Below are 122,929 nucleotides of genomic sequence, written 5' to 3'. Positions count from 1 at the left end.
TTGCTGGTACCGTGAAGAAACGCATTGTCCCAGTAAGTGTGCGGAAGCCTGAAGAGAAAGATGGTGAGGGTGCAACCAGTTGGAAGAAGAGCTGTGTTCAAGCCCAAAGTTAGCAGAAGAGAAGTTATCTGCTAGACACTAATCAGAACCACTGGGTCCCTGTGGAGCCACCCGCCACCCTCCGTGCACAGCACCTGATCGAGAGGAGCCCAGGTTCTCGGTTACCTCAGAAGCATGTGCGTTGCTTCTCCCATCTTTTTCGAGAGAGAATGATTGTATTTTATTTTGTTTATGGGTTTTGTTTTTTTTGAAAGTGGTGAGGATTGTAGTCTGAAGCTTTTGTGAACTGACAAGACAGCTGTGATTGTCCAAGGTCCCTAAACGGAGGTCGGGGTGGGGGGGGCGCAGCTCTCTCAGCCACAGATGGGGGTGGTGGTGAACTGGGGATTTTGAATGAGGAGCCAGCAGCTTTGAGGGGAGGAAATGGACACGTGCAGGGGGGGTGGGGTTCCAGGAGGAATGGATGGGCATCAGTGAAAAGGGAGAAATAAGATCAGGGAGAGGGATGGAAGGAAGAGAATAAAAAGAAGCAAGGGTGTAGGGAAAAGAACAAATATCAAATAGGAGATGGTGATAGGAACAAGAGAGCGGCGAGTAATCTAATACTGGCATTGGTCACATTTGAGCCTGGGTGGTACGATACAAGCCATACGAAGGTACATTGAGTCTTAGGAGCACAGTGCATACCATTTATCGACCAGGTCTCCATTCTCTTCCTGAGCATGAAATTATCTATAATCAGAAAGTCCAATAATGAAAACACAACTAGAAAGTTTGAAATACTTGCACAAAACAAGCTGCTCTCCCATTACTGATCCCACAAGAGAGTTGCTTATACTAAGGTTCTCAGTCTTTCTTACCCAGATTCTCTAGAGCAAGGTTTCTCAGGCTTGTATTGACATTTTCAGCAAGACGGTTCCCTGTGGTATCCTGTCCCCTGCACTGTAGGATTTTCCCTGGCTTCCACCCACAGGATGCTACTAGCACCCCCTACTTGTGACAAGCAAAAAAAAAAAACTTAGGTGGGTGAGCAAATGCCCCCTTGAGGGGTCAGATTGCCCCCAGTTGAGAACAGCTGATCTGTAGGAAAATGATCTGATTTCCAGGACTGTTCTTAATCAGACACAGTAAGATTCTACTTAGAGATGGTACATGTGACCAGCATTGCTAGACCCTTTTCCCATCCCTAAAAAATGATTCCCGCAGAACCTAAAATCTAAACAGCAATCATGCTAAAGAATTAGTCTGCTTTAGAAAGCCATACCTCGGGGCGCCTGGATGGCTCAGTCAGTTGAGTGTCCGACTTCAGCTCAGGTCACGATTTCACAGTCTGTGAGTTCGAGCCCCGCATCGGGCTCTGTGCTGACAGCCCAGAGCCTGGAGCCTGCTTCGGATTCTGTGTCTCCCTCTCTCTCTGCCCCTTCCCCGCTCATGCTCTGTCTTTCTCTGTCTCAAAAATAAATAAAAACATTAAAAAAAATTAAATTATTTAGAAAGCCATACCTCAGTGTTGAGGACCAGAGGAATCTGCCCTCCAGTGTGACTTGCTTAAAGAGCTTACACTGCATTTAAGAATGCACACTTGCCTCCCTGGCCTACGTGTGGTGCTACCCTCTCCTTTACCCCCTGGCCTATCATGAGTAGACTTTCTGATTGAGATCTTCACTGTCCGCTGTAGTAGCCACCAAGTGCATATGCTATGCAACTAAGGAACTGCAATCTTAATTTTATTTGATTTTAATTAAATTTTAAAACATAATTCAGTTATTGGAAAACCTTTAGATATATTTAAAGTATATTTGGATATGTGAATCTACTTTTAGCATTTTAAATTTTGTATAATCTCAGTATAGATCAAGTATTTTCAATGAAAATATACCTGAATGGAGATGTGCAATAAGTAGGAATACAGCTTTCAAAGATTTTAGTATGAAAATGTAAGATATTTGGTTAATTTTTATATTATTAGATATTTGTAATATCTAATACAATATATTGTAAGATATTTGGTTAATTTTTATATTATTAGATGTTAATATTTTGGGTATACTGGTTTAAATAAAATATGTTACTGAAATTAGTTTCACCGGTATTTTTTACTGTGGTTACTAGAAAACTTTACATGGGTGCATCACATTATATTACTATTTATTGGACAGCCTCAAGAGCTTCTCGCTCTCGTGTACCTCCCATTCTCCAGGTTCCAAACCAGTTTAATTCTGAGAGACTAAGTTCTATGATGCCAAAGACTTTTTACCTGTTATTGATTTAATAATGAACAAATATTTATTGAGCACATACTGTGTTCCACAGGGGACAAGGGCAGGCTGCTCCAAAATGTGCCACTACGGCACAGTCTTTTTTTTTTTTTTTTTTTTTAATGTTTATTTACTTATTTTGAGACCGCGTGAGCAAGGGAGGGTCCATGAGGACTAAATGGCGCACAGAACGAAAACGGAGAAGCAGCAGTGGCTGGAGCTGCACCAGGAGTTGTGGGAACAAGTCTCCCGGGAGCTGCTACCGAGGTGCAGCAGGGGAGTCCTACAGGAGAACCGCCCGGTGCAGGGACCCTCGGCGTGGTCTCCATGGACGCCGGGAGCCCGCGGGCCGTGGCCCCGAGCGCTAGGGAGGCGGTCAGCATCCTGCTCGGCGCTCCCTGCCCCAGTTCGTTCCCTGCGTTGCTGCTGCTCCCGGGTGTGTTTTAATACCCGTCCTGTTCACCACGACCTCACTCCGCACGGCGCCCCCCAACACCCAGCCACAGCCCGGGCCGGAGATCCGCACCAGCCCGCGGTCCCGCGGCCCCTTGCCGCCCTCCGCTCCGGAGCCTCTCGCAACCGGAAGTGGCTCGCAAACGCGAGAGCTCGGGAAAATGGGTCCGCTCTTCCTCGACGGCACAAACACTGGGGTTCCGGCCCGAAAGAGCCCTGGGGCCCCAGGTGCAGGCGGAGGAGGAGGGTGTGGGGGGGGGCTCCCGAAGGCTATATCACGGCGGTAGGGACGTTCCCCGAAAGTCGTTGGGCCTCGGGCCTGGGCAAACCTCCAGGGTTGCTCAGGAGGCCCGACAGTGACTGTGGGGACAGCCCTCTGCCCCCCATCCCCGCAACCTCTCATCTGGAGGAAGAGTGAAGGTGAGCAAATTTTGCCGCCCCTTAAATATGCCTGTTAGGGTTATTTTAGGCTGGTTACTTAAAAAAAAAAAAAAAAGGGACAGGAGCTCAAAAAAAACAAGTAAAAGTTACCCTTTTGTAAGAAACATTTGCATTTTTTAAGGGAATGTCCATTTGTAAGGGTGTCTCCCCAGGAAGAGAAGAAAGAACTCTAAAACTCTAGAAACTTCTTGTCGACAAAGTAACAACAAATATGGTAACAATCTCATCCATCTTTACTGTGCTTCACCTAAAAGCCCCCATAATCTTCGTTTGCCGACAGGTGGACATTATATTTAAGGTGGTGACTTGCGCCATTTCAAGGAGTGATGCCGTTTTCCTGGGTCTCCCCATGTGTACAGGAGGTATACCTGTTACTGTTATGGCCACAAGTCGTGATCCCCAAAGACCACCAGGGAGCCAAGTCGGATGCAAAAGCAAAGAGCCTTTATTCGAGCTAGCTCGAACTCAATCCCCTACCTGCAGCGACGCAGCGGTGAGATACTGGAGAGAGGGAGTTTCAAAAGCACAAAGGTTTTATAGGGGTCTAGGGGCAGTTGGTGAGGTAATGGCTGTGGCCTCAGCCGATTGGCTGGGGAAGGGTGGGAGTCCTGTTATGCAGGTCGCCTGGCGTGTTTTGATCAGGAAGTTTGAACGGGTGAACGGGAGGTTACTCAAAGGGAGGAGACGTGGTCTGAGGTTTCTGTGATTTTCCCCGGAAAGGGGGCATATCGGGGACACAGTCATTCAAGGTGGAGGACACAGAACAAGATGGAAGTCCGACGGCGTAGGTCCGCCCTTTCATTACTAAACGTCTTTTTCTCCTGTTAACATTTTTATTGGCTGTTGGGGGGACCTCAGCCAAAAACCTGGAAGGGTAGCTTGGAAGTTATTTTGGCTCTCCCATAAAAGTAAAGTGCAAGACAAGACTGGAGTAAGAGAAAAACCATGAAGAATGGAAAAAGGTTGTGGTCATTGTGAGCGACCTATAGCTGCTCATCTCAGCAGTCTCACCAAACTTGGCACCTGGCACAGGTGAGCTCTTGAGACGTATTACCTGGATGAATAAGGACAGATCTCAGGGAAAGGAATTAATAGAAAAGAAAGGAGAAGGTGAATCATATTGACTAAATTTAGCCACTTGACAAAACAACTCAAACCATTTTTCCTGTCTGAAATGTATGGCATATCTGCATATTTTAAGGGCCACTGCATACCGGAAGTGGGAGAGAGAGATCTCGGAATAAATACTAGATGAGGAAGCTTATACTCTGGTTAAGAGCATATGCAATAATAACAAGTAATACAAAATAGAATGTGATAAATAGATTAATAAAACCCTGAGAAGAGAGACCTGTTATGAGAATAACAGACTAGTGTTTAGAATGATAGGAAACAATGAGACAACTCCTGGACTTGAGAGGACTCGGGAGACTCACAGTGATTATGGGGTAAGGAGAGGGACATTCTAGAGGGCAGTAAGGCAGATAGGATTGCTAATGGTAGAAAGAAAGGAAAAAATCTAAATGTCTGTCAATAGGAGGGACTGAAAGTCTCTGGTCAGCTCAGGGAATGCACATGTGTTCCAGTCAGACTACTTTTTGCCTTACATGGGCACAGGTGATGTCAGGATAAGGCTGTAACCTCTGTAGTACTCAGCCAATGAGGAACCAGGGGACGGACTTGCACACTAGGAGATAAATTGTCTGCTGTAACTGCCCCGAGTGTGCCTGTCCATCAGACACCCACTCTTGTAAGAACATTGATTAAAGCCTTGCTTCACTGTGCTGTGAGTCTCTGCATCCCACCTTTGATCCGGTTGATGGGTTATTTCTAACAATCTTTATTATCCTTATTAGGAAATAAATCTGCTCCAAAGAGAGATACATCTTTGAAAAGCTGAACTGAAAGAAAATTTGTCAGAAGACTTAGAGAAATGTGAGAAATCCTTGGAGAATTGTTTCCCAACATTCTAGGTAGTAGCATTTGGGGGTAGAGGAAATGTCAGCTTTTATTTATTTATTTACTTACTTAATATTTTTGTGTTTGCTTTATATACATGTAGATTCTCACTTTTATCATATTTTGTTATTTTAATATTTTAAAATATAAAAAACAAAAGGCAAACAAGTTTAGTCAGCTTTGGTCACTTCTTTGAGTCTTGTAGTTTTATGAGCTCCTGTATGAACAACCCTAAAATTTTGTCCTCCAGTTAAACTGTCTCATGTTGATTTATTAGGCCAACCAAAGAACCAAGAAGGGAAGAGAGAAAGTTTTTCCTCCCCTGCCTCATTACAGTTAATCCATTTTTCTGTTCTCTGGGTTGTCTGTCCGTGCTCTGGGGTCAGATACCTCTGCCCCTTCTCCTTCATGCTCTGCTCTTGATGTTCATTAAGTGTCTTCTGACGCGTGGTATCGTGGTATCGCTTGTATCTGGGAGTGAGTCACGTGCTGGTTACTGTAGGTGGTGTGAACTTCCACTGCAGTGGGAGGAGGCTGCTTCTGCAGCTGGTCTTACCCGGTGGAGAGTCTCAATCTAGGTCCCACACGAGCAGGCTACAGGCAGGCCTTCCTGTAGGGTGAGTGAGCAGACAGCAGGCAGACAGGCCAAGGACCTACACAATTACCAAAACAGGAATCTTCCTCTAGGGTGGCGGGCTTCAGTGTCTTCACTTTTAGAGAATGCTATCTTTATTTTTCCTCCTCTTTGTTCCATTGTAAATGTCCTGAATCATCTCAAGTTTTGCTATGCTTCGTTCAGTCTCTTGGTAAGAGCCTTTCCGGTTGTTTTAGAAAGTGAGTATCTAGCTGTGGGCAGAGGACGCAAGCCCCAGCGGCCAGCTAGGGAACATCTCCAAACTTCCCCAAATGCAGTTCTTAAATGAATGACCCACTCTTGCCCTTTACAATTGTCGGTCCTGAGGTTTGACGTTCTCTGGTGATACTGAGTGAGGAAGCAAGTGTGAGAATCCAGCCACCTATTAAACCAGACTTCAAAGAGACTAGCAAAAATGTGAAGTAATTCCACTCCTTTCACTAACTTTTTGTTTTAGAAGATATTGTTAGGGGCACCTGGGTGGCTCAGTCGGTTAAGCGGCCGACTTCGGCTCAGGTCATGATCTCGCCGTCCGTGAGTTCAAGCCCCGCGTCGGGCTCTGTGCTGACAGCTCAGAGCCTGGAGCCTGTTTCAGATTCTGTGTCTCCCTCTCTCTGACCCACCCCTGTTCATGCTCGGTCTCTCCCTGTCTCAAAAATAAATAAAACATTAAAAAAAATTTAAAAAAAAGGATATTGTTAGATTCCATAAAATATATTAAAGTTAACATGTAATGGAAATGTTATTGTTATTGCAAATATTTTTTAATTCCTCAGTTTTAATTTCAAATACAGCAAATCTTGATGGATATGAGCTACATAAAAATAAGCTCTTTGGGGTCCTCATTAGTTTTTAAGAATATAAAAGGAATCATGAAACCAAAATTTTGTTATTTTTTTAAGTTTATTCTGAGAGAGAGACACACACACACACACACAGAGACAGAGAAAGACAGAGAGAGAGAGAGAGAGAGAGAGAGAGAGAGAGCGCGCGAGCAAGTGGGGGAGGGGCAGAGAGAGAGGGAGAGAGAGAATGCCAAGCAGGCTGACAAGCTCAGCACTCTGCACTGACAGCACAGATGTGGGACTTGATCCCAGGGACCTGTGAGATCATGACCTCAACGGAAATCAAGAGTTGGGGGCTTAACTGACTGAGCTACCCAGGCACCCTGAGACCAAAATTTTAGAAAATTACTATGCTAGTCCGTAAACTACATATGAAGTGATGCTTCTGAAACTAAAATTCAGAGCAACTGAGGAGAATCTGGGAACACCTTTGAGGTTCCAGGTGTGGAAAATATTTGGAGTGTTATTGTAACAGCACTCCAACTGATCTCAAGGGTGAATTCGCTTCAGTTTTATGCACTCCTTGCTTGCTGACCTAAGTCCCTGTGTCTGTGGCAGAAATAACCTACTTTCCTTGAGATTTGCAGACCACTGGCCTTGAGGAGTGAAGGACCAGACTTTCCCAGAGGATATGGCCTGACCGCACTGGAAAATAGCTTTGGCTTTGCCAGAGAGTCTGTTCACGGTCATGTCCACATACGACTACCACCTGGGCACCTGCTTCTCCTGTGTGTAGCCCCCTCCCTTTCCCATGCCTTCCCCTTTAAAATTCTCTGGACTATGGGGCACCTGGAAGGGTCAGTCTGTTAAGTGTATGACTTCAGCATGATCTCACGGGTCGTGGGTTCGAGCCCCACGTCGGGCTCTGTGCTGACGGCTCAGAGCCTGTACCCTGCTTCAGACTGTGTGTGTGTGTGTGTCTCTCTCTCTCTCTTCCCCTCCCCAGCTCATGCTCTGTCTCTCTGTCTCAAAAATAAATTAACATTTAAAAAAAATTCTCTGGCCTCACCTGGACAGGGAAGATGGTCTTTGAAAGATTTGTCCACCCTCTTTACCACCGAGGTAACACCCTCTTTACTACCTGGGAGGTAGTCCACCCAGGTTACCGGCTTCTTGACTAAAGTAAACTTTCCTTTCCCACAATCACTTGCCTCTGAGCACAGATTTTCCAGCAGCGAGCAGCTGACGCTAAGTTTGGAAATGTTTCTCCATCTGGTAACATTAATAGAAATTTGTCCCCTGCTTATAGAATTGGGGAAAGTACAAGTAACTGGAGTCTAACATTTTTTTTTTAATTTTTTTTTTCAACGTTTATTTATTTTTGGGACAGAGAGAGACAGAGCGTGAATGGGGGAGGGGCAGAGAGAGAGGGAGACACAGAATCGGAAACAGGCTCCAGGCTCCGAGCCATCAGCCCAGAGCCTGACGTGGGGCTCGAACTCACGGACCGTGAGATCGTGACCTGGCTGAAGTCGGACGCTCAACCGACTGCGCCACCCAGGCGCCCCTAACATTTTTGTGCCTTGGTGGGGCTGCTGTTGTTGTTGGACTTAGCAACTCAGGAAGTTTATGTGTCCTCTAATCCCTGGTGTGGCTAGTTCTAGTAGTGGTCTAAAAAATGAAATGCTTTTTTAGGGTATGGCTCAGTTGGTTAAGCATCTGACTCTTGGTTTGGGCTTAGGTCTTGATCTCACCGTTTGTGGTGAGATCTCAAGCCCTGCACTGGGCTCTGCTTATAGTACGAAACCTGCTTGGGATTGTCTCTCTCCCTCTCTCTCTCTCTGCCTGTCCCCTGCTCGCTCTCGCTCTCTCTCTCTCTCTCAAAATAAATAAACTTAAAAAATTAAATGCTTTTTTTCCATAGTAGGAAGTTAATGCATAATAAAGAATATTTATAAGTGAAAAATCAAGAAATAGCAGTGTTAGTACATTATAAATATAGAGGTTAATATGAAAAGTAAAAGGAAAGAGTTAACTGGATATCTCTAGGGAATAGATATTGGTAGGGAATGGAGGAGTGAGGCCTGGTGTTTTTCACACCATAAAACTAAGCGTACTATTTAGTTTTGTTAACTTTTTTTTTTTTAAGTAGGCTCTATGCCCAACATGAGGCTTGAACTCACAACCCTTGAGATTGAGAGTTGCATGCTCTACCAACTGAGCCAGCTGGGCGCCCCCAACATAATAAATTATTTTTCAGTTTATTTATTTATTTTGAGAAAGAGAGAGAGCATGCAAATAGAGAAGGGACAGAGAGAGAGGGAGACACAGAATCCGAAGCAGGCTCCAGGCTCTGAGCTGTCAGCACAGAGCCCACTGGGGAGCTTGAACTCACGGACCATGAGATCATGACCTGAGCCAAAGTCAAACGCTTAACCAACTGAGCCGCCCAGGTGCCCCACCAACATATTTTCAAGATTCATTCTCATTATTCATCTATTAGTAGCTTCTTTTTATTTCTGAGTAGTATATATTGCATGAACATTACACTATTTCACTCTCTATTCTCCTATTGATGAACATTTGGGTTTTTCCAGTTTGGACCTATTATGAATAGAGCTGCTGTGGACTTGTGTTTTCATATGTCTTAGGTAAATGTCTAGAAGTGAGATTACTGGATCAGAATGTAGGCATTATTTAACTTCATTAAAAATTGCCAGTTGTTGAAATTAGCATACCATTTTAACTCCCACTAGCATTGAATAACAGTCCCAATCACTTCATATCCTCACCAGTACTTGGTGCTGTTAGACATTTTAATTTTAGCCATTCTAACGGATATGTAGTGGTTTTAATGTTTTGTTGTGATTTTTGTTATATTTCCCTATATGACGTTGGGTACCTTTTCATGTACTCATTGGCCATTCAAATATCTTCTTTTGTACAGTATCCGCTCAGATCTTTTACCTACTTATGTTAGTTTGTCTTATGATCGAGTTGTGAGTGTCCTTTGCATACTCTGTATACTAGTTGTCAGAAATATGTATTACACATGTTTTCCAGGCTGTAGCCTCTCTTCTCACTTTTTTTTTTAATTTTTTTTTTCCCAACGTTTATTTTTTGGGGGGGACAGAGAGAGACAGCGCATGAACGGGGGAGGGGCAGAGAGAGAGGGAGACACAGAATCGGAAGCAGGCTCCAGGCTCTGAGCCATCAGCCCAGAGCCTGACGCGGGGCTCGAACTCCCGGACCGCGAGATCGTGACCTGAGCTGAAGTCGGACGCTTAACCGACTGCGCCACCCAGGCGCCCCTCTTCTCACTTTCTTAATGGTGCTTTTTCTTGAGCAGAAGGTTTAAATTTTGATGAAGTCAAATTTAGCAATATTTTCTGTTATCATTAGTGCCTTTCGAGAAATCTTTCCTTAGGTCATGATACTATTTTACTTCTAAACTACCTATGTGGAGCGCCTGGGTGGCTCAGTCAGTTAAGCGGCTGACTCTTGATTAAACTCAAGTCGATCTCAACGTGATTGAGCTCCACGTTGGGCTTTGCGCTGATGGCATGGAGCCTGCTTAGGATTCTCTCTCTCTCTCCCTTTCTCTCTGCCCCACCCTCTCTCTTTCTCTCTCTCTCTCCTTCTCTCAAAATAAATAAACAAACTTAAAAACAAAAACAAAAACCAAGGGTAAAGTTCCTAGTCTGTTGCCAGTTACTTCCAGTCACCACCCCATCTGGGAGGCAAGAACTATAAAATAAACAGCAAAAATAAGTGTTTTGAAGGAGTCTAGAAACACTGTAACTTCTCAGTGCTTATTCTTATTTGTTTCATTGTGATGATTAGATGAAAACAAAAAAGTCCTAAAAACAAATAAAACTACTAAGATTTACTCCTGATGGGTGGACAGAATATTTTCTGGTTCAGGCTGGAGACCGGATAGAAACATTGGCGGTGGGTATCAGTAGGAGCAGCTAAAGAGGGGAAGTTAAGGTGAAGATTGGAGGGGCACCTGAGAACTCAGAATAAGTGGGTAGTTAGGAGAGATGTTGAAGGAATCATAATAGGAGGGGGACCTAAACGACACAAATAAGACATTTTCCTCAACCCCCACTCCCAAATCCTAGTTAGTCTGAAAAGCTAAATCTTTAATACAATGGTATTAAAGTGTGCACGAACACTGCAGTAGGTGACTGATGTCAGCCTTCTGTAATCTCAAGTGACCTCAAGGAGATCCCAAAACAGGAAGAACCGGAAAAACAGTGAAACACAGGCCTGCAGGCAATACTTCTGATCAAATATGATAGACACATAATGCATTAAGGCGACGTGTAAAATAAGATTTACACTTATGTGGAAGTCAGTGAATCTTAACGTTTACAAGGACAGATGGTACATACCCTGAGAGGGCAAGGATTTGGAGCACTGCTTGCAAGCACGTGTACTCTTTCCATTTTTGCATAGGACCCCTGGAAGCTAATAAGCATGCAAGCAGTTCAGAAGAATCTGAAATAGTGTCTCAGTAAGACAAAGACTGGAATAAAGCCCCTACTAATCTACTGTGAGATTGGCTTTCTCTCAGTCAAGAAAAGAATGAATGTAGATGGGAACGTAGATTTGTGGTATTAAAACAAAAGTCCACTAGTGAAGCTTCCCTCCCGGGTTTGGTATTTGAAAAGCTAAGCTACAAAGCTGGCTTTAAGAGATTGCAATTCAGTAAGATAGAAAAGGGCTGAACAGATACAAAGATTCAGAGGAAATTTATTCTCAATCACAATGGTTGGTCTTTTTCTTTCTTTCTTTCTTTCTTTCTTTTTTTTTCTTTCTTCTTTCTTTCTTTCTTTCTTTCTTTCTTTCTTTCTTTCTTTCTTTCTTTCTCTCTCTCTCTCTCTCTCTCTTTCTTTCTTGCTTTCTGAGAGTAGAGAGCGAGCGAGAGCGAGAGAGAGAGTACGAGTAGGGGAGAAGGGCAGAGGGAGACAGAATCCTAAGCAGGCTCCACACTCAGCATGGAGCCGGTTGTGGAGCTTGACATGGGGCTCGATGCCCCCAACCCTGGGATCATGACCCCAGCCGGGACCAAGAGTCTGACACGCATCGGACTGAGCCACCCAGCCGCCCTTACAATGGTTGTGTGAACACAACAGTACAAGGTGTACTCTTATTAAGCGCCATCGGGGATTCAAAAGGCTGTGAACCGTGATGGGGAGGAATTCCTCAAACGATCGGCAGTCTGTACAGGAGGCTCGGAGGACAGCCGAGTGCGGGGGTCTTTCCGCGCCCAGTCGCCAGCACCGCCAGGGCCCGAGCTCGCACCCACGTCCCCACTCCCGCCGGGCACCGCTAAACGCGCACCGGCGGACGAGCCCGGGGCCTGCGGAGGGCGGGGCGCCGGTCCCCTTAGCCGGCCGGCCATAGAGCTTCCAGACCTCCAGGTTCCTAGAGAGCCTCCGGAAGTGCCTCCCGACAAGATGCGCGTCGGTCGAGGTTGTGCCTTCGCGGGTTTGGAAGTTAGAGGCCGGCGGGCCCGCGTCCGACTACAGCTCTCGCCCCGGTTTGCCCCCCGCCCTTCCTGCGAGTCCGTCCGTCCGTCCTCTGCAGCCTCCCTTCCCCGCCCCGGGCCGGCCCCGGAACTCGCGGTGAGTAACGGGCCGGGCTCCGGGCGGGGGAGGGGAGGGCTTTGTGGGCCAGAGTAGGCCGCCGCCGGGGCCAGGCCTGAGGGTCGGCAGGGGGCGCGGACTCGGCGGGAACCGGGGACAGACCGGGTCGGGGCCGGGCCTGAGGGTCCGCGGGGGACGCGGACGCGGCGGGAACCGGGGACCGAGGGGCCAGGGCCGGGCATCAGGGTCCGCAGGGGGCGCGTCCCCAAACTCTCGCTTTCTTCATCCCGTTCCTCTTTTTGGGGTGCTGTTGTTCTTAAAATGGGAAACCGGCCCCACGTTATCTTTTATGCAACTGTTCCCACGATCCGAATTGTTTTTACTCAGCAATTTTGCATTTCGTTCACGATACAAAAAAAACAAAAATTTTTTTTTTCAAGCTGTACTTTGTTTTTGGAGGCCCCGAATTATCCTTGGAAACCTATGTTTGCTGTTAAGGCAATCTGCTGTTCGTAGTGTATGCAGAACACGGTGGCGCGTTGAGATAACTGCACAAAAGACACATTTGTCACATCTCTGGGGTAATAGAGAATTCACCCTTACTCAGAGTACTTACTTTGTTCCCCAAGGCCGACTAAATTAGATGCCTGGGAACCGTTTTTGGAGGGGCCCCGTTTCTAAAACTCAGGGCACTCACGAGTGGTTTTTTTTGTCAGGCAACAGTAAGACCGCCGCTACCACCTCTCAAAACAACCCATATTCCTGTTGTTTGATTAGTTCAGTTAAGTATATTTATGCAGGAATCGTTTTAACAAATCGTAAGTATTTTGAATTTGTGGTGAAGGGTGAAATGTAGCAGATGTTCAAACTGGCTTCCTCGCTTTGATAACTGTAAAGCACAGTTTGGGCTTCGCCTGTTTTTCTCTTGACCTTTAAAGCCTGGACAATCTCTTGTTTTGTTTTCGGTTCTCAAACATCCCCAAGTGGACCTCATTAGTTTGAAGGAAGAAAAAGCATTCCTTTTCATCTATTAAGAGAATAATGCTTTTAAATCTGAGTTGTGTCTTTAGTAGTTCACAGGATTATGTAGCATTTGAGATCAGGAGACTGTACATGTTGACTATTTTAACTTCCCGAATCAATAAACTTGAGCAAGTGTTCTTTTTTTTTTTTTTAAAGTTTATTTTATTTTGAGAGAGAGTGGGGAAGGGGCAGAGAGAGAATCCCAAGCAGGCTCTGTTCTGTCAACGTGGAGCCCCATGTGAGACTCAAACCCGTGAACCTGAGCCAAAATCAAGAGTCCGATGCTTGACTGAGCCACCCAGGTACCCCTTGACCAGGTATTCTTTTTTTTTAATGTTTTACTTTATTTTTGAGAGACAGAGACCAAGCATGAGTGGGGGAGGGGCAGAGAGAGAGGGAGACACAGTCCCAAGCAGGCTCCAGGCTCCGAGCTGTCAGCACAGAGCCCGACACGGGGCTCAAACCCATGAACCCTGAGATCATGACCTGGGCGGAAGTCGGACGCCCAACCAACTGAGCCACCCAGGCTCCCCGACCGGGTATTCTTAAAAGAGGATGTAAGAAGCAGTCTTCACCCCTAAAGTGCTTACATGAAACTGAGAGGCAGTTACATACTAGACTAATATTGTAGTCCAAATATTGAAGTCCAATTATAGGTTGTAATTGTCAAAAACTTGATTGGAGAGGGAAGAGACTAAAAAGTGGAAAATTAGATACTAAAAAAAAATAATCAGGGTGGGGAAAGGACAAGACTGGTTGGCTGATTTGGTGTAAATTATGAACAGACCTGATAATTAGATGACTTCTCCAGGTTTCACTATTGAGACTTTATTAAGTGTTATTTACTATGATGTTAATATGTTATATTTACTTTAATATCTTAATATAAAGTTCTTTTTAAGTTTTTTTTAATGTTTATTTGTTTTTGAGAGAGAGAGAGAGAGGGAGAGCACGAGCAGGGAGGGGTAGAGAGAGGAAGACACAGAATCCAAAGCAGGGTCCAGCCTCCAAGCTGTCAGCACAGAGCCTGATGTGGGGCTCAAACTCATAAACTGCAAGATCATGACGTGGTTAAGTCCAAGGCTTAAACCAACTGAGCCACCCAGCCGCCTCTTAATTGACTTTTCCTAAATTTTTAAAAATTATTTTAAGATGTGGGGCACCTGGGTGGCTCAGTCGGTTAACCGCCCGACTTCACTCAGGTCATGATCTCACAGTTCATGGGTCAAGCCCGTATTGGGCTTTGTGCTGGCAGCTTGGAGCCTGGAGCCTGCTTCGGATTCTGTCTCCCTCTCTCTGTCCCTCACCAACTCACACTCGCTCTCTCTCTCTCTCTCTCTCTCTCTCTCAAAGATAAGTAAACATTAACAAATAAATAAATATAAAAATTATTTTAAGACCATGGATATTAATCCTAGCTGTGCAAAACAAAAATGATTACGCCTTGTCTCAAATTCTCCACAAAATCTCAAGCTCTTGCCCACATTCGTTTTTCCTTCAACCCTCACTATGCCAGGAAATCCCCCTGCTTCTCTATAAAAATCTTCATGAATTAAACTCTCTGATGTTAGACACCATATTTAACCCTATCTCTTACTTCTCTGTTCTTGGTATTAGTAGTTTACACACCAAACTATTGTTCTCATCCTTACCTAATTAAAACATTTTTTTTTTACATTTATTTATTTTTGAGAGGCAGAGCACAAGTGGGGGAGGGGCAGAGAGTGAAGGAGACAGAATCCAAAACAGACTCCAGGCTCTGAGCTGTCATCACAGAGCCTGACACAGGGCTCAAACTCACAATCCGTGAGATCACGACCTGAGCCGAAGTCAGACACTTAACTGACTGAGCCACCCAGGCACCCCTCAACCATATCGAATTTTAAAGATAATTTTCCAACTTTTTTCCTTCTCTGTCCATGCTCTCTAAGGGTGGTTTTTTGTTTTTTTAAGTTTATATATATATATATATATATATATATATATACATATATACATACACACGTGTGTGTGTATGTGTATATGTGTGTATATATGTATATATACATATGTATATGTAATTTTTTTTTTAATTTTTTTTTTCCAACGTTTTTTATTTATTTTTGGGACAGAGAGAGACAGAGCATGAATGGGGGAGGGGCAGAGAGAGAGGGAGACACAGAATCAGAAACAGGCTCCAGGCTCCGAGCCATCAGCCCAGAGCCTGACGCGGGGCTCGAACTCACGGACCGCGAGATCGTGACCTGGCTGAAGTCGGACGCTTAACCGACTGCGCCACCCAGGCGCCCCTTTTTTTTTTTAAGAAAGAGAAGGAGAGAGTGTGCGCGATCTGGGGAGGGGCAGAGACAGAATCCCAACCAGGTTCTGTGCTGTCAGCACAGAGCCCGACACAGGGCTTGAACTCACAAACTGTGGAATCATGACCGGAGTTGAAATCAAGAGTCAGCTGCCTAACCAACTGAGCCACCCAGGCGCCCTGATATATTTTTTAGTAATCTTTACCCCCCAACGTGGGGCTCAGACTCAGCACCCTGAGACCAGGAGGCGCAAACCCTTCCCACTGAGCCAGCCGGGCATCCCTCTAAGTAAGGTTCTTAATGGCCCTGGAGTCCTTGCATGGGCATGAGGTCTGTGAACTGTGCTGAAATTGAATGTAAACTTTTGTGCCTATGGGGTTTTTTCTATGGAAAAGCTCTGTGTTTTCATTTGATTGTAGAGACTGAACTACCCCTACCCCATTCTTCCCCCTGCCCCCTAAAAAAAACTCCTGAAAGAGGCACTGCTTTCAAGACTCACGTCAAGAAGTAGATGTAATCTGATTTTCCTCCTAAGGGCCTGTCTCTCCTCTTTCTTTGAGGATTATAGGTGTGGTTTTATCATGTTCATCTCTTGCCAGCTGTTTTGGATATACTGCCTTCATTTATGCTCCTTTCCATTGTCTGTAGTGCTGCCTTTGTGATCTTTCTGGAATACAAATATGTAATAAAACTTCCTTGTTTTATAAGAGGGACAGAGAAGAAGGTGACTGCCACAAACATTTGCAATAAAACCGTGGCCATGGGCACACATTTACAGTACCTACACAATGTGATCAATCCTCTATTTGGACCATGTGAGAAATGTCTTGGCAAGAATGAGCACCTTAATCTGCTTGTGGGTTGGGGCATGTCAGAGTGGGAGTGACAGACACCTCATGAAAAAAATAGGAGGTAAGCTGAGACTTTTAAGTTAGAGTGAATGGTTTCAGCTAGACCGGGGTTTATGAACCTTGGCATTGACAGATCATCCTTTGTTGGGGGGTCTGTGTTATGCATCATAAGATGTTTAGTAGCATCTTGGGCTTCTACCTACTGGATACCAGTAGCATCCCTTCCCTTCAGTTTTAACAACCAGAAATGTTTTCAGAGATTGCCAGGTGTCCCTGGGAGAGGGGAGCAAAATTGGCCTGGTTGAAAACCACTGAACTAGAATAAGAGCTCTGTAATAGAGTGGAGCTTAAAGAAAGCCACATTTGGGGGTGCCTGGGTGGCTCAGTTGGTTGAGCGTCCGACTTCGGCTCAGGTCATAATCTCACGGCTCGTGAGTTCGAGCCCCGCGTCGGGCTCTGTGCTGACAGCTCGGAGCCTGGAGCCTGCTTCATATTCTGGGTCTCCCTCTCTCTCTCTCTTTCTCTCTCTGCCCTGTCCCACTTGTGCTGTCTCTCTCTGTCTCTCAAAAATAAATAAAATAAACATTAAAAAAAAATTTTTTTTTAAAAAGAAAGCCACATTTGGAATAGGTATGTGAAGGTGAGCTTATAGTAGATAAAGGTAAGCAGGTTTACATACCATAAAGGCCATTGCATATCATGCTGAAGAGGTGGGTTCCCTTTCAAAAGATTTTAAAGTGATGAGTTATATTACATATTTATTAAAAGTCTTTCTAGAAAGGTGTTAATTTTTTTTTTCTAACGTTTATTTATTTTTGAGACAGAGACAGAGCATGAACGGGGGAGGGGCAGAGAGAGAGGGAGACACAGAATCGGAAACAGGCTCCAGGCTCTGAGCCATCAGCCCAGAGCCCGACGCGGGGCTCGAACTCCCGGACCGCGAGATCGTGACCTGAGCTGAAGTCGGACGCTTAACCGACTGCGCCACCCAGGCGCCCCGAAAGGTGTTAATTTTATACGGTAACATATTATAACAAATTAGCATAAGCTGGGTGGCTTAGCACAGCAAAAATTTATTCTTTCATAGTTATGGAGGCTAAAAGTCCAAAGTCAAGATGTTGGCAGGGGCGCCTGGGGCGCTAAGTTGGTTAAACGTCTGACTTTGGCTCAGGTCATGATTTCGTGGTTCATGGGTTCAAGCCCCACATTGCGCTCTCTGCTGTCAGAGCAGAGCCTGCTTCGGATCCTCTGTCCCCTGCCCTCTCTGTCCCTTCCCCACTTGTGCCCTCTCTCTCAAAAATAAAATAAACAGAAAAAAAAAAAAAACTTAAAAAAAAAAAAGATGTTGGCAGAGCCATGTTCACCGACTTTCTGGTTGTTATAGGCATTCCTTGGCTTGTGGCTGCATAACTCCTTACCTCTGCATCTGTGGTCTCACAGCTCTCTTCTTTGTCTGTGTCTTCACATGGCTCTCTCTTTGTATATCTCAGTCTCTGTGTCTCTTACTTTCCTAAAAGAACACCAGTCATGTTGTATTAAGGGCTTACTCTACTCCAGTATAACCTTATCTTAATTACATCTGCAAAGACCCTATTTCCAAATAAGGTCACATTCACAGGTATCAGAGGTTAGGACCTCAGCATGTCTTTTGGGAGGACACAGTTCAATCCACAACAGGCAGCTGTGGGGAACATGAATGAGAGAAAAGAATAGCCAAAGGCAGGAAGACCACTTAACCACTGCAAGTACAGGCAAGAAGTGATGTCTGTTACCAAAGTTAAAGGCCATAGACATACCCACAAAGAAATAGGACCCTTTAATAAAGTCTTTAGATCTATAGGTTTTGTATCTAAATCTTGCTCTTAAACAAAGACAGATAACTTCCGTGTTAGATATTGTAAATAATAGCCCTTGAATGATCTTTGATTCTATCAATAAAGTAAAACATACAGATCTTTACTTATAGAGAACATACAATTAAGTTAGGAAGTCAAAACTCCTTTGCAACTAATAATACATAACTGTAGGAAAATTACTCATTTAAGGTAAGCTCTACACCCAACGTGGCACTTGAACTCATGACTCTGAGATCAAGAGTTCTATGCTTTTCTGCCTGAGGCAGCCAGGTGCTCCAAGAAAAGATTTTAAAAGAGAAAATATTCTGTCTATTCCTTTAAGAATAGGTATTTGGGGCACTAATGAAAGAAATTGGAGAAGACTTAAATGGAGAGATAGAGTGTGTTTATAGAATGGATATTAAAATGTCAGTGAGCTGTATAGATCCAGCACATATCCAGTTCCGGGAGAGAGGGTTGGTAGGAATTTGTATCAAAAGACCATGGAATTAGAAAAAACAGAGGCTCCTGGGTGGCTGAGTGGGTTAAGCGTCTGACTCTTGGTTTTGGCTCAGCTCACGATCTCACAGTTTGGTGGGTTCGAGCCCTGCATCAAGTTCTCTGCTGACAGTGTGGAGCCTGCTTGGGATTCTCTCTCCCTCTCTCTCTGCCCCAACCCCACTCACGCTGTCTCTGTCTCTCTCAAAATAAATAAATAAACCTAAAGTCAAAACAATTTTGAAAATATTGCAACAAAGTTGCAGGACTCTTAATATTTGGTTTTAATATTTTAAAGCTGCAATAATCAAGACAATTTTGTTTGGGGAAAGGGGTAAACATATAGGTCAATGGACCAGAATAGAGATTACAGAAATAAACCCACACATACGTGGTCAATTGATTTTTGACAAAGATGTAAAGATAATTCAGTCGGTAAAGGGGTAATCTTTTTGAAGGTGCTGGAACAATTTGGTAGCTGTGTTCCAAAAAATTAAGCTCCATCCACAACTCAAATTCTATATAAAAATTAACTCAAAATTTGGGATGCCTGGCTGGCTCAGTAGGTGGAGTGTGTGATTCTTGGTCTCGGGGGTCATGATTTTGAGCCCCATGTTGGGTGCGGAGATTACTTAAAAAAATTAAGTCAAGATGGATCATAGACCTATGGTAAAACCTAAAACTATAGAAGTTTTAGAAGAAAACAGGAGAAAATCTTTGCAACTGTGAGTTAAGCAAAAATTTCTTAGGTATGACACCAAAAGCACAATCCCTAAAAGAAAAAAAATGACAAATTAGACTTCAGAAAAGTTATGGATTTGTGTTCTTGGAAAGGCACTGTTAAAGGAATGAAGAGGAGGAAATATTTGCACATCATATATATCATAATGGTCTTGGTGTCCAAGATATGTAAGGAATTCTCAAAACTCAATAATAAAGAAGTTTATTTTTAAAACAGGCAAAAGTTTTGAGCAGATAACTTCACCAGAGAAGATAATACGGGTGGCAGACCAACAGGTGAAAGGATGCTCTACAGAATTAGAAGGAAGATGCAAATTTAGACCATAGTGAGTAGGCATCTGGGTGGCTCAGTCAGTTAAGCAACCAACTTCAGCTCAGGTCATGATCTCGTGGTTCGTGGGTTCGAGCCCCACATCAGGCTCTGTGCTAACAGCTCAGAGCCTGGAGCCTGCTTCAGAATGTGTGGCGTGTGCTCGCTCTCTCTCAAAAATAAACATAAAAAAAAAAAAAAAAAAAAAAGACCATAGTGAGATATCAGGGAGTGGTTAAAAAATAAACTAATTAATTAAACCATAATGAGATACCATTACATACTTGTTAGAATATCTAAAATTAAAAATAAAACCATATCAAGTGCTGCTTGTTAGGATAGAGAGAACCAGTTCTCACATACAGCCAGTGGAATGCAAAGTGTTATAGGCACTTTAGAAAACAGTTTTGGACTCTGCTGTCAGCATGGAGCCTGCTTTGGATCCTCTGTCCTCCCCTCTCTCTTCACCCCACCCCTGCTCATGCTCTCTCAAAAATAAATAAACATTAAAAAAAAAAGAAGTTTTACAGTTTCTTATAAAGTTATACATACACCTGCCATGTGATCCATCAGTTTTACTTCAGATATTTACCCAAGTGAAATGAGAACATGTTTACACAAACCTCAAATGCAAATGTTCATCGTGCCTTTATTTGTAATCGTCAAATACTGAAAATGAGTTGAGATACCTCTCAACTAGGGAATAGATAAACATACGTCTCCATAAGGAATAAACTACTGGTACACACAACATTGATGACCTCATATGTATTATGCCAAGTGAAAGATGCCAGACTCAGAAGGATACCTACTGTATGAGTCTATTTATAAAACATTCTGGAGGTTGTTAGTGTGTGTAGATGGGGCATTTAGGTTCCTGGAAAGGTAGCAACCAGTGCTCCAAAGAGTTGTAGAGTGAGATAAGGTCCACGGGAGAAGTAGTTGGCTTTGACATAGGAGGGAAGATGGAGAGCACAGAAGGATAATGGACATTAGGTGGAGAAGACTTTGGTGTTAGGAATTCTGGACAATAGCTTCAGCTAGATTGTGTAGAAATGTATGTCTGTTGGGGTGCCTGGGTGGTTCAATCCTTAAGTTCAGGTCATGATCTCATAGTTCGAGTGCCACATTGGGTGAGCTTGAGCCCCACTTTGGATGAGCCCCGCTTCTCTTCCTCCCTCCCTCTCTCTGTCTCTCTCTCTTCCCCCTCCCCGACTCCTCTCTCTCTGTCAAGAAAGAAAGAAGGAAGGAAAGAAGGGAAAGAAAGGAAGAAAAAAAGGAAGGAAGGAAGGAAGAAAAGAAAGGAAAGAAGGAAGGAAGGAAGGAAAGAAAGAAAAAGGAAAGAAAGAGAAAGGAAGGAAGGAAGGAAGGAAGGAAGGAAGGAAGGAAGGAAGGAAGAAAGAAAGAAAGAAAGAAAGAAAGAAAGAAAGAAAGAAAGAAAGAAAGAAAGAAAGAAAAGAAAAGAAAAAAAGAAAGAAAAAGAAAAGAAAGAAAAGAAAGTCTGTTGGGCACAAGGGGTAGGTTGAGAGTTGAAGTGTGTAGAAACAGTATAGCTAGAGTTGCAAATACTGAAGGTTAAATCAGCATCAATGAAGACCAGCTGAGGTTAAATGCAGAACTTCAATTAGACCCAGTGTACGTGGTTTCCTAACTTTGTTTTGCCATATTCCCCATCCCCAAGGAGAGGAAGCAGAAGGAAGGGAATATTCCCCAGATGGATTTGGCATGGCAGAAAGCTAAGGAGGTAAGGTGTTACTTCTGAAACAGTGGAGAGGATCACTTAAATGACCAAGCCTTGAAGTCTGTGTTGTGGTAGGAACTTGTTAAGATGTCTTAGTAAATGACTATGACCTTTGACTTGCTTTAATATTGTTTTACGATTTCTCTTCTCCAAGAATTGCCCTTAGAGAAGAGGCCCTTGGAAGGTTCTTCTTAAGAAGATAGAGAAGGTAGTGGAAACGAGCCTCCTGAGTTTTTCCAGCCCTAAATGGCAGCAGAATCAAGAAAGTTGTCAGCCTCATCCCCACCAGACCAAGCTCCTGAAGAAGACCTTGTAATTGTCAAGGTAGAGGAAGATCATGGCTGGGACCAGGAATCTAGTCTGCATGAAAATAACCCTCCTGGCCAGGAGTTATTCCGTCTGCGCTTCAGGAAGTTATGCTACCAGGAGACATTAGGACCCCGAGAAGCTCTGATCCAACTCCGCGCACTCTGCCATCAGTGGCTAAGGCCAGATTTGAACACCAAGGAGCAGATCTTGGAGTTATTAGTGCTAGAACAGTTCTTGACCATCCTGCCTGAGGAGCTTCAGACTCTGGTTAAGGAACATCAGCTAGAGAACGGAGAGGAGGTGGTGACCCTGCTGGAGGATTTAGAAAGACAGATTGATATATTAGGACGGCCAGTAAGTAGACGGATGTGTGCATGCTATGCCCACGGTGTGTGGAAGCTGGGTGATAGACACCAGCACCGCAGCAGTGGAATGAATGCTGGGTGTCGATTTCTGTTTGTGAGGATAAAAATGGTTCTAGTGCGGTGTGGCTCATATTCGTAGAGTCCTTTTTATTTTTGTAAAGGATACGTGTACGTTTTTTATCCTCAACATCCTTGCGATGATCCTTGCCAAGTGGGAAACTGGTATGCAGGGAGCTTGAATTACTTCAGTTACTTTGGACACTCATAATTAAAGGTAGATCTGAGACCAGAACTAAGGTTTCCTGGTTTGTTAGCAAAAGTTTTTTCTGTTGAATAACTGCTCTAAGTTTCTGTTTATCAGGCTTCCCATGCCTTGGGAGTGCAAAATGGTAGGAAGGGCATCAGAAATGATGCCTTTCTGCGCTAATCAACACATTTGTGTTCTTACTGCCTCTAGGAAGTAAGTGAGATTCTGCTTCCTCTTTTCCCAAGCATGTGTCCCTAGAGATGAGCTCTTCTTGATTGTTTTATGTTGTTCACTTCCTCTCACAAAGGAATTTCTTGTAATGCAGCTGCCCTGTTGTTTTCAGGTCCCAGCCCGTGCACATGGACATGGACTCTGGGAGGAGGTCGTACATTCAGAGTCTACACCAGGGCTTCCAAATACTCAGCTCCGACCCATGGCAATGCAGCACAAATCTCCGGTGTCCCAAGGGTCACAAGAGAAAGGTGAGGAACCAGATTTCATTGATGAGAGGGAGGAATAGAAAAGAAAGTACCTGTTGAGTTCCTGGAGAATCAGGAACTAGAATTTTTGTGTACAGACCAGTCCTAAGATCTGAGTTTAAGTGTTTATCTAGGCTTCAAATATAGACTGTCAGTCCCATTGGTAAGTTCAAGAACAAATCAAGGAATTTGGGGATTCTTATATATTCACACATTTCTGTTATCCCAGTATATATTTTTTAATTTTAATTTAATTTAATTTTTAAATGTATTTATTCTTGAGAGAAAGAAAGTGAGCAGGGGAGGTGCAGAGAGAGAAAGGGGGACAGAGGATCTGAAGCAGGCTCTGCAGCTGACAGCAGAGAGCCTGAGATGGGACTCAAACTCCTGAGCTGTGAGCATGACCTGAGCTGAGGTTGGATGCTCAACCAACTGAGCCATCCAGCTGCCTTCCCAATGTTTTTTTTTGTTTGTTTTGTTTTTTAAGTTTATATATGTATTTTGAGAGAGAGAGAGAGGGAGAGAGCATGTGCATGTTGGGAGGTGGGAGGGGCAGAGAGAGAGAATCTCACTTGATCCCACTAACAGGATCATGACCTGAGCCAAAACCAGAAACCAGAGTTGGGTGCTTAACAAGTGGTGGGGAGGGGAGGATGTGCTAGCAAATGCATGTACACGTGAGAGCATGAGCTGGGCAGGGTCAGAGGGATAAGTAGAGAGAATCTCAGGCCAGCTCCACACCTTGAGCCCGGACATGGGCTTGATCCCATGACCCTGGGATCATGACCTGAGCTGAAATCAAGAGTTGGACATTCAGTCCACTGACCGACCCATGTTACCTCAATGTATTAACAACATAGGCGTTTTGAGGTTTTGCTGGTGTATCATCATGCCACTTTATTTATAATTATTTCAGTATATAATTCTTCAAGCAAGAGCATTTTCTTTGATAGCCACAATAAATGCATCTCAATTAGGAAGTGTAATGCTGATACTGTACTAATCTGGTCCATAGTTCATATACATGTTTTGTCAGTTGTCCCAGTAATCTTCCAGAATCTAATCCAAGATTCCATTTTGCAGTCAGTTGTTTTGTCTCTATAGACTCCTTTAATTCAAAATAGTTTCTTGGCCTTTCTTTTGCCCTTCACGACCTTGACATTTTTGAGAGTACAAGTTGGTTATTTTATAGAATAGCTGTAAAATTTGGGTTCGTGTGATGTTTCCTTACGAGTCAATTCAAGTTGTGCATATGTGTCAGGAACTCGCCAGAAGTACTGTTGTATCCTTCTCAGCATTACAACAGGAAATTGTCCTGTTATTGGTGTTGGTACCTTTGATGACTTGGTTAAGGTTATTCTTGGTTAGGTTTGGGGCGCCTGGTGGCTCAGTGGGTTAAATGTCCAACTCTTGATCTCGGCTCAGGTCATGATCTCACAGTTAATGAATTTGAGTCCTGCATCGGGCTCTGCGCTGACAGCAGAGTCTGCCTGGGATTCTCTCTCCTCCTCTCTGCTGCTTTCCCGCTGGCGCACACACTCACTCTCTCTCTCTCTCTCTCTCTCTCTCTCTCTCTCAAAATAAATACACGTTTTTTTTTTAAAAAGGCTTATTTTTGCTAAGGTAATCATTGTGGTTACTATTTTTCCCTTTATGATAAATAAGTAATTTGTGGGGGAAGTACTCTTGAGTCTGTGTAAGTATTTGGTCCACATCAAACTTTTGTTGCTAAAATACTAGTTTTAATATTCATTGTTGCTTCTTGATTGAATCGGTGATTACTAAGACTTACAAAATGATGATTTTCTAACTATGTCATTCCTTCTACACTTACTTGTAATAGAGAGTGTTCCCTCCCCATTTTATTTTATATGTCAGTATGGACTCCTAAATTCTTACTTTATTCCAGAAATAAAGTATCTTTAGTTATCTTTATTTTATTATTGTGTTTATTTTGATGCTTAAATTGTCTCAGATTTGTTCAGAGGAGGCCCCCTTCAGTCTGGCTCCTGTGTCCTTTTGACACTTCCCTATCGTTTTTTTGAGAACTTCTTGCAGAACAAGACCATTCTAGTGTCATCTTGTATTTACTCTGCGTTTCTTTTTTCATTTATGTGTTTTATAGCAGTTCTATATAAATGGGTTTTTAACATTCCTAAAGAAGAAACATAGGAACAGTTTCAGTTAGTTATATAATTCTGGTCTAAAGTTCTAAAGCGTATTACCCAAAACACAGTAGTCTGTTTATTGGTGTTGCACTGTCTGATACCTATGGGAAGCAGATAGTGGCAGTCATGATGGACATTTCAGGAAGGTAATAGAGTTAATAGAGGTAGATTGGTTCTGTTGGCTCTCATATTCCATTTGCCAAGAGATGAAGACCTGAAGAAATGCTGTACACAAGCACAGGGATAGAACGTAGTTTTGGTGGGAGAGAAGAAATTGAAAAGCAGTTCCTGTTAGGAAACCAGCACTCTATTTCCGACACGGAATTTCAGGCTGAGTGGGACATCAAAGTGCAGATGTCCTGTGGGCAGCCATTAGTGTGGACCCGGAGCCCAAGATACCAGATTTGATTTGATTTGATTTTTTATATTTTATATTATTTCATTTTATGTTTCATTTTAATGTTTTAAATGTTTACTTAAGCAGTCTCTATACTCAAACTCATGACCCCGAGATCTGGAGCCACATGCTCCACGTACTGAGGCAGCCAGGGGCCGCTCAGCACTTCTTGTGCAAAATCTCCGACATGCATATCTTCTGAAATGCAGACAGCTTTGGAATGGGTTAGTGCTGGCTCCTGCAACTGTGGGACAGGGTGGTCTCACTCCTCGCTTCCTTCTCCTCTCAGCCATCTCTACTTGTGAGAGTCCTGCCTCTTCCCAGAAAGGAAGTCCTGGGAACCAGGAGATGACGGCCACACTTCTCACAGCAGGGCTGCAGGTGAGTTGTACTGCTTCTAGATCTGCTTCGCAGCACCGGTGGCATCTGCCACGTGCCCGGGCTCTCTGTAGCAGTACTCACCAGGAACTTGCCCCAGATGTTTCTGCATGATTCTTGATTTCCCCCACCAAATCTGGTGCGTTTTCCTCTTTGTCCCCGCTTAGTTAGATCCCTTTACACAGTATGTTCCCACCCCTTGATCCTCCCCAGCACTGGCGGACCTCTGACAGTCTGGGTTTGAGCCATGGAACAGTGCCAGTCCCACATGGGGATTTTGTTCTGTTTCAGACTTTGGAGAAGATCGAAGACATGGCTGTGTCCCTAATTCGAGAGGAGTGGCTTCTTGATCCATCACAGAAGGATCTGCATAGAGATGACAGGCCAGAAAATTACAGAAACATGTTCTCCCTGGGTAAGGAGAGCTCTGGTTATTGTCATCATTTAAGGTTTTTTTGTTTGTTTGTTATGCGATGGTAGCTGTGAGTTGTCTGAAAGACATTCTTAAGTTTAAACTCAGGAACTAACAGAGAGAAACAGTGCTGGCCCATGGACTTTTATTCTCTGATCCGGGGCTTACTGTGGGTACTGTTCTGTCTGCCAGTGGGAGTCCCCTGCTCCCAGCCCTGTGGGACTTTCGGGGCCTGTCGTGCTCCTCCCTGTCAGTGCCAGGGCTTTTCCCATTTCTGTCCTGTTAGGTCATTCACTATGTCTGTATTCCTACCCACTCCCCAGCTGCCCCTCAGGTGGTCCCTTCCCTGCCTTCGTGCCTCCCAACAACCCTCCTTGTTCATGGCACTTCTTCCCCATTTGGCTTGTGGTACTTCTGCATGGCCCTGTTCTCATCTCCCTGTATTATGATAGCAGCTTGGAGACAGATGGAAGCTGTGTGATTGCTGGTAGTTTTTCCATGTGTGTTTTCCTTTTCCCTTATATTCTATTCCTTTCTAACATGGAGAATAGAAAGTGACATTGGCTTGATGTTTATCACATTTTAATTTCAGGTGGTGAGACCAGGAGTGAGAACAGGGAATTAGCTTCGAAACAGGTAATATCTACTGGAATCCAACCACATGGAGAGCCAGCTGCCAAATGCAACGGGGATGTTATCGGGGGTCATGAGCGTGGAGAAGCCCGAGATCTTCTGGGCAGATTAGAGAGGCAGCGGGGAAATCCCACCCAGGAGAGACGGCATAAATGTGACGAATGTGGGAAGAGCTTTGCCCAGAGCTCAGGCCTTGTTCGCCACTGGAGAATCCACACTGGGGAGAAACCCTATCAATGTAACGTGTGTGGGAAAGCCTTCAGTTATAGGTCAGCCCTTCTTTCCCATCAGGATATCCACAACAAAGTAAAACGCTATCACTGTAAGGAGTGTGGTAAAGCCTTCAGTCAAAACACAGGCCTGATCCTGCACCAGAGAATTCATACTGGGGAGAAGCCATATCAGTGCAATCAGTGTGGGAAGGCTTTCAGTCAGAGTGCAGGCCTCATTCTGCACCAGAGAATCCACAGTGGGGAGAGACCCTATGAATGTAATGAGTGTGGGAAAGCTTTCAGTCATAGCTCTCACCTCATTGGACATCAGAGAATCCACACGGGGGAGAAGCCCTATGAGTGTGAGGAGTGTGGGAAAACCTTCAGGCGGAGCTCACACCTCATTGGCCATCAGAGAAGCCACACTGGGGAGAAACCCTACAAATGCAATGAGTGTGGGAGGGCCTTCAGTCAGAAGTCAGGCCTGATCGAACATCAGAGAATCCACACTGGAGAAAGACCCTATAAATGTAAAGAATGTGGGAAAGCCTTCAATGGGAACACTGGCCTCATACAGCATCTGAGAATTCACACAGGGGAGAAGCCCTATCAATGTAATGAGTGTGGGAAAGCCTTTATTCAGAGGTCAAGTCTCATTCGGCATCAGAGAATCCACAGTGGAGAAAAATCTGAATCCGCAGGAGTTTAGGGAAAAAACTACAGTCCTAGTGTGGGCATTATTCAGAATTAGAGAATCCACATGCTGGTGAGAGGTCTTTCAGTGCAAGTAAAAAGCCAGAAACTTTGTCATCACTACAACCTTAACGTAGGATCAGAATCGATAGCGGTGGCAGAGTTTGAATAGCTCTTCAGTAGTTTGGGCCAGTTCCTTGATGCAGGTGGATCAGCTTGACTGTCTTAGGAGGTGTCTGATGGAGTGGAGCTCCTGGTGGCCTAATGCATCCTTTAGAAACAATAGCATCTGAGCAAGTGGCTGGTGGTGGAGGCACTTAATTTTGTCTTTCGGGTGAGTAGCTGTAGGTGTGAGAGAGGCTCCTCCCGGTTCCTCTGCTTCTTCCCATCTCCTGTGATCTCCTTCCCCCACTGATTCCCCGGCAGGCGCACTTGTTACCCTGATCTGATCTGAGAAGCTACTTAGAGTTTGAAGCAGCCTCCCTGTGAGACTTATATTTGTATTTAGCTTTCTAAGAACCTAGTTCTAGGGAAATTTTTACAGACACATAATGTATTTATGCTTAAGTGTGCGTGTTATTTTATTCCAACGTTCCTGATAGTGGAAAACCGTATTCTCACGCAAACTCAGAATGCTATATTTTTAACAGCACTCCAGCATTTTTCTTCATATATCACCTTCACTGACTCCTCTGAGTCACTGAGCATCCATACGTGTCCTCCACCACCCCCACCCCCAGCACCTGTGTCAGCAAAAGAAGTGATGTTTGTGGGAGTGAAGCAGAGAAGGAGGTGAGTGGAGACTCAGCCTGGCTGCTCTCGAGCTTGGGTGGTTGTACCTTTGGGTGACTTCCGGCTCTCTTTTCCACCTTCCCACTGTATGCCGTGGTGCACAGAGGTGTGGACACTGTTCCAGTTATAGCGTCGCGTGGGCGAAAGGGGAGACAGGTGCTTGAAGACCTAAAATCCTTACAAAGAACGTGCACTCATCCCTTCTGGCCCATTACAGTCCTGCCCTCTCAGGTTCCTGTCAGTCTGCACAAACCCCTGACTGGATGGTCTGTCACTGCTGTCATTGCCTTCGTCCCCCTTCCTTACATGGCCTTAGCACCTCACCCTTCATTCTCCATCTGTCTCTTGCCATTAGCTTTATAAATGCACAGCGGTGATCTGTCGAATACCTCACCCCACAGTTCCTCACTGTTCTGAATTCGTCTGTAAGCTAGCGGAAACACAATATTAACTCATTACCGGGCACTGTCTTTCTCCTTTGAGGCTTTCCATATACCAGGGGATATTGTATAAAGTAACAAGGCTGTTTTAAGCAGCACACCAGAACCTGTGCATCCGAACATGGTCTGCCCTTTAAATTTGGCGGTCCGGGTTGTTGCTGTAGCGCTACCACTCCTCCCAACATTTGGAAGACTTCTAGTCTTGAATAGTATCTCGTTTTTGACCATTACCCACTTGTTCACCAGACTTGGAGTTGAGTCATTTTTGGCTTTTTTTCCAAAGTCAGCTTTCAAAACGGGAATTGATTCCATTAATCCTATGCCGAAGAATATGCTACACATTCTGAAGAAAACGCCAGGAGAATTTACACAACTTCACACTGACTGTTCTGAACAGGGACAGCACTTACTAATCATGTTATTTTAAGATTGGTGTTTTTAAAAACCAGTCGTAAAATCTTTCATTGTAAAGGTCCAACTTTTATATCATAAATTCCTTCCCTATAAAATCCCTTCTGTATCCCGCTATGGCCCACCCTGACCACTGACAACATCAAGGTTATTATACCTATTTCATTGAGCCATTGATACCCACCTGTCATAGGTCATGCTTGGTTTCCTTGGTTAACTGTTTCTATTTTCTTTTTTTTTTTTTTTTTAAGTTTATTTATTTTGAGAGAGAGAGAATCCCAAGCAGGCTCAGCACTGCCAATGCAGAGCCCAATGCAGGACTTGAACTCCTGAACTATGAGATTATGACCTGAGCTGAAATCAGAAGTGAGACAATTAGCCGACTGAGCCACCCAGGCATCCCTCCTTGGTTAACTTTTTCAAAATAGTGCTTTCCATTATCCTTTATTTTCTTACTCTCTTTTTTTTTTTTTTTTTTTTTTTTTTGGACTATAGATTCCCTTGCACTTGAAGGGAATTCCATTCCTCATTCTCTTGTACTTGAAATTTCAAGACACCAGGAATAAATCTGGACTAGATCCTTGTTCTCTGTGTACCCTCTGTAAGACACGAACTCTGCCTGAGGCCAGTGCTGCCCACATGCGGGTCTTACAGGATGGAGTCACTGTCTGAGGGAAGATACTTGCACACGTGCACAGTCTCCCAGGTGGTTGAGGGGAGCACTTGTCCAGTGGGGGCTCTTAGAGTAACGTGTTGAAATGACTGTAGGCACACCAGCTAACGTCTCTTTACTACAGTAATGTGTAGCCATGCTATGCATTAAATCCATAATTACTAAGCATCTGGCAGAATTCAGAGGAAAGATGTGCCCTGATAGGTCAGTGTTCTGCTGGAAAGAATAAGGACAGACCGTGACCTGAAGGAACTATTGAAGCCGGTTCAGCCGCATCGAGAAATAGCCACATGGTGTAAGAAGGTAGAAAAGGCTGTTGTTTATCTGGGGCACACATAGAAGTCCATTCTTGGTCTCCACTAATCACTCTGCACCAGAATGTGGTTGCTCCATCTTTATGACCTTATTTTGAGCTCTTAACTATGAGTGACGTGTGCTAAATTCCTTTATATCCTGCAAATTCTATTTTTATGCTCTTGGTCTGAAATGAACTGTTCACCAATACCTTCTCCCATCGTGATCTTCTCATTTTAGGACCTGGCATGATAAAGTGGTTCTTCTGTCACTCTGCCGCCATCCAACATAGTCCTAGGAGAGGCGTCTTAGGCTTCAAAGGTTTATTCCATTGAGCAAGTGGCAGTGCTAGAATGTGGTGGATGATTGCCATACACGGCAGTTAGCTTTACTCTTGGTTCTGAGACTCGAAATAGTAATAGCTGACATTTATTAAGTACGTACTTTGTGCCAAGCTCTATGCTAAGTGTTTCTCATTGTTATGACACACATTATATCTTGCATTTTATAGATGAGGAAATAAGCTTAGAGAAGTGAGTGAGTTGACCAAGGTCATGTAGCTGGGAAATGACAGAGCAGGGGCTCTGCCCAACAGTGTCAGATTCTGGAGGCTGTGGTGCTGACCACTGTGCTGTATTGTCTCTAACGAGTACACTGGCCCTGGCCAGCCATTGGAAAATCCAGTGTCCCTGGCCATAGGATAGGTAGCTACTGGGGAAGGGAATGCATAGTGGTACAGCACTGTGTAGTGCAGTCGATTGAAAATGTCATTTTGATTGAGGATTGTATCTTTAAATGCTGATACTTTTGATGCTTTGTAGTATTAGAAAGCTAAATTGTACAAGTAAAGCATGTTTAAAAGAGTAACTGGCAGGATAAAGCAATAAGGTACAGATTCGAGTACATTTCTCTAAACTGCCCCAAGGAAGTAGAATTGTGGGGGGAAATGAAAAATACCCATGTGCCCAGCCAGGCATATGGTCCGTTGGGATGACAATAGTTAAGTTTACCTACAGTGTAAAATGTGGAAAACCTTCCACTTCACTGCCCATATCCAGCTGCCATTCTGTTTTTCTGGTCATTCATGATCTTTCAAACATGTCATCCAGTGTTCAACCCCATTTTCTCATTAATATATTCTTAAAACTTCTTACTGGCTTATGTACTCAGTATGCCACTGAAGTGTCCTATGCACAAATATCAATGCCTTTAAGTTCTTGTCCTGTTTTGTTTTGTTTTTGAGAGAGAGAGAAAGCGAGCATATGAGCAGGAGAGGGGCAGAGAGAGAGATTCCCAAACAGGCTGTGCACTGTCAGCAGGGAGCCCAATGTGGGCCTCAAACTCAAGAAACTTGAGATCATGACCTGAGCCGAAAGCAAGAGTTGGACGCTTAACTGACTGAGCCACCCCCAGGCGCCCCTTGTCCTTGACCTATATTTCGCACTGTTGAGTAGGGACCCTGCATCTCAGGAATTCTTTTCTTTGGCTTGTGGGATATTTTGGATCATTTTCCCCCTAATTTTTAGCTTTTCTTTATTAGTCTTTTTTCTCCACTGAAAATAATCTCCATGTCTTGGTTTTGTCTAGTATTTTTTTCTGTATTTGCTTCTATTTATGTTTTGATTATTTACACTTACCTTCTGTATTTCAGTACTTTAATTATTTCCCACCCTATGGGTCAGTTACCTACATAATTTGATATTTGGGAACAGAACTCCTCACTCTTGTCCCCCAGCCTACATTTTCCTTTTAAATAGGCATTATTGCTTAGCTTCTTGACCCTGAATAGACTCACTGCCCTTCATATTCCTTTTTTTATTTTTTAAAGTAGGCTCCGTGCTCAGGGTAGGGCTCAAAATCATGACCCTGAGATTGTGTCCTGAGCTCCTCAGGCGCCCTGCCCTGTCTTGGAGTTGTCCTTTAGTCTTTTTCTGCTCTTCACTGTACGTGTCTCAAATCTTGCTGAGTCATTCCAGTTCTCCGTTTTCTCCTTGAGGCTGGATCTTTTACATTTCTGCCATCCCCTGCAGCCTTCTGCAGAGCCATGCCATCTGAGGCCCCAGCTGTTGTAATTCTTTCTTTCTAGTGTCCTTGCTTTCAAGACCCCCTTCAGTAACGCTTCTAAGGTGATCCTCCTCAAAATTCATTTTCGGTCAGAAACACTCAACAGATGATTGCTGTCCCAGCAGTGGTGTTCCAAGTCCTCCATGTTTTGCCTTTCATGTTTCACCTGCCTCAGCCTAATTCTCTGGCATACTCACCTTGACTCTCGTTCAAACTTCCGTGGCCTTCCACTGCTGTCTTACAAGCCCTTGCCTCCGTGCCTTTCTCATGCAATTTCTTTTGTTTGGATTGGTTTGTTTTTTGTTGTTTTTTTTTTGGCCCCACTTCTTACGCATCCATATCTTCAAAGCCTAGCTTCTTTATATCTTCGAGTGGGCTCTCCCTGACTTCACCTCACACTGAGACCTCCCTTGTTCTGTGCTGCCTCAGCACTTACCCTTTGAGTTTGTACTGTGGTCCATGCACTTACTAATATGTTGCTTTGTAATTATTTTCTAGCTCTCTGTATTGTAGTTTCACATTTGTATTTATTTTCAAAATTAAATTGTAAGCTCCTTGAGGGCAGGAATAATAACTTTTACATTTGTATCTCTGCACCCCCTAGTGCCTAGTACAGTGCTGAGCACACAGTAGGTGTTTAATAAATGCTTGTTGAATCGTTGTGTGGATTATTTATGGAGTTCTGTAATTGCCTGTACCTAAGACTAAAAAATCCAACTTCAGGGGAATATATGTGAAAACTGAAATAAGAAGCTCTCCATTTGGCCAAATTTATTCTTTAAGGAAGAAAATAGGAACAGTAAACTCTAAAGATTACTGTGTTAAAGTTATTGTTGCAAAAGTGCTGCAGAATAGACTTTTGTATCTGACGTTAAACCAGTGGTTTCCAACTGAAGAAAATTGGCAATGTCTGGAGATAGCTTTGGTTCTATCATCGGTGGACAGGTGGGATGCTACTGGCATCTGGCAGATAGAGGTTAAGGATACTGTAAACACCTTGCATGCACACACAGCCCCCACAACAACAAAAATTATCTGGCTTCATATGTTTAATTGGGCCAAAGTTGAGAAGCCCTGGGCTGGACATATTTAAGGTATATAGGAGAAAGAAGAGATAGGAATACTAGCATTGCAATTAGAAAAATTAGCTATGGCAAGGTTTAAAAGAATCCTGTTATATATATTTTAGAGTAAGTAAGATTAAAAAAGAAAAAGCCTTAATGTTTGGAGTTCACAGCAATATACACATCAGGGTGATGGTAAACCATAAAATGGTTGATAATGATGTTCTAAGGTTGCTTTCAGGGTCAGATCTGCCTCCCTTATTATACCAAGTACCAGGTGTTACAGGACTACAGTCTGGTTTCGTTTTAAAGAATCAAAGATAATACTTAGGGCGCTGTCCCTTTAGCAGGGGGCCGGTAACATAAAAGACGTAGCTTTGGAGACAACACATAACCTTCAACAGTCCCTTTGGCAGCGGCTAGGCAGGATTAACTACTCCAAGGAAATCAAGCCAGAATGCAGTCAGAGTTTGCCAAGTAAAACATACCCACTTAAGTTTTTAACAGAGTATTACTCTCACCTAAGAAGGCAAATATGTAGAAAAAAATGTGATTTCCTAAATTAGTTTTAAAAAACCTTTTAAGAACATTCATCTTTCTCGTCATCATTAAGTAGCTCAATGGCACTTAAACAGGTTTAAAAAGTATCAACTCGAGTTAGAAAATCGGTTTCAATGTGTAGTTCACCAAAGAAATCACTGCATTGCTCTGTTGTGTTTAATTATTCATAGTCTATAGAATGCTAGGCTTGGAAGTGACCGGAGATCATTTCCCAACCCATTCTGCAAACGGAGGTCCACAAAGGCCCGGCGACCACTGGGTCGCCCGTTAAGGTTTGTGGTGCAGGTAGAAGAGAATCCTGGCTTCCTGATGCTTTGCCCATTTCTTTTCTGACTGGCTATGCGCTCAGGTCTGACCCTTGTTCTTGTAAGTTCTTAATTGTTACCCCGCCAGGGGGTGGATCCGTACTTTGAGCCTCCAACTGTAATGTTTTATTCTAGGACTTACTCCTTTCATCAGTTTGTATGTCCATACAAGTATACTGACTCGGTGTCTTGGGTTAAATTCTCCCATTAAGGCCAGTTGGTGTCCCAGTCAAGTTTTGAAAGCCCCGCCCTCCTGGGCCTGTTCCCTAATCTTCAACACAAGGAGCGGCTCTGGCCTTCTGATCGTCAAAGATAAAGTCCTGAGCACCTGCACTCCCGCGTGGCGGTTTTGGGGATCCTTCAGGGTCCCCCTGGAGATTCTGCCTTTCCCGGCCGCGGTGTCTTCAAATTCCAAGATTCCAGAGTCGTCCGTTCTACACTGGACAGAATCAGCAAAGGGAAAGCACCTCTGTGAGCGAAAGGGTCTCGGATCGGCCTCCGCGGACCACCCGGGGCGGCGGCGCTCCAGGATTGGGCTGGTGGAGGAGCCGTCCGGAAGTGTCGAGCGGACCGCCCCGGAAATGCCGGGACTTCCGGCCCGCGGGCGGCGGTGGCAGCGATTACGCTGCTCGGGCTCACTTGCTGACGCGAGTCCCGCGTCCGAGGGAAGCACGAGGGAGTCTGGCCGGCCGCCTCTCCGGCCGCGGACCCGACGCCCCAGTGCGGCCCGGTCTTTCCCACGGCCTCCCGAGATTTATGGAGCCGCCGTGACCACGTGCACCCCTGGTAGCTGTGGTGTAGCCCCCAGCCGACCCTCGGCCCGCCTTTCCGAACAGATGGGGAAACTGCGGAGGACTGGAAATACGCACTTGGGGCAGGCTTCCTCTTCCACCCGGGTGCCCGGGACGTTTCCTGGTGCGTGCGGATACACTTGGGCTGCAGCTTGGCCCGTGGGGCCGGTGCCCGGCTCTCGGCAGCCGCTTTCGCACCCGCGCGGCCTGCGGCGCTGTTCCTGCCTGGCCTGCAGTGCCCTGCGGCAGGGGCGAGTCGGGGCACCGGCCCCACCGGCTGCCCAGCCTGGGATCGGACACGCGACCTAGCAGATCAGCCCCTTGCTTGACACTGCGTTTTTTCTCCCGCCCCTCACTAGTTAGTGTGACAGCTATGGCAGTCTTTGCTTTTTCTTTGAGTAAGATAGTGTTTCTTTTACAAAAGAAGGGCAACGAAGAGGAGACCCGTAAGAGGAAGCTTACTGAAGCGCAGACTCTAATGCGTGGCAGCATTAGAGGAGCTGTTTTCTCTGCTTTCCAGAATTCTGTTACTAGAAAACTCCTTGTTCTGGGCCGGCTCCAGCTCAGTTGACACTGGCTGAGGCCAGTTCCTGACCTTTAGGCCTAAGGAGGTCTAAAGACCTGGGAGAGGGACGGGCGTGGCGTTGGGCGGGGGCGCGGATCAATGAGAAGGTGGCTGAGTTGGATGAAACCAGACAGCAGGAAGGGAAGGGAGAAGTATTTATTAAGTCATCGTAAACGTTTAGTCTCTTAGGGATGTTTTTTTTTCCATTTTGGGGGCCTATAGGTCTAAACCTGTGATGTGGCCAAATCACTTAATCTCTCTGTGCCTCTATTTCCTCATATGTAAATGAGGACGACAAAAGCACCTGCCTAGAATTGTTATCATGATTACATGAACGGTACCTGATAACAAAAGTTGTATCTAGATATTGTCATTATTTTTCTCCATACCTCTCTTAACTGGTCTGCTCTAATGATTCATTTGTTTATACAGTGATACATGCATAATTTCATGTGTTTAATTTTTTTTTTTTCAGGTCCCAGCTCTTGCACAGTCAAGAAGTAATCTAGCAAGAAATAACAGCCCTGGGAGCCAAGGGAGGGAGAATCACTGTCTCCAACTCCTACCCAGGAACGCACCATTAAAATCTCAACTATAGGAACCCTTAATCCCACGAGAGGGTTGTAAGTATTAAACTTTGACATTCTGTAGTTTTCTGAAGATTCTACAATAAGGCACCTGAGAAGACTCTTTTTTTTTTAAGTTAATATAACAATATCAATGTAGGTGTGCTGTTACGAACCCTCAGCAGAATCTGCTTCAAAGTGAGGGTAGAACAAGAGGGCACCCGGCTCACCTGCCATTTCCACAGTATGTTATTGATAAAGAATTCTGTCTTTGCTGCCTGTTGTCTGAGACAAGCTGTATTGTTTTTTTATGTGTCTTTGACTCTGCTTAAGGTGGTTTTGTTATTTTACCTTGCAGGAATTTTGATTCTTTGTATTGATTTCAAATTTATCAATCTTTTCATTTATAGCCTCTGGATTTGGGCTTATAATTAGAAAGGCCTTCCTACTCTGAGGTTATTAAAGACTTCTCCCACATTTTCCTCTGGTACGTTTATAGTTTTCATTTATAACATTTGAAACTTTGATTTAGGGGCGCCCAGGTGGCTCAGTCGTTTGAGCATCCGACTTCGGCTCAGGTCATGATCTCGCAGTCTTTGAGTTCAAGCCCCACGTCGGGCTCTGTGCTGACAGCTCAGAGCCTGGAACCTGCTTCGGATTCTGTGTCTCCCTCTCTCTCTCTGCCCCTCCCCCGCTTATGCTTGGTCTCTCTCTCTCTCTCTCTCTCTCTCTCTCTCTCTCTCTGTCAAAAATAAATACACATTAAAAAAATGTTTTAAAATAAATAAATAAAACTTTGATTTATTTGGAATATTGACCTGTATATAGACTGAGGAAGGAATCCAATTTAACATTTTTCCAGATGATTACCTAGTTCTCACCATACATTTATTGAGGAGTCTACTCGTCTTTTTCTTACTGATTTAGTACCTTTTTTCTATGCTAAATTTCTCCCTCTGATTGCATCTATTTCTGGACTTTCTATTCTGTGCCGTTTGTCTGTCTCACCACTATCACACTGCCTCACTGAGGCTTTGTAATATGTTTATGATCACTTAGGAAAAGTGCTCCTTCATTGCCCTCCTTTTCAGAGTTGTCCCAGGGAGTCTTGCTTGTTTACTTACTTGTCTATGTGAACGTTAAAATCTATTTACAAAAAAGTTGGTATTTTTTATTGGAATAGTATTAAATTTACAAATTAAGAAGTAGTTTCTGAGTGCAAAGTGGAGGGATTTTAGGACTGCAATCGACCTGGGTTCAAATTTCATGTCTCCTTTTTTTTTTTTAAGCTTTCTGCTTTTTATTTATTTGCTTATTTTACCTTTTTTAAGATTTTATTTAAGTTGAAGTTAGCTAACATATAGTATAGTATTGGTTTCAGGAGTAGAATTCACGGATTCATCACTTACATGCAACCCAGTGCTCATCATAAGTGTCCTCCTTAATGCCCATCACCCATTTAGCCCATCCCCCCCTCCCCAAACCCCTCTAGCAACCCTCAGTTCTCAGTATTTAAGAGTCTCTCATGGGGGAGCCTGGTTCGCTCAGTTGGTTAGGTGTCTGACTTCAGCTCAGGTTATGATCTCACAGTTCGTGGGTTTGAGCCCCACATCTGGCTCTGTGCTGACAGCTCAGAGCCTGGAGCTTGCTTCAGACTGACTCTCTCTCTCTCTCTCTCTCTCTCTCTCTCTCTCTCTCTCTCTCTGCCCCTCCCCCGCTTGTGCTCTGTCTCTCTCAAAAATAAACATTAAAAAATAAAAAAAAAAAATAGTCTCTCGTGGTTTGTCTCCCTCTCAGTTTTTATCCTATCTTTTTAAGTTTTGGGGGTTTTTTGTTTATTTTGAGAGTGAGAGAGAGAGAGAGCATGGGCAGGGGAGCAGCAGAGGGAGAGAGAGAGAGAATTCCAAACAGGCTCCATGCTGTCACTGCAGAACCAGTTGCCAGCCTCAATCCCACAAACCAGGAGATCATGAGCTGACCCGAAAACAAGAGTTGGATGGTTAACCGAGGAAAACACCCAAGCGCCCCATCTTACTTTCTTTTCCCTTCCCTTCCCCTGTGTTCATCTGTTTTGTTTCCTGAATTCCACATGTGGGTGAAATCATATGTGGTATTTGTCTTTCTCTGACTCCGTCTGCTTTATTAGTTGTCCAACCAAAAAATTTATCTGCTTTTCAATTTTCTTACACATGAGAGGAGGAGCATAACGTTTTATTTGCGGAATTAAAGGCGATAAAAGGTGCAAAATACCTGGTTTGAAGTGAAAACCTTGTTTGTTGGCCAGCTCAGGGACCACTGAGGAAGAAGCCTCCGGGGCCCTAGAGCGGCCGCAAAGCGAGGGCAGCAGGGATCTGCGGAAGTCGACGGCTCCGCCCCTTCCGGCGCCGTACTCACCTCGGAAGTGCGGGTGTGGGGTCTGGTTTCGGAGCTGGGGGCCTGCTCGCTCCCTGGTCTCGGCTGACCGCCACCCTGGCCTCCGCCTGCTTTCTCGCGCTCCTGCCTCTCTTCCTTTGCTCCCTTGCCCTGCCCCTCCCCTCCCCTTCCCCCTCCTGCCGCTCAGGCTTGCGGAATAACAGAGACTCTGGGGGAGGGGACCGCCCCGTCCTGGCCCCTGTATCCTCCCCTACCTCGTGTGTGTGTGTGTGTGTGTGTGTGTGTGTGTGTGTGCGCGCGAGAGAGAGAGAGACAGAGAGAGAGACAGAGAGAGAGACAGAGAGAGAGAAGAGAGACACTCAGGGACACCTGGCAGTTTTATTGAGATGTTCCTGAGATCTTTTTGCCTCAAAGAAAAAAGCTAAATGAGCTACTCATGAAGATTCCTTTCTTTTGCTATTTTACACTTTTATTTATTTTGGGGAGCCAGCAGAGCATGAGAGGGGGAGGGGACAGAGAGAGAGAGAGGATGACACGGAATCTGAAGCAGGCTCCAGGTTCTGAGCTGTCAGCATAGAACCTGATGCGGGGCTCGAACTCATAAACTGAGATCATGACCTGAGCCGAAGTCAGATGCTTAACCGACTGAGCCCCTTAGGCGCCCCTCTTTTACTATTGTATTGCATTTTTCTGCCCCCTCCCAGACTCTTCTGCTTAAAAGATGAGGGCACATGTCCTTCTTCTCACAGATTTCTTCAAAGTTAAAAGTGTTAACCCAGAGGTACCTGATGACAGCCCAGAAAGGTATTTTGTACATACCCGTAGCTATCCGGTATGAGGAAGCCCATTGAGGCAGCGGCAGGATAGGATCATTCCAGTTTGAGCGAGCTGCAGACCTAAAGGGGTTTGGGTAGGACTAGGGATTCTTCATGTTTTCTTAATAAGAGCTGAGCAGCTTAGGCCACAGGCTTCCGTGGGTAACCATGTTTCCTGGGTTCTGGGCAGGAGTTCATGTGCATGTGACCCCTGCCCTGAGTGAGCCTTTTTCACTGTTGCTAAGGAGCGACTGTTCAGAGAAACGTGATAGAACATCACTGAGAAATGATTCAGCCCAGCCATGGAGGGTAGTGTCCATATGCCAGTGGGCCTGTGCCTGACTCGTGGGGAACTTCCACACCCCACCCCACAACAGGAGCAAGGAAATCAGAGGTTCAGAAAAGACACGTTTGTATGAAGAAACATTCAAAGATACAAGAAACTAATAAAAATTACCTATGGAAGTGGTAAACCGAGGGGGATCAGGGTGGAATGGAAACAAGACTTGTTTCTATATGTCGTTTTTTTTTTTTTTCTTTAATGTTTGTTTATTTTTTGGGAGAGAGCACACAAGTGCACAAGAGTGGGGGCGGGGCAGAGAGGCAGGTACAGAGGATCCCAAGTGGCTTCCTGCTAACAGCAGAGAACCCTAAGAGGGTCAAACTTGTGAACCACGAGATCATGACCTGAGCCAAAGTTGGACACTTAACGGACTGAGCCATCCAAGTGCCCCTCTATATATCTTTTCCGAGGATTTTGATTTCTCTTTACTTTTTTTTTTTCTTTGAGAGAGAGGGGCATGAACCATGAGATCATGATCTGAGCCAAAGTCAGATGCTTAACCACTGAGCCACCTAGGTGTCCTGACTTTACAATTGTATATTATCTAGTCAAAAACATAGGCATACTTAAAAAAATTTTTTTAATGCTTATTTATTTTTGAGAGAGAGAGAGAGAGAGAGAGACAGAGCACAAGTGGGGGAGAGGCAGAGAAAGGGAGACACAGAATCTGAAGCAGGCTCCAGGCTCTGAGCTGTCAGCACAGAGCCGGATGTGGGGCTCAAACACACGAACCATGAGATCATGACCCGACCCGAAGTCGGACGCTCAACTGAGCCACCCAGGCGTCCCAAACTTTTAAGTTTTTAAATTCAAGTTAATTAACATACAGTGTTACAATAGTTTCAGATGTATAATACAATGACTCGACAGTTCTATACAGTATTCTGTGTGCTCATCATGACAAATGCGCTCCTTTATCCCCATCACCTATTTAACCCATCCTCCCACTCCCTTTCATCTGGTAACTATCTGTTCTCTGTAATTAAGAATCAGTTTCTTGATTTGTCTCTCTTTGTTTTCCCCTTTGTTCATTTGTTTCTTAAATTCCACATAGGCGTGAAATCGTATGGTATTTGTCTTTCTCTGTCTTATTTTGCTTAGCATAATACACTCTAGTTCCATCCACATCATTGACACTTGGGCTGCTTCCATATCCTGGCAATTGTCAATAATGCTGCAATAAATGTAGGGGTGCATGTATCCTTTTGAATTCGTATTTTTGTACTCTTTGGATAAATACGTAGTAGTGTAGTTGCTGGGTCTAAGGTAGTTCTATTTTTAACTTTTTGAGGAACCTAGACACTGTTTTCCAGAGTGGCTGCACCAGTTTGCATCCCCACCAGCAGTACATGAGGGTTCCTCTTTCTCCACATCTTCACCAACACCTGCTGTTTCTTGTGTTATTAATTATAGCCATTCTGACAGGTCAGAAGTGGTATTTCATCATGGTGGTTTGTTTTAATATTTTGTTTTTTTATTTTTTATTTTAATAAAAAGTTTTTTTTAACATTTACTTATTTTTGAGACAGAGAGAGAGCATGAACAGGGGAGGGTCAGAGAAAGAGGGAGACACAGAATCTGAAACAGGCTCCAGGCTCTGAGCTGTCAGCACAGAGCCCAATGCGGGGCTCGAACCCATGGACCGCGAGATCATGACCTGAGCCGAAGTCGGATGCTTAATCCACTGAGCCACCAGGTGCCCATGTTTCTTTTTTTGAGAGAGAGACAGAGTGTGATCAGGGGAAGGGCAGAGAGTGACAGAGACACAGAATCAAAGGCAGGCTCCAGGCTCCGAGCTCTCAGCACAGAGCATGATGTGGGGCTCAAACCCACAGACCACGAGATCATGACCTGAGTTGAAATCAGACGCTTAACCGACTGAGCCACCCAGGCTCCCTCATCATGGTTTTGATTTGTATTTCCCTGATGATGAGTGGTGTTGAGCATCTTTTCATGTGTCTGTTTGCCATCTGTATGTCTTCTTTGGAGAAGTGTCTGTTCATGTTTTCTACCCACTTAAAAAAAATTTTTTTTAATGTTTATCTTTTGAGAGAGACAGAGCATGAGCAGGGGAGGGGCAGAGGGGAATGGAGACACAGAATCCGAAGAAGGATCCAGGCTCTGAGTTGTCAGCACAGAGCCAGACATGGGGCTTGAACTCACAAACTGAGAGATCATGACCTGAGCTGAAGTTGGAGGCGTAACCTACTGAGCCACCCACGCGCCCCTCTGCCCATTTTTTAATTGGATTATTTGTTTTTGGATGTTGAGTTTAAGTTCTTTATATACTTAGGATACTAACCCTTTATCTGATATGTCATTTGGAAATATCTTCTCCCATTCCATCCGCTGCCTTTTAGTTTTGCTGATTGTTTCCTTTGCTGTGCAGAAGCTTTTTATTTTGATGAGGTCCCTATAGTTCTATAGGAACTATAAGCCCCTATAGTTTTGCTTTTGTTTCCCTTGCCTCCGGAGACATACCTAGGAAGAAATTGCTATGGCTGATATCAAAGAGGTTACTGCTTATTTTCTTTACTAGGATTTTAACCATTTCCTGTCTCACATTGAGGTCTTTAATCCATTTTGAATTTATTCTGGTGTATGGTGTCAGAAAGTGGTCCAGTTTCTTTTTTTCTTTTTTTTTTTTTTTTTTTTTGCATGTTGCTGTGCAGTTTTCCCAAGCATTTGTTGAAGAAACATTCTTTATTCCACTGAATATTTTTTCCTGCTTTGTTGAAGATTAATTGATCATATAGTTGTGGGTTCATTTCTGGGATTTCTATTCTGCTCCATTGATCTATGTGTCTACTTTCTTGATCACTACAGCTTTGTAATGTAACTTGAAGTCCAGAATTGTGATGCTTCCAGCTTTGCTTTGCTTTTCAAGATTGCTTTGGCTTTCCGGGGTCTTTTGTGGATCCACACAAATTTTAGGATTGTTTATACTAGTTCTGTGAACAATGATATTGGTATTTTGGTAGGGATTGCATTAAATGTGTAGATTGCTTTGAGTAAGTAGACATTTTAAAAATACTTATTCTTCCAATCCATGAGCATGAAATATCTTTCTATTTCTTTGTGATACATAAACACATTTTTAAAGTTTATTTTAAGTAATCTATACAACCAATATGGGACTCGAACTCACAACCTGAAGATCAGGAGTCCCATGCTCTTCCGACTGAGCTAGCCAGATGCCCTGCATAGACAGATTTTTAAGTAAAATTTTCAGAATAGTTTCTGTGCACTCTGGACATTTAGAGTTACAAAAAGATTGTGAAGATAGTACAGAAAGTCCCCATATAACTTCATGCTTAACTGACTGACACTTAAATAACTGAGCCACCCAGGTGCCTCAATGACCTTGACAGCTTTGAGGAGTTTTTTGGTAGAATGCCACTCAGTTGGGAGTTGACTGATTTTTTCTCATTACTATACTGAGGTTATAGGTTTGGGGGAGGATGACCCCAGAGGTTAAGTGCCATTCTCATCTCATCAAGGGTACACATCATCAGTTTATTATTGTTGAGACGTAAAACAATTTGTAAAGTGGAAAGAGGCAGAGAAGAGATAATTTGTGTAGTTTAAGTTTGCAGCAAAAGTTTTATCAAGTTTTCTTCCCAGAAGATAAGAGAGGGCACCACGCTGTCCACACATGAGTCCGAAGGAGCCCCATTCTTTGGAGAGGGGAGGGGTCCGTTCTGTCACACTTGCACGGGATACGAAGCATCCCTGTTGCTAAGGTGCTGTCACAGCAACATCAGCGGCAGCAGCGGTGGTGGTAGCAACGGCCAGAGCTTTTATCCCCATGTTTCTCTTCCAGCCAAGTAGTGTGGACTTCTGTGTGAGTGGTAAAAACCCAGCTGTCAGTGAGGCTGCTGTCACTTTTCCAAACTTGTTATCAGTTGAAGTTCTGGTTCTTTTCCCTTCTGTATTTGTATAGTCCTTCATCTGCTCTACTATGTACAAATCTCTTCAATTCCTGTCTTGTTTCCCGACTTAATTAAAGAGGTGAAAAGTCTTTTTAAGTAGGAACTAAGTATTATTTTGTAGTCACTTATATTCCAGATTCTGTGCTGTAGATACCATTATAAAGGGTAATTTTTAAATTTTTTTTTCAACGTTTATTTATTTTTGGGACAGAGAGAGACAGAGCATGAACGGGGGAGGGGCAGAGAGAGAGGGAGACACAGAATTGGAAACAGGCTCCAGGCTCTGAGCCATCAGCCCAGAGCCCGACGCGGGGCTCGAACTCGCGGACCGCGAGATCGTGACCTGGCTGAAGTCGGACGCTTAACCGACTGCGCCACCCAGGCGCCCCAAAAGGGTAATTTTTAAATAGACGTTTGAGTCAGGTGTTCGTTCTAATAGTTTTGTGATATGTTACTTTACAGACATTTGATTGGTGTGGCCTGGGTTTGTCAAGCATGTTTGAGGCTTCTAGTTAAGTCTGTGTCACATCCTACTGCTTTAGCAACAAGGAATAAATTACACTGAAACCTCTACGTGTTATTGTTTCAGAAGCCCAGGCCAGAGGCACGAATAAGGTGTCTATTCGGAAGGGAAGAATTCTGTAAGGATGGACCCACACCAGCAGGTTGCCAGCTTACGGAATGGGAGTACATTACAGGTTTCTGAGCGCGAGAAAACCTCTCAGTACGTGAACCAGGTTCAAAGGCGGGAGGACAGGCCCACGGAAGGGAGACGGTATACCTGTAGTGAATGCGGGAAGAAGTTTGCCCAGAGCTCGGGCCTCGTTCGACATCGGAGAATCCACACTGGCGAGAAGCCCTACGAGTGTGGTCACTGCGGAAAAGCCTTCAGCGTGCGCTCCACCCTCACTGTGCATGAGAGAATCCACACTGGCGAGAAGCCCTATACCTGTAATGAGTGTAGGAAAGGCTTCAGTGTGAGGGCACACCTGATCATACACCAGAGAATCCACAATGGGGAGAAACCGTATGAATGTAATGAGTGTGGCAAAGCATTTAGCGTGAGCTCAGACCTTATCAAACATCAGAGAATCCACTCTGGTGAAAAGCCCTACGAGTGTGACGAGTGTGGGAAAGCCTTCAGCGTGAGCTCCGCCCTCATCAAACATCAGAGAATCCACACAGGAGAGAAGCCGTACGAATGCAAGGAGTGTGGGAAGGCCTTCTATGTGAACTCCGCCCTGATTAACCACCAGAGGATTCACTCTGGAGAAAAGCCGTACGCGTGTGGAGAATGCAGGAAAGCCTTCAGCCAGATCTCAACCCTAATTCATCACCAGAGAATCCATACTGGAGAGAAACCGTACGAGTGTGACGCGTGTGGGAAAGCTTTCCGTGGGAGTTCTAATCTCACTAAGCACCAGAAGATACACGCCAAAGGAAAGTGTCATCATTGATTTATGTGGCGAAGATATTCCAAAGGCCTTTTTTTTTGTATCAGGAGTTAACACTAAGAGAAGGCATGGAAGAAGTTGATGTTTTAATTGATACTTGGTCCTTTAGAATATTGAAGAGTTGAGAAGTCCGTGAAAAGTGCTCCAGAATGACTAGTTAAAGCTCTGAAATCACGTCGACTTCTGAGAATGCGCTTTCACAACTCACAAGGTAAGGCCCTTTAAATACATGTGTACCATGATGTAGTTTGTTTTGGTTTAGTAAGAGCAGATTTCAGTATTTCAAATATTTTTATTTTCCTCATGTGCAAACCTTCTGTTGTTGTTGTTGTTACTGTATTATAGGTAAAACCTATTAAGTTTGAAATTGGAAGTAGTGTTGATTGGCGGGACAGGAACCACATATCCTCATTGTATCTGGAAATAGGAACTGATTGGTCTTCCTTGCTTTGCCTTTGCTGTACCTCCATGCTCTCAGGGGTGATTCGATGGGTTAGTAACCTCCTTGGCAGAGGGTAGACTGCCTTTGTTTTAGGTAGAAATCTAATAGATACTTTGTCAGGGTCATTCTTGCTTAGTCGGCAAAACCCCAGGACTCTTGACTTCCTGAGCCAGTAAATCCCTAAACTTGACTGAGCTTCCTGAACCAAAACAAACAAAAACAAAAAGCCTCTCTAAAAGTGTCAGGTGCTCCGATCCCTTGGATTTGGTGTTTCTCAAGTGTGGTGAGGGCTTTGCAGACTCAAGAGGTATGAGACTGGGCAAGCTTGGGAACTGTTGTTGAGTTGAGGATGGCATTGGTTTTAGGATGACTTTCAAGGATCTATTTGAGTGACTCCTTGAAGTTCGATGCCTCATATCAACCGGGAGAGCTCAGATTTGGGAAGTGGTACAAAGTTAATGAGTTCAGTCTGGAAAATGTCTTTGTCATATCTGGAAATCCCAGTGGAACTGTTCATCAGAATGTACCCTAACTTTCTAATCCCGTCCCCAGACCTACACCCAAAAGTTACACATGCATGTATGAAGCTCATGGAAGAGATCTGGACTTAAAAATTACTTTGTTACTATTTTTCTATATTAATAGTGATTTCTGACCCCTGGGTGGCAGGCCAGGAAATTCTTGTGAACCCTGAAACTAAACCACACGAGGTTCAACATGAACACCAAAGTGATAGAAATTGCAGATTGAGTTGGTCTGCAGTAGGACTTTGTGTTGTAAAGAGATACATAGTTTCCATGATTTCTCATGAGCATCTGAGGCAAGACAGCCCACAGACACACTGGACTCCATGAAGCTTTGAGCCGACTTGTGCGGTCAGGCACTGAGGTCAGGGTTGCATGTGGAAACACACAGCGTGAAGTCTGGTATTGAAGGCGTGCTTACCACTCTGCCCAGGTAAGTTTCAGTATGGACGTGGGGGCTGAAGGCAGAAAAGGTCCCGGTTTTGGAGCGCACACTGAGGAGACAGAACCTCACCGAGGCATGGGGCGTGCTGGAGAGAGTAAGGCACATACTTACGGGCAGCAATGAAGGGCCTCAACAAAACACCAGGAAATTGTCTACGACATTGGGTCGAGGTGTGAATTCCTTTCTCCTGCTTCTTTCTGCCTTTTGACAGTTGAGGAAGACTGGTTTCTCCTTGCTCTGTCCCAGAGAAAGTTCCCTGCCATGCCATTTCTGTTCTGTTATCGTCAGTGTTTTTAGCATTGACTTCTTTGGCGCCAACTGTCTCGGTTTGTCCCTAGGATGGAGGTTTGCAGACAGACTCTTCTGGGTGGAGAATACTCTTCTGAGATCAGCACTGAAGTGATGCCATACCCCACCCCGAACCAGCGCAACTGAATCCTAAGCAGTAAGTGGTGCGTGTCTTGAAGACTTTGAAGGGGGCAGACATTCTGGAGAAACGCATTTCTTCTACTGAAGAATGTAGTGGTGGGAGGGCACGATCCGTGTAACATGGTTATTCCTCGTGAGCTCAAAGTACAGTGTTGATGGTCGCCTGCTGTGGGTTGGGCCTTGTGCCAGGTACTAGGAATACAAAGGCAACTGGAAAAAGCACCCCAGTCTTCAGGGGCCTCCCAGTCTACTTGGGGAGAAAGGTGCAGAGAGAAAACAGTAAGTACAGCGAGAAAGCCACTGGGTTTGTACAGGCTACTTTGCACCGAAGGTGTAAGAACCACTCGTGGAACCATTGAAAAGGCCTCAGGAGGGTGAAATCTTAGAGGAAGAGGGAGTTCTTCGGCCCCAGGAAGAGGGATAAAGGAAGGGACTTTGGGAAAAGCATGTTTAAAAGTATGTGTCTGGGGACACCTGGGTGGCTCAGTCGGTTAAGCGTCTGACTCCTGATACCGGCTCAGGTTGTGATCTTGTGGTCGTGAGTTCGAGCCCCGCATGTGACAGTGTGGAGCCTGCTTGAGATTCTCTCTCTCCCTCTCTCTCTCTGCCCCTCCCCTGCGCCCCCCCCCCCCGTCTCTCTCTCAAAATAAATAAACTTAAAAATTTTTTACTTCATTGTAGTTAACGTACAGTGTTCTATTCGTTTCAGGTGTACAGTGTAGTGACTCAGCTGAAACTGATTTTTGTGTATGAGTGAGGGTCAGATTTCATTCTTTTCCCATATGGATATCCAGCTGATCCTGCATTACTTACAGGAAAGACTGTCTTTTCCCACTGCTGTACAAGGCTCATTTGCATATATCAATTGTCCTATATGCATAGGTCTGTTTCTGGTTCCTCTGTTACGTTCCATTGGTTTATTCGTATTTCCTTGGGTCAGTACCACATTTTCCTAATGATTGTAACTTTACATTACATTTAGGTATTCTGTGGAGCAAATCGTCTTACCCGAGGAGTCCAGCTTGTTTGCCCCTCGTGGGGCAGAGCCACCCTCCCACGCTGGACTCCCAGGCACAGCCACCGTGTGCAGTCTCTGTGTTGCAGTCAAGGATGGCAGGGCTTGTAGGCATCCTCGTGCTGCAGGCCACACCTCCACCTGGAGGCCTGGTATCGGAGACCTTGCCCAAGCAACTCTGCCAAGACTCTCTCACTGGGGTAGAGGAAACTTGAGCACACTTTTCCCCACTCTAACTCTGTATTCCGTACTTTTGCACTCCCAGCTCTCCCCCGGCCCCCAGGAGTGCTCTCTTGGCAGTGAGACAGTCCCCACAGCCGTGCTGATTCTCCTGCCCCTTGCCTGACGCTGTCAGATGAGTAAGAATGGAACACTGCAGGCACCGGCACTTTCTCGTGTTGAGCATCTTGTTAATGCCGTAGCAGGGATTCAAGGCTTAGCTGTTACTTGTGTTTTTTTTAATGTTTATTTATTAATTTTGAGAGAGAGAGAACTCAGGAGGGGCAGGGAGAGGGAGAGAGAGAAAGAATCCCAAGCAGGCTCCTCTCTCTCAGCACGGAACCCGATGCGGGGCTCGAACCTATGAACCATGAGATCGTGACCTGAGCCAGAACCAAGAGTTGAATGCTCAACCGGCTGAGCCACCCAGGTGCACCTCTGACTTTCATTTTTTTTTTTCATTTTTTTTTTTTAACGTTTATTTATTTTTGGGACAGAGAGAGACAGAGCATGAACGGGGGAGGGGCAGAGAGAGAGGGAGACACAGAATCGGAAACAGGCTCCAGGCTCTGAGCCGTCAGCCCAGAGCCTGACGCGGGGCTCGAACTCACGGACCGTGAGATCGTGACCTGAGCTGAAGTCGGATGCTTAACCGACTGCGCCACCCAGGCGCCCCTTATTTTTGTCTGTGTTAACCGACCACCAACACCTGGCAGCTGGTGCACGAAATGGTATGAGAGTGTGCAAGTGGACTTAGTGTCATTATGATCAACTAGACTTTTATTATGTAACCAGCACCTCTCCCCACCCCCAGCTACCACCCCAAATCTGTTGCTCACGGTACAGGACTTAGTCTTGCTTATGTTGTGTGTCAGCTGTGGCTCACGTGCAGATCTGCAACACGTTCTCTCCACTCCAGGACCCAGGCTTGAGGAGTCAAAGAAAAACGGTGGTGGGAACACACAATGGCTTTTACAGGAGAAGCATATATCATTTGCATTTATGTTTCATTAGCCAAAGCAGGTCAAATAGCCAAGCTTAACGATAGGGTGGGGGAAAATAATCCTTACAAAGATGGCAATGAGGAACCAAAAAAAATTGATAAAATCTACCATCGAGAGGGCCAATGTTTATGGAATGCTTTCTATGTCGGGGCTTTTTCTGAGTGCCTTATGTGTGTATTTGTCAATAACAAACAGTGGTATGAGATACATACCACTACCATTTTACAGCTGCAGACGTTGAGGAGCAGAGACATTAAATAACTTGGTCATTTGGCCAGGAAATGGTCAAGCTGGGGATTGAAACCAGGAGTGTAAGGTGACGACCTGTTCTCTTAACTACTAAGCTGTAACGTGAAAGTTTCAGCATGAAGGTTGTTCTTATGCCGGCGTGGGCTTCAAGGAGCCAGTATGTTACGCTGGTAAAATCTTTCAAGGTGTGAGATTCAAGAGCCCTTGGTTCCAACCTGTTTTTACCTCTAAGTAACCATATTAGGCTAGACTAACGCCACCTAGCTGAGCCTCAGTTTCTATATCCTTAAAAATAAAGGAGACATGTCAAATATGTTGACATCCCTTCCAGCTTTGAGATTTTTGTAATCTCTCCAGATAGATAGTAAAATGCTTTGCCGATGTGATGGCCTCTTTAGTCTGCTCCTTTATATGTGGTTATGTTCACAGGTGACTTGAAGAAGTGTTACGTCTCCTCCCTAGTCCCTTCCTTCTGTTTTACTTCTATTTTATGTTAGTGAGAATACTACTAGTAGTAGTAACTTCCACTTACTGGGACCTTCTCTGTTCCAGGTACCTTTTCAAGCTCCTTCGGTAAATTATTTCATTTAAAAATATAGACGCTAGGGGCGCCTTGGTGGCTCAGTCCGTTAAGCGTCCGACTTCAGCTCAGGTCATGATCTCACAGCCCATGAGTTCGAGCCCCGCATCGGGCTCTGTGCTGACAGCTCAGATCCTGGAGCTTGTTTCAGATTCTGTGTCTCTGGCTCTCTATGCCCCTCCCCTGCTCATGCTCTGTCTCTCTCTCTCTCAAAAATAAATAAAAACATTAAAAAATTTTTTAAATATATAGGTGCTATACTTAGAAGAGAAGAAAGGCTGAAAAAAGTGCTCTTAAACATCCATATTTGAGCACTTTTAAAAAAGCACAGGAAAATAGCCCAAAGAAAGCAAAGGGAAAGAGCAGAAATTAATGAAAAACACGTGTACAGTCTTACTTAGGACTTTCGCATATGAAAAGCCCTATTCTGGGTGATTTCTCTCCTAGGTTGCTCTCATTTGTTACATTTGACTCCTTTTCCCCCTCTGAGGAAAGGGTGCCTATTTCATGATCAACCTGTTCTTTCAGAGGGTGACTCCTGGCCTTAGACAAGGAGTCTATCTCCCTGCAGAGTTTTGTGGAAGTCTAGCACGGAGGACTAAATGGGAACATTCCCCAGGGCCTCCACAAGTCCAGGGGCTTCTGAATAGTTCAGCCAAGTGAGGGAGGAGCCCCTTTGAGGACTCACAGCTTGCACTGCTTCAAGCCAAGGACAGTATCACTCTGATAAAGGGATAAGTCTCACTGATAAGTATCTGATAAGTATCACTCTGGTAAAGACACTTGCGAGAACCTGCCCTGAAGTTCACTTCTGTCAGTGCCCTGGGAGTGGGAAATTCTCCCTTCGCCTTGCGCACAATTTCAGCTTCAGCTGCGATAAAAGCATCAGCTGCTCAGTCTAACGTGAGTGCTCCAGAAATGTCTCTCCCTGAGAAAACAAACCCTGGAGCACCAGCAGTCCTGACCGAGCCGACTTGAGGAAGACTTGAGGAAACCCTATGAGGATTCTCAGCCCGGAAGGACCGTCAGTGTAAACCCAGGTCCCGTGGCACTGCACAGCAGAGAAGCCACCTAAGGAAGAGTCCCACGAGAGTAAAGAATGTGGCAAAGCCTGCGGATACTGGGAGGGTCTTGTCAGGCGTCAGAGGACCCGTGAGGATATCTTCAGTGCTGTAAATGTTCGTGTGAGCTCAGCTCTCATCAAACAGAAGCAAATTCATCTTGGACGCGAGTGCGTAGGCAGAAGGTCTTCATTTGGAAGCAGCGCTTCTTGCCAGAAAACCCACAAATGGAAAAATGTGGGAAGGGCTTCACTAAGATCAGTCTTCTCCATCAGTAAATACACCCTGGAGCAAAGCCCTATATGTGTGACTGCTCTGGGGACCTTTCAGCGTTAGCTCAGTTCTTACAGTGGATCAGAGATTGCTCTTTGAGTGTAAGTGATACGGGAAAGCCTTCAGTCAAAGTTCAAATCTTACCAAACATCAGTCAGTACTGGAGAGAAGTCTTCTGCCTGGGGCAGGTATGAACTCCTTTCTTCAGACATCAAAGGATACACAACAAAAATAAACTTCAATTGTCAAATGTATGGTAAAGGTATAGTACAGGACTTTTTCAACATCAAGCATCACAGTTAAGTAGGAAGAGCAAGCAACTCTGGATCTCAGGGTCATGAGTTTGAGCCCCATATTGGGCCTAGAGATTATTAAATAAATAAAAACTTTTGGGGCGCCTGGGTGGCGCAGTCGATTAAGCGTCCGACTTCAGCCAGGTCACGATCTTGCAGTCCGTGAGTTCGAGCCCCGCGTCGGGCTCTGGGCTGATGGCTCAGAGCCTGGAGCCTGTTTCCGATTCTGTGTCTCCCTCTCTCTCTGCCCCTCCCCCGTTCATGCTCTGTCTCTCTCTGTCCCAAAAATAAATAAACGTTGAAAAAAAAATTTTTTTTAATAAATAAATAAATAAATAAAAACTTTAAAAATCCAACTGCATACAATCATTTGACCATTTTATGGAATTAAGACAAGTGTTTATTAGAGACTTTGTCAGGTCACTTCATGGGGAAAGGTGAATTAAAACATCTGTGACAGATCTCTATGGGTATTTAACTTTCTTGGCACAGTTAGCTTTCATTTTCTGTAGTAAAGGTAGAGAATGGGGGGAAAGTCTTTATTCACAACCTTTGATGATTGAAACATTATTATATTTATTTTTGGCTTGGAATTCATGATGCTAATTAAAATAGTTTTTCTAAGAATGATTTTGACATTAATTCCTTTGACGCATTTCTACCAGACTTACTCCCTTTTATTTTTAGAGTGTTAGTATCTGGGAAATGCTGCAAATATCTGTGGTTTGGTAAATCGTTTCACAGAATTTCCTATGCCTTTGGGCAGAAAAAGTAGATGAAGACACATGGGTGGGCCATGTGAACTTGTGATTTGCTAAACAACAGACCAAATTTACCTTGTTCACTTTGTGTGTCTAATATATGGAAGGAATAGTGACCCATACGGAGAAGGCTTGAGCATGTGCTCAGTGAAGGGTTCTGCTTGTGGGTTGGTAGCAAGTCAGCCTGAAGAGGGAGCTGTCACAGTGTGTCATCGGATCTGCCGCCTTCCCAGGCCTGTCCACAAATGAGAGTGGTTATTACTCAGTGTGGATTCGTTGTGAACTCACTTCATGGAATATCATAATCATTGGTCTGTGTGTGGCCTTTTGTTTTTATGCATTTTATTTTATCTCTGCCCCCCATCCCAGTCCCATTTCTCCCACTTCCTTCCAGTCACCCATAAACCGTTGTGTTCTATCTCATTCTATGCCCTTCTGCTTTTTGAAGCCAATGAACTATGAATAACAATTCACTAGGCAGGTCGAATCCTCTGCTGTGAGGTGGTTACTTAAGTCATTTGCTCTAATGACTAAGTGAAAACCATTTAGGGTGTTCACCAGCTTTGCTGTGAACACCTTTGGGAGTGTTTTTCTGGGGAGCATACACAGGAACGAAACTGCTGGCCCACAGGTTACGCACAGTTTAAATTGCACTGGCACGTAATTGTTCTTTTTCCGTGTGAACTAACGGATCTGTCTGGTATCTTAACCTGATGGTGATGTCACCTGTCCCACATGGGTTTTGGGAGCTGCAGACTTCCAAACAATGCAGGTACTTTCTCATCTGGTGGCGCCGTGGGGTGAGGCAGATCTCCAAGACAGAAATAAAGAAACCTCAACTTCAAAAATAATGCCTGACTTCTCAGGGTCTGGTGATGCGAACTGATACTGCTACTTAAAATGCAGTGTGATCCTAAAAGCTACATACCAGACCATCCTGTGTGTAAAGGGGAAACAAAATACTTTTCTAAGAACATCCCAGAAAGGGAGTGTAGCAGGTGCAAAGGTGCTGACATACTGGAGAAACAGCACGGCCGGTGAGACAGCAAGAAGAGAGGAGGACACAGGTGAAGGGAGATGGCCTATAGAAATGACCTTTGGGTTTTACCCTGAGTGAAATGGAAAGCTTATGGCTGGATTTTAAGCAAAGATGTGGCGTAATCGGTCTTGGGCTTTGAAAGGATTCCTCTAGCTGCCTTGTGAAGACTATAAAGGGACAGGAGTGGGCACTAGGAGAACAGTTAGGAGCCAATGAGGTAATCTAGGCAGGAGCCTACCGTGCCTTGGACACAGGTGCTCAGCAGAGGTGGTGACAAGCGATGGATCCTGGTTACACATTGAAGACCATGCCACAAGGATTTTGCTCATGGATAAGATCGAAAGAAGAGGCAAGAATGACCCAAGTGTTTTGGCGTGGAAGAACAGAGCGACCTTAACAGAGATGAGAGGATGCGGCTGGAACAGTTCTTTTTGAACAAGTGAATGTGGGGTATAAGTTAGTGCCTCCCAGAAGTTTGGCTGTTTGAGAAAAAAGGAACATTCTCGGCACAGTCTGCCTGTCAGCCCAGAGCATTCTTCGGCCACACCGGGCTGAGTCCCAGATGAAAGACTTTTCTTACAGGCACTTCCCTCTTCCTCCACCCAGCTGCTCCTGAAGACCGGGGACTTACGAAAGCAGTATTTTCTCAGCCACATTGTAGAAAGGACATAGACGTAAATTGCTGAGTGACATCGTGGAGTTGTCTGATTTAAATTTACAGAATGAGATAAACTGCCTGCCTCTGAGAGTTACAGCAGGTCAGTTCTAACCTCCGAGTCCATAGTTTCTTGGGAAATATTACCTGTGGTATATTCTTCTTTTTGAAGAGTAATCAAATTAGTGATATGTAAATGTTCTCTTAGGTTAGAATGTTAAAATAGGAGTTGGAATGGAAATCACTTAATAGCTATTCAGCCTGCAAGAACATGCACCCGGAATTCTGCTTGGGGTAATGGTGGACAGAGTCCTATGGACCAGTTCTCCCACTGAGAAGTGGGGACGCTGGGCAAAATGCTTTTTAAAAAAATCTATCCAAACACATTAAAGAGCTAATTTGATAATAAAAGATTAGAGTGAAAGAGTTTGTATATTTAAGGAGATGATCCTTTCTTTGGGCATCTTCTGATTCTGGAAAGGGTACTGAGAGGGTGAGTCAAACTCTTGATAGGGTCACAGAAAAAAAGTCACCAAAATTGGATTCTGGAGACTGCCAACGTAGGAGGTAGTGCAGGTAAATGCCCTCACTCCAGTATGTGGGACCCCAAAGACTGTCCTCTAAAAGTACACGAACCACACATAGGCTCTCACAGAGGCCACTGCTCTGCTTTGAATCCTAATCTCTACAGTGGATTTAAGTGATTCCATAATGCCAGTGCCCACAGGTACTGGGAGGTCGTCTCTATATGAATGTAATATTCTCTTAGGTCTGAAACTATTTCTATAAGCAATTTTGCAAAAATAAATTTTAAAAATTAGGAACATGAGAAGACAAATGACACAAAATCCAAGAGAAGCAACTGATAGTAGAAACACATGTGGGAGGAACACCTGGGTGCCTCAGTTGGTTAAGCCTCTGACTGTCGATTTTGGCTCAGGTCACAATCTCCTGGTTCATGAGTTTGAGCCCCACATTGGGCTCTGCACCCGCTTGGGATTCTCCTGTCGCTGCTCCACCCTAACCCTCTCAAAAATCAATTTTTAAAACTTAAAAATTTAAGTTAAAATGGATCAAAGATGTAAAGGTGAGAGCTAAAACTTTAAAACATTTAGAAGAAATCTGGTGTAAATATGACCTTGGGTTAAGGCAGTGATTTCTTCAGTAACACCAGAAACTCAAGAAACAAAATTAAAAATAGAGAAATTGGACTTCATCAAATTACAAACCTTTTTTGCTTCAAAGAACACTATCAACAAAGTGAAAAGACCTCCCATGGAACAGAAGAAAATATTGGCAAGTCATGTATCTGATAAGGATCTAGTACCCAGGATACATAAAGAACTCTTACAACTCAGCAACAAAAAGACTGACAACCCAATTTAAAAATGGTCAAAGGCTTTGAATAGATATTTCTTCCAAGAAGATATGCAAATGGACAATAAGTCCATGAAAAGATGCACATCATTCTACATTAGGAAAATTCAAATCAAAGCCATGAGATACCACTTCACACCCAGTAATGTAGCTATAATAAAGATAGGAACAGGTGTTCACAGGGATGTAGAGAAATTAGAACCCTCCTGCATTGCTGGTGAAAATATAAAATGGTGTAGCCACCTTGGAAAATTGTTTAGAAGTTCCTCAGAAAGTTAAACATAGAGTTACCATATAACCCAGCAATTCCCCTCCTAGTTACATATTTTTTAAAAAATTTTGAAAACAGGTGTTCAAATAAAAACTACATATGGGAGCGCCTGAGTGGCTCAGTCGGTTAAGTGTCTGACTTCAGCTCAGGTCATGATCTCACAGTCTGTGAGTTCGAGCCCCGCGTCGGGCTATGTGCTGACAGCTCAGAGCCTGGAGCCTGCTTCAGATTCTGTGTCTCCCTCTCTCTCTGACCCTCCCCTGCTCACACACTGTCTCTCTCTGAGTCAAAAATAAATAAAAACATTAAAAAAAAAAACTGTACATATGGGAATGCAAGCTGGTGCAGCCACTCTGGAAAACAGTATGGAGTTTCCTCAGAAAATTAAAAATAGAACTACCCTACGACCCAGCCATTGCACTACTAGGTATTTATCCATGGGATACAGGTGTGCTGTTTCGAAGGAGCACATGCACCCCAATGTTTATAGCACCAGTATCAACAATAGCCAAAGTATGGAAAGAGCCCAAATGTCCATCGATGGATGAATGGATAAAAAGATGTGGTATATATACACAATGGGGTATTACTCAGCAATCAAAAAGAATGAAAACTTGCCATTTGCAACTACGTGGATGGAACTGGAGGGTATTATGCTAAGTGAAATTAGTCAGAGAAAGACAAAAATCATATCACTTCACTCATATGAGGACTTTAAGAGACAAAACAGATGACCATAAGGGAAGGGAAACAATATAAAAACAGGGAGAGGGACAAAACAGACAAGACTCATAAATATGGAGAACAAACAGGGTTGCTGGAGGGGTTGTGGGAGGGGGGATGGGCTAAATGGGTAAGGGGCACTAAGTAATGTACTCCTGAAATCATTGTTGCACTATATGCTAACTAATTTGGATGTAAATTTTTAAAAATAAATTAAAAAAAAACTGTACATAAATGTTCACAGTAGAACTATTCATAATAACCGAAAAGTAGAAACAATCCATTTCTGTTGATTAATAAATGAATAAACAATTGTGCTATAATCATATAATGGTACATTATTCAACCATAAAAAAGAATGAAGTATTTATACATGCTGTAACATGGATGAACCTTGAAAACATTACACTAAATGAAGGAAGACAAAAAAAGGCCACATAGTGTATGATTCTATTTTACAAAATGTCCCAAATAGGAAAATCCACAGAGACAGAAAGTAGATTCATGGTTGCCAGGGATGAGAGGTATGGGAAGTGACTGGTAATGTAAACAGAGATGGAAACTTTAAAAATTAATGAAAAGGAAATAATAATAAAAAACACTGGGGCGCCTGGGTGGCTCGGTCTGACTTTGGCTCAGGTCATGATCTCACGGTCCGTGAGTTCGAGCCCCGCGTCGGGCTCTGTGCTGACCGCTCAGAGCCTGGAGCCTGTTTCAGATTCTGTGTCTCCCTCTCTCTCTGCCCCTCCCTTGTTCATGCTCTGTCTCTCTCTGTCTCAAAAATAAATAAACGTTAAAAAAAAATTAAAAAAATAATAATAATAAAAAACACCATAACAAATGAAGAATGCTTTGAAGGACTCATCAGTAGACTGGACAATCATTACACACTACTAATGGTGTGGATTTATTTTGGGGTGATGAAAATGTTCTCGAATTAGATAGTGATGATGGTATCTCAAATTTGTAAATATACTAAAAATCACTGAATATTACACGTTAAGAGGATGAATTCTATGTCCTGTGAATTATATCTCGATAAAAAATATTAAAATCTATTCATTCCATGTAGGGGAAGGGAATACCCAGGCCTGGTCTTACCTTCCCATACAGGGGAAGAGCAAGCCCCAGCCTGTTCTGTCCTTCCTGTCTCATATAAGGAAGAAAAGGGAACAAAAACTGAGAGGCACTTGTGAATATCACAGTCCAAGGCCACAGACTCCCTGAAAGACTGAAACCTAATCTCAGGACTCTAGAATGCTGCCCTCCCCTCACCCTATCGCCACATTAATAGGGATCCTGTATAACACGGGAAACAATTGGAACAATTGCATAGCTTAGTTCTATTTAAGAAGTCCAGAGGGAAACCCAGAAGCAAAAGGTAAGGCAAAAACACAGACACCAGACCAAACTTTAGCTCTGATACCTACAGCTATAGCAAACAATAAATACCCAAATTCTACCTACAAACACATAAAATCCCACACTATTTATCTAAAGACCTATTTACCTCAGTTCTTTTTACCTAATTTATTATGTCTGGTTTTCAAAAAACAACAACAAAAGAAGGCACACTAAAAGGTAAAAAGCAGGGGCACCTGACTGGCTCAGTCGATAGTGCATGTGACTCTTGATCTCAGGGTCATGAGTTTGAGCCCAACGTTGTAGAGATTACTAAAAAATAATAATAATAATCACAATTTAAAATTTAAAGTAAGGTAGCAGTAATCAAAACTAAACTTAGATTCAGCAGAGATGTTGGAATTACCAGACCAGGAATTTAGAAGAACTATGATTAATATGCTAAAGGCTCTAATGGGAAAAGTAAACAACATGCAAGAACAGACTGGTAATGTAAACAGATGGAAACTTTAAGAATTAATGAAAAGGAAATAATAATAATAAACACCCTAACAAATGAAGAATGCTTTGAAGGACTCATCAATAGACTGGACGAGGCCAAAGAACCAGAGAGGTTGAAGAAATGTCACCGATAGAAACTTGCCAAACTGAAAGGCAAGGAGAAAAGAATTAAAAGGAGGGAAAAGAATAAGAACTTTGAGGCAAAAGGCAAAGTATAATTCATATGCTAAGGGAGAGGAATGAAATCAGATAAAATGCTCAATTAAAGCCTCAGAAGGCAGAAAGAGTGGAAGAAGAAAAAAAAAAAAAAAAACAAGAGCCATGAATAGAAAACAGTAACAAAAATTATAGGTATTAACTGACCTATATCAATAATCACTTCATTTAAAAAAATTTTTTAACATTCATTTTTCAGAGACAGAGACAGAGTGTGAGTGAGGGAGGGGCAGAGAGAGAGGGAGACACAGAACTGGAAGCAGGCTCTAGGCTCTGGGCTGTCAGCACAGAGCCCAATGCGGGGCTCAAACTCACAAACTGTGAGATCAGGACCTGAACTGAAGTTGGACGCTTAACCGACTGAGCCACCCAGGGCACCAATAATCACTTCATTTTTTTAAAGTTTTATTTATTTTTAAGTAATCTCTACACCCAATGTGGGGCTTGAACTCATGACTCTGAGATCAAGAGACACATGTTCCTCCAACTAAACCAGCTAGGTGCCCTTCAATAATCACTTTAAACATCAGTGGTCTAGGGGCGCCTGGGTGGCGCAGTCGGTTAAGCGTCCGACTTCAGCCAGGTCACGATCTTGCAGTCTGTGAGTTCTAGCCCCGCGTCGGGCTCTGGGCTGATGGCTCAGAGCCTGGAGCCTGCTTCCGATTCTGTGTCTCCCTCTCTCTCTGCCCCTCCCCTGTTCATGCTCTGTCTCTCTCTGTCCCAAAAATAAAAATAAAAAACGTTGAAAAAAAAAAATTAAAAAAAAAAAAAAAAACATCAGTGGTCTAAATATACCAATTGAAAGACAGAGTCTGGTTAAATAAAATTTAAATTAAAAAAAAAAAAAGGCAGGTGGGGGGAATCTCCTAGATCACTAAAAAAAAGAAAGTGAATTAAAAACAGGAAAAAGGGGTGCCTGGGTGGCTCAGTCGGTTAAGCATCCGACTTTGGCTTAGGTCATGATCTCATGGTTCGTGAGTTCGAGATTCACATAGGGCTCTGTGCTGACAGCCTGGGGCGTGCTTCGGATTCTGAGTCTCCCCCTCTCTCTGTCCTTCCCCCACTCATGCTCTCTCTCTCTCTCTGTCAAAAATAAATAAACATTAAAAAAATTTTTTTAATTAAAAAAAGAAATCAAGACCCAACTTTTAAGTTCTCTACGAGAACCACTCTTTAAATGTAAAGACACAGATTAAAGAGATGAAGAAAGATACACCATGCTAACACTCATCATACAAAAGGTGGAGGGCTGCCTGGGGGCTCAGTCAGTTAAGCGTCCAACTTTGGCTCAGGTCATGATCTTACAGCTGGTTTGTGGGTTTGAGCCCCATGTCTGGTTCTGTGCTGACAGCTCAGAGCCTGGAGCCTGCTTCAGATTCTGTGTCTCCCTCTCTCTCTGCCCCTCCCCTGCTCACACTCTGTCTCTCAAAAATAATAAAACAAAAACAAAAAAGGTAGAGTAGAGGTGCTTGGGTGGCCCAGTCAGTTAAGCATCCCACTCTTGATTTGGCCCAGGTCATGATCTCATGATTCAATTCGTGAGATTGAAACCCTGAGCCTGCTTGGGATTCTCTCTCTGCCCCTCCCCCGCTTGTGCTTTCTCTTTCTCTCAAAATAAAATACACTTGAAAGAAAGAAAGAAAGAAAGAAAGAAAGAAAGAAAGAAAGAAAGAAAGAAAAAGAAAGAAAGAAAAAGAAAGAGTGTGAATGGAACTAAAGGGTATTATGCTAAGCGAAATTAGCCAGTCAGAGAAAGACAGATCTCATATGACTTCATGCATATGAGGAGTTTAAGATACAAAGCAGATGAACATAAGGGAAGGGAAGCAAAAATAATATAAAAACAGTGAGGGGGACAAAACATAAGAGACTCTTAAATACGGAGAACAAACTGAGGGTTGCTGGAGGGGTTGTGGGAGGGGGGATGGGCTAAGTGGGCAAGGGGCATTAGGGAGGACACCTGTCTGGATGAGCACAGGGTGATACATAGGGGATGGATCACTGGAATCTACTCCTGAAATCATTATAGCACTGTATGCTAACTAACTTAGATGTAAATTACAAAATAAAAAAATTTAAAAGGAAGTTGTAGTAACTATATTAATCTTAGACAAAGCCAGCTTTAGAGCAAGAAAATTTACTGGGGATAAAGAGGGACATTATATAATGACAAAGGAGTCAGTTTTCCATGAAGACATTACAATATTTTATGTATATGCACCAAGCAATGGAGTGTCAAAATACAGAAGGCAAAAACTGGTACAAATGCAAGGAGAAATAGATGAATCCACTCTTAGATTTAGAGGCCTTAACATCCCTTTTTCAGTAATGGAAAAATCCAGTAGGCACAAAACAAGTAAGGACATAGTCGGATTGAATAACAGTGTCATTCAGTTGGTTGTAGTTGATATCCGTAGAATACTTTATCCAACAACAGCAAAATACTCATTTCTCTCAAGCACCCATGGAACATTCACCAATATTGGCCACATTCCGATGGCCATAAAATACACCTTAACAAACTTAAAAGAATACAAATCATACTAAGTACGCTCTCAGACCACAATGGATTTCAAAGAAATCAGTAACAGAAAGATAAGTGGAAAATCCCAAAAGATTTGGAAGTTAAACAACATACTTCTAAATAAAACATGGGTCAAATAAGTCTCAAGAGAAATATAAAAATGTTTTGAACTAAATGAATACTTCTCAAAATTTGTGGGATGATGCAGAAACATTGTTTAGAGGAAAATTTATACCATTGAATGTATATATTAGAATAGAAAAAATGTCTAAAATCAAAAATGTAAGCTTCCATTTTAGGAAATTAGAAGAAGAGCAAATTAAGTCCAAAATGAGCAGAAGAAAAAGAAATAAAAATTGGAGCAGATATCAGTGAAGCTGAAAACAGGAAATCAATAGAAAAAAATCAGTGAAACCAAAAGCTGTTTGTTTTTATTTTTTTTAAGATCAATAAAACTGATAAACTTCTAGCCAAGTTAGCTAAGGAAAAGAGAGAAAGAAGACACAAACTTTAATATCACTGTGGATTCTATAGATATTAAAAAAAGGAATATCATGAACAACTCTATGCCCACAATTTTTTAACCTAGATGAATCGTACCAATTTTTTGAAGGACACTACAATTCTGATTTCAATTACAATGTGTGGGTCTTTTTTTCCCACACCACCAAGCAGTTCTCAGATATCAGGTGGGTGTTATGCAATTCAACTCAATTCTGATACTATCTACCTGGAGATGGCATCAGATCTTCTCTGTTAAGGGCTCAGTCCTGCAAGACTGCCCCCTCTCCCCACCTAAGATGCCAATCACAAGTCCTAGGTTGTTACCTGAGCTTCAGACAACAAACTATAGATGGGAGGGACCAATGACCCCATCCTTTGGTTTGATTAATTTGCTAAAATGGCTCCAAAACTCAGGGAACCAGTTTACTTACTAGAATACTGGTTAATTATAAAAGGATAGAATTCAGGAACAGATGCACAGGGTAAGGTATTGAAGAATGGTGCAGGACTCCCATACCCTCTCTGAGCATACCACTCTTCCCAAATCTGTGTTCACCAACCAGGAAGCTCTCCTAAGCCCCTTCTTTTGGGTTTTTGTGGAAGCTTCATTACATAGACATGATTGATTAAATCATTGTCCATTGGTGATTGAACTCGATCTCCAGCCACCCCTTGCTGGGCGGGGGGGGGGGGGGGGGGGGGTTACTTACAGTTCCAACCTTCTAATCACATGGTTGGCCCCTCTGACAACCAAGCCCCCACCCTGAGGTGCTTCCTAAAATTCACCCTATTAACATAACAAAAGATCTCTTTGTCACTCTCAACACTGAATGGAGAGGAAGACCAAATATATGGTTTTTATTACAAGTCACAAAATCACAAACACAATTACCAAAACTCACACAAGGAGAAATGGACAATCTGAGTTGGCCTATATCTGTTAAAGAAATTAAAACAATAATTAATCTTCCCAAAGTACCAGGTACAGATAGGTTCACTGGTGAGTTCTACCAAATATTTAAATAAAAATTATGTGACTGCTGTACTATATCATTTTTTTTACATTTATTTATTTCAGAAAGAGAGCGAGCAGGGGAGGGGCAGAGAGAGGGAGAGAGAAATTCCAAGCAGGCTCTGCACTGTTAGCACAGAGCCCAATGCCAGGCTCAAACACATAAACTGTGAGATCATGACCTCAGCTGAAATCAAGAGTGGGACGCTTAACCAACTGAGCTATCCAGGCACCCCAATGCTGTACTATCTCTTAACGATAATGAAAGCATAGAGGAATACTTCCTAATTCATTTTATGAGGCCAGTATTATCCCAATACCAAAACCAGACAAAGTTATTACAAGATGGGAAAACTGCAGACCAATATATATTTCATAGATAGATTGAAAAATCTTTACTAGAACATGAGTAAATTGATTCCAACAATGTATAGGAAGAACTGTATACTATATCCAAGTGAAATTTATTCTTGGTATGCAAATCTGGTTCACTATTTGAAAATCAGTTAATGTAATTTATCTCATCAATAGGCTAAAGAAGAAATGTCATATAATCATATCAACAGATGCAGAAAAAGCATCTGACAAAATCAAACACATTTATAATAAAAACTCTCAGCAAACTAGGGATAGAGAGGGAACTTCCTCAACTTAATAAAGAATATCTACAAAAACCTACAGCTAACATTATATTTAATGGTAAAAAAAAACAAATGCTTTCCTATTTAGATGAGGAAGAGGATAAAGACGTCCCTTCTCACCATTCCCACTTAACACCATACTGGAAGACTTATGTAACGCAACAAATGAGAAAAAGAAATGAAAGTAATGTAGTTTGGGAAGGAAGAAATAAAACTGGCTGTTTGCCATAACATGATTGTCTCTGTAGAATATCCTAAAGAATAAAAAATAAAAATAAAAACCCTTCCTGGACCTAATAAGTGATTATAGCAAGGTTGCAGGATTCCGCTTAATACAGAAAAGTCAATTGCTTTCTTATATAACAGCAATGAACAACAGGATTTTGTTTTTTTTGTTGTTGTTGTTGTTTTTCAACGTTTATTTATTTTTGGGACAGAGAGAGACAGAGCGTGAACGGGGGAGGGGCAGAGAGAGAGGGAGACACAGAATCGGAAACAGGCTCCAGGCTCTGAGCCATCAGCCCAGAGCCCAACGCGGGGCTTGAACTCACGGACCGCGAGATCGTGACCTGGCTGAAGTCGGACGCTTAACCGACTGCGCCACCCAGGCGCCCCAGGATTTTGAAATTAACATTTACCTTAGCACCAAAAAGATAAATACATAATTTGGTATAAATCTAACAAAATGTGTACAAGATCTCCATGAGGAAAACTATAAAACTCTGATGAAAGAAATCAAAGATCTAAATACAGTAGGAGATATTTCATGTACATGGATAGAAGACTCTGTTGTCATGATTGTCATTCCTCCCAATTAAATTATAGATACAATGTAATCCCAGTTAGTTCTTTTGTAGATACCAATAAATTGGTTTTTTTAATGTTTATTTATTTTTTTTGAGAGAGAGAGAGAGCAAGCATGAGCGGGGCAGGGGCAGAGAGAGAGGGAGAGAGAGAGAGAGAGAGAGGGAGAGAGAGAGAATCCCAAGCAGGCTCCACGCTATCAGCACAAAGCCCAATGCGGGGCTACATCCCATGACCATGAGATCATGACCTGAGCTGAAATCAAGAGTCCGACACTTCACCAACTAAGCCATCCAGGCGCCCCTCCAACAAATTGATTCTAAAGTCTATACAGAGAGACCGCAGACCCAGAATAGCTAACTCAGCATTAAAGGAAACAACAGACGACTGACCCTCCCTGACTTCAAGACCAGTTATAAATCTACAGAAATCAAGACACATGATATTGGCAAAAACAATACACAAATAGATGAACAGAGTGGGATAGAGAGCCCAGAAATAGACACATACTCCTGAGGTCCACACCAAGGAGGAACAGGAGGCTCTGAGTGTAGTGAAGGTGGAGGAAGAGAAGGACCCTTCCTGGGAGCAGAAGCCTGGATGGCTGGGGGAGGTGCACCTTTATCAGGAGGTCTTACACCAGCGCTTCAGGCTCTTCCGTTACCAGGAGACGCCTGGGCCCCGGGAGGCGCTGCGCCGGCTCCCCGAGCTGTGCCGCCAGTGGCTGCGGCCCGAGACCCACAGCAAGGAGCAGATCCTGGGGCTGCTGGTGCTGGAGCAGCTCATGACCATCCTGCCCGCGGAGCTCCAGGCCTGGGTGCGGGGACAGCACCCGGAGAGCCGGGAGCAGGCGGTGACCGTGTTGGAGAGTTTGGAGACAGCACGCAACAGGTGGGGAAAGGTTAATCCACCGTTCCTTGATTAGACACGAAGGGTCTGCCAGCAAAGAGAGGGGTCCTGTGCAAGCGAGGGGATTTCCAGCCCTTGTTGCTGGGCTAAAGCGTTGTCCTTTTGTTTTCTCTTTGAAGCTCTGCTGCTTATGTGTTTTGTGTGAATTGATTATGACACAGATCTCTTTATTCTGCTTCCTGTATCCATAGGAATTGTTTACAACATGTTATTTTTTAGTAATCTCTACAACCAGCGAGGAGTTTGAACTTCGACCCGAGATCGCGGGCTCCACTGAGCAGCCACGCGCCCCCGTAGCAGATTTTTTTAAATCAAATTTTGAGGTTTTAGCTATTGCCCGGTATCTGTGATGGTCTTGTAAACCCAGCTCTACCTGTATGTCCTTAGGTTGAAGCCAAGCTCTACAAACAAGGACGTGGCACCTGTGAGCCTTGCAGATCAGCCCTGACCGTCCAGCCAAAGTGTGATCCTTGGGAGCACAGGCCTGTGCAAGAGAACAAAGCCTCAAAATGTGAATCCTGGTGGAGGTTTTGAAGCACTGAGTAGATCGCATCCGCCTGGGAGCTGTATTTCTGGCAAGAAAAGTGGTGTCTGGGGGTAGAATAAATTTAACACCAAAAGGTTATTTACAAAGTGAGCATATCCGGAGCTGATTTAATTTTGAATTAAGATACTCAAAATTGTTGAATTTTGGTTTTGTTTTTATTTTATTTTATTTTATTTTATTTTATTTTATTTTATTTTATTTTATTATGTTCTGCTTAAGATAGCACTTTTCAATTCTATGAATCCAATCACCAAGGAACTATTTAAAAATATAGATGCCCATCGGGCGCCTGGGTGGCTCACGGTTGAGCATCTGACTTTGGATCAGGTCACCATCTCACTGTTAGTGGGTTCGAGCCCCACATCGGGTTCTGTGCTGACAGCTCAGATCCTGGAGCCTGCTTAGGATTCTGTGTCTCACTCTCTCTTTTCCTCCCCTGCTAGCTCTCTCTCAAAAATAAATGAACATTAAAAAAATAGATGCCCAAATCTACCATACATTTACTACAATAGATTCTACTATTATATTTTTAAATTAATTATTAAAAGGGCTATTATTATAGAACAATAGTTTATATTTCAAAAATTGTAGTAGAGAAGGACATATAATGAAAATAAAAGTTCCATTCCAACATTCTCTAATATATACGTATTTCTAAAATCATTCCATGCCTCTCAAGCCCCTGTCCCTCTTTTAGGTCAAGTGGGATTATTTTTGTTATTGTTATTTTAATGTTTATTTATTTTTGAGGGACGGAGAAAGAGAGAGCGTGAGCAGAAGTGGGGCAGAGAGAGAGGGAGACACAGAATCCAAAGCAGGCTCCAGGCTCTGAGCTGTCAGCACAGAGTTCCGTGGGGCTCGAACCCATTGACCATGAGATCATGACCTGAGCGAAAGTCGGACATTTAACCTACTGAGCCACCCAGGCCCCCCAGGTCAAATGGTATTATCCTGTATGGACTGTATTTTCTTATTTTCTATTTTCTTGATGTTCTGGCATTTAGGACCTTGATCCTGGTGCCCCCGGGAGAGCTAGCTGATTCCTAGAGACTGTGGAGAACTCCCTGTAAGTACCCTTTTCATATTTGAACCAGATAATCCAGAGTTCACTCCCCAGCCGGCTCCTTTATCAGGCTCCTTTATCAGACTCTCGCACACCAGTCCCCTATTTCTCCTGCTGTAAATCCCCCCGGGCCAAGGTGGTGGATAACCGCAGAACATCCCTGTAGAATCATTCAAACTATACGATCCTGAGCTCATTCAGCAACCTACCCTACCTTGCCTATTCCTTCTCTGGAAAACTCCAGGAAAGCTCTAGGCCACACTCTCCCCTCTCCTGCCTCCTGCCTTCCTACGTGGCCTGCACGACGTGCCACACCTGCTGTTCCTAGGGATCTGTGGAGATCGAAACTTCTTCATGATAGTCCTTCCCATGCCTCCTTGATTAAGACAAATCCTGGGTACATTTTACTTTATTTTATTTTTTTAGTATGCTCACCAACTTTTTAAAAAGTCTATTTGTCTTTTTTGAAAGAGAGAGCATAGGCAGGGTAGGGGCAGAGAGAGAGGGAGACAGAGGATCCAAAGCAGGCTCTGTGCTGACAGCAGAGAGCCTGATGTGGGGCTCAAACTCACAAAACCATGAGATCATGACCTGAGCCGAAGTCCAACGTTCAACTGGCCGAGCCGCCCAGGTGCCCCTAAATAATACTACTCTTATCAATAGAACTACTTTATTCATTTAATAGGTCTTTAGTTTTGTGTTGCATACATATAATTAATTTACTAGTCTTCTGCTGATATACATCTAAGCTGTTTGTAGTATTTTTATTACGCACAGGGCATCAGTGGGTGTCTTTATATAAAAGTCTATGACACTTGTGTGGAATTCCTGGGAGAAAAACTTCCCGTAAGTGCAGGCGCAAATGACAGGCACTGAATCGCCATGGTAGATCCATCACAGGGCAGCGAGGCTGCGGTGGTTGCCTGCAGAGTGAGTGCAGGGAGCACGCAGGGTGATGCAGAAAGACAAGTGAGGACTTGGACATTTTACTTTTATGCCTTTTGTACTGTTGAAGTTTTTCCCAGGCGTATCTATTCCTTCATCATAAAAACAAAGGGCACAGGCTTTGGATTCCTGTAGAAGACCTGTGTTCCAGGCCAGACTTTACCACTCACCTGCCATGTGATCCTAGGCCACTCACTTAATTTTTAGGTTTCAGTTCCTAAATCTATTACCCAGTTCATGGTGTTGCCGTGAGCATCACCAAAAACTGGCTGATGGATTGGCATTTCAGCTGTCTATTTCCGTGTACCAAACCACCCCCAAAACGTAGTGGCTGAAAGGAACGACCATGAATTGTCTCCCACACTTCTGAGGGTGTCTACTGTTGCACGTGATACCAGTTTGTGTTATCCAGGGCCCTCCTGGGCTGTGCTGCCCAAAATACCTTGCTCCCTTGTCTCCTGCCTTATCAGGAGGCAGAAAACTAGGCCTCTAGAGACACTGTGATGGCCTCAGGTTCTCATGGGCTCTCCCGCCATCTCTCTAGAGGGTGACTGACCTTCTTACAGGGCAGCTCAGGATCTCAAGGACACAGACGCACGGTGGTAAAGTCTTCGTCCCTGAGCTGACACAGCGTTACTTGCACCACATTCTGTTGAATAAAGTGGGTCACGGGCCAGCCCAGATCCTGTGTGGGACGACTATACCAGGGGTAAATACTGGAAGGTGTGTTTGGTGGGGACTTTTGGAAGATTCTTGGGGAATTTTCATTTCATTTCGCCATTTTGAGTTTAGATCTGGGCCAGGGCCCTGAGGGCCTTTATTTATTTATCTTCATTCTCTGTGACTCATAGGTGTAGTGAGTGTCAAAAACCATTAGGATGATGGCTCTCGATTATCTATCCTAATCTTTCATCAAAACCCTTTATATGGGACATGTGACATTTAAATCATTGACTTGCTCTTCCAGCAGAAGGCTGAACCAGGACTATGAGTGGTGAATTTGCTCCAAAGCCAAGTTCCACGGAAAGGAGCACATTGGATGTTTTCTAGGATGCAAGATGTGGAGAAACCTCAATGTGAGGGCAAATCAGGACAGCAAAAGGTCGACTCCATAAGAGTCAAACAACACAAATGTAAGGAGTGTGGGAAGGCCTTTGCTCAGAGCTCAGGGGTGGTTCGCCCCTGGAGAATCCATACTCAGGAAAAACCCTATCAAAGTAACCAGTGTGGGAATGCTGTCAGTTATAAACCAGCCCTTCTTTCACACCAGGAAGTTCATAATAAAATAAAACGATATCGGTATAATGAATGGGGGAAGGCCTTCGGTCAAGACACAGGCCTGGTTCGTCATCGGAGAATCCATACTGGGAAGAGACCCTCTGGGTGTAAAGAGTGCAGTAAACCATTTAGGCAGAGCTCACACCTTATTGGACATCTGAGGGTCCACACCAGAGAAGCCCTTCAGATGTCATGGATGTGGGAGGGCCTTCAGTCAGGGGTCGGGACTCACGGAGCATCAGAGAAGCCACACAGGAGAGAGACCCTACCTGTGTAAGGAATGGGGGAGAGCTTCCCGAGGGGGCACCAGCCTTACTCCACACCTGAGGATCCACAATGGGGAGAAGCCCCATCAGTGTGAGGAGTGTGGACGAGCCTTCATTCAGAGGTCAAGCCTTGTTCATCATCAGGGGATCCACAGAGGGCAGAAGTCTGCGTTTGTGTCCTAAGTTTGTGTCCTAACTGTAAGAAAGCCTTTAATCATGCATCAGGCCTTACTGAACCACTCTAGAAAGCTACAGGCCCTATCGCTGTGTGGTAAGTTCGGGACATCAGGATGTGGTGCATCCATTCCGTTGTTATTCTAGGCTGTGAGACAGTCTGATGTCACACATCCGGTTGAAAGATCTGGCGGCATCAGGGGAACAGACTGCTCGCATCCTGCCTGACTCTGCAGGGAATGCTGCCCTGCTTCCTGCTCCTCCAGTCTCCTCCCTTGTGGTCCGTCTGTCCTTCTGCTTCCTGAAGTCACTGTCATCACATACCCTATCCCGACGACCCAGAGACTCGCGTGTTGTGAGGAGAGGACCACAAAGATGTCATGTGTGTTCCCTGCAGAGAACTTAGCAGGCTGCATGGGGATGTGATGCTGTTTTTAAAGTTATATAAATGAGGGGTGAACTAGGGAGAGGTTTTCAAATGACTGCTCAGTGAGGTAATTTGCCCTTTTGTTCATCTCCCCTTCACCCTGTTGGTGCCAGGGGTGGGGGGCCACCTGCCCTCATGTATGGACAAACAGGTGATGGACAAACAGGTGAACCTGGTGCCGGACGGAGGTACACTCTCAGCATGACATCCAGGGCCACAGGGGAGCACGAGGAACAAACTGGGACTTTGGGATGCAGGCTTTGCAGTAATAAGAGGACGAGGTGGCCCCGATTTCTTGGGAGGATGTGACTGGCGTGTTTGAATAATGTGCACAGGTGAGGAGGTGAAACCTGGTAGGTTGAGGCTGAGGTGGAGGGCAGCTAGTCTAATGTCGAACCAGCCGGGTGGGGAGCATTTCCTGCTGGGTGGGAGGCAGATCCGGCCAGAGCAGGAGAGCCCACTTAGGCCTAAGGGTCCCTGTGAGGCTCAAACACATCAAAGCAGCTCATGAAATTTTATGCCTTGCCGTGCACTTTGTCAGCTTAGGGGAAAGGCAGTTTTTAGGAAGGAGTTACAATGTATATTTGCATCCTCAACTCCGCACTTCATTCATACGTCCTCTTTTTTCCTTTTTATTTATTTTTTTTATTTAAAAAAAATTTTTTTTTTACCGTTTATTTATTTTTGAGAGAGAGACAGAACATGAATGGGGGAGGGTCAGAGAGAGGGAGACACAGAATCTGAAACAGGCTCCAGGCTCTGAGCTGTCAGCACAGAGCCCGACTCGGGGCTCGAACTCACGGACCACGAGATCATGACCTGAGCCGAAGTCGGCCGCCCAACCGACTGAGCCACCCAGGCGCCCCCGCCTTTTTAAATCTCAGTGATACACATTTCTCTTCCAGTTTATCTCTGGAGGAAAAGTCCCAGAATTACCTTTGGCCATCCAGCACTCCAGGTGGATGTGCTCACATATTGTAGTGGGACTGAAGGGACATCAGGTGCCAGAGCCTCTAATCCTTCTCCTGCATCCTCCTGACTTTTTTTTTTTTTTAAGTTTATTTTGAGTGAAAGAGAGAGTGGGGGAGGAGCCGAGAGACCTAGAGAATCCCAAGCAGGCTCCGGGCTGTCAGCACAGAGACCAATGTGGGGCTCGAACTAACCAACCGTGAGATCATGACCTGAGTTGAAACCAGAGTCAGAGGCTTAACCAACTGAGCAAGCCAGGTGGACCTCCCCCTTCTGACTTTCTTATGCTAAAAACAGTAGATGTTTCAAGCTGAGGTCACTGTCTACTGTAATCATCTGGATGCTGATGTTCTCATTATGCATTAGTTTATTTTTTCAGCCTTGAAATAAACAGTCTGAGAAGCATTGGTGTCGTCTACTACTTTGAATGAAATATACTTTTCACTACCAGGACTTAAGAAATTAGAAAGTTTATGGGGCACCTGGGTGGCTCAGTCGGTTAAGCATCTGACTTCAGCTCAGGACATGATCTCACAGTTCATGGGTTTGTGCCCCGAGTCGGGCTCTGTGCTGACAGCTTGGAGCCTGGAGCCTGCTTCAGATTCTGTATCTCCCTCTCTCTCTGCCCCTCCCCTGTTCGCTCTCTGTCTCTCTCACAAATAAACATTAAAAAAGATTTAAAAAAAAGAAATTAGAAAGCTTATAGAGAGTATATATAAATTGGGTATTTCACTATATTACTATTTGTATGGGAATGGTATGAATAAATGCCAAGAAAACGTTGGAGGTGCTAATTGTTCATACTTACTGCCATCAAAGTACTTCTATTGTTTTGCTCTGTTTCAAGGTCTAGATAGGAAATACTTGAGAGGTTGAAGTCTACAGGCCAGCGGGAACAGTCAATAAATATTTTAAAAATAAGAGAGAAGTGGAGACATTAAATCTCCCTGAAGTTAGACACCTCGAAATTGAAAATCTAGGTTTTCACACAATACCTGTACCTTTGAGGAATTTTCAGCCGATTCAATGAGTTCTCCCATGAAATGTGCTGATGCACTGAGCTTTCTGGCAGTAGGAATTATGCCAGAGATGAAAACTGGTAGCCAAAGTTTCAGGTACATTTGGCAGACATTTTTGTAGCCCTTTCGTTGTTTTTAAGAATTGAATTAGCTGCCAACTTTAAAATGTTAGAGATTTTATGTGAAAGCCTGGATTTCCATCTTATTTTGAAAAATTAAGACCTGGCATCATTGGGCCAGATCTCTCTTGATATGTTTTCTAGTTCATTGGCATCATCACCCTCTAGCTCATGATGCATCTGGGCCCTGGAGACAAGAATTTGCTTACCTGGAGAATGACAACTTAAGAAGAGGTTTATGTTTAATGGCAGAGAAAATAGAAACAATGTGAAGTTTGATCTTTTTGATTGGTTGTTTGCAAAAAAAAAGGGGGGGGGTGACCAGAAGTTGAGGAAATTTTAAAACTAGGATTATTTATTTATTTTAAATTTATTTATTGAGAGAGAGAGCATGCGAGCAAGTTGGGGAGGGCAGAGAGACAGGAGCAGACTCCACACTGTCAGGGCAGAGCCCAACGCAGGGCTCAAACCCACGAACCACAAGATCATGACCTGAGCCAAAATCAAGAGTGTGACCGTCAACTGACTGAGCCGCCCAGGCACCCCAGGGTTCTTCTTCTTCTTCTTCTTTTTTTTTTTTAAGTTTATTTTTGAGAGATCAGGGAGGGGTAGAGAGAGGGAGAGAGAGAATCCTATAATCTACCATCAGCACAGAGCCAGACTCTGGGGTGGATCCCATGAAGAGTAGGTGGCTAAACAGACTGAGCCACCCAGGCACCCCTAAAAATAGGATTATTGCTTGATTTAGCTTAAGTGAAAGTAATAAATAGGTACTGTAAATGTCAGTAATTTGACCTTTGTGGCCAAACATATTCACAAGTAGACAGAAGAGCTCTCTGCACAGGGACGTGGACAACACACATTTCTCAATATGTTACTTGTTTAAAGAGTGGTCACTGCATACGTATATGTCGTGTATTTTAAGGGTATGTACTGCTACAAGTAGTACTTTACTACTAAGTAAAACATGGATTCAAATTTGATGAATTTACAATCTAATGGGAAAGACAAATGAACACAAATCAAGAAAACAATCCTGCCTGGAAGAACTGGGAAGGTATACAAAGAAAATGGGCAAGGGCATTGGTAGGACTTTAAGGATGAATTTTATCAGTTCAGGTACTCCAGAGAAATAGAGTACGAACATGTGTTTTTGTCAGGAATCAGCTCAGGCAATTGCGCGGTTGCTAAGTCTACGACCTGCAAAGCAGGCTGCCAGGGTGGGAACTCAGGCAGGATCTCCACGTTACAGTCTTGAGGCAAAATGCCTTCTTGGGGATGTTTTTAACTTTTAGGGCCTTTGGCTGATTAGCCAAGGCCCATCCGGCCGTGCGAGAATGGGAAGGGAGGTCTCTGCTCAAGTCAACCGATCCCAGAAGTGAACCCCATGTACCAGGTCGCCTCGCGACAGCAGCCGCGCCGTGGGAGCGTGAAGCCACCACAGGAGAGGCGCAGGGCGCAGTCAACGCCGCCGGCGTCCCACGCGATTCTCCCGAGGGCGCCATGCAGTGCAGTCGGGCTGTGCGCGGTGCTCCCGTCCGCGTAAACGCGTCCCGCGGAGGTGCAGAGCGTGGCCGGGCAGCAAGCCGTCTCGGTGCTGGGGCCACGGGAAGGGCACAAGCCTACCCTCCCGCACAGACTGGGTACGTGGGGAGGCAGGTGGCGAGCGGCCAGGCGGCTCCGAGAGCCGGAGGCGGGCGGGGGTGTCGTGACCACACCGGCCCGGGAGCGCAAGCCATAGAGACGCCCGGACCTCCCGGGACCCGTGCAAACCCGGAAGTAGCCTCTCGGGATCCAGTTCCGCGGACCACTCGACGGCATCTAGTTGCGCGTCGGCGTGGGCTCGCGGTGCGGCGGGGCGCGGAGAGGGGATCGGACAGAGGGCTGGGGCTGGAGGCGAGGTGAGGGGCGGGGGGCGACCCTCTGCTTGGCCTGCCCTGCCGGCCCCGGGGACGGGCGCTCACGCCGCTCACGCCCGGGCGAACGTGGCATTACTTGTAGCCCCGGGGGCTGTGAGCGCCGCAAAGACCTGCCTCCGCAGCCTGGGTGCAATGTGTCCCTAAATTGTTCGGTCGGCTTATCACCGCTATCGTGTTAACAGGCTTATCCAAGTTCTCCGCTGCCCGGGTCATTTTGTTGTGTTCACAATACGTTCTGATCCCCTCCCCCCACCCCCAGAGTCCAGAAGAGCCTTCACCCTGACTCCGACTCTGCCCCGAGTCCACTGAGTTTTGTCTGGAGCCTGCACAGCCCGAGTTGTCTAAAATTTGGTGTAACCCTGACTCCTGTCGTCCACACTCCCTGAGAGCAGGAGGGTTTGCACGTAGTGAACCGGGAAGAGAACATTTTGGGGAGCTGTCGACACTGCCTAGGAAGGTGCGTCCTGTCCGCGCTCTTGCATTTCCGGCGCTTCTGCTGAGGAGGCCTCTGGGCCCCGCGAAGACCTAACGGGCTCCAGGAACCGCCGTCAGTGGCCGAAGCCAGACGTGCATACTGCATACCCAAGAGAAGAGCGGATCCTGGATCCTGGAGCTGCTGGGGATGGCCCGGCTTCCCTGCCCCCCCCCCCCCTGGGGAGCTGGAGGCATTAAAGGGGAAGCCATTGGGGTAAGGGAGGGAGCTGCATGCGGGAGGAACGGGTGGCCTGGCGGGTAGTCACAGGTGGACGTGACCCTGAACAGACTCGCGCCGTTTTCCTCTCCGGTCAGGCTTTATCCTCTGAGAAGGTCTGGTCCTTCACACTCCTCAAGGCAAATGGTCCGCAAATCTCAAGGGAAGTTGGTTATTTCTGCTACGGACCAAAGGACTTAGGTCAGCAAGCAAGGAGTGCGTAGGCTTGAAGCAACGTCACCCTTAGATGGGTTGGAGTGGGTTGGACCGATGTTACCGCCCTCCCAAGGCTGTATCAGCTGATTAGAGCATCTCTTCACATACACAGTGAGGTCAAGTTTTTGTTGTTATTTGTTTTTAGTAAATTACCACACAGCAAAGATAACCTGTTTTTACCAGACAAATGGGCCTTAGGCTCAACAAATTATTTTCCCTCGTCTATACAGGATGTTCCTAGAAAGTAAGCATTCTTATCCCAAACACTGAGTTATTTTTATTTTCTAATATTTAAGGCAACTTAAATAGAAGTGTACCTCAACGAAAACGACTTCATTTTGTTGACGGCATGTTGTGCTTTCCCGATCCTGTTGCGTGTATTCCGGGAGACGCCGGAAGTGGGACGCGGCCGCGCGCGCCAGGGGGCGTGGCCTCCAGGAGCCGCGGGCGGGGCGCTTCCGGGAGCCCGGCGGCCGCTTCCGGGAGCCGGGGGCCGGGCCCCGCCCGCTGCGGCGGAGCTGGTTGAGCGGCCTAGTTTGTCCCTCGCCTTGGGGTCCAGGGTTCGGGCTCGGACCCCGGCGGGAGCGGCCCTGCGGACCCCCGACGAGCTGAGCCGCGAGGGCGACCCGGAGTGGGGGCCCCTCGATGCGAGCAGGGAGTAGGGCTCCGCGCTCGTCGTTGCCAAGCCAGCACGAACGAAGGTCACTGCTGTTGTGACCGCGGTTCCTCAGCGCTTCTCTCCCTCTGGGTGGGCGCACCTGCGCGCAGACGGACGACCCTGTGCCACCTCACGAGGCTTGGAAGTGTTCCCTGAGGCCGGGGCGCCGGATTCGGAGGCTTCCTCGGACCGCGCGCCCCTCCCCCAGTGACGCGACACCACCCTACGCGCGGGGTTCCGCTGGTAGTTGTGATTGCTGACTGCCCCGCGTGGAGTGGACGCTCCAGGATGCCCGGGCTCTGCACTGACGCAGTTCGAATGCCTGCAATGCTTTCTGCACAGGCTCGGCCTCTATTAGTGCATTTTTGTGGATTTACCGAATGAATAAAAATAGTTACTGTGGTCACAGGTCTTGCGTGGTTCTTCACGGGATCTGCCGTTTACCCCCTATTTAGTTCTGTGCCCTAGAGCGCCCTCGGCAGCCTCCAGGTGACACGCCAGCAGAAGCCAGGCAGGATGCCTGTGGACACAAGAAAGTCTGCCGGCCAGTTCCACCCTGAATGGGGTCAGCAGGGGCCTGCGGTGGTGAAGGTGGAGCTGGAGGAGGACAACCCCAGGAGTCAGGTGCCGGACAACCAGCCCCCTGCCTGGGAGATGTTCAGACAGCGCTTCAGACACTTTTGCTACCAGGAGACGCCTGGACCCAGGGAGGCACTGCGCCGACTCCGCGAGCTGTGCCGCCAGTGGCTGCGGCCCGAGACGCACAGCAAGGAGGAGATCCTGGAGCTGCTGGTGCTGGAGCAGTTCCTGACCGTCCTGCCCGCGGAGCTCCAGGCCTGGGTGCGGGAGCACCATCCGGAGAGCGGGGACGAGGTGGTGACGGCGCTGGAGGATCTGGACGGAAAAAGAAATGTACAAGTAGGAAGGCACTGGTCTGATATGGTTGTGGGTGACTGGGAACAAAACTTCCTCAGTTGTGGAGCTCTGAGGGAGCAAGGGCAGAACCAGCCTTCTGCAGGGGAATGAGCGTCTTGCTAAGCCAGCCCTGAGCAGAGGGAGAGGGAGGGAACTGCGGATTCAGAGATGGTGAGTAAAGATAAGGAAGACATTTTTTTATCTTTCAGACACTAGGAGGAGCATCATGCTCCTTACTTTAGAGGTCTCTCAACTCTCAGCCACAAAGAAGGAGGTGAAATCATTCCCAGTTTGCACACATAGAAACTAAGGTAGAGAGGTTGTGTAACTTGGCCAGGGACACACAGGCAATAGTGAAATGACAGAAACAAGTCTTGATCGGATTTTGCTTTGCTTACTTTTCTAGCTATTTCTCAGTGCCCCAGAAGGTAAATAAGGCCCTGTTTTCAATTTTCTTTTTCCTAGTGTCTCGGGGATATTTCTTGTGGATTCCTCAAGGAGTCCTTCCAAACCAGTTTAGTCTCTTAAATTTTCAGTGTCCTTAGGGCTTAATCACTACTGCTTGTCTCCAGGTTTCAGCCTGTGTTCTGGAACAGGAAATCCTTTTGCAGAGAGTGGCCCTTCAGACGTTGGATGAAGAATCTTCATACACATGGGTTCAGCCCCCAGCAATCCAGTTCAAGGGCAAAGGACCTGAGCCCCAACCATCAGAGGAAGGAGGTGAGGCAATACTTTCTCTAGGGAATTTGGACGGAAATGAACTCTGAGTTGAATTTTTTTGTGTGGAGTATGACATGTTCATTCCTTGTGATGAGGGTTATTAAAGAACATGATGAAGGCAACATTTTAGGTAATAATGATTAAAAGGCAGTAAGTCATATCAGAACAGCCTCAGTGGTATGGTTGGTTTTAAATATCCGTATTTGCAGGGCACCTGGGTGGCTCAGTTGGTTAAGCATCCGACTTCAGGTTAGGTCATGATCTCGTGGTTTGTGAGTTCAAGCCCCACATCAGGCTCTATGCTGATCACTCAGAGCCTGGAGCCTGCCTTGGATTCTGTGTCTCCCTCTCTGCCCCTCCCCTGCTCATGCTCTGTCTCTCTCTTAAATAAACATTAAAAAATATGTATATCTACCTTTGAATTTTCTGCATATGGTCTAGTAGAAATGTTATTTAAAGAATTTTGGTGCCTACATTTTTCAGTTGATACTGATAGGATATTAACCCTGTAAAACTATATTAACTGTTTTGAAAGTTACCTTTTATTATTACCAGAGAAGTATATATGCATTGTACAAAGTTAGAAAGTACATAGTAGCAAAATAAAACAAAGCACCATGTTCTATCACCCAGAGATTATTAAAACTGATGACTTTTTATTCTATATCTGTGTAGCTTTTTATGTGCATGTGTATTTATATGCGGGTATGTGTACACGCATGTGCATACACACACATACCTTTTACCAAAGAGAACTCATACTCTGCTATTTTCTGATCTATTTAGTTCAGCTAATGATCTTTCCTTTCCCCCATCAGTACATCTTCATGTTACCTAAATTCAGTTCAAATTCAGATTGGCTCAGTTTTTTTCGAAAATGTATTTAAAGCTGATTTGTCCAACTCTGGGTAGAATCCGGGGTTGTTCATGCCTCTTAATTCTTTGCTACATTAAAACAATTCCACTCCCATTTTTTCCCCATAACCCAGACTTTTTGATGAGCCCAGGCCAGTTTCCCAGCCTCTGGAGTTTTTTAATTGCTTCCTCATTGTATCCTTTACTTTGCTGCCCACGTACCTTGTATTTGCTATAAACTGGCAGTTGCATCTAAAGGCTTGAAGGATTTGAGTTAAACATTTTGGGCTAGAATTAATATTAGGTAATAAGAGACATTAATACCTAGGTGACCCGCTATTTAAATCACCGGCTTAGCATGATGACAGGAAATAGCTGGTTTTCGCCCTCATAGCTAACTGTGAGGTGTCGCCTTGCCACTTTGCGAATAGCCAGTTCCCCGTCAACAAATTACAAATGTTTGATAAACCTCGTATGGGTCAACCATTTTATTAAGAGTTACAGGATGAATTTGTAATTGTTTCATTCCTTCTCTGTTATTAACTGGCATTCTTCATAGTAAAGCTTTCCTTCATCCGATATGTCTGTTTGGTCACTTCCTTCTAGGCAGTCATGATTGATGCTTAGTTTCCCCCTTTTATTGACCAGTTTTCAAATTCAGGAAGTGGTTTATTAGGCACCTTAAATGGTGACATGAGGTTTTAGGTTTTTTCCTGTGTGGGTATCATTATGAACATAGGCATTTGTATTGAGTCAGCGTGTTTCAACCCACCACATTTCAATCCACCCTTTCTTCCACACATCTTTGGCTTATGTGGATGTCTTCAGTCTTGCTCCCATCTCTGTTAATTTTGGCTCTGTTAATTTTGAATGCTTGCTTTTACTTTTTGAACAAAATAAATTGTTTCAGGCTCACCTTGTATCTTCCCTGTACCCAGATCTGCTGTCAACCATTGCTGAAGGAGCCTTGGCTTTTTAAATGGAGAATAAGATCTGGGTGTGAGGAGTGTTCTTTATCATGTGGGTAACACTGCTTCTAGGACATTTCATGGGCAGAGCTACATAATACATATTTTTTCCTAACACGCATGAATTTATATTGATGTATTCAATTGTTTTACCATTACAATGTTCCATTACTTTTCTCTATTGTATTTGGTGTCTGCATTTATTTTTTTAATTCATTTCTTATGTTCTCCTTTGGCTGGCTGGCTGGCTGGTTGGTTGGTTGGTTTATTCATTCACTCGCTCACTTATTTACTTAAGGTTGTGACAGTATCAGGTGATCCCGAGAAGCACAGGAGTGGGAATGGAGACACTAAAGGGAGAAAAGCCAACAAAGTGCATGAGTGAGCAGGCTGTCTTGGTTTATTTAGTTGTCTTTGTTGTTGTTGTTTTCTAACTTTTGATGTGGGTTGATTTATATATTTTCATTCTCCTATTTACTAATATAAATATTTGATGACATGAATATTTCATTGAACACTGCTCTAGATGAATTCCAAATGTTTTGAAATGTAGTGTTCTCATTGTTATTTTCTATAAAATCTGAAATGTGTGTTTATATTTTGCCTTTGAAATAACAGTTGTTTATTTACTTTTGAGAGAGCGAGCGAGCAGGGGAAGGGCAGAGAGAGAGGGAGACAGAATCTTTTTTTTTTTTTTTTTTTAATTTTTTTTTGGAGGCGCCTGGGTGGCTCAGTCGGTTAAGCGTCCAACTTCAGCTCAGGTCAGATCTCGCAGTCCCTGAGTTCGAGCCCCACGTCGGGCTCTGGGCTGATGGCTCAGAGCCTGGAGCCTGTTTCCCATTCTGTGCCTCCCTCTCTCTCTGTCCCTCCCCCATTCATCCTCTTCTCTCTCTGTCTCAAAAATAAATAAACATTAAAAAAAATTTTGGGGGGGCGCCTGGGTGGCACAGTCGGTTAAGCGTCCGACTTCAGCCAGGTCACGATCTCGCGGTCCGTGAGTTCGAGCCCCGCGCGGTCCGTGAGTTCAAGCCCCGCGTCAAGCTCTGGGCTGATGTCTCAGAGCCTGGAGCCTGCTTCAGATTCTGTGTCTCCCTCTCTCTCTGCCCCTCCCCAGTTCATGCTCTGTCTCTCTCTGTCCCAAAAATAAATAAACGTTGAAAAAAAAAAAAAAAAGAGAGAGAGAGAGAGAAAAAAAATAAATAATAAATTTAAAAAAAATTTTTTTAATGTTTATTTTTGACAGAGAGACAGAGCATGAACAGGGGAGGGGCACAGAGAGAGGGAGACACAGAATCCAAAGCAGGCTCCAGGGTCTGAGCCATCAGCACAGAGTTCAACACAGGGCTCGAACTCCTGGACCACAAGATCATGACCTGAGCCAAAGTCAGATGCTTAACTGACTGAACCACCCATGTGCTTCTTTTAAGATTTTATTTTTAAGTAATCTCTACATTCAACATGGGGCTCGAACTCATAACCCTGAGATCAAGTGTTGCATGCTCTACCGGCTAAGCCTGCCAGGTGCCCCTGTCTGTTTTTTTATATCACCTCTAGTTTCTGCTTTAGGAAAGTTGCCACTCTGTTATTTTCTGTATAATTATTCATATGTGTTACATCTGCATTGCAAATTGTATTCTTTATTTTAGCATTTTTAAGTGCTCTTCTTTGTCTCATTTCATGCTTTTGGCCTGCATCTCCCCTTTCAAAATCTTGATTCTTTCTTTCTTTTTATTTGCATTTGCTTAATTTATCCTTATTCACATATTTTGCTGTATATGTGTTTCTTGACTATACACATAGAGTTGAGGGAAGCCGGGGGGGGGGGGGGGGGGGGGGGGGGGGGCTCAGTCGGTTAAGCGTCTGACTCTTAATTTCGGCTCAGGCCGGGGCGCCTGGGTGGCGCAGTCGGTTAAGCGTCCGACTTCGGCCAGGTCACGATCTCGCGGTCCGTGAGTTCGAGCCCCGCGTCGGGCTCTGGGCTGACGGCTCGGAGCCTGGAGCCTGTTTCCGATTCTGTGTCTCCCTCTCTCTCTGCCCCTCCCCCGTTCATGCTCTGTCTCTCTCTGTCCCAAAAAATAAATAAACGTTGAAAAAAAAAAATTTATAAAAAAAAATTTCGGCTCCGGCCATGATCTGCTGGTTTGTGAGTTTGATCCCCCCATCAGGTTCTGTACTGACAGTGGGTAGCCTACTTGGGACTCTCTCTCTCTACCTCTCTGTCTTCCCCTCTGTGCACGCTCTCTCTCTCAAAACGAATAAAATAGGGGTGCCTGGGTGACTCTGTCCTTTAAGCTTCCAACTCTTGGTTTCGACTCAGATCATGATACACGATACATGGTTTGTGGGATGGAGCCCCCACATCAGGCTCTGCACTGACAGCACAAAGCCTGCTTGGGATTTTCTCTCTCTCTCTCTGCGCACCCCCCCCCCCACTGTCTCTGTCTCTCTTAAATAAATAAACTTAAAAAGATAAAAATAAATAGGGGCACTTGGGTGGCTCAGTTGGCTAAGTGTCCGACTTTGACTTAGGTCATGATCTCGTGGTTTGTGGGTTTGAGCCCCGTGTTGGGCTCTGTGCTGACAGCTCAGAGCCTGGAGCCTGCTTCAAATTTTGTGTCTCCCTCTCTCTCTGCCTCTCCCCAGCTCTCTCTCTTTCTCTCTCTCTGTCTCAAAAATAAATAAACTTAAAAAATAAATACACACACACACGCATACATACATATATATATAAAATAGAGTTCAGTTTTGCTCTGTGAGCAAATCTAGTGTTTTTTAATGAGTTAAGCCATTTGCATTTATTGATATGGCTGTTAGGACAATTATGTTTGACTTTAACATAATTTGCTTATGTTTTTTGTTCTACGTGTCCTCTATACACATATGAATATATGAACATAAGTACAAACATTCATATGTGCATAGACACATATGTGTGTGTGCATGTGCGTGTATATGCTTTTCAACGTGTGGTTTACTTTTTTTTTTATTTTTATTTTTTGGACTTTATTTTTAAGTAACCTCTACATCCAACATGGGCCTTGACCTCAACCCTGAGATCAAGGGTCTTGTGCTCTTCCAACTGAGCCAGCCAGGTGCCCCTCCACTCTTTTCTTTTTAGTTGTAGTAGTTCTTACACTGAGGAAGCTTTGTGTTTTTGTGCTAGTTGTACGTAGTTATCAACTGCTGCTTAACAAGGGTACCACAAAGTTAGTGGCTTAAAACCATACACGTTTTATCTCACAATGTCTGTGGGTCAAGAGTCTGGGTTGGCTCAGCTGGCCCCGTGCTTCTGGGTCTCTTTCAAGGTTGCAGTCAAGGTGCTAGGGCTGAGGTCTCATCTGAGTTGTGACTGGGGAAGGATCTATTTCCAGCCTTACATCGATGCCGGCAGGACTCACTTCTCTGTCAGACAGGGACTTCTCTATCTCAGTCCCTTGCCGGCCGCTGGCCAAGGCCACTCTTGCCACATGGCTTCTCTGTATGGTAGTGGTGGCTCTCTTCATCAAAGCCAGCAAGCCAGCAAGGAAGGGTGTTAGTGGAGAGTCCATCAGCAAGATGGGACTTACAGTCTTATGTCACTACAGAAGTGACAGCCTGTCACCTTTGCCACACGCTGCTGGTAACTCAGCCATGCTTTGTTCTTTCTCGCTTCCACACCTGTACCACGACTAACATAAGAGATGATGCGATATCTTCTGTTAACATCAACCTAAAATCAAGACTAACTTTTCCAGCTGTCTATCTCTTACATTGCTTTTGAGTTATCTTTTCTCCTCAAGTTGTGTGGTCTGTTGTTCCAGATGGTGGAGTGAGGACTGACAACGTGATGTTAGACGTGAAGCAGGAACTCTGTGAAGAAACAGAGCCTTGTGGGAAGGGGTCTGATGGACAGGATGGAACTTCATCTCAGCATGCCAAATACACAGGGGACTGGGAGCCCAGTGGAACTTTGGAAAGGCAGGACGGGGGTGCCCCAGGCAGAAAAGTCTCTGCCTGTGAAGAATGCAGGAAAACCTTCACCTGGACAAGAGGCCTTCACACGCACAGGAGGACCCACAGCGGGGAGACACCATGCTCACACACAGAGCGTGGAGAGGCCTTCATCAGACGGTCAGAGCTTAGCCAGCACCAGGAGCTTCGTGGCAAGGAAAAGCCTTATCACTGTCAAGAGTGTGGCAAAGGTTTCAGTCAGAAAGCAGGCCTCCTCCAACATCTCAAAAGCCACACTGGAGAAAAGCCATATCGATGTAGTAAATGTGGCCGGTGTTTTAGTCGGAGATCAGTTCTTACAAAGCATCAAAGTGTCCACACTGGAGAGAAACCTTTTGAATGTACAGACTGTGGAAAAGCCTTCTGCCATAGTTCAGACCTAACTGAACATCAGCGATTCCACAAGGAGAAGCCTTATGAATGTAACGAGTGTGGGAAAACCTTCCGGCAACGTTCACATCTGATTGAGCATCAGCGAATTCACAGTGAAGAAAAACCCTATGAATGCAAAGTGTGTGGAAAAGCCTTCACTCAGTATGCAGGACTTAACCAACACCAGAGAATCCACACTGGAGAGAAACCTTTTGAATGTCCTGTGTGCGGACGCGCCTTTAGCCGGACCTCAGAACTCATAATACATCACAGAATCCACTCGGGGGAGAAACCCTATGAGTGCGCTGAGTGTGGCAAAACCTTTAGCGTGAGCTCAACCCTGGTCATACATCAAAGAAGCCACACTGGGGAGAAGCCCTATAAATGCGGTGAGTGTGGCGAAGCCTTCAGCCAACGCTCGGGCCTCAATAAGCACAGGTTGGGAGGGAAGCACGGGAACCCCCCTGAGCCAGGAACACACAAGTGTGGTGAGTGTGGGAAGACCTTCACTCGGTCGACCGGCCTGCGGAACCATACAAGAATCCACACTGGGGATAAAACCTACCAGTGCCCTGAGTGTGGGAAGGCCTTCACCAGGGGCGAGCATCTTATCGAACACCAGGCGATTCACAACAAGGTAAAGCCCTATCAGTGTAAAGAGTGTGGCAAAGCCTTCAGTCAGAAGACGGGTCTTAGTCACCATGTCAGAATCCACACGGGAGAGAAGCCTTTTCAGTGCCCGGAATGTGGGCGCGCCTTCAGTTGGAAGTCAGATCTCAAGAAACATAAGAGAGTCCACTCGGAGGAGAAGCCCTATGCGTGTGAGGAGTGTGGGAAGGCCTACAGGCAGAGAGCCACGCTGCTCCAGCACCTGAGGGGCCACAGGGAGCTGAGCCCGGCCGGCCGAGTGAGTGCGGGGAGTCCCCCTGGGGACCCCGACCCAGTACCAGAGAATCCGCTGCACCCCGACACCCCGCCCAGGCGTGAGGTGAAAACTGCGGGGAGAATCCATGACTCCTTTTCTTAACTGAGATAAAATGTTTCTTGAACTTCATTATTTAAAGGAAACCAGAGATGCCACGTTGGAAAGTTTTATAGGAGCGCTGTGGTGGCTCAGTCGGTTAAGCATCCAACTTCGGCTCAGGTGGTGATCTCACCATTCATGAGTTTGAACCCCATGTTGGGCTCTGTGCTGACAGCTCAGGGCCTGGAGCCTGCTACGGATTCTGTGCCTCCTTCTCTCTCTGCCCCTCCCCTCTTACATTCTGTCTCTCTCTCAAAAATAAATAAACTTGGGGCACCTGGGTGGCTCAGTCGGTTAGGTGTCCGACTTCAGCTCAGGTCAGTATCTCACAGTTAGTGGGTTCAAGCCTCGCATCGGGCTCTGTGCTGACAGCTCAGAGCCTGGGGCCTGCTTCAGATTCTGTGTCTCCTTCTCTGTCTACCCTTGCCCGCTCATGCTCATGCTCTGTCTCTGTCTCTCTCTGTCTCTCAAAAATAAACATTAAAAAACAAACAAAAAAATTTAAAATAATAATAAATAAATGTACTTAAAAAATAAGTTTTTATAAAGGTCATAAATGCTGGAAAAGTTGAGAATTTAGAAAAATAAACGTCAGGGGCGCCTGGGTGGCGCAGTCGGTTAAGCGTCTGACTTCAGCCAGGTCACGATCTCGCGGTCCGTGAGTTCGAGCCCCGCGTCGGGCTCTGGGCTGATGGCTCAGAGCCTGGAGCCTGTTTCCGATTCTGTGTCTCCCTCTCTCTCTGCCCTTCCCCCGTTCATGCTCTGTCTCTCTCTGTCCCAAAAATAAATAAACGTTGAAAAAAAAAAGAAAAAAAAAGAAAAAGAAACGTCAATAAGCAATTTACATGTGATTACCTTTATTAAATGCAACTAAGTATCAGTTAATAGGATGAAAAGTCCACAAGGGAAGCTATAAAAAAAATTATATTTTCTACTGAATTCACATGTTTTCATGTAGTGTGTTTTCAACCCATTCTAATTCCTCACTAGCTTTAGCCTAGCCCTGCGTTGAAATTACTCTGAGTACCGGCCCCTGGGACACTACAATGTCCAAGTTTGGAATGCGTGGAATGTGCGAGGTAAGTTGTCTTGTTTCCTTCCCTCCCTAACCACGCCCTTAGCCACAAGTGGGTGGCCTGCAGACCCTTCCTGATCTCCACCCTTATAATTAGCATTTCCTGATGAAGAAAGGATGTGTTATATAGTTGTTTTTTTTTAATGTTTATTCATTTTTGAGGGAGAGCACGAGCAGGGGAGGGGCAAAGAGAGAAGGGGCAGAGGATCTGAAGCAGGCTCCAGGCTCCGCAGGTGACAGCACAGAGCCCAATGTGGACTTGAACTCACAAACCATGAGATCATGACCTGAGCCGAAGTTGGACTCTGCTCAACCCACTGAGCCACCCAGGCACCCCAAGGATGTGCTATAGTCCGAGTGACGTGGAGAGCATAGTGTGTTGGCCTCCAGTAGCTCAAAATCAGGGGTGGGGGCACATTCTGACCAAAGCCAAGGGCATACTCTTCTCATTGTGAGCTCGCTCCTTGAGCTTACAACCAAGGACAGAAGAGAAGAGGAAAAATCAAACTTTTCATTCCAGCATTTTCGCCCTCCTACAAGTTATATTTACACAACTGAAAACCTCTTTTGGAACCACCTGTGTCCCTCGGGCAATGACATGAGGGACTTCTGTGCCGAACCTCATAATAGTTTTCAAATACTGGAGAGAATTTTCTCATTTTTTTGTGCCGTCCATAATGGAACAGCTACAGATGTGACACATTTTAAAGTTCAATCTGCATTATTAATGTTGTCTTCAACACTTTCTTAAGTCTAGACAGCCAGCAAAAGAACAACCCTCCTTCTCCTTTTCTTTGATGTTTGCGTCATGTCTCTTTTCCCAACCATTTACTTTCCATTTACCTGCATCATTAAATTTGAAGAGCGTTTCTTACCGACGGCGCATGTTTGGGTGACGGGTTTTTAATTTATTCCACCAACTGTTGTCTTAGGATTGGTGGATTGAACTGAAGCGTTTTCTACTTAATGTCATTATTGGTATTTTAAGGCTTAAGTCTGCTATTTTTTTTCTTGTTCCCTGTGTTGCATTTCTGTGGTTTCTCTTCCCTGCCTTCTTGAACGTGATTTTGGAAGTCCATCCTGACTGGTTTATGATGTTCTTGAACGTACCTCTGAATAGCATCTTTGTCGTTGATAACAGCTGTTATTTTGAACTGGCTTTCAACCCACATACACTCTACCCCTTTCTCTCCAAGAAATACATCAGGTTTTGTTCATCTTGACTTGAGAACAACCGTAGACAGGAATACAAACATTCTAAACAGACACGGAGGACCAGAGTTGGGTTCTCATCAAAGTCTGTGTTGGTTTTTTCTGTTACTGGTTACTCTTTACATCTCAGGAGAGCCCGTGATGAGGCCCAGCAGAGGGAGCCCACCAGGACTTCTGGAGCTAAGAATGGCTGAGAGCAGGACTCTGTTTTAGTCTCAGCCTATCTCCGCACTTCAAGCAGTACCTGACATGTATTCGTTGCTCCATAAATATTGAAGGAAGGAAGGAAAGGAGGCTTCTGGGCCTTGGTCAGCTCTGAGTTCGTTACCAGTGGCTGAGGCTGGAGACACGACCAGGCGCTGATCCTGGAGCTCCCGGTATATTAAGTGTTCTTGACCATCCTGCCTAAGGAGCTATAGGCCTAAGTTCAAAAACATAATCCAGGGGAAAGTGATACCTTTGCTGTGGGAGAAATCTGGTTAAATTTTTTTTTTTAACGTTTATTTATTTTTGAGACAGAGAGAGACAGAGCATGAACGGGGGAGGGTCAGAGAGAGGGAGACACAGAATCTGAAACAGGCTCCAGGCTCTGAGCTGTCAGCACAGAGCCCGACGCGGGGCTCGACGCGGGGCTCGACGCGGGGCTCAAACTCACGGATGGCGAGATCATGACCCGAGCCAAAGTCAGCCGCCCAACCGACTGAGCCACCCAGGCACCCCATGGGAGAAATCTGGTTAACAACACCTTAAGTAATCCAACAACAGCTAGTAATGGGATGAACTGATATATGGCTTCTGATATCATTGCTTCACTGAGGACACATCACTTCTGTGGTATTTTTGGCAAAAAAAAAAAAAAAAAAAAAAAGCATAACCTGACTCTAGTCGTGAAGAAACATTAGGCAAACCCAAGTTTGGGGCAGAGTGTTCAACAGACCAACTGCCCTGTGTTCTTCAAAAATATCTATGTTTGAGAGACACACATTGGGGAATTGTTTTAGATTAAAGGAGATTAAGAAATGTAATGTGAGCTCAATGTGTGAGCCTAGGTCGGATCCTAGACTGGAATAAAATTTATGTAAAGAACATTATTGGGACAGTTGGCGTAATGGAAACATGGACCATTCATTCAATAATAGTATTGTATCAGTGTTCAGTTTGAGTCAGGCATTGTTTTGTGGTCCCAAGGCAGAATGTCTCTGTTTTTAGAATGTGCATGTTAAAGTGTTCAGGGATGAAGGTTCTTGGTACCACAACACATCTTTAGGAAGTTTAGTGGGGTAGCGAATGACAGTAGTCAGGTACACGTGGAGGAGAAAACCAAGTGTCAAGCATTAATAATAGGCAAATCTCAGTAAAAGGGATATAGCACTCATGTTGTTCCTATAATTTTTTCTAAGTGAAGGTTGAAATAAAAACCATACCCACACCAGAACAAACCCAAAGAGTGAATATCAAGTATTGGCTTTTACTGGAGAAGTGTACAGAGTATGTGATAAGCCAGGCCAACTTGTGGAAGGAGGGAGGTAAGTGACAGATGTCTCAGTATAGGAAAGGCTGGAACGCACTTGGTGACAGTACTAGTCTGTATATTCTGGGTTGTTTCGACAACTCTACCAGACACTCGAAACTTCTCGTGTAAGGAAGGTTTTCTCATTGGATTTCTTCTTTCCAACAGAGGCCAGTTTGCACTGAAGTGTTTTCTTGTAGCATCTACATTTTCTACTGGATGATTATCAAGCTTCTTTCAGACTCAGGACTCCTTTAAGATAAACTCACACACCACTTACCTCACAGACACTGAAATTCTTCTAGCGGCCGTTCACCTCACTAGACATAAGCATTAAATAATGCAGGTTTAGAGCTGAAAGAGATCAAAACAAAACACCCTCACTCCTTTCTCAAGCCTTTCTTAAGTGCCGACCCAGTGCCAACCATATAAAGGAAAATGATGCAAAAAATGTTTAGCAGATGCGAAATGGGCATTCTTCCAAGATGAAAAGTGCTTTATTGGGAAGAATTATTTTATTTTTATTTTATTTCATTCAGAGAACAGAAGCTTGATTTGTGGCGTGTCTCAGACCACTGCTCCTGACTTCCTACTGGTTTTACAGTGTTTATAGGCAACATAGTTCCCTTTCAATAATGAAAAACTGGCCCAACTATGGTAAGAATATAAGTCTCCCTTAGGGTGTTTGGTCTTCTAATTTGTCATTATGTCACTTTTCTGCTCTACACCCTTTGATCCTCCAAAACTAAGACTCTTCACACTTCCCTGGTCATTGAGAATGTTTCTCCTGTTTCTCTTTTTTTAAAGTTTATTACCTAGAGAGAGAGAGAGAGAGAGAGAGAGAGAGAGAGAGATCTCGGGTGGGGGAGGGGCAGAGAGAGAATCCCAAGCAGGCCCCATGCTGTCAGCACAGAGCCTGATGCAGGGCTCCATCTCACAAACTGTGAGATCGTGACCTGAACCAAAGTCAACAGTCGGGTGCTCAACCAACTAAACCACCCAGATGCCCCTCCCCTGTCTTTTTTTGTAGTTTTTACATCTCACTTCTGTAGGGAATAGAAATCACTTCTGTTACAGGCCGATAATATGATCTCCATGATCCCCTATCCTTGCAAATACAATGTGTTCTTAAAACAATTGACATCTGGGGGCGCCTGGGTGGCTCAGTTGGTTAAGCGTCTGACTTCAGCTCAGGTCATGATCTCGCGGTCCGTGAGTTGAGCCCCGCGTCAGGCTCTGTGCTGACAGCTCAGAGCCTGGAGCCCGTTTCAGATTCTGTGTCTCCCTCTCTCTCTGCCCCTCCCCTGTTCATGCTCTGTCTCTGTCTCAAATATAAATACACGTTAAAAAAAAAAAGAATTGACATCTGGAGGAGCATCAAAAGTGATCAAAGGTGGTGTCAGGCCTTCAGACGCCGCTCAAATGTGAATTGCCATAAGCTCAACTTTTAAAAAGTTGAGATATAATTGACATATATAAGTTTCAGGTCTACAATATAATAATTTGGTATTCGTATACATCCTAAAGCAATCACCACAGTAAGTGTAGTTAACATCCATCACCATGTATAGTTACAATTTTTTTCATTGAATGAAAACATTTAAGATCTCTCAGCAACTCTCAAATGTGCAATACAGTATCACTAGCCATCGTCACCATGGGATACATTACAGCCTCCTCCCTTATTTATTTTATAACTGCAAGTTTGTATCTTCTGACCACCTTCACCCATTTCACCCCCTCTCGCCTCCCGCCTCCGGTGACCACCAGTCTGTTCTCTGTGTCTGAGTTTGGTTCCTTGTTCTTTAGATTCCACATATCAGTGAGATCGTATGGTATTTGTCTTTCTGTGTCTGACGTATTTCACTTAGCATAATGCCTTCAGTGTCCATCCAGGTAAATGACCAGATGTCATTCTTTTTTATGGCTAAACAGTATTCCGTTGTATTTATATACCAGTTTCCTCATCCAACCATCCCCTGATGGACACTGTGGTTGTGCCCGTGTCTTCGCTACTGTGTGTAATGCAGCCATGAGCATGTGGGTGCAGATCTCTTTCTGAGCTCATGTTTTCTTTGCCTTTGAAAGTGGGATTTCTGGATATGTGGTAGCTCTATTTTTATTTTGTTGAGGAACTTCTATGCTGTTTTCCATAGCAGCCATTCCAATTTACATTCCCACCAACAGTGAACAAGGGATACCTTTCCTCCACGTTCTGCCAGACCCTTGTTATCTCTTTTTGATAATAACTATCCTAACAAGGGTGGTTTGGATTTACATTTCCCTGATGGTGAGTGATGTTGAGCACTTTTTTTTTTTAACATTTATTTATTTTTGAGACAGAGACAGCATGAATGGGGGAGGGTCAGAGAGAGGGAGACACAGAATCCGAAACAGGCTCAAGCCTCGAGCTGTCAGCACAGAGCCCAACGCGGGGCTTGAACTCAGGGACCGCGAGATCATGACCTGAGCCAAAGTCAGCGGGTCAACCGACTGAGCCACCCAGGCGCCCCTGTTGAGCACTTTTTTTATGTACCTGTTTGCCATCTTTACATCTTTGGGGAAATGTCTATTCAGATCCTCTGCCCATTTTTAAATTTTTAAAATCAGTTTGGATGTGTTTTTCTTTTTCTTTTTCAATCGAGTCGCATGGGTTCTTTATACCCAGGCACATACCCCAGAGGCACTGCAGCTTTAGTTCCGGACCACCGCAGTAAAGTGAGTCAAATGAATGTTCTCGTTTCCCAGTCGTATAAAAGTTGTGTTTACACTATACTGAAGTCTATTAAGTGTGCGATAGCATCGTGTCTACAAAAACCACATAGATGCCTCAATTTAAAGATCCTCTGTTGTTAAAATGTGCTAACCATCATCTGAGCTTTCCACACGCCGTAGCCACTGACCACAGATCACCATAACAAATAATACTGAACAGGATGAAAGCAAAAGGTTGAAAACGTTGTGAGAATTACCAAAACGAAGTGAGCGAAGGTTGGAAACATGGCGCCAATAGCCCGCTGGATGCTCGGTTGTCACCACCTTCACTTGGCGGGGAGAAAGGCGGTGTCTGTGGCGTGCGGTAAAATGAAGCCTGCGGGTATTGGGGGTATTGGTCCCCATCAGACACGTGATTTGTAAATCTTTTCTCCCATCCAGCAGGTTGCCGGCCCTGCGCCCCCAGCGCGAACCGGCCATGCACCCGGTTTTCGTCCCGGCTTCGGGCCGTGTGGCCGCCCCCCACCCCCAGGTCGTCGGCACCTGGGGAAGTTTCGGCGGGGGGAGGGGAGGGGGGCAGGGCGACCTCCCCAGGCGGAGCCCCGAGAGCGAGGCGGGCCTCCCCTGTGCGCTAGCGACCCCCATCCGTAGCTTTCCGCCTGGACGAGAGGCGCTTCTGCTCTCGGAGCGATTTTGCGGCCGCGAGCCCCGCCCCCCACCAGCCTCTCAAACTCGCGGGCGGCTGTCAGTCTGGGAAGCAGCCGGGACGGACCCGGGGGAGGGCTCACACCTGGTGGGGGAGGAACCCGGGGGGCGGGGGGAGGAACCCGGGGGGGCGGGGGGAGGTGGGGGGGCGCACTCCTGGCCGCGCGGAGGGACCCGGGGGAGGGCTCACACCTGGTGGGGGAGGAACCCGGAGGGTGGGGGGAGGAACCCGGGGGAGCGGGGGCAGGTGGGGGGGGCGCACTCCTGGCCGCGCGGAGGGACCCGGGGGAGGGCTCACACCTGGTGGGAGGAGGAACGCGGGAGGTGGGGGGAGGAACCCGGGGGTGGGGGGGGGGATGTGCGGAGGGCGCACACCTGGTGGGGGAGGAACCCGGGGGGCGGGGGGAGGAACCCGGGGGGAGGCACTCCTGGCCGCGCGGAGGGACCCGGGGGAGGGCTCACACCTGGTGGGAGGAGGAACGCGGGAGGTGGGGGAGGAACCCGGGGGTGGGGGGGGGATGTGGGGGGGGCGCGCCCCTGGCCGCGCGGAGGGCGCACACCTGGTGGGGGAGGAACCCGGGGGGGCGGGGGGAGGTGGGGGGCGCACTCCTGGCCGCGCGGAGGGACCCGGGGGAGGGCTCACACCTGGTGGGGGGGGGGAACCCGGGAGGTTGGGGGAGGAACCCGGGGGACGGGGGGAGGTGGGGAAGGCCCACCCCTGGCCGCGCGGAGGGAGCCAGGGGAGGGCTCACACCTGGTGGGAAGAGGAACGCGGAGGTGGGGGGAGGAACCCGGGGGCGGGGGGATGTGGGGGGGGCGCTCCCCTGGCCGCGCGGAGGGACCCGGGGGAGGGCGCACACCTGATCGGGGGAGGAACCCGGGAGCTTGGGGGAGGAACCCGGGAGCTTGGGGGAGGAACCAGGGGGGCGGGGGGAGGAACCCGGGGGTCGGGTGGATGTGGGGGGGGCGCGCCCCTGGCCGCGCGGAGGGACCCGGGGGAGGGCGCACACCTGGCGGGCGGCCCTGCGGCCTGGGGTTAGGGAGGGGTGTTGGGGGGTCGTCACCACGCGGCGGTGCGGGGCTTCGGCAGCCTGCGGGGAGACCCCCCCCCCCCGCCTGCCCGGGGGAGCGGGTTTGGCGGCACCGCCCGCAGTTCGCGCTCCCGCGGCCTCTGCGCTTTCCCGGGAAGGCGCGGAGCTGGGGCTCTGAGGCGGCACCTGGTGGTCGCGGGGCAGAGGCGCGGCCCGCGGGGGGCGAGCACTTCCGTGCACCTGCGCCGGCGCGCCCGCGTCCCACGTGCTGGGCTCGGTCGTGCGCCGGAATTTCCGCCAACGGGGGGACGAAGCTTCCCCACCCCAGCTCGTCCGTGTGCCCTCGCTCATCCGGTGTCCCCTCCGGAGTCTAGTGCCTCGTATGCGGGGATCGCATCTGGCGTATTTTGCCATGTGGTCAAAATATTTTATTACGGGGGCGCCTGGGTGGCGCAGTCGGTTGAGCGTCCGACTTCAGCCAGGTCAGGATCTCGCGGTCCGTGAGTTCGAGCCCCGCGTCGGGCTCTGGGCTGATGGCTCCGAGCCTGGAGCCTGTTTCCGATTCTGTGTCTCCCTCTCTCTCTGCCCCTCCCCCGTTCATGCTCTGTCTCTCTCTGTCTCAAAAATAAATAAACGTTGAAAAAAAATTAAAAAAAATATTTTATTACGGAAAATGTTAAAGTTTTTTTCCTTTTTTTTTTTTAATTAGTAAACTCTACCCCCAACGTGGGGCTCGAACTCAGAACCCCTAAATCAAGAGTCGCTTGCTCTCCTGACCGGGTCAGCCGCACCCCTACGTTTATTATAGAAATTTTTATACACAAAACAAAACAAGGAAACCTGTAAAGCCTCCAAGTGCCTCTCCCGCCCTCTCCCTCCCAGCCCCCTCTGTCTATGCCATTTTCCTCGTATACTGTAAGGAAAGTCCAGGCATCATTATTTATTTTATCCGTAAAGATTCCAATGTGTAAGAGAAGAGAGGTGGGACTTTTAAATATCAGCACTGCGTATTTAGTGAGCCTGCCTAGTAGGGGGGAAAGTGGCTTCTTCAGATGTCTTTGTTTTATTCTTTTTTATTTTGGTCAGTGTGATAATTTTCTTAGAATGGCCTTTTTAAATTATTTATTTATTTATTTATTCATTTATAAAGTTGTGAGAGAGAAAAAGCGTGCGTGGGGAAGGAGCAGAGAGAGGGGGAGACACAGAATCCGAAACAGGTTCCAGGCTCTGAGCTGTCAGCCCCGAGCCCCACACTGGCTCAAACCCTGAGATCATGACCTGAGCCAAAGCCAAGAGTCAGATGCTCAACGGACTGAGCCACTCACGTGCCCCTATTTACTTTTTCAATGTTTACTTATTTTTGAGACAGAAGGAGATGGAGAATCAAGGCTGTCAGCACAGAGCCCCACTTGGGGCTGAAACCCACAATGTGAGATCATAATCTGAGCGAAGTCGTGAGCTCAACCAACTGAGCCACTCAGGCTCCCCTAGAATCCGGTGAACAATTCCATTGCCCAAAGTTGGTAGATAGAGGTTTGCTTACATCATCAGCAGGACCATTTCCTTTTAAAGGATCAAAGTTAAGGGCACCTGGGTGGCTCAGTAGGCTGGCTAAGCCTCTGACTTCAGCTCAGGTCATGATCTCACAGTTCGTGAGTTTGAGCCCAGAGTGGGATTCTGGGCTGACAGCTCAGAGCCTGAAGCCTGCTTCAGATTCTGTGTCTCCCTCTCTCTCTGCCCCTCCCTCCCTCACACTCTTTCTCTAAAAAATGAATAAATGTTAAAAAGTTTTTGAAATGAATGTAAGGGATCAATGTTAAATACTGATTTTATTAATTTGAACATAATCTGCAATATTCTTCAGGAACAGTTACCTAGATGTTCATGCTCATAGTGATGTGTGATATCTCCCTCCATTTCCCTGCTGTCATTGAATACCTTGCAATTGCCTCCTTAAAGTCTCCTTTCCCTGGATTTCATTTACTCTTTACATTTAGCCTGGGTCCTTTTTCTGTCAAAACACACTTTCTTCTCAGAAGCTTGTACTTGGATCTTCAGGTTTCAAGACCAACCTGCCACCCTAGCTAAGAAGACATCTACAAATACAAGAGTGTCTTTATTCCAGTTAATATGGATTCGAACAAATTGGTTATCAAAGCTTTTGCGAGATTGGAAGTTTTCTTAAACATTTTCCCTATTCTTTTGAATAAATTAAACACATACAATTGTGCAGTATTTAAATAAATTGTCAAAAGAAAGAACAGAATCAGGGGTGCCTGGGTGGCTCAGTCGGTTGAGCATCTGACTTCGGTTTGGGTCATGATCCCCCCGTTCGTGAGTTCGAGCCCCACTTCCCCCACTTCAGGCTTTGTGCTCACAGCTCGGAGCATGGACCCCGCTTCAGATTCTGTGTCTCCCTCTCTCTCTGCCCCTCCCCCACTCGTGCCATGTCTCTGTCTCTCAAAAATAAATAGACATTAAAAAAAAGAAAGAACAGAGTCATTAAAGCTGGAAAACAAACCAAGAATCAAACGATCTCCTAGTGAATTAGATACATCACACACACACACACACACACACACACACACAAGTTCCAGAATCTTTACCCTTGGTAATTAAAATCTTGACTAGGGAGTCAACCACTCATTATGGATATAAATCTGATAATTTTTACAGTCTTTTAAATAGCTAAATTCTTCAGCAAACTCTTTGCCCTTTGCCCAGGGTTTGCCTGGGGCTGAGGGCGCCCCAGGGAGGAAGAACTCAACGGGGAGCTCAAAGGGGAAAGCTCTCAGCATCAAACCTGGAGTGGTCGCCCTGCAGGCCCTGCCAGTGTGCATCTGAGTCAGCTGCAGGTGTATCTTGGATATATAAATATATCTTGGATGTGGTCTTTCAGAAATATTAAACAGACTGTATTCATCCTCTGCTTGTGAGGCTTCAACACGTTCCCATTGTAGTTGGGATAAAATTTCAAATCCTGAACGTAGTCAATGCCTTGGTCACATGACTTGGCCACACTGTCCCCAGTGGGCTCGCTTTCCCCACTGTCTCCACTGCTTACTGGGTCTGGCTCACACTGGCCTTCTCCCAAGCTTCCTGACCATGACCCCCCTCCCCTACACACACCTCTCACTCTGCCCGGAATACCCCTCACTTCACTTGCCCCTGCCTGTCCCGACACTGCCCTAATTTTATACTAAATGTCACCTACGCACCTAAAGGGTATCTGTTCAGAGCCACATTCCCTAATCTCCCAGTGAACGTGAACTCCCCCATGTGATTGTACTCATGCCACTCTGTACATTTTTCCTGTCCCCTAACAAAATTTGTGGTCATGTACTTACGTGTGTTCTTTGTTTAAACGTCTGTCTTCCCCCTGACAGTGTACGCTTTGCACGGGAAGAGAAAGGACATTTGTTAAATAGTTGTTGAGAGAACAGAGGCGCGGACAGCAGGTGCTGTGATTTCATCACGCTCGGAGTTCGAGTTCGTTCGATGGATTTGTGGCAGTCCCTCCTCCTCCTGGAACTACACAATATTAATTAAACAGGATCAACATCAAACACACGTCCCAAGCTTGAACCGTGAGTCCCCACACTGCTCAGTGATTGAGCGTTATCTACACACATAGGGAAGGAGAGAAAAACCAGAATAACAGGCACAGAGGACCTGAGACCATCTGAAGGATGGTTATGGGGGGAAAGGGTGGAGACACAGGGTTAACGCAGGGTGCCTGGTGGCAATCCCACTCGGACCCTGTTTGAGAGCAGGTAGTGATCAAATACCTTCCCGAAGATCAAATGCTCCCCCTGAGGAAATGAAAACTGCAACCCGGATCCCCACTGAGAAGAGATGGGGAAGTGGAGCCCCATCCTCTGTGGTTGGGTGAGAAACAAGAAATGGGTTTAGGAATCTGGTGGGAAGACAGCCCAGGCAGGAGCACAATTCACTGTGCTATCAAATATAGTGAGAAGGCTGTTTCCCACCGTCCTGAAGACGTCTATAGGACCCGACCTCTTACAAGTGGCGTCCACCAGCTTGATCTGTAAGATGTTAAGATGAAACTCCTTCCTGTCATACATAAAGATCGTTGGTAAACCTAGTGGCCATTTCTTTGTATCTTCATTTCTGAGCAGCATTTGGTGCTCTTCACCATGCTTCAGCCTTTAAATACTTCGTTTAAATTTATCTTTACCTTTTAAAATGAAATCACTGGGGTGCCTCGGTGGCTCAGCCAGTAGAGCATCCGGCTCTTGATCTCAGGGTTGTGAGTTCAAGCCCCAGGTTGGGTGTGGATCCTTCTTTAAAATAATGAAATTGTTGGGGCGCCTGGGTGGCGCAGTCGGTTAAGCGTCCGACTTCAGCCAGGTCACGATCTCGCGGTCCGTGAGTTTGAGCCCCGCGTCGGGCTCTGGGCTGATGGCTCAGAGCCTGGAGCCTGTGTCCGATTCTGTGTCTCCCTCTCTCTCTGCCCCTCCCCCGTTCATGCTCTGTCTCTCTCTGTCCCAAAAATAAATAAACGTTGAAAAAAAAATTTAAAAAAAATAATGAAATTGTTAAGTAACATATGGTTAAAGAAAAAGTGAAATCTTGAAAAACCTTTAATAAAGAACGTTGAAAAACTCAGCTGTTAACAAATGACATACATCCTTCAGGCCTTTTTTTTTTTTTTAATTTTCATATCAGAGACTTTTCAGAAATGGCAAAAGGTTCGTGCCCAGTATATAAAAATAAATGCCAAATAAATTTTGAAAATATTGGGATATGTTAAAAACTCTTCAGCTAACTCATTAAAAAGAAATGCACAATTGTTGTGTGATGCTTAATAGATACGTAGGTGTAGGTGTAAATACTTCTGTGAGGGTAACGTGGAAAGTCGAAGTTTGGGACCTTGATAAAATTGATGCTGCAGCTGAATGGCCCTCACTGATATTAAATATCTAAACCAGGGGTGCTTGGCTGGCCCAGTCAGTAGACCATGTGACTCTTGATTTCCAGGTTGTAAGGTGGAGCCCCACGTTGGGTGTAGAGATTACTTTAAAAAATAATAAATATCTGGGGACACGTGGGTGGCTCAGTAGGTTAAGCATCCAACTCTTTGCTTCAGCTCAGGGTATGATCTCAAGGTTCAGTTCATGAGTTCAAGCCCCACATGGGGCTCTGTGCTGGCACAGTGGAGCCTGCTTGGGATTCTCTCTCTCTCTTTGCCCCTTCCCCGCTCATGCATGTGCTTGTGAGTCCTCTCTCTCTGTCAAAATAAATAAATTTTTAAAAATTAAATAAAACCCCCTTTAAAAAATAATAATAAATATCTAAACTCATTTTATCACCTAAAATGAAACACAGTACCAAAACAATACAAAAATGCTATACATACGGTTCTACAATTTGCCTTAAGAAAAAGTAATTGGGAAAATATTTGTCAGTTACTACATGTAGCTCTGTGTTGTTCTTATTAATGACCACAGACTCCTCCAATGTTATGCTTGATCATAAAATTATTCCATTTGTTAGGCATTGGGCAGTCTCTAATATTTAACTATCAGAAGTAGCCCTCCACTAAAATGTATGTAATGTGTGTGTGTGTGTGTGTGTTTTCACACTAGTGTTGGTATTTCTCTAGCAGAATTCTCTACTAGTGGGCTGACTGACTGTTGGGTTAAGGAAGGGTATGAACTTTGTAAATTTTAATAGGTCTTATGGAATTGTCCTTCAGGGTGGTTGGACCCGTTAACACCTGCATGGGCAGTATTTCAGAAATCTGAAGTGGGAGTAGGGGAGGGAGAATGAGGTTTTAAGTGTCCTATCCCCATGTACAAGTTAGCCGGTGCACTTCAGTTATGTTCATTAACCGTCTGATTTTCTTCTGTGCATTGACCATACCTGGTGGGGTTTTTTAAATTTTTTTTTCCTACCGGGTTTTCTTTTTCTTGTTGAATACAATTTCATGTAATTAATTATTAGTTTATTTATTAGTCCGAAAACAACTTACAGTGTCAAAGACTTACACAACAATTACTGTTTGCAAGATAATTTTCTAAGCATTTTATTGATATTAACTAATATTCATCACAACCTTATGATTAAAAAAAAAAACCTAGGATTATCAACCCAAGAGGTTTAATTAATTGAAAATATCCTTTCTAGGTATCTTGACTCTGGTGCTCAGAGTTTGAATTAAATGTAGAGCATTTCATCCTGCATTTAACTACAGTTACTGTTTGCTTACTCCGGCATTGGTGGACGGGGATGATCAGAACGCACACACGATTCCCTGCCCTCCAGCTGAGGGACGGTGGTGTCCATGCCGCTCCCCCCTCCCCCGGGAATCGTTCTGAAGTTGCTGGTGGCAATGGGGTTGCCCTTGACTCTCTGAAGAGCGAGTGTCCCCGCAGAGGAACGGGAGCGACGGTCCCATTTAGCGGCGTGGATGCGGTAGCCCAGGTGGTAGTTTCGTGCTGACCGGAGGGATTCTGAAATTCGGAGACCGCGGGGGAGAGAAAACCACTGCCCGCAACACAGCTGAGAACAGAGCTAAGAGATAGCACAGGGAGGGAAAGAAGCGCCAACATTTTGGCGGAAAAAGCACATCTTCCCCCAAAGCTCTGCGCTAAGTAAGCACCAGACCCTCAAGAGTGCGGGAGGGGGGGGGGGTGCAGATGAGAAGTGGGGGCCGCAGTCAGAGATGCCCGGGACGGAGCCACACCTGCACCCCGCCCTGCAGGACGGACCGCGACAGGTGAGCGCACCTGGTGCCCAGCCGGATGGGCCTCCCCGCACGGACCTCCCCACGCCCGCCTCCCGCAGGGACCTCCCCGCACGCCCTCGCCTGCCCGCTTCTTTCCGAAGCCCATTCTCGCCCTTGTAGGTCAGCGCCCAGGCCTGGTTCCACCTGCTGGCGGGTGTTTGCCCGCCCCCCCCCCCCCCCCCGCGCCGGGGCCGTGGGGTCTGTGTCCCTTCAGACACTTGACTCGGAGCGGGTGTGGCGAGCAAGCCAGGCAAGGGCGACCGGACGCATTGGGGGAAATCCTGGAGTGCAGCGGGGAGGAAGAAATAGAACAGCCTGGGTTCCCGTGCGACGAGGTGGCCGAGTGGTTAAGGCGATGGACTGCTAATCCATTGTGCTCTGCACGCGTGGGTTCGAATCCCATCCTCGTCGGCTGGCTTCCCTTCCGGTAGTGTCGCCCTTCCCAAGCGATGCGTAAGTGTTCTCTTTTGCTGAGTTAATTCCTCACTCTCCACCCAGTGGAGTAATTCCCTCTAATCCCGCCCCACCCCTCCTTCCCTGCCTTTTCAGTAGCTCTGCTCCTGCTGGAACCTACTTTGTCAATGGAGTTAGTGGATTCACGTTTCAGCCCCCCACCGAATTTGCATTCCCTGACAAGTTCTGCTTAGAAAGGATTCCCCACTAAGGAAACGACTGAATAATTGAGCACCAGAGAAACATGTTGCCTAACAAAGAGGAACTGATACAATTGTCTGCCGAGTAACACTGTAACACTGGACCTCACGGCTTACTTAAGGCATTTTCAAACTAATGTTATCTCTACTGCAGTTTTCATCTGTTATTTATACTAACTTTAAAAGCAACCGTTATTTCCTAAGGATTCCTGTCTTTGACAAGGAGGGATATGAATTCTTAGAGGTATGACCAAACTAAAAGTCACATTCCCAGTTAGGGCTAAAGATTTCTTCCTGAGGGGAGCAAAGGAAAATGTTAGTCTTGTGTAGTTTCTACTGTGACTTCCATATTGGCAGAACTTTGGGGGCGCGGGGGGGGGATAACATATTTCTTCATTTAATTATTTCCATTTTTCCCAAGACACATGCCTTTTCTTTATTTCTATCTTTTTGATTAATTAACTTAAGGAAACTATGCACAAGGTGGGGCTTGAACTCACAACCTCAGGGCTGTATGCTCTACCCACTGAGCCAGCTGGGCACCCCTATTATTTCCATTTTTGAGAAATTCTACAGCCACATGATACAAAAAGTATAAAAAGCTATACAGAGAGTTCTGTCACCATTTACCGTCCCCACCAGCAGGATGCTATTAGCCCTCGTGTATCCTTCCAGAAGCAAAGTATGCATGTGTAATATTAAGTTGTCAAGATATATCACTGAATGAAAAAGAACGTCGTGCAAGACAGTATGATGATGCCTGTAAAAAGCAGTCCTGTATCTATATCTGAATAGATACACCATTTTGCACGTGTGTGTATCTGCATCCGTGTATAAATGTCTAGCAAGGCTGTGCTGGGCTGCACGGTGTGTGCATTTGTGAGATATTGCTATTTTTCCTCCATGGGGGTTGTACTGATCACCACCAGCAAAGTGGAAAGCAGACCAGACCACTCAGGCTTGTGCAGCCCTATAAGGGGGTGGGGGTGGGGAGGGTTGTTAATTCAACAAGCATTATCACATCATCTAAATGGAGACACAACCACACACAGTGAGAAGGAAATGTTTAGGAATCCCAAGCTCTCATAGGCTTGGTGGCCTTGGTTTATCACAGAATTTGCAGGTAACCACGGGCCGTTTATCAAGTGGACTAAATATTTAAGATTTAATGGAATTTAGGGATTGATGAGGTTGAACCTTTGTGTGGTTTGAGGGTAGAACTCCTTTGACTGTTTTATTAGAATGAAGTTTTTAGAGGTCTAGGTCAGAGGTCTGGATCGGATCACCGGATTCAAAGCACTCACCTGGCATTGTTGTGGTTTCCAGTGCGTCTCCCCCAAGCAATAGCATCGTCATCCGCGGGAAAGCTGCTAGAAATACAAACCCCGGGGCTGGGGCCCAGTAACGCGCGTTCTCAAGACCTGCAGGCAAACCTAATTTGTGCCACAGCTACTTCTGTTTTGTTTCAAAACGCGGCTGAGACCTGGTTTCTTGGTGCCCATCTTTTCTCCCCAGGACCCACGTCTCTCCCATCCTTCCAACATCAGCATGATGAAGGTTTATCCTGAACCTTCGCGGCTTTGCCTGGTTTAGTGTCTCCAACCCCTACTGTGGGCCATGTCCTAGGACCCACAGGGCGAGCTAATGTGGCGCGAAAGACATCCCCCAAACCATCAGGGACAAACCTGTAAAACGACAAAATCCGTTTATCGAATCAATGCAGCGACGGGAGACCCCAGAGGAACGAGCAATGCGTTCCAACAAGGGGGGTGGGGGTGGGGGGGAGGAATGGCCTTTGTTGGGATCTGAGTCCCTGGAGCAGGGCTCGGAGGAGCCTGGGGGACGGAGGGAGTGGCGGGAGCTGGTCGGTGCCTGTTTCCGGGAGGATTCTCTGGGGACAGAGCACTGTCATCAGAGGGCAGCGGGGCCGGGCCTGGTGGGAGGCAAGAAGCCCCTTTCCACCCCTGCCACAGGTGGGCCTGTTTCCGATGAGTGGCCCACTTAGTGCACTTTCGTCTGGCAACCCTGGTGGAGCGCTGGCAGGTCGGGGTCGTGGGTCCGGGAGTCCCCGGCCAGGGACCCCCACCCCACCACCCCCCCCACTCGAGGACGCAGCTCAGGGCTCCGAGACGACGTTGTCGCTCCCTGAGGCTGAGTCAGCGCCGCGCATGCGGAGACCGGACGCCAAGGCCGCAGCGTGCACCCGGGTCCTGGTTTGTGACCCTTGCGGCGCTGCTCCCGCCGGTGGCGCCTACTCAGGACGTCCGCTCAGGACAGCGCCGGAGGGGGTTTGGGCCAAGCAGAGACTGGAGCGCAGGTGGAGGCGGAGACAGGCGGAGGACCAGGTGGCCTGGGGTCCGGCTTGAAGTCGCTGTCACACACGTCCGGTGGGAGAGGGAATTGCCTTCGGGAGGGCAAACTGGAGGGTTATTGATTATCGCCACTTAAAAAGTAGATCTCAAGGGGCCTGGGTGGCTCAGTCGGTTGAACGTCAGACTCCGATCTCACCTCAGGTCATGATCTCAGCTCTTGGGCTCCAGCCCCACAATGGAATTCTCTCTTTCTCTCTCTCTTTCTGCCCGTCTCCTGCTCTGTCTCTCTCAAAATAAATAAACATTAAAAGAAAAAGCTTCATATATTGTTGACTGACCAAAGATATGGAGAAAGAGGAAAATCAATTTCTCTACACGTGAGTCTAGGTATTTAATATAATGCCAATAAAAATTAACATAGAATTTTGTTTTCAAACTGGGTAATTGCCTCTCAAGTTTATGTGAAAGTAAACAAGCATTAATAGCCAGGAAAATTCAGAAAAGAGTAACAAGGAAAACGCAAGCCTCTGGGATTTTAAAACATATTGCAAGCTACAACGAACAAAGTACTGTAGTATAAACAGGATAGAAAATCCAGAAGTAGGCAATATCAATATGTAAGCATTTGATAAAAATGTCATCTCAGGTCACTAGAGAAAAGACAAATCATTCAAGAAATGGTACTGGGACATCTGTGTAAAAATCTGAAGAAAAAAACAAAAGTAGAGTGTAGTCCGCACCTCACGTCTTACAACTGGATCATTTCCAGGTGGTTCAAAATTTAAGTAGGAAAAAAGTAAAACTGTGAAAGTACTAGAAAAAAAACTACATGAGAATTTTCTGTTATAGTCATCGCACAAAGAAGGCCTTTCTTATCACAGAAAACATACAAAATTAGTAAATTTAACTAAAAAATTAAAAATTGCTGTAAACTAAAGCCCCCATAAAGAAAGTAGTATGGAAATACTACAAATTATCACAAAGGTCTAATTTCCTTAGTATATGATGATTGATTATACGAGTCAAGAGAAAAACGAGCACAAGTAGGAAAAAGGGAAAGGGTGTAAACAGAAAGTTCACAGAAGGAAATGCACATGAATATTAATGTCTCATTTTTTCATAATCAAAATGCTAGTTGACACCACAATAATATACCATTTTTTGCCTATCAGCTTTGCAAAGGTAAAAAATTTGGTGAAGATTTGGGGTGGCATCATTTTTAGATATTGTTAGAGAGTTGTAGTTTTTTTTTTTAATTTTGTTTCGATTTTTATTTATTTTGAGACAGAGAGACAAGCAGAGACGGGGCGGGGGGGGGGGGGGGGGCCTCCGTCCAGCAGGGGGCGCGGCTGTACACCCGGCGGGGCGGCCGGACGCCGGCCTTCAGCTGCGTTTGGAGGCTGGTTCTCACCTGCAGCATCTCGATGGGCACCCCCTCCCCCTGCGGCAGGAGTTCTGGCCACACGCCCCTCGGGATGGGCTTTGTCCACAGTGATGTGGAGGGCTGCACGCGGGGGGACGGGCAGAACGCCTGGTGTGTGTGTGTGTGTGTGTGTGTGTGTGTGGTGGGGGCGCTGGCCGGGGGTTGAGGGGGCAGTGTGTCTCTGCCTGGTCGGCGGGAGCCCACCGCTGCGCCCACCTCCCGGACGGGGCCGCGTTTACTTCTGGGCTCCGTGCGTCCGGAGGCCCAGGCCCCCCACGGGACTGGGCGGCCGTGGTGACCCTGGCTCTGAGGCTGGACACCTGCCTGCCCTTACTGGGCGAAGGAGAAACCGCTGAAGGTGTTTCGTCCTAAGCCATCGGTCATCTGGGGCAAACACCGTCTTAAGAAAATCTGAATTCGGAAACAGTTACTTCCAAGGATTTATGTGTTTATATATAATGAACACCATATACGTACCTACATTTATAATTGTTCATTTTGCCATATTTGCTTTTTCTTCCTCTGCTGAAGTATTTCGAAGTAAATTAGACACATCATTACACATAACACCTTTGAATACTTCGGTACCCATCTCTAAAATATAAGGACATTTTCCTATGGATCTACAATATCATTATCAAACTCAACAGAAGAAAAAAATCACAGGGAGATTTTTTTTGTTTAATGTTTCACATTTTTATTTAAGTTCTAGTTAGTTAACATATATTATAATATTAGTTTCAGGAGTAGAATTTAGTTATTCATCACTTACCTATAACACCCAGTGCTCATCACAAGTGCCCTCCAGAGGGAGACTTTTCAACATTTGCCCTTTTATACTTCTTGTATTTTGAATCTGTTGCTATGTAACGTATTCAATAGATAATAAATTTTCAAGCTAAAAATAAATTGAATGGGGGGCACTTGGGTGGCTCAGTTGATTAAGCGTCTGACTTTGGCTCAGGTCATGATCTCATGGTTTGTGGGTTCGAGCCCCCCTGTGTCGGGCTCTGTGCTGACAGCTCAGAGCCTGAAGACTGCTTCAGATTCTGTGTCTCCCTCTCTCTGCCCCTCCCCCGCTCGCACTCTGTCTCTTTCTTTCTCAAAAATAAATAAACATTAAAATTAAAAAAAATAAATTGAATGGGATCTTTATTTTTGTTTAATATTTTATTTTTAAGTAATCTCTACACCCAAGCTGGGGCTCAAACTCACAACCCCCAAATCAAGAGTCACATGCTCTACCTACTGAGCCAGCCAGACACCTCTGGATAGGATCTTTAATACTTAAAATTGACCAGAAAGCTATGGGGTCTGCCCAAGGTAGCATTAAAGGACAGGAAAGAAGGATTCACAAGAACCTAGCTGAAAGTACAGATCTGGGGGTGGGGTGCATCTGGGTGGCTCAGTGGGTTAGGTGCCTGATTCTTGGTTTGGGTTCAGGTCATGATCTCCCGGTTCATGAGTTTAAGCCCCACATCAGCCTCTATGCTGACAGCTAGGATCCTGCTTGGGATTCTCTCTCTCTCTCTCTCTCTCTCTCTCTCTCTCTCCCCCCCCCACTCAGAAATTAATAAATAAACTTAGAAAGTAGACTGGGGGGGAAACACTTCATTTCAATGCCCAACTAAGTTAGGGCTGGTGTGAGCAGAGCTTTCATCAAGTCAATACCAAGATGGTAGGCATGGAAAGCCAGTGGAAATCCAAAAAAAATGTATCGCTTTGAAGCAGTTTTGTTCTCTCCATTATAGAGAGAGTCCAATGTAATCAACAGGTGACTGGCTGTTCCAAATGGAATGTTACATCATACCTAGGGTTCAGAATTGATTGGTGACATCCATAGAGCAGATGAGCTTGCCCACGTACTTACTGAAACTATCTTGGGTTAGGGAAGGTTCATATGGGACACCAATATTGTTATACTCGATACATTTTAATCCTCATACCAGCTAGTTCCCTCAATCTCTTTGTTAACAGTTCTCCAAATCCTTTTCTCCATCTTCTTCTTGTTCTTCTCCCTCCTCCTTCTTCATTTTTTTTTTTTTTAAGCTTATGACATAACCCACAGAAGAGTCAATATCCCAATATACCTGTTTCCAAATTCAGGTAACGCTCAATGTTCTTTTTTTTTTTTTTCAACGTTTTTTATTTATTTTTGGGACAGAGAGAGAGACAGAGCATGAACGGGGGAGGGGCAGAGAGAGAGGGACACACAGAATCGGAAACAGGCTCCAGGCTCCGAGCCATCAGCCCAGAGCCTGATGCGGGGCTCGAACTCACGGACCACGAGATAGTGACCTGGCTGAAGTCGGACGCTTAACCGACTGCGCCACCCAGGCGCCCCTCAATGTTCTTGTAGTCAGCATTTCTTCTTGTCTGAGCTGAATCGTGGGTTTTTAAAAAAATGTTTATTTATTTATTTTGAGAGAGAGAGAGACAGCATGAACAGGAGGGGGACAGAGGGAGAGGGAGATAGCATCTCAAGCAGACTCTGTGGTGCTTCATTGTCAAGGGGCTCGATCCCATGAACTGTGAAATCATGACCTAAGCTGAAATCAAAAGTTTGATGCTTAACCGGCTGAGCCACCCACGTGCCCCAAGAATAACGTATTTGAACTGTATTCCAGTTAAAGGGAAGCTGGGAATTTGTGGCCATTATATAGTTTGTTGGAAAAGTTTGTACCGAGGGCTCTGGAAGTGAGGTGTGTTGAAGAGAGTGATCAGGACTTTGAGCAGATTTGCTTCATGCTGCTGCTCTTAATGATAACAGACTTATTGGACATTCAGAAGAAGTCAACATAAAGGATGAAGCTTGTGTTTATTTAATGACCTTAGATGGCTAGGTTGAGGAGACCAACCGAAGAAATACATAGAGCTATAGTTTTGGAGTTAAAACGCCTCACAGAATTTACCTTAACATTCAAGATACTTTCCTACTGCTGTAATTAAAATAAACAATGAGGTTTTGGGGGCGCCTGGGTGGCTAAGTGTCTGACTTCTGCTCAGGTCATGATCTCAAGGTTCGTGAGTTCAAGCCCCAGCTCAGGTTCTCTGCTGTCAGTACAGAGCCTGCCTCATCTTCTCTGTCCCCCTCTCTCTGCCCCTCCCGGGCTAGCACACATGCTCCCTCTCTCTCTAAAATAAACATTAAAAATATTTACTAAATAATGAGGTTCTGTTAAAAACAAAACAAACATAATTTATGCAATACTATCATTCTGGTTGGCATGATAAAATTGATGGATGACTAGTGCTAATAATTATACTCTTTTGTACAAATAAAGCCAATTTATTTTGGACAGATTTTGTATTACCACTAAAAATCCAAAAAAACCTTTGTAGCAAAAATCAAAAGGAAGGAAGGAAAGGAAGAAGGAAGAAGGAAAGCAGAAGGAAAAAAGGTAGGAAGGAAGGAAGGAAGGGAGGGAGGAAGGAAGAAGGAAAGTCTATCAATGTATAGGGGCCTGGACAAATTGCAGTCTCTGTGCTTGATGTATTCAGCCACCAAATGAGTCGGACCTACACGACCAATAAAGAGGTCTAAGATACCTGAAGTGAAAACGTTAAAATAAGTGATAAAAAAAAAAAACCTAAATGTAAAATAGCTTAATGCTTGTCTATGCAGCTGCACGTGAGAAAGATCGGAAGTATACACGCAAATCTCCAGCGAACCATGACAGCGGCGATCCCAGGGTAGGGGGACCTTAGTGACAGTATGGGATTTCACCTTTTACTTGGTTAATTTTGGCGTTGCTGAGGTTTTTTAAAAACCACAGGTAATATATTCTTTAAAAAAAAAAAAAGTTTTAAAAATAAGTGTCGTCAAATTAATGACCTAGGATTCCTGCGCTTCAGTTTAAAACCTGCGCGGGGCGCACCTGCGGCCGCAGCTCCAACCACGTGAGCCGCGGGGAGGCTGGCGGCGGGCGGCGAGACGCGGGATCCTAGAGCGGCCCGGAAGTGCCTCGGCCCCGAGCGCCCCCCGCGGCCGGCAGCCCCCTCGGTGCGGCGCATTGTTCCGGCCGGCGCGCTCCCGCAGACGCCGCGTCGGCGCTCTCCGTCTCCCTGCAGCGTCCAGCTCCCGTGAGTCGGCGCCGGGACCCCGGGCGGGCGTGGCTGGGGAGGGGGGGGCGGGTTGCGGAAGGCGGGCCTCCGCCCGGGGAAGGGACGTCGCGCGGGCAGGGCCTCGGAAGGCCGCGAGGCTCGAGGGCCGCCACTGGGATGACGGCCGCAGGCTGGACTCGGCGGGAACGGCCTGGGCGGCCGGCCTCGGGGGCGGGGGAGGCACGCACGGGTGTAAGATGTCACACCCTCTCCTTTCGGTTCCGAAGCCGGTGAAGGGGCTTGGAGCGGACTGGCTTTCAGGCGCAGAACGTGTCCGTTGCCCTTCCGCTTCCATTAGCCTCGCGATCCTCGCGCCCTGGAGCGCACCTGCGGCGTTGGGAGCCCTGCCTCCCTCCCGCCCGAACCCCGGATCCGCATCCGTCCCCGCATACCCCTCCGTCCCGAGATCCTCATCTGTTCCTGGGTCCTCCTCCGTCTCCGGATTCCCCTCCGTCCTGGGATCCCCATACACCCCGGGTTTCCATACACCCTGGCTCCCCAGCCGTCCCCGATTCCCATCTGGATCCCCCTCCACCCCAGATCCCCGTCCCTCCCCGGATCTCCATCCACCCAGGATTCCATTCCCTGGACGTCCTGTCCACCCCCCGCCCCCCGTCTTCCTTCCCCTCCCCCCTTCCCTCTCCCGCTCCCCCCCCCCCCCCCCCCCGCCCGCGCCTGTCCAGCTGGAACTCAGCTTTGGGGCGGCACTTCCAGGTGACTGAGAGGCGCAGCCTGGCTGGGAGCAGACCGCTTCCCCCAGGGCCTCTGTGCTCCTGAGGACTGTCCTCACAGAGGGTTTGACCTTAGGCAACCTCAAATCGTGGTTGTCACCAAACCTCAGAGGGTGACGTGAGCCTTAAATGTGGTCTTGTATCCGAAAGCATGTTGTGGACTGCAGCGCAGCGCTGTTACTCTCAGTTTAATAAAGTTTTCAATGAATTTAGCTCAAAGGACAACAACCTGAAATGGAATGGTTGTTTTCAAGATTGTTTTGAAACTCTAGCAAAGAGTCCAATGAGAGTTAGCTCATTCATTTATCAAAGATAAGAGCAGTATTTTCATCTATTCTTTCTCTGATTTGACTTTGAAAAAACGAGTCTGAACTTTTTAACAATTCCGAGTGAATTGTGTGGTCCCTCTTTTCTCCATGAGCTCTGTAAGGTATCTTTATTGCTATTTCTTTACATTGAGAAACTGAGATTGAAGGACGATAAGAAATTGGCTGAAAGTCACTCAATCAGTAAATTGGTAAATGTTAGAACCATAATAGAATCCAGTTCTGGGTAACTTGAAAGCCTGTGATTTTTGCACATTATGACCTTATGTTTTCCATTATTCCCATCCTTTGGTCACCAAATGACTTTACTTTCAGTGAACAGGCTTGGGGTCTATGACAGTTGCTTATGGTATCAGTGCCCATCTCTAGCTGTTGTCATTCTTCTATATAAACAGTGATTTTTACTGCTCAAGAGGGAACCTCTCAAGGTGCTTCTAAAACACGACTCCAGCTGGAGGGTGCTTTGTAAACTATTCCAAGTCAGGATGAATACAGACTCAAAGGAGGTTTTGCCCATGGATGTGCATGGTCCTGAGGCTTGGGAAGAACTGACCGTGAAGGTGGAGACGGAAAGTCGCCTCCAGCTGCAGGAATCCAGACTGAAACGTAGCAGTCCCCTGGCGAGGGAAGTCTTCCGAACGCGCTTTCGACAGCTGTGTTACCAGGAAACTCCTGGACCCAGGGAGGCCCTCACCCAGCTCCGTGAGCTGTGCTGCCAGTGGTTGAGGCCTCATGCCAGCACGAAGGAGCAGATCCTGGAGCTGCTGGTGCTGGAGCAGTTCCTGACCATCCTGCCCAAGGAGCTCCAGGCCTGGGTGCAGGAGCACTGTCCAGAGAGCGGGGAAGAGGCTGTGATTCTGCTGGAGGATCTGGAGAAGGAGCTCGATGAGCCACAACTTGAGGTAGGAAGGAGATTTGCAGGGAAGAAGTGTATGTGTGTCATCAAGGACCCTTGGATCCCTTGTTTTGTATCCCCTTTACTGACTCTGACCCTGACTCTGCTTCCTGCTGCTTTCTGGGAAGGGTTTCTTTAGACAGTTAACTTCTTCAGAAGTCAAATGTCACCTCTCTGTTTCCAGATGGTAGCCTACGGACAGGGACGAGAAGTCTGCTCTAGAGAGACGGTGCCTCTAGGCGAGCAGACATCACTGAGCCTTCAGTCCCAGCCCGAGGAGCCCCAGCTCCCTCGTGACACTGCCCAAGAGTCCCACCCTACTGGAGAGACAGGTGAGGGATAGGACTTTTCTGGTGTTGAACACATCCCCTCTTGTCAAGCAAAAACAAATGAAAAGTCCAGACCTGGGGAACCAGGGGCTCAGAAGTCCCTTTACCAGGTAAGGTCAGCGCTACAGCTGCTGAGGGCCCAGCGTCCTCCCTTTGTCCCCTTCCCTGCGTTCAGGCTTCCCCTGTGAACTATCCTGTCATCTCTCTGGTATTCTGGCACGTGGTACCTTAGGAAAACTTTCAGGAATCACCGTGGAGGGCAGCTTTAGAGAATGGGTATGATACATTCAAATCATGGCTTTGCGTTTTAGAAGCTGCTTGTACGTGGGCAGGTTTATTTAACCATTTGGTCTCAGTTCCCTCATCTCCAAAATGGGGTTGATAATAGCATTGCCTTAGTTTGCTTGGGCTGTCGTAATAGAATGACACACACTGGGTGGCTGAAACAGAAATTCATTTGATCACAGTTCTTGAGGCTGGATCTCCAAGATCAAGATACGAGCAGGCTTGGTTTCTGGTGAGACCTGCCTTCCTGGGTTGTTGACGGCCACCTTCTCGCTTTGTTCTCACACATGCCTTTCTGTGTATACGTTCCTGTTGGAAGAGAGAAAGAAAGTTCTGATGCTGTTACCTCTTATAAGGACATTAGTCCTATTAGATTAGGGCCCCACTCTTTTTTTTTTTAATTTTTTTTTTTTTTAATGTTTATCTACTTTTTGAGAGAGAGATTGACAGAGTGTGAGCAGGGGAGGGGCAGAGAGAGAGAGAGGAAGACACAGAATCTGAAGCAGGCTCCAGGCTCCGAGCTGTCAGCACGGTGCCTGACGCGGGGCTCGAACCCACGAACCGTGAGATCATGACCTGAGCTGAAGTCCGACGCTTCACCGACTGAGCCACCCAGGCACCCTATTTAGGACCCCACTCTTAATTACCCTAATTAATTTCCTAAAAGGTCCCATTTTTAAATATAGTTAGGGCTTCAACATGCGACTCTAGGGGGAGGGAGACAACACAATTCAGTCTAACAAGTATGTACCATAGAAGGTAGTTGCGAGCACAGAACAGACAACTGATGAAAAGCACTTGGCAGGCATTTTGCTTAGTATGTGGTAGCTGTTCTTCCAGGTCCCCCTTGCCCATTTGGGCTTACGTTTGCAGTATAAAGGGGTGAGGAAGGGGTGGGGAACGCGCAGTGGGTGGCAGACTGGACGGGGGAATCCAGTGGAATCAGTCTGGCATCTCCTGGTGTGTCATTCAGTGGCGGGTGCAGGCCTGGGCGCTTGGGGCTGTGCCAGCTGTCGTCCTGTTCTCGCTCTCCCTGTCACAGCTGGCTCAGCTGCTGTCTGATTTCTCACCAGGACAGCGTAGCCTCTGCCGGACTATTTGTTAACTTTCTAACAGTCAGTCTGCAGTGGCGTCTGCTGTTTGCATTTTCACTTCATCAAAGCCACAACTTCTCTTGCCTCTCTGCTTCCTGCCTCTATTTCGTCTACCCTAGCAGTCATGTAGTTATCATGGATTTCTGCCACTTGGAACATATCTCTTCATTTTAAAAGATTCTTTTTTTCTTAGTAAATGTGCTCTGCAGACCTTCCTCTGGCTCCGGTGACCTCATCAGATTAAATTCCTCTGATTTCATTTTCCTCTTTTATGAGCATCTTCCCAGTCAATTCCTTTGTTTCTTTCTCCTCTCCATGAACTTGGACTTTTTATTTTCCAGGCATGTTTCCCTTTCTTCTACCTTCAGGAAGCACATCTGAGTAAGTCCATCCTCTCATCCAACCATTCCTCCATCCGTCTCTCCATCCCTTCATCCCTCTCTCCCATCCTCCCATCCATCTCTCCATCCATCCATCCTCTCATCCATCCATCCATCCCTGCATCCATCCCTTCGTCTATCCATCCTTCCTTCCACCCCTCCTTCCTCCCATCCATCCATCCCCTCTTCCTTCCTTTCTCCCTCCCTTCCTTCCATCCACCCCTTTATCCTTCCTTCCTTCCTTCCCTCCCTCCCTCTCTCCTTCCACCCATCCTTCCATCCTCTCATCCATCCATTCCTCCATCCGTCTCTCTTTCCCTTCATCCCTCTCTCCCATCCTCTCATCCATCTATCCATCCATCCATCCTCTCCTTCATCCATCCATTCCTGCATCCATCCCTTTGTCTATCCATCCTTTCTTCCATCCCGCCTTCCTCCCATCCATCCATCCCCTCTTCCTTCCTGTCTCCCTCCCTTCCTTCCATCCACCCCTTTATCCATCCTTCCTTTCTTCCTTCTTTCCTTCCTTCCTTCCTTCCTTCCTTCCTTCCTTCCTTCCTTCCTTCCCTCCCTCCCTCCCTCCCTCTCTCCCTCCACCCATCCTTCCATCCTCTCCTCCATCCATCCCTTCATCCAGTCATTCATTAAGCATTTGCCATGGCCATAGGAGAGTACACAGAGGACATCTACAAATCAAAAAGTTCTCTTCTAGGACTGTCAGCGCAGGTATATGTTGTACATGTAGGAAAAGCCAGTTTTGTTAAGCAACATAGTAAGTGTTTGAGATTACGAGGACCAAAAACCAACGTCCAGCTCTTCAATCTTTTTAAATTAAGCCGCATTTAAGGTTACTGTATAGTACTGAGTTTGCTTTTCTTTCAGAATTCATGCTGATAGTAAAAAATCCAAATAATATAGGAGTTTGTATGTAGTAAAACATGAAAGTTCTCCGAATTTTATTCCCCAGGAGTAGCCACACTTGTTAAATTGTTGTGTATTTTCCAGACTTTTTCTGTGTCCATGTAGAGCCTGTCTAGCTACAGGTCTACCTTTTGTCATGCAGTTTGTTAAAGAGGTGGTATAATAACCCCAAATAAAGAGGTGCGTTAGGGTGATACCACATGTGACAGTGCCTTGTAGGTCATGGAGGGCTGCGTAAGTGCTAATTATGAAAAAGGCGAGACATGTCTTTGCTTTCATTCTACCCGGTTTCCTTGTACGTCTCGACTATAAATACGAAGTTTGGGCAGAAGGGCAGTTCTGATCCCATTTGTGGTCCATTTCTTCTCTGCAGACACATTTCTGTTTTCCACACCTGTTGTCCTCCCCCAGCTAAAAGGAGCAGGAGAACCGTGGTCTGACAACAGAGGAGCCCTACAAGGCGCCTGTTCTGGTGCGTGAGCGACACTACAAGTAGATGGGAGAGAAAAAGCCGGATGTTTTGGCAAAAGGACGGGGGTTGGTGGGTGTTTTCCTGAGACTTTTCTGGGTTTCAAGGTGGGAATCTGTTGGTTCACAAGGTCCTTGGGAGCTTCCCAGGTGTCACCTGAGGCTGCCCCTTCTGTGGGGGGCGGGAAGAGACCGGAGCAAGGGGGTAGATGGCAGTTTTAATAAGCAAAGGAGGCTTGTCCTGGGCGTGGCAAAATGCGTACATCTCGGCACCCGCCCACACATTTTACAAGTTTATGTAGAGGCTTTACCTGACTGCAGTCACGCGTGCTGTCCAGGTAGTCACTGTCCTTGGGGCAGCTTTTGGGAGCGGGGCAGGCAGCTAGAGCTCATGTTTCAAGTTCAGGGGAGGGGGTGAGGAGCTTTCGATTGTCCAGATCCAGCTCATGGGTCGGTTGGCTGTCTCGTAGTCTCGATGGCTTCCCCCAGCGGTCATGCCCAGGGAACCTGAGACATCCTGAAGATTCCACTGGGCTGTGCTCTGCTGTCTAGACAGTTTGGGTCTGTGTGTCTCCATTCCTGCCTTCAGTTCCTTCAAGTCAGATTGGGTTGGTTGGACAAGTGTCCGGTGTGGGCCAGTTCCATCGGGTGCCGAGTGCCTCCCGTGCCCATGCCTGGGTCGGTCATTTGAGGCCAGAGCAGCAGGCTCGGTTTCAGTCCTTTGTTTTTTATTCATTCAACAAATATTTATTGAATAACTGCCATGTGCCAGCCATGACCCAAGGAATAAAACAAAAAGATCCCACTGTCATGGAGATTAGACTGTGGGATGGGGGAAACGCATAGCACACAGACGAGGTGGCGATGCAGCGTATCAGACGGTGGTCAGTGCTGTGCACCAGGCCGGGACTGGAGCGAGCCGGGGGCATCGAGGGCGCCATGGGTGTGGCAGGCCAACCGCAGCCCTGAGTACAGGAACCAAGAAGGTGGGAACTGAGCAAACTCTAGCTGTTGTCCGAGCCTAGAGTTTTCCAGGCCGAGTGTGGAGCCAGTAAGGGCCTTGTGCTGGAGCACACTGGGATGCGCCGGGTCACATCTGGGGTATTGCTGGGACACACCTGGGATGTGCCTGGAGCCCACTGGGACAGGCCAGGCCATACCTGGGACGTGCTGGGACACACCTGGGATGTCGCGGATCTGACGGTTGTAGTACTTACTGTCCGATGCCCCCAGAAGAGTGGGAGCACTTGTTCCATAAAGGAATGAAGGAGCACATGGTCTCTTTGAGGCTCCGCACCCAAATCGGGGAGGGGTTCTAGGGGAAAACTAGGAGAAGGCACCCTGACGTTGAGCTGCCCTCCCCATGAAGAAGCCTAAGGAATCCTCTCCAGGCCCCCGCCCTGTCAGGAAGGACTGAGCCACATTCTGCCGGAGGGCAGCCTTCCCTGTCACTTGGAGGAAGGCTTCCGCACTGGCCCTTCTGTTTCCAAGCTCCTCTCTGCTCTGTGACCTGGGATCACACCAGGTGGAAGCAGTCTGCGGTTTCATGCGCACAGGGACCCTCCCGTGGGGTCGGAGCAGGTGACGCTTGCCTGGTCTCTTGTGTTTCAGATGGGCCGAGCATGGCTGAGGACAGAGAAGTGGTGCCGAGGAAAGACTGTCCTAAGATGGCGGAGTCCCGCGGGGAAGTCCTTTCCGCACAGACGTGGGAGGAGGCACGCGGGGGGCCCGGGCCTGGCCAGGGCTGGGCAGAGGGGCGCCGGGGCGGCCCCCCGGGCCGGGGATGGCACGCATGTGACGAGTGCGGCAAGACCTTTGCCCAGAATTCGGGCCTCACCCGCCACCGCAGGGTGCACACGGGCGAGAGGCCCTACGCGTGCGGCGAGTGCGGGAAGGCGTTCAGCCGCAGCTCGGGGCTGTTCAATCACCGCGGCATCCACGACGCGCACCGGCGGTACCGCTGCCGGGAGTGCGGGAAGGCCTTCAGCCAGAGCGCCGGCCTCATCCAGCACCAGCGCAGCCACCGGCCGGAGCGGCCGCACCGCTGCGCCCAGTGCGGGAAGAGCTACGGCCGGCGCTCCTTCCTCCTGGAGCACGAGCGCAGCCACACGGGGGAGCGGCCGCACCGCTGCGCCCGCTGCGGGAAGGACTTCACCCGCCAGTGCAACCTCATCCGCCACCAGAAGACTCACGCGGCCGCCGGGCCGCGGTGACTCTGGGGCGCGCCTGTCCCTGGGCACGGGCCCGGCCCCCGGGGAGGGGAAGGCCAGGAAGCGTCGTCTTCTCGCCCCCTCGTCGCGTTTTGGAGCAGACGCTGAGCCGTGGTCTGGGCAAATCCGAAGAGGAAGCTTTGGGTGTTTGCACCTGCTGCTTCCGCGCCGTGGCTCTCCCCCTCCCCACCCTGCTTCGCCCCGTCCCCACCCTGCTGCGCCCTGTACTCACCCTTCTTGTTTACTCAGATGGCAGCTGCTGAACCTTCCTAGTAATGGAATAAATGGCGCTGCCAGGCCAATATGCCTGAAACACGTGCGTCCCTGTTTAATTCCATAAGGTCACATAGAGCCCTGCTGATGTTTTATGATACGTGGGTCTTCAGTGTCCCCAGGGCCACTTCCTCTGCGCCCACTCCTTGTCCACCCCACCGCTTCCCCGTTGCGCTCAGTGTGCCCTTGGAACAGGGGCCACCGTGTGCAGGGTCTACCTACCCGCGAGGGGCGGGGACACTGCACTGTCCTTGTCCCTTGTATGGATGCAGACGGGAAGACTCAAGTCCAGGCTCGGAGTCAAGGTTGAAAACCTGGACCTTTATTGTGGAATAATTTGAGCTCCTGAAAATGGTAGTTTTCACATGCTCTTAATTGGGTTCCCTAGTGTTGACATCTAACATCACGTAGTTAAACCCCTGGCTTCAGACTTTATCCTCAGTCTGTTGGGGTGTTGTGCTCCATGTTGGCAGTCTCTGGTCACCCGGAACCCCCTTCATGCCTGTCCATCGTCAGCACCACAGGTCACTTGTATCCCAAGTCCAGGGTCATGCCAGGGAATTGGATCATGAGCCATGTAACGTGCTTTTAAAACAACCCTCTTAGATCTCCTGAGTCCTTTTCTGTCGCTTGGCTCGGTCCGGAGAAAGATTCCCCCCCTGAACATGTTGGGGTTTTCCTACGGTTCCACAGCTGGTGCAGCGGTTCGGCAGCAGCTCAGAGGACAGCTGCGTGGCCTTGAGTGTCTTCCTTCCAGGGAGCTGCCTTCCCGGGGACGTGTCCCTGTGGGGAGACGAGGCTCCCCTGGTCAGGGCAGAACAGACCCGAGGCTTGCGGCTCCCTTATTCCCTCTTAATGATTTCTCCACCGAGGCTGCAGCCCCATCTCTCTCCTTCGATCCGTTAGAACGGACGTCCCCCAGGCACAGGAGCAGTGCCCTCAGTTGGCCAGGGCAGCCGGCCCTGGAATTGGGGATTCTGTCCTTTACCTCCAAGGGAGAATTTCAGACAGAAGTGGAGCACAGTAGTGACCCCCGTGTTCTCAGCACCAGCTTCCACGGTTATGACTCGGGGCGCATTCTGTCTATGGACACCTTCTCCACTTCCTCTGGGGGAGCTGGAGGAAGACTTACAATGTAGAGGTCGGTCAGACTGAGATCCTTAAGTGGCTCTTCTGACTGAGCCCCTTCTCAGTCTGAGTCTCCCTCTCCTTTCTTCTTGTTTCTTGGGAAGTTGGATTTTAAGTCAAAACTCTTACGAACAGTTTCCCATCACAGGGAGAGAAACTACCTAATGCAGATTCCATGAAGCACCAGCTTGAGCCATTTCCCTCACTCTGTCATGGAAGGTTCTACTTCTGAGAAGCCCAAGGTGAGTTTCCACATCATAGTAGGCTTGAAGGTAGACCCTGGGATCATTTGGTAGAAATGTTAGCATGAAATACAGACATGGTCTGAGGATTCGCTCCTGCTGATTATGTCAGTTGTCATAGAGTCTGCGGTCTTGTGTGAGTTCAGACTCAAAGATTCAACTATGAAAGTAGCCTGTCCCCATCCCTTGTTATGTCTGCAAACCACGTGGTGCAGTGGGGAGGTTGAGGACCAGGAGCCAGGGCCCCTGGGATGGAGTCTCAGTGGATCCTGGAAGGTGGGGCCTTGGATAAGTTTCCTGGATTGGATTTTTGAGAAGCGGAGCCTGGGCAGGGATTCAGGTTCGGGGGGGGGGGGGGGGGTGGTCACTCGGAGAAGTAACAGCAGGGGAAACAGGACATGGAGAAGGAAAGGGCTGAGCAGGATGTGGTCTCAGTCCAGCTTTAGCCTAATTTGGAGGAAGGGCCTCTCGAATAAAACTTACCTCGTGTGCCGGCACTCACCGATCGAGGGCTGCCCTCATGGCAGTGGGGATGGGCGCACTGGCCGGGTGAAGGCCAGGGCACAGAACCACTGGCATCTGTGACTGCGCCCAGGCTCTCAGGGCCTGTTCCCGCCCCTTTGCAGGACTGTTCTGAGGAGCAGCAGACGGCAGTGGTACGGAAGGACACTGGGGTCCATAAAGTACACGTCAGATAAGGAGAAGGTGACGTGATTACGAAATGCGAACGTGATACAGAAAAGGAGGGTTGGACAGCAGTGAGAGACTTCCTTGAAAGTTAAGGTTTTTGTGGGACTTTTTCTTTTACCTCAGTTTAAAAAAAAAGATGTATTACAGACTGCTGTCACATGGGTTTAAAAGTAGATCAATACTGGGGCGCCTGGGTGGCTCAGTCAGTTGAGTGTCCGATGTTGGCTCAGGTCATGACCTCACGGTTCATGGGTTTGAATCCCACACCGGGCTCTGTGCCGACAGTGAAGGGCCTGCTTGAGATTCTGTCTCTCCTCTCTCTGCCCCTCTCCTGCTCTGTCTCTCAAAATAAATAAAAGCACTTAAGAAAAAAAAATAAGGGGCACCTGGGTGGCTCAATAGGTTGAGCATCTGACTTTGGCTCAGGTCATGATCTCCTTTGTGGTCTGTGAGTTTGAGCCCTGAGTTGGGCTCTGTGCTGACACCTCTGAGCCTGGAGCCTGCTTCAGATTCTGCGTCTCCCTCTCTCTGCCCCTCCCCTGTTCACGCTGTGGTTCTCTCTCTCTCAAAAATAAACTTTTTTTTTTTTTTTAAGTAGATCAATATTTGCATCAGGGAGCTGAGAAAAAAGTAGACTTGTGTCTGGAGTACAATTCCTCATTTCCCGTACATGCGGTTCAGCATTTAGTTCGTGTGGAACATAAATCTGCGACAGTCTGTCAACTGAATCCATCTAGGAATGCTCCCATCCCGACCTCTTTTGTCCCCTGCTCGCATGTACCTGTCGCAGTCGGCTGGGGCTGCCATCACTATGCAGTGAGGTGGGGGGGGGGGGCTGGAAGTTCAGGATGGGGATGCTTGCAGGGTGCCGTCCCTTCTGAGCCTCCTTTTGGCTTGTCTGCTGGCTGCATCTTGCTCTGTCACATGAGCTCTGGTTCACATGAGCAAAAGGGGTCACATGAGCACAGAGCAAGATGCAGCCAGCATGACCCCTTTGTGTGGGGGGGGGGTAGGGGGGATGGAGGGAGAGAGACAGCTTATCTCTAATAAGCTTATATTGCTGATACTAATGCAGCTGGTCCAAAATCATTTTTTAATATTTACCTTTGAGAGAGTGAGAGAGTGCGTGTGCGCGTGTGCATGAGTGGGGGAGGGCAGAGAGAGAGGGAAAGAGAGAGAATCCCAAGCAGGCTCCACACTGACAGTAGCGAGCCCAATGTGGGACTCCATCATGACCTGAGCCAAAGTTGAATGCTCAACCAACTGAGCTACCCAGGCGCCCTGGTCCAAAACCTTTCAGAGAATATTAGCCTAGTATCTCTTTCTCATCCTTTTGAAAAAAATTGTTTCCTTCGGATAACCTGTGTACAGAATTAGATTAATTATAATGCTTGATAGGAGTCATGGTCCACGAATGACTAACTACTTTATTCGTTTGGTAACTTAGGTAGTTAATTTAGTACTTGGCACTCATTAACATGCCATTAAACACAAACAAAACAGAAGTTAAGACCTTGAAAAACATCTGTGTTTATCTGGTCACTTGGTACCCCTCATCCCGTACCTCAATTTCCCAATTAAAGGAACATCATCTTGAATCCTGATTTTATAATTTCTTGCTTTCCTATTTTCATACTTTTACTACATATGTTTTCCTACTAACTAGAGTTTTTATTTTAACTGGTTTTAGTAACTCTATAAAATTTCCTGTGTTCAATCTTGTCTTTTAACTCCTCAGTGTAATCCGATTTTGTCTATTCTGATTGTCAGTTTATTTCTACCACCCAATTTTGTCTTTTCTGTTTTCCATGATTTAAAAAAAATTTTTTCTCAGTTCCTGTTTTATGCTGCTTAGTTTGTATTTTCTTCTTTTTTCCCCCATTTACATGTTTGAAAATTTCACATTTTTAGTCTTTATTTTTACTGGTTACGCGTAAAATTTTAATATGCCCACCTGACTTATGAGATTATGAAACTGATCTCTATCTGTGCCTTTCTCCGTGATATTACACAAAACCTGAATACCTCCTGTGAACCTGCTCCAGCAGCCCACACCACTGTGGATTAGTATTCTAGTTATGCTTGACCCCAAATTGACCTTGTCATTATAATTATTGTTGTTACTGGGTTTTTAATAGTCAGTGACTAATTAGGTTTTCATGTGTGTGTTTTAACAAGTTGATTTTACTCACTGAGGCTTCCTTGGAGATTCATTTCTCTTCTCACTGAAGCATGTCTTTTGGTGGTTTAGCGGTGGTGAGTTCCCTTCGGCTTTGTGTGAACATGTTTTCTTTCCACTCTCCCCTTTGAATGTTGGTTTCCATGTATTTGCAGTGACAGAGCCCTCATTCACTCAGTCTGTGTAGAAGGCTTACAGTTTTTCTCTTTCAGCACTCTGAAGTGCTTCTTCCAACTTGAGATTTATGGCTTGCATCAAGTCGGGCAATTCTCAGTCAACATCTCCATCCAAATTCTCTCTCAGGAAATACCTCCTCCTGGCTCTCCCGTTACATGTATGCATTGGGCGTTCTCCCACTGTCTTCCAGGTTCCTCCTTCCCATTGTGTCTTGCTGATCTCTCTGTGATATATGTCTTCAGATCAGTCATATAGTTTACGTATTCTCCATGAGCTGTATTTAATGTGCTGTTTACTATATGTGATTTTCATCTCAATGCCTTTATATTTCGTTTCCTGATGTTTTATATGATTCTTTTTCAGAACTGTCTCCTGGTAAAATACATTTTACCATTTCCTTCAGATTATCATGTTATCTGAAGCTCTTAGGGAGCAGACTCTGCTATTCATTTCTACAGCCTTTTTCCAGGGTAAATGCTTACTCTGGTTTGTATTTTCTGCCATTGCTCATCCCCAGGAGGGATTCTTCTGATCTGTGGCAGCACCCTGTGTTGGAGGTTATGGAATTGTTGCTACGAGCTTGTTCTGTATTTACTTCTGCTAAATAACTGGAGGGTTTCCTGGACCCAAGACCGTAGATACTGATTTCTGAATATATTAATTTTTGGAATTTCAGATTCCTGAAAAGCGGAGGTACTGTGAATTGTGATTACACTTTCTCACCTCCCCTCTTCTCTAATGGGCTTTAAACTTCCTTCTTGGGCTTTAAACTTCCATCCAGAGGCTCAGGAGACAAGTCCTCTTAAGTCAGCAGCACAGTTGTTCTTGCTTCTTGTAGGGAGTCTCATTTCTAGTTTCTTTTTGTCTCTTTTTGTTGTGTTTTAACATGTATCCACAAATTCCCTGACACCCCTCCCTTCCAGAGGTAGAGTCTAATCCCATTCTCCTTGAGTGTGAGCTGAATTTATCCTCTGGTTCAGAGATTTTTTTTTTTCCTCACATGTGCCCAGTTTTCTAAGAAGCCCATCAAAAGCACTCTTCATTTTTGTTAACGGTGTTTTTCATCTCTAGCACTTTCTGGTTCTTTCCTAGGATTTCCATCTCTCTGCTGACATTGCCTATCTGTTCTTGCACACTGTCTGCTTTATCTGTTAGAGCCCTTAGCATATTTATCATAGTTATTTTAAATTTGTGGTCTGACCATTCCAAAATTCCTGCCCTGTCTTGTTCTGATGCTTGCTTGCCTTTTCAAACTGTGTTTTTTGCTGTTTGGTATGCCTTGTAATTTTTTCCTTGAAAGCTAGACAAGATGTACTGAGTAAAAAGGAAGTGCTGTAAATGTATATATATATTTTTTAATGCTTATTTTTGAAAGAGAGACAGCACGCGAGCAGGGGAAGGGCAGAGAGAGACTGGAGACACAGAATCCAAAGCAGGCTCCAGGCTCTGAGCTGTCAGCACAGAGCCCAACGCGGGGCTCAAACCCATGAACCGCGAGATCATGGCCTGAGCTGAAGTTGGACGCTTAGCCAACTGAGCCACACAGGCGCCCCAGGAAGTGCTATAAAATGGCCTCGAGCAATGTGGTTGTGATGTGTGGGAAGCATTCTGTTATTAAAAACAAAACAGGCCCCAAATGCAGTCACTTACGCTAAGTCCCACGTCACCAAACTGAGATGTAACTTAAATACAGTTCCGGCTCTCCTGGAAATGGAATATCAAATAAACTAGTCAATCAGGAATCACCTGGTCAGCACTAGTTAGGCAATATGCCTGGTAGATGCCCGTCATCCCCTAAAGGAAAGTGACCGTTCAATAACCAACCTGCTTTTTCTGCCCAGAGTAGCTCCCTTGTTCCCAGACCTTTCTTCCTTCAAGTCCTTCATTTTTACAGCTCCTCTCCATGCTTCCATCTGATGGGTGCGATGCTGCGCAATTCATGAATTGCTGAAGCCAGCAAGATCTTTAAAATTTACTCAGTTGAATTTGGCTTTTTATTTTTATTTATTTTTATTTATTTTTTAATTTTGTTTAATGTTTATTTATTTCTGAGACAGAGAGAGACAGAGCATGAGTGGGGGAGGGGCAGAGTGAGAGGGAGACACAGAATCCGAAGCAGGCTCCAGACTCTGAGCTGTCAGCACAGAGCCCAACGCGGGGCTCGAACCCACAAACTGTGAGATCATGACCTGAGCCGAAGTCGGTTGCTCAACCGACTGAGCCACGCAGGCACCCCGAATTTGGCTTTTTAATGCTAAAGTCCTTTGATTAGGTCTCAGTGAGTCTGTCTGGACTGAACTTCACAGGTATCTCTCAGTGTTCTCCTCTTAGATGGGATGCGGTAGTTAGAGTTGTTATTTCCCTTCTCCCGCAAGGAAGGCTAGAGCGAGTTAAATTGGGTATTTCTCTTCCCCCAACCCAGTTAGGATCTGATAATACCCCAGAAGGCTAGGCTCTAGTTAACTGGTCTCCCCTGAAAGCAGGCCTGATTAAAAAGAACAGAGTGCTCTGTTTATTTAAAAATAGTTCCTTTTCCTCTCCTCCAGCTGGAAGCAAAAGGGGACTTTTCTCCAGTATTTACTGTGGGAACCTGGTTGAGCTCCTGGAGGTAGAACACATAGTGTTGTGCAGGCATCGCTCTGACTGGAGGCCTTAACTCCAGGCTTCCCTGGAGGTTGTAACTCTCAGAGTTGCCTTCATTGAGCTCCAGCAATTCCACCATTAATATTCAGGTTTTCCAGGAGCGCCTGGGTGGCTCAGTCGGTTAAGCGTCCTACTTTGGCTCCGGTCATGATCTCATGGTTTGTGAGTTTGAGCTCCGCATTGTGCTCTGCGCTGACAGCTCAGAGCCTGGAGCCTGCTTCGGATTCTGTGTCTCCGTCTCTCTGCCCCTCCCCCACTTGTGCTGTGTCTGTCTCTTAAAAGT

General features: G+C 46.0%; 5 protein-coding genes and 2 non-coding genes across 12 annotated transcripts; 6 read left to right on the top strand and 1 right to left on the bottom strand.

The window, feature by feature from the left end:
• Positions 1 to 8,748: 8,748 nt before the first annotated feature.
• TRNAE-CUC lies at positions 8,749 to 8,822 on the bottom strand. Its single transcript has one exon. It is a non-coding gene; the product is annotated as a tRNA-Glu (tRNA).
• Positions 8,823 to 12,021: 3,199 nt separating this feature from the next.
• ZKSCAN8 (zinc finger with KRAB and SCAN domains 8) lies at positions 12,022 to 65,682 on the top strand. Of its 4 annotated transcripts, none has more exons than XR_006298834.1 (10): positions 12,022 to 12,223; positions 21,635 to 22,143; positions 22,745 to 22,883; positions 25,735 to 25,826; positions 26,115 to 26,238; positions 26,828 to 28,565; positions 36,209 to 36,356; positions 44,352 to 45,427; positions 46,966 to 47,072; positions 65,437 to 65,682. XR_006298834.1 is itself a non-coding variant. In XM_043590604.1 (6 exons), the coding sequence occupies exons 2-6, from the start codon at positions 21,727 to 21,729 to the stop codon at positions 27,787 to 27,789; spliced, it is 1,734 nt and encodes a 577-aa protein (XP_043446539.1). In that variant the 5' UTR covers positions 12,022 to 12,223; positions 21,635 to 21,726; the 3' UTR covers positions 27,790 to 33,107. The 4 variants fall into 4 exon arrangements, 1 of the variants encoding a protein (XP_043446539.1); XR_006298835.1 differs by having other exon boundaries at positions 46,966 to 47,079; XR_006298836.1 differs by lacking the exon at positions 65,437 to 65,682 and adding an exon at positions 50,652 to 51,847 and having other exon boundaries at positions 46,966 to 47,079.
• On the top strand, positions 44,410 to 65,682 carry LOC122489119 (zinc finger protein with KRAB and SCAN domains 8-like). The gene is made up of 3 exons (XM_043590636.1): positions 44,410 to 45,427; positions 46,966 to 47,079; positions 65,437 to 65,682. Exon 1 carries the CDS (start codon positions 44,410 to 44,412, stop codon positions 45,217 to 45,219), a length of 810 nt encoding a protein of 269 aa, XP_043446571.1. The 3' UTR covers positions 45,220 to 45,427; positions 46,966 to 47,079; positions 65,437 to 65,682.
• On the top strand, positions 62,157 to 65,413 carry LOC122490245 (zinc finger and SCAN domain-containing protein 31-like). The gene is made up of 2 exons (XM_043592843.1): positions 62,157 to 62,165; positions 64,643 to 65,413. The coding sequence occupies exons 1-2, from the start codon at positions 62,157 to 62,159 to the stop codon at positions 65,063 to 65,065; spliced, it is 432 nt and encodes a 143-aa protein (XP_043448778.1). The 3' UTR covers positions 65,066 to 65,413.
• Positions 65,683 to 73,731: 8,049 nt separating the features above from the next.
• Positions 73,732 to 84,684, top strand: LOC122489068 (zinc finger protein 883-like). The gene is made up of 3 exons (XM_043590569.1): positions 73,732 to 76,258; positions 76,828 to 76,975; positions 82,599 to 84,684. Exons 1-3 carry the CDS (start codon positions 75,857 to 75,859, stop codon positions 84,185 to 84,187), a joined length of 2,139 nt encoding a protein of 712 aa, XP_043446504.1. The 5' UTR covers positions 73,732 to 75,856; the 3' UTR covers positions 84,188 to 84,684.
• A 14,828-nt stretch (positions 84,685 to 99,512) lies between these two features.
• TRNAS-GCU lies at positions 99,513 to 99,594 on the top strand. The gene has a single exon. It is a non-coding gene; the product is annotated as a tRNA-Ser (tRNA).
• Positions 99,595 to 107,550: 7,956 nt separating this feature from the next.
• ZSCAN9 (zinc finger and SCAN domain containing 9) lies at positions 107,551 to 115,627 on the top strand. 3 transcript variants are annotated; one of them, XM_043590585.1, is made up of 5 exons: positions 107,551 to 107,654; positions 109,128 to 109,634; positions 109,812 to 109,959; positions 113,010 to 113,108; positions 114,716 to 115,627. In XM_043590585.1, exons 2-5 carry the CDS (start codon positions 109,218 to 109,220, stop codon positions 115,315 to 115,317), a joined length of 1,266 nt encoding a protein of 421 aa, XP_043446520.1. In that variant the 5' UTR covers positions 107,551 to 107,654; positions 109,128 to 109,217; the 3' UTR covers positions 115,318 to 115,627. The 3 variants fall into 3 exon arrangements, with proteins under 3 accessions (XP_043446520.1, XP_043446522.1, XP_043446521.1); XM_043590587.1 differs by lacking the exon at positions 113,010 to 113,108; XM_043590586.1 differs by lacking the exon at positions 107,551 to 107,654 and having other exon boundaries at positions 108,362 to 109,634.
• Positions 115,628 to 122,929: the final 7,302 nt, after the last annotated feature.

Source organism: Prionailurus bengalensis, chromosome B2 (genome assembly GCF_016509475.1).
Source record: "Prionailurus bengalensis isolate Pbe53 chromosome B2, Fcat_Pben_1.1_paternal_pri, whole genome shotgun sequence".
Taxonomy (NCBI): domain Eukaryota; kingdom Metazoa; phylum Chordata; class Mammalia; order Carnivora; family Felidae; genus Prionailurus; species Prionailurus bengalensis.
The sequence above is the reverse complement of the archived record's forward strand: the minus strand, read 5'-3'. Positions and strand labels throughout refer to the sequence as shown.

Coding starts and splice junctions, on each gene's coding strand:
- ZSCAN9 (XM_043590585.1), top strand. CDS start 109,218: ATGAATACAGACTCAAAGGAGGTTTTGCCCATGGATGTGCATGGTCCT. Junction 109,635..109,811: donor TCGATGAGCCACAACTTGAG/GTAGGAAGGAGA, acceptor CTCTGTTTCCAG/ATGGTAGCCTACGGACAGGG. Junction 113,109..114,715: donor CCTACAAGGCGCCTGTTCTG/GTGCGTGAGCGA, acceptor CTTGTGTTTCAG/ATGGGCCGAGCATGGCTGAG.
- ZKSCAN8 (XM_043590604.1), top strand. CDS start 21,727: ATGGCAGCAGAATCAAGAAAGTTGTCAGCCTCATCCCCACCAGACCAA. Junction 22,144..22,744: donor TTGATATATTAGGACGGCCA/GTAAGTAGACGG, acceptor TGTTGTTTTCAG/GTCCCAGCCCGTGCACATGG. Junction 25,827..26,114: donor TTCTCACAGCAGGGCTGCAG/GTGAGTTGTACT, acceptor GTTCTGTTTCAG/ACTTTGGAGAAGATCGAAGA.
- LOC122489068 (XM_043590569.1), top strand. CDS start 75,857: ATGCCTGTGGACACAAGAAAGTCTGCCGGCCAGTTCCACCCTGAATGG. Junction 76,259..76,827: donor ACGGAAAAAGAAATGTACAA/GTAGGAAGGCAC, acceptor GCTTGTCTCCAG/GTTTCAGCCTGTGTTCTGGA. Junction 76,976..82,598: donor CCAACCATCAGAGGAAGGAG/GTGAGGCAATAC, acceptor CTGTTGTTCCAG/ATGGTGGAGTGAGGACTGAC.
- LOC122489119 (XM_043590636.1), top strand. CDS start 44,410: ATGGACCCACACCAGCAGGTTGCCAGCTTACGGAATGGGAGTACATTA.